General features: G+C 38.3%; 8 protein-coding genes across 8 annotated transcripts in view; all 8 read right to left on the bottom strand.

The window, feature by feature from the left end:
- Positions 1 to 15,583, bottom strand: part of LOC119726880 (E3 ubiquitin-protein ligase TRIM71-like) — a 16,365-nt gene extending 782 nt beyond the window's left edge. The window contains exons 1-3 of the mRNA XM_038198733.1: positions 15,087 to 15,583; positions 10,570 to 12,081; positions 10,228 to 10,356 (exon numbers count right to left, since the gene is read on the bottom strand). Of these exons, the coding sequence (XP_038054661.1) occupies positions 10,228 to 10,356; positions 10,570 to 12,046 (1,606 nt within the window). The 5' untranslated portion in view covers positions 12,047 to 12,081; positions 15,087 to 15,583. The remainder of the gene's footprint in view (positions 1 to 10,227; positions 10,357 to 10,569; positions 12,082 to 15,086) is intronic.
- A 4,220-nt stretch (positions 15,584 to 19,803) lies between these two features.
- On the bottom strand, positions 19,804 to 21,333 carry LOC119726879 (E3 ubiquitin-protein ligase TRIM63-like). Its single transcript, XM_038198732.1, has 2 exons — positions 20,818 to 21,333; positions 19,804 to 19,896 (listed from the first exon to the last, which is right to left on the bottom strand). Exons 1-2 carry the CDS (start codon positions 21,331 to 21,333, stop codon positions 19,804 to 19,806), a joined length of 609 nt encoding a protein of 202 aa, XP_038054660.1.
- A 25,036-nt stretch (positions 21,334 to 46,369) lies between these two features.
- On the bottom strand, positions 46,370 to 48,319 carry LOC119726180 (E3 ubiquitin-protein ligase TRIM71-like). Its single transcript, XM_038197788.1, has one exon. The coding sequence runs from the start codon at positions 48,317 to 48,319 to the stop codon at positions 46,370 to 46,372; it is 1,950 nt and encodes a 649-aa protein (XP_038053716.1).
- Positions 48,320 to 74,344: 26,025 nt separating this feature from the next.
- On the bottom strand, positions 74,345 to 76,372 carry LOC119726814 (E3 ubiquitin-protein ligase TRIM71-like). Its single transcript, XM_038198674.1, has one exon. The coding sequence runs from the start codon at positions 76,351 to 76,353 to the stop codon at positions 74,413 to 74,415; it is 1,941 nt and encodes a 646-aa protein (XP_038054602.1). The 5' UTR covers positions 76,354 to 76,372; the 3' UTR covers positions 74,345 to 74,412.
- Positions 76,373 to 87,267: 10,895 nt separating this feature from the next.
- On the bottom strand, positions 87,268 to 88,855 carry LOC119726179 (E3 ubiquitin-protein ligase TRIM56-like; the record flags this gene model as incomplete). The annotated part of the gene is made up of 1 exon (XM_038197787.1): positions 87,268 to 88,855. A coding segment is annotated over exon 1 (1,536 nt), but the record flags the coding sequence as incomplete, so codon positions are not given.
- Positions 88,856 to 98,424: 9,569 nt separating this feature from the next.
- Positions 98,425 to 107,447, bottom strand: LOC119726878 (protein PML-like). Its single transcript, XM_038198731.1, is given in 2 exon segments — positions 98,425 to 102,068; positions 107,436 to 107,447. Coding segments are annotated over 2 exon segments (2,040 nt in total). The 3' UTR covers positions 98,425 to 100,040.
- A 4,375-nt stretch (positions 107,448 to 111,822) lies between these two features.
- On the bottom strand, positions 111,823 to 114,452 carry LOC119726177 (E3 ubiquitin-protein ligase TRIM71-like). The gene has a single exon (XM_038197785.1). The coding sequence runs from the start codon at positions 114,450 to 114,452 to the stop codon at positions 112,476 to 112,478; it is 1,977 nt and encodes a 658-aa protein (XP_038053713.1). The 3' UTR covers positions 111,823 to 112,475.
- Positions 114,453 to 119,335: 4,883 nt separating this feature from the next.
- Positions 119,336 to 121,954, bottom strand: LOC119726176 (protein PML-like). Its single transcript, XM_038197784.1, has one exon. It carries the CDS (start codon positions 121,733 to 121,735, stop codon positions 119,729 to 119,731), a length of 2,007 nt encoding a protein of 668 aa, XP_038053712.1. The 5' UTR covers positions 121,736 to 121,954; the 3' UTR covers positions 119,336 to 119,728.
- Positions 121,955 to 144,179: the final 22,225 nt, after the last annotated feature.

Here is a 144,179-nt window from a genome sequence, read left to right as displayed (position 1 = left end):
CACACCAGTAGGTCAGCCCCCCTGACAGCAGTTGGTGAACATATATCCACCCCAGGACATAGCATCTCCATGGACAATGTCAAGATCATCGCCAGGGAGGACGACCTCTGGAAACGCAAAATCCGCGAGGCCGTGGAAATCTGCAGACACCACCCCCATATGAACAGAGATGGAGGGTACGAGCTGGCCCACGTGTACGATCGCCTCCTGTCGCGCGACCACGCTTGGTCACGTGACGGCCTACGTGAGGGCCTCAACAACACCAGTTGACAAAGACACCGTGATGGTGTCGCAAGCTCCTGATATGAGTTCTTGTGATCAAAGTCCCAGAAAGGTATCTTTTATTTAATTGATGATATGGTTGTTATAATTTACATTTAATTGTAAGTCTAAAACTTGTGTCAATAACATGTTTTCATTGACCGCAAAGAATGTCTTTGGCACCTTTAGTTAAAATAGTTTCTGAGTTGACCTGACATAGAATGACTTGTGATTTACTTCATGAGGACGGCACTAAGCTCTTAATGAAGCTGATCATAATAGACAGTTCATACATTATACACTCTAGTTATACCTCTCACGGTTTCTTCTTTTGCAGGCCCATAACCTGGGGAAGGGGAGTATCTAGATAACTGTCGTAGAATAAAGTAATAATAGTTTACCTGGCTTGTTTTCAAATTGTGCACTTGTCAGAAAAAAATCCACTTTGTTTTTAAAGAAAGTTGCACTATTTTGTAAAAAAAGTCTATCAAATCATTTGTCAGTTAATTTATTTAGGAATTTGTTTTGTCACAAAGCACCACCTGTACCAAATCTTTTTATAGATCTAAAGCTAGTTTTGTAAGACTAAGTACCAACAAGAAGCCACTTATTTTAGTCATGGGTACAAGGACATTCATGTGTACTACATGATTGTATTCCATATCTTTGTAATATTCCAACCGGTTTGATGGATCTGCCTGATTTTCCATTACATTAACATGTAATTGGTAAATAATCAGTTTACATGTAGTTGGTATGAGATAGTGTTACTGGTGATGAAAGTCCATTGTTGCTTTCCATCAATATTTAGAGAGTGGACCGACCAAAAAAATCTTACCTTTAGGTATACATGAAATGAGCCATTACTATCTGCCCATTCTGATGTCACTTACGGCAATGGTTGAAATGAACAAAGATGGCGATCTACTGTATGTATACGCCCCTCTGTATCAACACAGACCATGTCACATGATGTTGAGTACAGTCATTTGCAGTCCCCGGATTCCACTTATGTAGAGTTTTGGTACGTGCTCATAGTCTCATATTTCAAATACAGTGTTTAATATTTAATGGATCCAAAGGTCTAGAGCAGGTAATATTGTACGTCTACATCTAGTGGCTCTTTTAATCACTCAATTAATTTTATTTACATTCTCTTCGATTAAGGCTGAATATCCAACTTCCCCTGTTGACATCTTTACGATGCTTTCAAATTACTTTGTGGTCCACACAGACAGTTCCCACAGACACTCTGTTTCCATTTGTGTGGTTACACTGGGCTTGGTCGTAGCTGACCTAAAACCACATCCTAGATTCCAAGTATTTACTGCTTCATGTTAAATGAACTCACACACATCCATACGCTTCATTATTGTATTTAATCAGCCCCTCTCCCACAAAAGGCCTTTTCACACTGTCCTAAATCTCCCCGTTGGCCGGTTCCAACCCCGAGATTTTTTCAACCCTTTTCCCACTTCCCAAATTTCAACCTGGTTCTGACCCGGGTAGCAAGCTCTAGCCGGATTGAAATCAACCCTGGGAGGGACCAGGGTTGAAAATCGCAACCCAGATCGAAATCGCATTTTTCGACCTGAACCGTTTCGAAAATGATACTGTGAACCGCCCTGAGTTGAGTCACTCGCTGCCGATCCGTGTTGAGTTGAGGCTGACATTCTACCGAAAATCTGACATGCCGTGCATATTTCCCCACACCATCATCGCCATCACAAACACCAATCACAAAAAAATCACTCCCTGATTATAATCCAATAATGTATCGGAGTTTGGAGCATCCTTTACAGAGTCTGGGCTTGTATTAGGTCTGGAAAATGTACCCCCAAAAAGTACATTTCTAACGTTAAATAGAACGAATCCTTGACGAAATAACCAGTGCTATTTTGGAAATATTGCACACAGCTGCGCTGGTGTCATACGTGGAAATCGGACTCCCATGAAAATCGGATTCCTTTACTCCCTTATTGGTCAAGCCCTCTCACGAGACAGGTCGAGGGTCATTCCGTGTCAAATCAACACGCTTTTGGACCCGACCCTCACAGATTGAAACGATATTTGGTGTGGTGATTGGCCTATATGAGAAACCCCCAGAACTGAATTTTTTCGTAAATTGACTCGTTAGTTTTTGAGATACGGGTCAACGAACTTTTGACTAATTAGCATGACCTCCGAACTTTAAATACTTGTATCTCAAAAACTATAGCGCCTACAAAGCCAAGTTGTACATCATATTAAAGCTCTTTGAATGGCCTCCATTTCATAAAATAAAACCAAAATCGTAGCATGAAGTGCAGAGAAAATGCGTAACAAAATGACCTTTGACCTCGAATTACGAAAAACAATATGCTTCAAATTTTGTAATTATTTTTCAAATGTTAGTTTATGATGTCAGCAACAATCTTAAAAAAAAATTGGGATGGGCGCTCTTAAAGTTTTTAGGTTATGATTTTTGAAGAAAGCCTGTCCATGAAAAAGTATGCATAATATTAAATGTACATGTATGTACATGTACATGTACATGTATACTTGTACTGTGTACATGTACATGTGCACATTTTACCTGTGCATCATGTTTGCCCTTTACAACCATATAGTCTCAACTCATATATATTAAGGGCAGAACAAAATTACTTATAAAAAATATGTTATACCGGTCTACGTTACTTTCATTTTTTGCTCAACCAAAGTCTGTGTTGCAGTGTTCATCTCCTCGGCGGAGATCTTGTATACGCGTCCTGTTTCTGTGACCGGTTCCACTGCTGTTAGTACATCCTTGCCATGAATTACAAGTGTGTCTGGTCGATAGGGGAACTTGAAAGATGGAGATGGCCCATGGGGATGAAGGAAACTCAGTTCCACTTCTTGGGATGCTGGAAGGATCTCCTGAACACATGCTAGCCACCAGTAACAGTCATACATCACTGTAACATACCCCTTGATATCTGCAAAATCAATACATGCAGTTTGTCCATGGACTTGGAGACAAACTGGTTCCTCCCTTGAGTCTGAGGAGGAGGACAAATCACGCACCTTAATTTTGTCTTTAGACATCGGACAAAAACAGTGCAGCTTTTGTGTTCCTGGAATGGTACGTGCAATTTGGAATCTTTGCCCGAGAATATCCGCTTCATTCTTGTATTGCTCTGTTGTTGCAAAAGCGAAGTCAATACTGACTGAGAAGTAGCAAATTCATACAGCTGCCATGGGGTCATAATCTGCTGATCCAAAGGTCGCTGGAGGCTAGCTCTTGCTGCAAGGCGTTTAACAGTTCCTCCAATTCCATCAGATGGGCCTTTCCCGTGGGAGATTGCAAAAAAATGCCAATCTGCTGGTACACCAAAATCCTCTTCGTGATGGCACAAGTTGATGAAATTCTTGAGGTTCTTGTACTGAGCAGCACAACCATCTGAGAAGTACAATATCTTCTTGAAACTTTCAATCTTATTAGTGAGAAATTGAAGGAGCAATTTCTGGAACAGATGTACTGTTACAGTATCATGGGTATTACAGTCTGAGATGACGACAAAGCTTAGGTGCTCATTAAGTTTGCCTTCTTGTTGGAAGTAGCACACCTAGGGGTGAATTGTAGCCTGTAGATTGTTCCAGTGGAATGACTGGGCAGCATCCTGAACTACAAAACTGTAATTTTCTGCAAAATCTGCAATGACCAAGATTTCGCTTGGTTCCATGTTGTCTTTAGTGTGCTGGAGAAAGTGACTCTGCTGTTTGGCAATAAAGTCATGATGTAGTAACTTGCGGAGAGTAGCCATGAAGGAATCCAAAAAGTCATCCACTGTATGAATTTTGGTTTCAAGTGTTAAACTGTTAAACGCCTTGCAGCAAGAGCTAGCCTCCAGCGACCTTTGGATCAGCAGATTATGACCCCATGGCAGCTGTATGAATTTGCTACTTCTCAGAGAAAGAGTACTGACTTCGCTTTTGCAACAACAGAGAAATACAAGAATGAAGCGGATATTCTCAGGCAAAGATTCCAAATTGCACGTACCATTCCAGGAACACAAAAGCTGCACTGTTTTTGTCCGATGTCTAAAGACAAAATTAAGGTGCATGATTTTTCCTCCTCCTCAGACTCAAGGGAGGAACCAGTTTGTCTCCAAGTCCATGGACAAACTGCATGTATTGATTTTGCAGATATCAAGGGGTATGTTACAGTGATGTATGACTGTTACTGGTGGCTAGCATGTGTTCAGGAGATCATTCCAGCATCCCAAGAAGTGGAACTGAGTTTCCTTCATCCCCATGGGCCATCTCCATCTTTCAAGTTCCCCTATCGACCAGACACACTTGTAATTCATGGCAAGGATGTACTAACAGCAGTGGAACCGGTCACAGAAACAGGACGCGTATACAAGATCTCCGCCGAGGAGATGAACACTGCAACACAGACTTTGGTTGAGCAAAAAATGAAAGTAACGTAGACCGGTATAACATATTTTTTATAAGTAATTTTGTTCTGCCCTTAATATATATGAGTTGAGACTATATGGTTGTAAAGGGCAAACATGACGCACAGGTAAAATGTGCACATGTACATGTACACAGTACAAGTATACATGTACATGTACATGTACATACATGTACATTTAATATTATGCATACTTTTTCATGGACAGGCTTTCTTCAAAAAATCATAACCTAAAAACTTTAAGAGCGCCCATCCCAATTTTTTTTTAAGATTGTTGCTGACATCATAAACTAACATTTGAAAAATAATTACAAAATTTGAAGCATATTGTTTTTCGTAATTCGAGGTCAAAGGTCATTTTGTTACGCATTTTCTCTGCACTTCATGCTACGATTTTGGTTTTATTTTATGAAATGGAGGCCATTCAAAGAGCTTTAATATGATGTACAACTTGGCTTTGTAGGCGCTATAGTTTTTGAGATACAAGTATTTAAAGTTCGGAGGTCATGCTAATTAGTCAAAAGTTCGTTGACCCGTATCTCAAAAACTAACGAGTCAATTTACAAAAAAATTCAGTTCTGGGGGTTTCTCATATAGGCCAATCATCACACCAAATATCGTTTCAATCTGTGAGGGTCGGGTCCAAAAGCGTGTTGATTTGACACGGAATGACCCTCCTTCTCCAATTATCATACTTAGGTATGTGCAATACTACCAATGAGTCCGTATTTCACAGAGTAGTAAATTCACGCTGCACACCATGAAATATGTGCAAAACTGTTTATAAAAATAAACACGGGTGACTATATTTGCAGTTATTCTTTGAGTAAAATTTGATTTTGTATCCCCCCCCCCCTCCCTTCTTGCCCAGGTCCCAGGCCCATGGGATTCTAGCTCCAGGCCGATTCTAGCTCCTGGGGTTCTGACACCAACATCCCCTCTAGAAGGACCAAGACCACGTGGTCAGCGATGCCGAGATGTGACACATGACGCCTACCAGACCGGCTAAGGTTGGTGCTTATTGGGTCAGTCACTACCGAACACCATTACCACACTGCAGAAACAGATAGATAAGAAGACCCTGTGGAGGAATTCAAGCTGACTTTGGAGTAAAAGTTTGGCTCGGTGATATTTGGAGAACTCACAACTTCAAAAGTCTCAGAAAATTGCATGAATTTCTGTAGTCTATAGAATTTCAAGTGAGGATATCAGGTCTTCCCATTTTCGTATCTGCAAAACAGAATGTATCAGAATACAAGGTCTTAATTATTTCAGTCAATTGTTACCGACAACAAACAAAATTTTGCACTTGACCAGCAATAGCTAAATGTCTTACCAGACAGTTTTGCCAAAACTGTTTCGTTGAGTCGAGTGAAATGTGACTCACCAGTGACATGTCCCTGATGTCTAGTCTGAGTCATGAGTTGAGTCATGAGAGCCAAGTTTGAGTCATCATCCATTGTAACTTGAAGTTAAGTTTGAGAATTTGCAACTCAAGTCAAACTCAAGTTCCAGTCACAGACTAGGTTCTATATTTCTGCCATACTGGTGTATGGCTTTGTTGTCCATGCATTTGCTGAAGAATGAATATATGCAAACGATTATAAGTCAGCCAAAGATAACTTGATTCGTAATTGAAGTATGAGCTACATGTAGAGAGAGAACAAGCAATGTAATGTGTGTTGTCTGTCAATTTGTTCACTTTGAAATGTAGGTGCTATATGAAATGTCAGTGGCAGTCAACTGTGAGGAAGCCAAGAAACCTGTCTGCAAAAACAAGAACAGATTCCCCAATGTACTTCCATGTACAGGTAAGTTCATTTTTTTAGAAGTTAGTATACTCTTAAATGGACCGTAAAGTTGAAAAGTGGCCTCTTGAGGCAAACACTTCTTAGCACACTCACACTGCATCGTGAATTGTTCTTAATTGTAGGGGGATGGGTGCTAAGGTACTCTATGGAATATCCCGTTGCACAGCAAGGATCTATGATATCCGAGAGATTCGACGATTATTATGCAAAACAAGACTGTGTCTTGATTTGGAGACCGTTCAGCGGGCGCCTTCTATGTCGGGTCTTTGGTAACCTTTTGTCATGTTCATCTAATGAAACCTAGAGACAACATCCATTATGCTTTTACATTGTGAATTGTGTCAGCAAAAATAGGCTGTGTCACACGGCCTGTAGCGATGTGTTACGTGATGCGCAAGCGTGACCTTGAATCATCATCACATCATATTTTAAATAACGGGCGTAATCAGAATGCCGTCTGGCACGTTCACGTTTCGCCCACAATGAGCATTCGTATGCATGCTAACAGTTTTGAAAGCCAATGTCAGGTTTTATTGGATCTCTATGTCATTGTCGTATTACAAAAACATGGCATCAAAATTGACCAATGAACAGCTTAGTCCAGATTTCAGAATGAAATGATGTCATGTCGATTCAAATTGGCTGGCGCACGGGGTCGCATACATTTGCATGCGTAGATATCAGACGTTGGACCAGAGACAGAGAGGGTGATACAATGGGCGATACTCAAGACTAGTGTTAAGGCTTCATTCACCATTTTGTATTTCAATTTATTAAAAAAAGAGTGGACAGTAACATTAGGCAATTAAATGGGGTTCGGTTGATACCATTCAAACCTTTTATTGATTCGTAAGTAGTGTTCGTAACTAGTGTTAATTGTATGAAAGAGACTGTTCAATTCTTATTTCTTTATACCTTTCAAATGTGTAACTATGGGCCACGTGTCTCTCCCCCCCCCCCACTCCATTTGAAATCTTGAATTGCACACAACAAATGTATATGTTACCTTCCTTGCCCCCCCCCCCCTTCAAAAAAATTGGTGAACCCCCAGGTGCCCCAACCCTAGTTACGCTGCTGGTACCTTTAAGAAGTTCCAGATCGCGTACATTTCACTCCCATAGAATGTGCGATACTTATAAGTTATCTATAGGTGTGGTGGGTACTTGACTGCACCCTCTGCAACCATACGATATCAGTTCTTCCACTCGTTAGATGTCAAGTTTACCTGTTTTTACACCCGTAATTAAAAAAAATATTTATTTCAATAGTATTTTGTATAAGCATGCCCCATTCATTTTGGAAAAACAATTCCGTGTTTTAATTTTTCCCTTGTAAAGTGGTTGCTAAGGTGCCAACAAATTTTGATCATTCATGTGTCACTTTTTCGCTTATGATTTCTAGACATTTGAAGTTTGCACAGGACAATAAAATACTGAACATAAAACCCCATGAGGCGATCTTGAACATACAAAAGATTTCTTTGTACTACATTTTTTTTTTTTTGATAAAAAAGAAGAATTTTTAAAGCTGACTAAACAGTGTTGATGTAGTGATTGTTTTTTTGTTTTTTGTTTTTTTGCTCGCAATACATGGTACTAGACCTCAACAAGCCTGACTAATTTTCTAAGCTCAAAGTTACATACTCAATGTATTTTGAGAGCATGTTGACAATATTCAAATGCGGTCAATCAGGAGATAAAAAATCAAAGAAAAAAATGTGTTCACAGATCTGATTACTTGATGATCCCCTCTACCATTATGTACAAGTATAAGTGTTGGGGAAACCACTGATGTTATGTTTCTGTCGAAAACAAAATGGTCCTAAATGTAAACAAACGACAACTGAGAAAAGAGGGTTGTTTCATAAAATCACTGTTGAGCTATGTTCTCAGAAAACGTTTTTAAAAATGTCTTCGACAAAATATACAGTGAATAAACTAACTAGTGATACAATAACAACGGCTTCCAAATTAAGTGGTCTATAAATGATAAATACAAAGATGTCTTTTTGAGTCGCACCATCGGTGTTAAACAGGCAGCCCTCATTACGTATGCAAATAATACTAGGAGCAGAGTTGTAACATGCCCAGTGGAAAATGCTGCTGAAACGTATGTGAGATGCTGATTGGTAAAATAACAGACTTTGGATCTTGGCTTAAGTGCCATTGTTGTCATGGAAGCTGCGTTCTCTTGGAGAGATATTCTCTAATTAAAGCAAATGCTCATTGCTTCATTTAGACTACTTGGTCTATCAGCATGTAGCAAGCCAATACTTATTCAAAGAAGCAAAAGCCTCAATCATTTATGGAATAAACTAAACTATTATTGTAGTGTGACAGAACCTCTCACAAGTAGGTCATTCTATACATTTAGGGTCCAAAGTCTGAAATTTTTTTTCGTGTTCCTGCAACCTCCGAAATTTATCGTTTGCCATTCAAGTGGTACTAAAAATGACTTCAAACTTATTAATATTTGTTGGGTAGGTCATTTGGTTCACAGAAGCATTCTTGGAGGAAGAGTACACACATAAAGGAATGCATCGTATCTTCTATTTCAAAATCGTAGATGCCAGACTTATAGGAACAAGAAAAATTGAACCCCAAATTTACAAAATGTTCCAAATGCATCTTCTAATGTAGTATTTAAAAACTCCATTTCAGAAAAGCAAACAAACCAGATTTCAGTTTACAAATGTACATCCATCATAATAACCAAATTTACAAACATCCATGTATCATTGCAGTAGAATGCACAAGGTTTTCATTTCCAACTTGGTTGTAAATGTAATTAAACTAATATTAATTTGATAAGGCACTCAGAAAGCACTGTGAAAGAGACAATCAATGGATTGCATATGATAATCTTTTTTCGCTTTAGTTCAAAATATTTCATCCAGTTGCTTGTGAGTATCTACTTTTAATTAACTCGTGTACACAGAGGTGCAAAATTTTTCTCATTCGAAAAACAGTTGCATTGATTTAAACTCGACAATTTTCCCAATAATTGAAAATTGAATAACAAAATGTAAGGATATGTTCACATTTCTTGCAGAAGTAGGGTTATATCTTAGACTCGGAAAGCACATCATGCATTGACTTTGCATTTGCTGAGATGAATCTGAGAAAATTGAATTGCCCTCTCATGGTAAACCTTCCCTCTCGTTGGTAATACTTTGAAAATACAGACTTGAATTACCCACTCCAACTGATTTCTCATCTATTCTGAGGTAATTTTGTCAGTGTTTTTAATACAGATCTACTGATTTAACGAAGTTTGATACGGGTTTGCTTTCTGAATTTAATGATTTATTTCTTTGTGTCATTCATCTTTGCCGTATCCCAATAATTTTTTGACTCACAAGCCGGGCTTCTTAAGGACTAGTTTGACTTGCCCGCCGCTGTTTTGACTAGCATTTGGCTAGCGGGCTACCCCTAATTTCGAACCCTGTGCGTAGAATGTTATTCGAGGGAATGAACGTTCAAGTTCTTTTTTAGTGATAACAATGTTCAATGTCTGATGGAATTAGTGGTTGGTGGATACACTGGATAGCCCCAGTTTAATTAATCTGTCCTTACACTCGGTGATAGACCTTTGCAGACTGTCCTGCAGCCACTACCAGATCACCACCTGATGTGAATGTCATGCCACATGGAGTACCACATCCCTTGATCACACATCCAATGTACTTGCCATCAGGACTGTAATGCAGAATACCACATGTTGGATATCCATCCACAGCAACGTAGATGCTGCCATCACTGTCACAGCACACACCAGTATGGTTCCCATCCCCCTGCATGTTGCTGGTTATGTCTACTGAGAATACACTGGTACCATAGTAGTCTAAACACACCAACCATTTGTTAATGCGTGTTGTGTAGATAAAGCGGTGATTGTGCATTGTCAGATAACCTCCAATCATTTGAGCAGGCAGTCTCCTGATGAGGGATCCATCTGGGTTGTGTAGAGATATCTTGTCCTTGCCTGCATAACCCACTGCTATCAGATTGCTGTCATCCACTGCAAGGCATGTTGGATGGCTGTCTGACCCTCTACCTGGTGTGATCTGATGGAGGAGCCGATGTTGCTTGTTGAAGACCTTGACTACTCGAACATCTAGAGCAAGGAGCTTGTCATCCTTGCTCACTGCGATACACCTTACATCTTTAGTGAGGCCATTGATTTGTAGCCTTTGTGGGATAAGAGATTGTTCCTGGTGACTATTGGGTATTGAAGCTGTAAATAATGCACCACTGTTTCCATAATAATTTTGAGACAGTGCAAGTATTTTGTTGCCAGAGAGTGCTGCAACATGTGGTATTTCCATGTATACACCTGTTAATCCAAAGTTGAAATCAGTCTTCACTTGCCATTTCTCCTTCACACATGATCTTGCAGGTCTTGGTGATTGCCTTTCTGCAGTCTGTGGCTCTTCTTCCAGAATGAGTCTCCCAAGTGATCTCTCTCCTTCTTCAAAGTCCATGAAGGTCAACTTGTCAGGAACTTGTTGTGGCTGTTTCCCTGTCAATTCACCAAGGTTATGCAAGAGCTTCTGCTGAAGTTCAGGAATCTCATAGCAACTTGCTTGATTCATGAGCTGTTTCACCTCCTCCAGCTTGTTCTCTGTCTGTGTCACCTCTTTCCTGTTCTTAGCTTGAGCAGCTTCAAATGTTCTGACTCTCTCTTGGTAAATCCTGTCAGTCTCTGTTAACAGTTTCTGCTCCTCCTGACGGGTCTTGGCAACCTCTTGGTCAGCCTTATCTGAGATTTTCTTCTTGGTGTTTGAAAACATGATGTCGAGTTTCTTGCGAGATATGGAAGTCTTCTCTATGGTGGTGTTCAGTTCTGTTTTGCTTTGACCAACTTTTGCAACAAGTTCTTCTATTTGTTTCTTACATTTCTCAAAAGCCACAGGTAGGCCAATGAGAGAATGTTTGGCATGATCAAGTACAGAGCAAGTTGTACATATGACTTGTTCACATGTATTACAGTAGACATTGAGATTCTGATCTGGATGGTTACCACATCGCGGAATGTCTTCTCTTAGTTTACTCTTGTAGACAATCTTTCCTGATCGAAATTGAGCCAGTGTGTAGATTTTATGAGATTTCATGACAGTCATACGTCCGTGTGCCTTTTGACATTCTTGACAGAGGAAATGATCACAGTCCATGCATCTTGAAATAGCCTGATTCTCCTCATCACAGGCTTGACATTTGATGTCTGACCCTTGACCTTCCAGTAGCTTTTCCTGCATTGTAACTTCCTCCACCAGGGCACTGAATGCAAAGTTATTAGGGAGATCGGCAACCCCAGACCCTTTCAACATGGTTTCATGTCTGCACAGAGGACATGTCAGCTTTGTACCACTAGGATCTTGGCTCTGTCTGAGCTCTTGGAGGCATTGCAGGCAAAAACTATGCAAACAGTCCAGCAGTTTGGGCTGCCTGAAACGGTTGGTGCAGATGGAGCATTCTAGATGATCCACACTAATCTTCTCCAACACTGATTGAGCTGTAACACTAGATGCCATCTTGACTTCTTGAAGAATCAATTGTTGTTTTTAACCTAAGAATGGATAAGAGTGTCAAAGGTTGACTTCAATCTATGAAATGATCCTATGAATCACCTCCAACATTGTCAACACCTCTTTTTCCCTAGGTTCATACTACTTTTGGTATTTTGAGATTAACCGATTTGAAGGTGGTCATATTTTGGTTGGCTCATTCCTTATAATTTCTGTGTATTGAATTCAATCGATTTCATGTCAGCTAGAAAATTATAGTTTAAACTTCATTGCATACCGTTTGCTTCTGAGTTGATTAGTTTTGGAGATATTCAGTTCCTGAGATAAAGTCACTTTGTAAAACTTACTTTATTGTATTTTATACATAGCACGTAATAGTGGCCACGTGGTAGATATGAGGATAGGACGGTTCGTGAAACAATGAATTCACACTTTTCATGCTGGTACTGTGTACTTTTGTCACAGCGCTATGGGAATTAGTGCGCGAAGCAGCGTATTTGGGATACGACACTTCGTGGTGAAACATTTTTTATTATTTAGAGACATGCCGCACAGTCTAATTAGCATTCTTAGTTAATTAATTGGAACTCAGATCAGAACAAAACTTTGTGAGAGTGATCACTTTGATGAAAAACATGCCGCACAGTCCAATTAGCATTCTTAGTTAATTGGAACTCCGATCGGAACAAAACTTTGTGGGAATGATCACTTTGATGAAATAAAACTTTAATGACAAAACCTCAATCTGGCCAAAAATCGGAATATGACGGTTCATGGTGTGACTGACAAATATGTAATTAATTTAGCTGATTGATATAACTCCAATGTGCAGAGAGGCACTTGCAATTAGACTCCCAAAAATAAGTTTAGCTCCCCCAAAAGTTTGTGTTCCTACTCTTAGTTACTAAAAGAAACAAGAAAAGTAGTGCTAAAAACACAAATGCCCCGCAACCATGCTTATTTCCATAACATAACACCACTCTATTAACATCAACTTACCTGGGTCACATGGAACGTTCATTGACATCGTTATTGTTTTCTTTAGGTTATATATGTAATGTATTGATGCCTATGATCCCATAAAGAACTTTGGGTTTTTTTTGCTTTTCTGTTGGGAAGTCATTGTATGTGATTTAAGCAAACTGACTGGATATTTTCAGTCTTAAGCAAGACATTTCTCAAAGGCAAATCCTTTTAGCATAATCCTTTGAGCATTAACAAAGCCTACATGGAAATAATAAGAATTTTTAAATAAATCAAAAGAAAATATGGTTTGGCCAAAAAAAAGAATAGTTGTGCTTCCGGTTACCCGATCGACCCTATTTTTAGGCTGCGACCCTAAACATTTAATCAGCAATTCCAACCCCCCCCCAAAAAAAAAAAAATTTGAATAAATACAAATAAAATCTGTCTTTTCTGTCTTCACAAAATACCTCTCAACAACCCTTTTGCATCCAAAAATGCTTTTATTTATTTGTTTTCTTACTTACATTCGCTTTTTTTTCAAAGAAACCTCCGTTATTACAAATTCGCTTCGCGATATAACTACTATGCAATTCGATGTCACGCACGGTGACTATAATCACGTGGCGACGACTGGTTCCCGCCGCGCCGCGCAGGGGCCAATTTAGAAGACATAATGAAAATGCGGTAACCAGTCCATAGCTAGCTATGTGACCGATAGGGCGCTATCAGTACAGTGCAAGCCACTGTCAACTGGTCGGATTCGACATCGTAAAAATGCCAAGAAAACACCGATGGAGAAAGAACATTTTTGCAAGTTAATTTACAGAATTGATCTAGCTTGTCTGTGTATGTATTTTCTGTGTTCAGGAGTTCATTTTGAGATCGCACTACTCATATTTGGAGTGATACATGCCGCGTGTTTCCCAAAATTGTTGACGGTAAAAATAGCTCTGACGGCCCATGGTGGGCCGCTCGCCACACACGCACGCATTACACACCTCGGAGTTTTGGCCAGCTCCCCGCGTCTTGACTAGCGTTGTGCATATGGTGCGAACAGCCTGAATTTTAATTTTTTGAAATTATCGAACGTAAATATATTGACAATAATTAAAGGTAGGTTTTACTCACTTTTTGTTGCCATTTCGTGTATAGCTTTCGTAGTGCAATAGAAATAGTTCAGGCTAAAACTTCGCATATAATTGAATACCCCATTCAATCTGCATAACAAAATTGGCAACAAAAAAAATTTCCGACCGACCGACCCTATTTTTGAAAGGCATGTAATCGGAAGCAGAACTATTTTTTTTTTGGCCTTATTTGAATAAGCTTGAGTTATCATCATGACATCATTTCTTTGGTTTTGAATAAAGAGAACAGTGCCTAGGGGGTCCAAAAGTGACTCATAATTGTAAGGACAACCTACAGAGCTGCATATCCATGTACATGTACTACGGTGCAAGTCTCAAGTTTTAGTAATACATGTACATGTGTTTGTTTTCTGTTGTTTCAATTAAAAATATGACTGTCCAAGAAAAAAGGGTGGAGAAGCCACATTAATTATACAAAAACATGTATAAACAGTGTACATTTATGCCCCCTAATATTTTAGTGAGTGATTACATGTACATTTGCACATGTACATGTATAGGCCTACATTGTATACTGGATTGGTAAAAAAAAATAAAAAAATAAAAAAATATTAAATCCTATTGTTTTAATTCTAATGACCTTGGCCTTTGTCTTATGGGGTCCAAACTTATAAGTTATACTAGCAAACTACCTTCATTGTATTAAGGTTCAAGACATACAAGGTTCAAGACATACATTATCAAGTTCTTTGTTCAACTATTACATTTTTATTTGAGGTTCAAATGTAGAATCAAGGATATGTTTAGTCCTCTCAAGCCGGTAGACTGACAACAGGGCATTTGTTTTAGAGAGTATTGTATTTGAGCATTGCCATTGATTACTCCTCTTGTAAGACCAATGCTGCACATACCGGTACTGGTAATTATTCCAAGATTCTTGACAAATGCCATGTAAAATGAGTACAACAACGGTACAACATCAAGTATCTTACCTGAATTGAAGTCTTTTTGTTAGTTTTAGAAGAAAATTTGAAACTATCCTTCTGGAAGATGGCGCACAACGTAGGCAGTTGACACCGTTTGATGTGAATGCAATGCACTGTACATGTACATGTACATGAATGCCTAAGTATGTTGCACACAGTGCATACATTTCCAGTTCTATTTATAGACGCTATTGGAGTCCACATGTACGTGTACTGTAGGGGTAATTTATGCACACATGAATGCAGGTTTACTGTGCATAAATAGCAGTCAGTGTTTGCATGTACCCATGTGCCCCACACAAAAATAGAATCAGAAGTCACCAATGCTATTTTGGAGTAAGCAACCCTGGTGATTTTCAAATTTCAGCCTGAAGAGAATTTGTGGTGTCAATAAATTTTTCCTAATAATCTATTTGCTCACTTTGGTTAAAAACAAATAGAGAAAAAATACATTTGTTCCTATTAAATTATATATTTTTTAAATCTATTTCTTTCCAGTGTATTTTGCCCCCCCCCCCCCCAAAAAAAGGGGAACATTGAAAAGTAAAAAAATATAGTGGTAAAATAGGCTGCTATTAAAAAAATAGAATGCTATTTATAAAAAATAGTGCCCACAGACAATGGTGACAACTTAATATGTAGAGCATATGGCAGATGATCTCTCATGTTGAAAATGCGCGCACATGGCGGTAATGCAAAATCATTTGCCTACATTTGATAAATGAGCATCTTTAGCAGTCATATACATAAATGAAATAAGCAACAAAATACAACTGAATAAATTTAAGAAAGGATAATTTAAATAAAATAGACGAAAAGTAGTATGCAGTTTGAAAAATAGAAATAAAATTGGATGGCCACAAGAAAAATAGGAATAAAAAAGTTCATCTCTACCAACTTATTTTGATGTTATATGATAAAAATATATTAAAATAAATTAAATAGGATTCTGCCAGATTAAGATCCAGATTCCTGAAAGAGTTAATTAAAGAAATCTGATGGGGTTATATATCCCCCATCAAGGTCTGAAATACTGGACTTCTTCAGTTGTGAGCTACACATGTGCATGCAAAATTTGCTTAGACTCTGTATGAAATCTAGATGGATTTTGTTCACTTTGTTTTTGCTATGGATGCTGAAAATATTCAAAGTGTTGAGGTTTTAATAAAAACAGGGCTAACCTTATCGGACATCTGACAAAGGTAGTGGGTTTGGTGATGTCTCAATCAGCATGCAGGTTGAGTTTATGCAATCGGTCGTTTCAACTGCATGCTTGTTGATGACGCCACTCCAGACTGTGTATGTGGTCCCTATACAAGATCCCTATATGAAGTCACCATGGAGGATGATTTTATCCAGCAGAGGAATGACAAGGAGATTCTGATCCAGGAAAATGTTAAATGAGTCCTTGGCATTGTCAGCAGCAGCCTGATAATGTTGGCTGTTGTTTAAACATTCGAACAGCATGAAATATGTGCAAAACTGTTTACAAAAATAACCACGGGTGACTATAGTTACAGTATTTTATCAGTGAAATTTGATGTTGTATTCTCCCCCTCCCTTTTCCCCAGGTCCTAGGCTCATGGTGAGACAATTCTAGCTCCTGGGGTTCTGACACCAACATCCCTCTAGAAGGACCAAGACCGTGTGGTCAGCGACGCTGAGATGTGACACATGACGCCCACCAGACCGGCTAAGGTTGGTGCTTATTGGGTCAGTCACAACCGAACACCATTACCACACTGCAGAAACAGATGGACAAGCAAAACCCTGTGGAGGAATTCAAGCTGACTTTGGGGTAAAAGTTTGGCTCAGTGATATTTGCAGAATTTTAAAAGTCTCAAAAACATTGTATGAATTTCTGTAGTCTATAGAATTTCAAGTGAGGTTATCAGATCTTCCCATTTTCATATCTGCAAAGCAGAATGTATCAGAATACAAGGGCTTTATATCAACCAATTGTTACCAACAACAAACCAAATTTTGCACTCAATCAGCAATAGCTAAATGTATTACCAGACAGTTTCGTCAAAAATGTTTCGTTGAGTCAGTGAAATGTGACTCACCAGTGACATGTCCCTGATGTCTAGTCTGAGTCATAAGTTGAGTCATGAGAGCCGAGTTTGAGTCATCAGCCATTGTAACTTGAAGTTAAGTCTGAGAATTTGCAGCGCAAGTTCCGAGTCATAGACTCAGTTCTATATTCCTGCCATACTGGTGTATGGCTATAATGTTGTCCATGCGCTTGGTGGAGAATGAATAGGCAATTAGTCAGTAAAACTACTGGATTCATAATTGAAGTCAAAGCTAGAAAGAGAAATAAATGTAATATGTGTTGTCAATTTGTTCACTTTGAAATGTAGGTGCTATATGAAATGTCAGTGGCACTCAACTGTGAGGAAGCCAAGAAACCTGTCTGCAAAAATAAGAACAGATTCCCCAATGTACTTCCATGTACAGGTAAGTTCATTTGTAGAAATTACTATACTTTTGGCCTCTTGAGGCAAACGCTTGTTGGCACACACCCACTGCATTGTGAATTGTTCTTAATTGTAGGGGGGATAGGTGCTAAGGTAGTCTATGAAATATCCCCTTGTACAGCAAGGATCTATGATATTCGAGAGATTCGACGATTATTATGCAAAACAAGACTGCGTCTAATTGACCTCGAGAACATTCAACAGGCGCCTTCTATATTGGTTCTTGAACCCGTTGTCATGTACATCTAGTAAAACCTAGACACGACATCTATTATGCTTTTACGTTGTGAACTATGTTAGCAAATTAGGCTGTGTCACATGGGCTGTAACGATATGTTACGTGATGCTAAGGATGTGATGTTTACGTGTTCAATTAACGAAAAAATTCCGTTTGCCTATTTTCCAAAACATGTAGAATCAATCCTGAAATATGAAGAAAAAAACTTCGTTTATGCAACTTGCCTTTGACTTGTACATATATATATTTATTTCACAAATTAACAATGTTTTTAATCTCATTCAATCTACAAAGTATTAGAAGAACCGCACAACTTGATTACATTCTGGGTGGTTGAGTTTGTACAAATGTATGTTTTCAATAGCTGCCTGCTATAATCTTTTGGACCAATCATACACAATATAAACACTTTACTGTTTAGATGTTTTCAATGCCCCAGTGTTCCCCCTAAAATACTGTGAATATGAGTGTGTCTTTACCTTTTCCACACAAGGAAATGCCGATGACATTCCATTTTCATTGTATCCACCTTTTCAATAGAAACTACTTTTCCAAAGTCTTTGAAAAAACAAAAGCCCATGAAAAATAAAATTATCCTTTTACTTACAAAAACCTTCCAACCGTAGTTATGCCGCTGGTACCTTTAGAAAGTTCCAGATGCTGATTGGTAAAATAACAGACTTTGGATCATTGCTGAAATGCCATTGTTGTCATGGAAGCTGTGTTCTCTAGGAGAGATATTCTGTAATTAAAGCAAATGCTCATTGCTTCAAGTTCATTTAGACTACTTGGTCTATCAGCACTTAGCAAACCAATACTTATTAAAAGAAGCAAAAGCCTCAATCCTTTATGGAATAAACTAAACTTTTATTGTAATGATATGGAACCTCTCACAAGTAGGTCATTCTATACAATTAAGATCCAAAGGCTGACATTTTTCCTGTCCCTGCACATCCAAAATTTATAATTTGCCATTTAAGTGGCATTGAAAATGACATTAAACTAATTAATATTTCTTGGGTAGGTCATTTGATTCACAGAATCATTCTTGGAGGAAGAGTACACACATAAAGGAGTGCATCTTCTTTTACAAAATCGTAGATGTCAGACGTATAGGGACAGGAAAAAGTGGACCCCAAATTCATAGAATGTTCCAAAATGCATCTTGTAATGTAGTATGTAAACAATCACATATGAGAAAGGCAGAAAAAAAATTTCAATTTACAAATGTACATCCATCATACTAACCACATTTACAAACATCCATGTATCATTGCAGTAGAATGCACAAGGTTTTCATTTTTAACTTGGTTGTAAATGTAATGAAACTAATATTAATTTGATGAGGCGCTCAGAAAGCACTGTGAAAGAGACAACCAAGGGATTGCATATGATTTACTTTTAAACTATCACTTGAGTACAAAATCACACATATTTCATCCATGCTTTTGAGTTTTTACTTTTGTCTCGTGTTCAAAAGGTGCAAAATCTTTCTCATTCAAAAATAAGTTGCATTCATTTAAACTCAACAATTTTCCCAATAATTGAAAATTTGAATAACAAAATTTAAGGAAATATTTACATTTTATACAGGAGTAGGGTTATATCTTATTCTTGGAAAGCACATCATGCATTGACTTCGTATTTGCTGAGACAAATCTGAGAAAATTGAACTAAATTGCCTTTCGTGGTAATACTTTCCGTCTCATTGATAATACTTTTAAAAATGTACACTGCGCTATTTGCAAACAATGTGAAGGATCATTCCTTTACTCTCATTATTGGGCCACCACATCTAAGATTTTATAGGAAGTAGGCTTAAAGTATAAGAGTCAACACATACAAACACCAAAGACCTTAGAAATAAACCAAATACATGTATACAGTATTATCGAATGTTTTATTGAGGGAATGAACTTTAATGTTCTTTTTCAGAACAATGTTCAATGTCTGATGGAAGTGTTTGTTGGATACACTGGATAACCCCAGTTTAATTAATCTGTCCTTACACTCGGTGATAGACCTGTACAGACCGTTGTGCAGCCACTACCAGCTCACCATCCGATGTGAATGTGATGCCCAGTAGAGAATCACATTCCTTGATCACACATCCAATGTACTTGCCATCAGGACTGTAATGCAGAATATCACCTGTTGGATCTCCATACACGGCAACATAGATGCTGCCATCACTGTCACAGCACACACCAGTAGGGCCCCAACCCCTCTGCATGTTGCTGGACATGTCAACTGAGAATACACTGACACCAAAGTACTCTACACATACCAACCTTTTATTAGGCCCGTTTATGTAGATAAGGCGGTGATTGTGCATTGTTAGATAATATCCCATCATTGGAGCAGGCAGTCTCCTGATGCGGGATCCATCTGGGTTGTGTAGAGATATCTCCTCCTTGCCTGCATAACCCACTGCTATCAGATTGCTGTCATCCACTGCAAGGCATGTTGGTTGGCTGTCTGACCCTCTACCTGGTGTGAACTGATGGAGGAGCTGATGTTGCTTGTTGAAGACCTTGACTACTGGACCATCTAGGGCAAGGAGCTTGTCATCCTTGCTCACTGCAATACACTTTACATCAGTGAGGCCATTGATTTGTAGCCTTTGTGGGATAGGAGATGGTGTATGTTGAGTATTGGTCAGTGATACTGTGAATAATGTATTATTCCAATTGGTTAATACTATTTTATTGTCAGAGAGTGCTGACAAATTATGTATCTGTGTATTTCCTAATTCAAAGTTCTTGAATTCAGTCTTCCGTTCCCATTTCTCCTTCACACATGATCTTGCAGGTCTTGGTGATTGCTTTGCTGCAACCTTTGGCTCTTCTTCTGGAATGAGTCTCCCAAGTGACCTCTCACCTTCTTCAAAGTCCATGAAAGTCAATTTGTTAGGAACTTGCTGTGGCTGTTTCCCTGTCAGTTCACTGAAGTTATGCAAGAGCTTCTGCTGAAGTTCAAGAATCTCATAGCAACTTGCTTGATTCATGAGTTGTTTCACCTCCTCCAGCTTGTGCTCTGTCTGGGTCACATCTTTGCTGTTATTGGCTTGAGCTGCATCAAATGTTGTTACTCTTTTTTGATAAATCCTGTCAGTCTCTTTCAACAGTTTCTGCTCCTCCTGTCGGATCTTGGCAACCTCTTGGTTAGCTTTCTCTGTGATTTTCTTTTTGGTGTTTGCAAACATGGTATTCAGTTTCTTGCGAGATTTGCAAGTCTTCTCAATGGTGTTGTTCAGTTTTGTTTTACTCTTACCAACTCTTGCAACAAGTTCTTTAACTTTTTTCTGACATTTCTCAAAAGCCACAGGTAGTCCAATGAGGGAGTGTTTTGCATGGTCAAGTACTGAGCAAGGTGTACATATGACTTGCTGGCATGTGTTGCAGTAGACATTGAGATTCTGATCTGGATGATTACCACATTGTGGAATGTCTTCTCTTAGTTTACTCTTGTAGACAATCTCTCCTGATCGAAGTTGAGCCAGTGTGTAGATTTTATGAGATTTCATGAATGTCATACGTTTATGAGCCTTTTGACATTCTTGACAGAGGAAATGATCACAGTCCATGCATCTTGAAATAGCCTGATTCTCCTCATCACAATTTTGACATTTGATGTCTGACCCTTGACCTTCCAGTAGCTTTTCCTGCATTGTAACTTCCTCGACCAGGGCACTGAATGCAAAGTTATTAGGGAGATCAGCAACCCCAGACCCTTTCAACATGGTTTCACACATGCACAGAGGACATGTCAGCTTTGTGCCACTAGGATCTTGGCTCTGTCTGAGCTCTTGAAGGCATTGCAGGCAAAAACTATGCAAACAGTCCAGCAGTTTGGGTTGCCTGAAACGGTTGGTACAGAAGGAGCATTCCAGATGATTCACACTAATCTTCTCCAACACTGATTGGGCTGTAACATTAGATGCCATCTTCACTGTTTGGTTTGATGTGATAGGAGTAGACAGACCTTTAACCTGAAAATGAAGCACATTAATTAAAAGCTTTAGGATTTGCATGTATTCAAACTTCAAATGATGATATGGTTGTAATAAGCATTCATAATTTACAAAACTGCACCTGCGCAAACCAGTAAAATCAAACTTGATAGTGAAATTCCAACTCATGTTTCTTCTCAAAAACTAGTCTTGGGCTAAAATTTCACAAAGAAAATATTTATTTTTGAACTAAAAAATATGAAGAGAAAAGTATACAGAAGTCGTCCGATCTTGAACGGGTTGTGATCAGGATAAACGTGCAATATCCACTTCACCAGGCACAGTTTTGTTCCGTATTGCTATATTGTAGCCACGGAAGTTGCCAATGTGCCTGCTGTATTTCTAGCAAAATGCAAACATTGTGTGGATGGAGAAACTTTTAACAGAGAAAATGACGATTTTCAGCAATGCCAATTGCTTTATATCACGTTCAGCAGAAACATAAAATTAAAAATTGGCCAAACATTGTTTAAAATTTTTTTCAATTGGCAAAGATTTTTTTTTTTTAAATCAGTGGATCTGTAATCCAAAATATAAAAAATGTGGCCTAAAGTGTTAGTTGTTTACGTTTATATGAACTGAAAAATATGACTTATCCATTGATAGGACTTAACCAATTGTGGTTACGTTTTTCAAGCTTATTATCAACTAAACATACCTGAATGATGTCAGAAGATATTTCTGCAATCAATTTGGCAGTTTGATGAAGAAACTGCTGGAATACTCTTTTGCAGCAACTAATGATGGCTGGTTCTCACTCTCTGGATTGACTTGAATGTCTGTAAGGTGTGGCATTGCTCATTGCCTGTAAATTCCCAATTCTATAAATACACCAGACTGCAATGGATCACAGGTCACACAGTTGAACTTGTATTGCCTAGTCAACAGGTATTGTTATTTTGTGAACACCTTCAAAGCCAGTTTCTGGTAACAATAGATTTACCAAGGGCCTGTTCCAGTCACTGTGTTACACTGAAGCGGAAATATGAATTTAACACATATGTAATGTGTTGAACTGTATAGGCCTACATGTACATGATTGTACATTTGGATGAAATTTATGTAGCAAAGGGAATAGGCCTATATGCCAATGTATGCATGACACCCACTAGATTACAACACAACATATAGAACATTAAAAGTTGGTTATTCCTGTCAGTCCCATCTGGAAATCTTTAAACCCAAATACAGCATTGTATGGTGTCATATTCAAGTGATATTCATTTTCACATTTCTAAAGGAATTTTCATGATTATTTGAAGACTGTAAACAGTGTCTATACTTTGCATGAATAATTACAATGCAGACATTTGATATGGGATCGCAATATAAGATATTTGTGATGACTTTAGTTAAGTTTTTCAAAAATGCTTTTAAAGTTACAGATTTTCCCAAAGAAGCATTGTTTCTTTTGGTGTCAACCTTGCAAATGTAAATAATCATTTTAAAGGTTTCTCACATCGAAAGTGAGTTCTTTATGGGTGATGTGTGTACTGCACATGGACTGCAAAATGCAGCCTGTGCCCCAGTGTGTAATGTGTTGGCCATACATGTACATAGCACCCGAGGCCAAATGCAGCCCTTGGGTGTTAAAAACGTCATATCCCACACAGTGGCCTATCCAGCTTTTGATGTCAGGGGGTCAACCGCACTCACACATCCCCGAACACTCGGCCTTTGTAAAATCCAAAGGGGGGGGGGGGGGAGGGGGCTGGTATCCATTTTCCAAATGGGGGCGCTCTTCAAAACTGACCATTATTATGCATACTGGAAAATAAATGCCAATTTTCACGGCTCATTGTAATGGTTTCGGAGCTTGGTTTCTTTTCCTTTTTTTGTGTCAGAGCTCTCTAACCATTTATGAAAAAAATATCTTTCAAAAAAGCTGCTGGAGCTGGGGACAAGGTGCCCCCCATCCCCTCCCCCTGCCCCCTCCCCTCCCCCTGCCCCCTCCCCTCCCCACATCACATTAGTCAACAGTTGTTTATTGTAATTGAAGTCCAAGCTAGAAAGAGAAACAGTATTGTAACATGTGTTGTCAATTTGTTTACTTTAAACTTCAGGTTCTAAATGAAATGTCAGTGGCAGTCAACTGTGAGGAAGTCAAGAAAGCTGTCTACAAAAACAAGAACAGATTCCCCAATGTACTTCCATGTACAGGTAAGTTCATTTGTAGAAGTTAGTATACTTTTAAATAGACCGTCAAGTTGAAAAGTGGCCTCTTGAGGCAAACACTTGTTGGCACACTCGCACTGCATTGTGGATTGTTCTTAATTGTAGGGAGATGGGTGCTAAAGTAGTCTATGGAATATCTTCATGTATAGCAAGGGTCTATGATATGCAAGCAGATTCGGCAAGTAATTAATGCAAAACAAGACTGTGTCTTGATCTCTATATTCTGACCATTCAGCGGGCGCCTTCTATATCGGGTTTAATTCGGTAACCCGTTGTCATGTACATCTAATAAAACCTAGACACGACATATTTTATGCTTTTACGTTGTAAATTATGTTAGCAGAAATAGCCTACGTCAAGCGGACTGTATCGATACGTTACGCGATGCCCAAACATCCTGCGACTTTGATTTATCATCATGTAGTATTTTGAATAACAGACTTAATGAGAATGCCCTCTTGTGCATTCAAGTTTCACCAACGGTCAGCGTTCCTGTATGTTAACAGTTTTGAAAGCCAATGTCAGGTTTTATTAGATATCTATATCCGTTGTTGTATTACAAAAACATGGCATCAAAATTTACCCATCAACAGGTAAGTCCAGATTTCAGAATGAAATAATGTCATGTTGACTGCAATTGGCTGGCGCGCAGGTTCGCATAAATTTGCATGCGTAGATATATCAGACGTTGGGCCAGAGACAGAGAGGGTGATACAATGGGTGATACTCAGACTAGTGTTCAGGGTTCATTCCTACAAAACCATTTTGTATTTCAATTTATAAAACAAAGAGTGGACTGCAACATTATGTAATTAAAGGGGGTTGATACCATCCAAATATTTTATTGGTTCGTAACTAGTTTTAATTGTAAATATGTAAGGGACTGTTAAACCTGATATGATGTTAGAATTCCATATTTCTGTGTACCTTTCAAAGGTGTAACTATGGGGCATGTGTCTCTCCCCACCCCCCACTCCATTTGAAATCTTGAATTGCACACAACAAATGTATATGTTACCTTCCTTGCCCCCCCCCCCTTCTTTCAAAAAAAAAAATTGATGAACCCCCCAGCTGCCCCACTTGAAGCTTAACCCTAGTTACGCCGTTGGTACCTTTTAAAAAGCTGCGTCCCCGCGTCAATTCTGGAACTTTGGTCTGACCAGAGACCGAATATTTTTTTTTTGGCCTTACATACTCAAAATATTTTGAGAGCATGTTGACAATATTCAAATGCAGTAGTATAGGGAAAATGTGTTCACAAATCTGATTACTTGATGATCCCCTCTACCATTATTAATCAGGTGGCTTAGATCTAATTTTCGTCAAGATCGTGACCGACTGGTCCAAAGCACCAATCTTGGCAGATAGATTCTTACAGACCTAAAGAAGATATTTAGAAGGGGTGACACCTGAAATTCTTTTGGGAAGTGTGCCTAATTTGCATAAATTGTTAATCCCTGTCGTGTAATATATTTATTCCCAAATTTGGGTATATTTCTATTTTTCATTTTTTTGAAAAGTGTATTTTGGGGATTCTACTTACATATCTTTACTTGAATAACATTTTCCTAAGCATGAAAGTGACTGAATAATTATGAGGACATAGTAACGATCCAAAATGGCTACTATTATGCCCTAAAATTGCGCGCATTTACCTTGTCTCCAGATATCATCAATTAGTCTTGCCAAACATCAGCATTGATGAACTTCAAATTCACCAAGTAGCTTACTGGTACAGTTACCCTATTAAAACCTTATGCAAAATCATGTGAACAATGATAACATTGTGATATTTAGCCCAGAAAACAAAAACTGGGAAAAAACAAGGTGCCCATAAATTAGGCTAACAAGTAGGTGAAGGGTTGCCTAACATGGAACACTGGAACAAGTTCAAGGAAATTTCCAAAATTATTGTTGAGAAAACGTTTTGGCGTAGACGAAATTATTGTAAACAACAATAATCTCTTATTTAGGGGGATTTCGTTGAACTTGTTCAAGTCCCCACGTTATCCTTCCCGTACTAGCCCAATTTATGGACACCACATTTTCTCGCCTTTTTTTGGTCATTTGGGCTAAACATCAAGATGTTATCAATTTCCACTTGATTTCCCACTTATTTTTGTTAGGGTAACTATGTCAGTAAGTAACTTTGTGAATTTGAAGCTCATCAATACCCACGTTTGGCGAGCCTAGTTGATGATATCTGAGGAAAAGGTAAATGCGCGTAACTTTAGGGTAAAATAGTAGCAATTTTGGTTCTTTACTATGTCCTCCTAATTATTCAGTCACGTATATGTTTTACAAAATGTTATTGAAGTAAGAATATGCAAGTAGAATCACCAAAATACACTTTTCAAAAAAATAAAAAAATAAAAATATACCCAAATATGGGAATAAATATATAACACGGCAGGGATTAACGTTTTATGCAAATTATGCACCCTTCCCAAAAGAATTTCAGGTGTCACCCCTTCTAAATATCTTCTCTAGGGCTATAAGAATCTATCTGCCAAGTTTGGTGCTTTGGACCAGTCGGTCACGATTCCGACCATATGCCACCTGACTATATGTACAAGTATAAATGTTGGGGAAACCACTGCTGTTATGCTTTTGTCGAAAAACAAAATGGTCCTAAATATAAACAAACGACATCTGATAAAAGACGGCTGTTTCATAAAATCATTGTTGCTATGTTCTCAGAAAACGTTTTTAAAAATGTCTTCAACAAAATATACAGTGAATGAACTAACTAGTGATACAATAACAACGGCCTCCAAATTAAGTGGTCTAAAAATGATAAAATACAAATATATCTTTTTGAGTCGCTTCATCGGTGTAAAATAGGCAGCCCTCATTATGTATGCAATAACCCTAGGAGTCACACATGCCCAGTGGAAAATGCAGCTGAAACGTATGTGAGATGCTGATTGGTAAAATAACAGACTTTGGATCTTTGCTGAAATGCCATTGTTGTCATGGAAGCTGCGTTCTCTTGGAGAGATATTCTGTAATTAAAGCAAATGCTCATTGCTTCATTTAGTCTATCAGCAGTAATTAATTAACCAGTACTCATTCAAAGTTGTCACTTGGTCTATCAGCATTTAGCAAACCAATACTTATTCAGAAAAACAAAAGCCTCAATCATTTATGTAACTAACTAAACTATTATTGTAATGATACAGAACCTTTCACAAGTAGGTCATTCTATACATTTAGGGTCCAAAGTCTGACATTTTTCCTGTCCCTGTAACCTCTGAAATGTATAATTTGCCATTCAATTGGCATTACGAATGACTTCAAACTAATTAATATTTGTTGGGTAGATCATTTGATTCACAGAAACAACCTTGGAGGAAGAGTACACACATAAAGGAGCGCATCTTCTATTGCAAAATCGTAGATGCCAGATGTTTAGGGACAGGAAAAAAGTGGACCCCAAATTCATAGAATGTACATATCTTCTATTGCAGTATTAAAAAAAAAATCACATTAAGAAAGGCAAACAAACAAGATTTTAGTACAAAAATGTACATCCATTATATTAACCACATTTACAAACATCCATGTATCATTGCAGTAGAATGCACAAGGTTTTCATTTTCAACTTGGTTGTAAATGTAATGAAACTAATATTAATTTGATGAGGCACTCAGAAAGTACTGTGAAAGAGACAACCAAGAGATTGCATATGATTTACTTTTGAACTATCACTTTAGTTAAAAATCACACATATTCCATTCAGTTGCTCTCGTGTAATGTACTTGTCTCATGTACACAGAGGTGCCAAATCTTTCTCATTCGAACATATATGTAAGTTGCATTCATCTAAACTCAACAATTTCCCCCAAAATTGAAAAATCGAATAACAATATTAAGGAAATGTTTACATTTCATACAGGAGCAGGGTTATATCTTTTACTTGGAAAGCACATCATGCATTGACTTTGCATTTGCTGACATGAATTTGAGAAAATTGAATTTCCCTGTCGTATACCTTCCATCTTCTTGGTAATACTTTCCCTCTTGTTTGTTATCATTTTTAAAAATGTGCACTCTGCCCTATTTGCAAACAATGTGAAGGGTCATTCCTTTTCTCTCATTATTGGACCACCAGATCTAGGATTTTATAGGAAATAGGCTGGATGTTAAAGTCCAAGATTTTCAAAAATGGAAATGGTAGTTAGGTATTAGAGTCAACACATACAGAGACCAAAGACCTTAGAAATATACCAAATATACAGTATTGTAGAATGTTATTTGAAGGGAATGAACTTTAAAGTTCTTTTTCAGTGATAAAAAAGTTCAATGGCTGATGGAAGTGGTTGGTGGATACACTGGATAGCCCCAGTTTAATTAATCTGTCCTTACACTAGGTGATAGACCTTTACAGAATGTCCTACAGCAACTACAAGATCACCATTTGGTGTGAATGTGATGCCACGTAGAGGACCAGATCCCTTGATCGCACATCCAATGTACTTGCCATCAGGACTGTAATGCAGAATATTACTCGGTGGATGTCCATACACAGCAACATAGATGCTGCCGTCACTGTCACAGCACACAACAGTAGGGCACCAACCCCCCTGCTTGTTGCTGGTCATGTCTACTGAGAATACACTGGCACCATAGTAGTCTTCACATACCAACCTTTTGGTCATGCCTGTTGTGTAGATAAGGCGGTGATTGTACATTGTCAGATAATATCCAATCATTGGAGCAGACAGTCTCCTGATGAGGGATCCATCTGGGTTGTGTAGAGATATCTCCTTCTTGCCTTCATAACCCACTGCCATCAGATTGCTGTCATCCACTGCAAGGCATGTTGGTTTGTCTGACCCTCTACCTGGTGTGAACTGATGGAGGAGCTGATGTTGCTTGTTGAAGACCTTGACTACTCGACCATCTAGAGCAATGAGCTTGTCATCCTTGCTCACTGCAATACACCTTATAGCATTAGTGAGGCCATTGATTTGTAGCCTTTGTGGGATAAGAGATAGTTCAAGGTGACTATTGGGAATTGAAGCTGTAAATAGTGCACAACTGTGTCCAGAATATTCATTTTAAATAGTACAATTATTTTATTGCCAGAGAGTGCTGCAACATCTGCTATCAATGCATTTGTTAATTGCATGTTCTTGACTTCGGTCTTCAGATCCCATTTCTCCTTCACACATGATCTTGCAGGTCTTGGTGATTGCTTAGCTGCAGCCTGTGGCTCTTCTTCCAGAATGAGTCTCCCAAGTGACCTCTCATCATCTTCATAGTCCATGAAACTCAATTTGTCAGGAACTTGCTGTGGCTGTTTCCCTGTCAATTCACTGAGGTTATGAAAGAGCTTCTGCTGAAGTTCAAGAATCTCACAGCAACTTGCTTGATTCATGAGTTGTCTCACCTCCTCCAGCTTGTGCTCTGTCTGTGTCACCTCTTTGCTGTTATTGGCTTGAGCTGCTTCAAATGTTACGACTCTCTCTTTGTAAATCCTGTCAGTTTCTTTTAACAGTTTCTGCTCCTCCTGTCGGATCTTAGCAACCTCTTGGTCAGCTTTTTCTGAGATTTTTTTTTGGTGTTTGCAAACATGATGTCGAGTTTCTTGCGAGATATGCAAGTGTTCTCTATGGTGGTGCTTAGTTCTGTTTTGCTTTTACCAACTTTTGCAACAAGTTCTTCTATTTTTTTCTTACATTTCTCAAAAGCCTCAGGTAAGCCTATAAAAGAGTGTTTGGGTTTTTCATGATCTAGAACAGTACACATGAGACATATGACTTGCTCACATGTATTACAGTAGACATTGAGATTCTGATCTGGATGCTTGCCACATTTGGGAACTTCATCTCTTAGTTTACTCTTGTAGACAATCTCTCCTGATCGAAGTTCAGCCAGTGTATAAATTTTGTGAGATTTCATAACAGTCATACGCCCATGAGCCTTTTGACATTCTTGACAGAGGAAATGATCACAGTCTGCGCATCTTGAAATAGCCTGATTCTCCTCATCACAGTTTTGACATTTGATGTCTGACCCTTGACCTTCCAGTAGCTTTTCCTGCATTGTAACTTCCTCCACCAGGGCACTGAATGCAAAGTTATTAGGGAGATCAGCAACCCCAGACACTTTCAACATGGTTTCACGTCTGCACAGAGGACATGTCAGCTTTGTACCACTAGGATCTTGGCTCTGTCTGACATCGTGGAGGCATTGCAGGCAAAAACTGTGCAAACAGTCCAGCAGTTTGGGCTGCCTGAAACGGTTGGTGCAGATGGAGCATTCCAGATGATCCACACTAATCTTCTCCAACACTGATTGAGCTGTAACACTAGATGCCATCTTCACTGTTGGGCTTGGTGCGATAGGATGGACCTTTAACCTGAAAATGAAGCACATTAAGTAAAAGGTTTGGGAATAACATGTATTTCAACTTCAAATGATAATTTGGTTGAAATAAGTGAGATGTAGCCTATAGTTGAAAACTTTTTGTCAAGTAGAATGTTCATAAAATTAAAGGTTTATTCACATACTATATGCTTGATTTAAACCTGATGTTAGGTTTCCAAAAGAAAATAGCAATTAGTTACAACAAATGTATAATAGGGTTACCTTGTTAATATAAGAGCACATTTTATCCTGAACAATGCAATATAAAAGAATTCTTTTCAGCTGTTATAGGACATTTTCTGCATCTCAAGTAAGTTGTTATAAAGTTCATTACAAGTCAAACAAAAGTAGGTCACAAGTAAAACAGTTTTCAATGACAAACAATTGCCGACAGTTGCGCGGAATTTTAAAAAAGGGCACTCGTAAATGGCCGCTGGTAACCAAAAAGGCACTGATTTTAATTTAAAAAAGGGCCTTGTTTACAAAAAAAGGCCCTCTTTACAAATATGGGGGGGGTAACCGATGATGTAAAATTGCTCGTGTATACAAAAGGTCAGTCTTACTGTTTAATACTCAGGTGGGACTCGAACCCAGTACCTCCTGTTTAGTGCAGACGTCTTATCACTCAACTTCTGAGCTTGCCTGGTCAGCTGGGTGGTTCGAGTGGAGGTGGACAGGAGTCTGTAACCAAATATTTTCTGTGCCCAAAAATATATATATTTAAGTACTTAAACTGGCCTAGATTTCAAAATGTAGACTTATTTAAAAAGTTCACCTTCTTTAAGAAAAGTGCACTAATTTCCTAAAAAAATAAACTTATACCTTCACATAGTTGGGTTTTTTTGGGGGGGGTATTTTATTATTATTTTGTGATTCATTAAGCAACACCTTTGCGGAATCTTCTGCTTGAAAAGCTCTAACATGCATTTTGTAAGACTGCATCTAAGTACAAACAATGCCTGTCACTTATTTCTGTCGTGAATACAAAGAGATTCATGTATTCCACATGTCTGTATTCTAACAGGTTTGACGGATCCACCTGAATTTCCAGTTAATAGTATACACTTTTAATTGGCAAATACAGAGTTTATGTACATGTACTTCATATGAGATAATGTGATGCTGTTGATTTATATCAGATGTACAGACAGACTTACAGGTAGACCCACTAAATAAAAATCTTACCTTCAGGTACACATGAGATGAGCCACTGCTATCTTCCCATTCTGATGTCACTTACGGAAATGGTAGAAATGAACAAAGATGGCAATCTACTGTATGTATACGCCCCTCTGTATCAACACGGACCATGTCACATGATTTTGAGTTCAGTTATTTGCAGTCCCTGGAGTCCACTTATGTAGTAGCGCTTTGGTACGTGCTGTACGAGTAAAATCAAACACAGCATGCGACTGTTTTCTACATCTAACGGATCCAAAGGTCTATAGGCTGTTAATATAAACAATTTGACAGACAAGTTTATTAGAATAGTAAACATAAAGAAGCCGAATGAAGCTGAATTTCATCGCAAACGACATTTACTTTGCTCTCATGTCGCAAGTCAGGAAACTCAAGTTTGTAGTATAGACAAAAGTAAACTAATAAGGAAGAGGTACATGAAATGAACCGACAATGATAGTTTTGGAATCTAGTTTTGTTTTGTTGGTTGTTTTTTGTTTACTTTGTTTATATTTATCCACATTTTAGCAAGTGTGCAGTTGGTGTTTTACATTACACTCAACGGCACTGTGCTTGCATAGTTTATCCAAGTTATATTCATCTTAACTAAAGATGTTATTTCTTTCAGTGATTCGGCATCAGTGCTTCTTTACAAAATTTCCAAAACTCACATTTTTAAAGCTTTCTCTTTTATCAATAAGCTACATGCATCCCAATTATTAAGTTCATGCAGCAGTAAATTTAAATATTCATTCATATTTTTTGCCTTCCGTAGGCTGATTGGTCCATTGCTGAGATGAATGCTGAGATTGGAGAGATCGAGCCACGCCCACCTCTACACATCACAGACTAATAAACAGGTAACACAACACCAATATGTGGTGTCAGTCTATTTTAAATCTGATAAGGTTGCATAAGAAGGCCAGCACCCGATTTCATAAAACTCTTCATAACTAACGAAGCATCGCAGCCCTGCGACGCGTCGTATCCTTACGATGCATCGCAGCTGTGACGCGTCCTGCGATCCATTTCACAAAACACGTCGTTAGTGCGACGCGTCGTAGGTGTATTTATAGCACAACTTGGTCACTGTTTTATGTATTAAGTCAGTGTACAGTAAATATTCGTCTGATATTCAACAAAGAGTCGTCGGATCTCCACTCAAAATTTGTTAAAACGTAAAACAAAATGGCGATCGTGCGATGCAATTTTGAAGGAAAACAAGCTCTCAGTAGACTATATAGCTACTTTGAAATTTCAACTGCAATATTCCAGTGTAATTCATAAATATTCAATGAATGTTCTATTTACAACTTTACACACATTGCCTCGGTATTATAATGTCGTTTTTGTAATATTGATGACATGAAAATGGCTAAGAAAGGGACTCTTCTTATTTTGCGATGACAACTAGACATGTCGTAACTTGCGACGTGTTTTAAGCCGTTGTCAAGGAACTTACGACGCGTTCAACACATCGCAACTTTCGTGAAATAGATGATACGACGCATCGCGAGTTGCGACGTGTTACACATCGTAAGTCGAGTTGCGACTGTCGCAGCGCTTCGTGAAATCGGGTGCAGGGCAGTGATCCAAGTTTTCAGGATATAGCTTGAAGTCAGACTTTTTTCTTATTTTGGAAAAACAGACTCAGGCATTCCGTCCCTTCACAGGCCAGAAATATAAATCCTCAGCGCCATGCAATAGCTCGATACATGATTGTATGAATTGTAAGTTCAAAGTAGACATACATATCATGTACACATGTGTGGTATTGCAATGTGTTTACAATGTGTTGGCATTCCTTTGTTATTGTTCAACTCCTGTTACCTGTGACTGAACTTGTAAAGGGACTTGTGATTTACTAATAAAAGGACATGTGATCTTGCTTGTAATCTTGCTTGTAATTGAGGGTCGAGTTGAAGCCTTGGGCTTATATGACCCATTGACTCTTTGTCAGAACTAATCTGATCTGAGCTTAAAGAGGGCATGTGGTTGCAGAATAGAAATAACACAAACGAATAGCACTTGATGAGATATAATCAATGATAAATATCTTGGAGTGAGTTTGCACTTGTGGAACTTCCAAACATTATTGAGATTTGCTTAAAAAAGAACTTGTTCCCATTTTCTCGTCATCCTCCATTTTTTCTCTCTCTATATACACAATATAAACAGTTTACTGTTTAGATGTTTTCAATGCCCCAGTGTTCCCCCTAAACTACTGTAAATCTGAGTGTGTCTTGGCCTTTTCAACACAAGAAAACGCCGATGACATTCCATTTTCATTGTTTGCACCTTTTCAATAGAAAGTACTACCGGTATTCAAAAGTCTATGAAAAATGATATTATCCTCGTACTTATAAAAACCTTCCATCCCTAGTTGTGCCGCTGGTACCTTTAGAAAGTTGCAGATGCTGATTGGTAAAATAACAGACTTTGGATCTTTGCTGAAATGGCATTGTTGTCATGGAAGCTGCGTTCTCTTGGAGAGATATTCTGTAATTAAAGCAAATGCTCATTGCTTCATTTTGACTCTTTGGTCTATCAATTTCACTATACCAGTTTTGATCATGTTTTGATCAAACTAATACATTTGTATCATAAAAAAAAATGACACCCCTATTCCTATAAATGTAACTGTTTGTTAATGATGTCATAGACTAAGCCAGCAGAACACACTTCAGACTTCAAATTTTTGGATATCTAATTTATTAACATTTGCTCAAAGAATGAAGGGGACACATGGTTATGCCAGTCTAAGTTACATAGAAGTGAAGACAAAATAGTTTTGCTTTTACATCGTGAATAAGGGACCAGTGACTTATGCATTAAAATATATGCATATGCTATCAAGCTACATGAGTCATTTTTCAACACTGGTCAATTTTTTTTTACTACAGATTTGAAAAGAGCACAATCTCAGCATTACTGCCGTGAAAACGGCATGCTGATACCATCTTTAGTTAAAAAATTATGAAAGTTGGAACACCAAGAGATGCGATGAAGTGATGTGATGAAGTGGCCCTATTTTGGCCTGTATCTCCCAATAAAATTCCCTACAAACGACTCATTTAGCTTGATCGCATCACATGTGATGATGGAATGATGATTCTTTAGAAACAACAAATTATATGCACATATGAAACCATTGTCTTTCAAACTGTATGAAATGGCAAACTCTTCTGAAGTTTTTGGAAAACAAAAGCTTTATCAAGAATAACCTTTACATTGTTAAATTAGCAAAACTAACTAAAGTCTCTTAAGTCATGAAGATGGCTGTTCTATTTCGCTAAAAAAATTAGAGCAGCAAAAAATGTTCCACAAAAATTAGTATATACAGTATGCTTGAGCTACTTCCATTTCTCTCTATAAACATTCTAAGCTTCTCTGTAAATTGAGATGGGTCCCTTTGATTGGCCGAGCCAAATGCCAAAATATAAATAGCCTTTGATCCAAGTTGAAATTTAGGATATACCAACAGGATTCTAAGACAATGAATGATTTCTCTTGATTTCAGAAATTACCAAAAAAGTAGTTTTAGCTTTAATTACCAGATACGACATGTGCAAGGTTTGCTGCACCTTTTTTTAAATGAAATTGCTTACTGCAAGGTTATATAGTCACATCAATTTCTTCGCCTAGATCCAAATTGAATAAGTATTTACATTTGGTAGAAACGTAATAACAAACAAGTAAAATGATGATGATATTAGCAAGCTCTTAGAATACAACCATTCACCCAAATTGAAAACGCAAACTTTTAACACAGTGTTGCATCTAAAGAAGTTCTGCAGAATTTTTAAATTGCCTGACCGACCAAAAAAAATGTTTTGCTAGTAAACACAATCCTAAACAGTTTCTTGTTATCAGTTTGTAAATATGTTTACATGCTAAACATTTTTAGCATGAGGTTATAGCAAGAAAGCATTTGGAATTGTGCTAACTCGCTTAAGACATTGTTTGTAGGCCTGGCAAAATATCCACACAGAGGCAGTTATGTTACCTTTGTCCCAATACCTAAAAGTGAAATGTTGGTCCCACGGTCAATTTGACCTCTCTTGGAAAATTACTCATAACTCTGTCAAAATTATCAGATTTGGACATTTTATGTCTCATTTTAAAGTGTAAATGCGTATCTTTCAAACTATACCTATATTATCTATGTTGGTTACACATTCTACGTCGGGTATATTTTGCATTTATTTTGATACACACTGTACATTTCTCCCCTAAAATTGAAAAATATATATATAACTGATGCAATAGTCCATTAGTTAAATAGCCAAACAGTTGTCTCTGTTTTAATAAAAGTATGTTTAATCAGGAGACATAAAAGATGTTCATCACTTCTTCGAAACGGAAATGTTACTTGATCACACGTACATGTACACACATTATGTTTATACACAGATTTGTTGTGTGCACGAGTACAAAAGTTATACACTTTAAAAGGCAGATTTGTAACTTTATCAAAATGCGAATTGTACAGGCTTCATACATTTAAATATTGTACACTTGTAAGATCACTGAGACTCAGTGACAAATAGAGATTCGTCACTTCGTCAAAAACGAAAATAAAATGAAGTTGTCACACATTCACCTCGTGGTGTAATTAGTCTTAATATTATGAACGATACAGTTTTGTGTTTCAAAATTTTGGAATTATGTAGAGTTGTATCATAAAATGTTAGAATATCAAACAATCTGAAATTCCTTAAAATCTGGGTTTCAGTGGATTCATCACATTGACAAAATGGTGACGATATGTTCAGATAAATTGGTTCACAGTATTACTGCATCCAAATCAACAACAGCTTGATTTTTTTCTTTCCCTTAATTAAAGAAAGCTGGGGCTGTCTTTAGAGGGAAAGTAAAAAAAAAACTTTGAATTGACACATTCTTTACAAAGCCTTTATCCAAGATTGATGAACCAGTGATAATCAGTTATCAAATTATTTCAAATGAGTCTGCAATTTGAACGATTTTTAGAATTAAAAGGTCAGTAATAAAATCAACTAAATGTGACAATTATCAAACTTTGTACATAATGTACATCCTTTCTATTTTTGTGATGGCTATCACTGTTTGATTCTCAAAATTGAGAATATTCTACCTCTTATTTCCCTCTCCTTATAAGACCATTTGTTGTAATATATTTTTTTGGAAAATTTTGGTATGAAAAACGGTAGGCAATGATGGTTGGTTACAAGTGCTATACATTGTGAGTGGATTATGTACAATTGCATGATGGGATTTGACCTGACTTCCAAGATGAGTGCTGATATTGATGGCACTGGCAACTAACAATGGAAGTCTATGCTTATGATTACAGCTATTACATGTAATTGGCAAAGAAAGTCTGCAGTAACCAAGTAATTATGCATATAGAATCCTTCAGTTATCGAGCAACTGAAGAAATAAATTATGCGGGGAAAATGATTATTCGGGGAATACCTATTTCCCAATTTCAGTTCTGTTTGTGTTAGGAAAAGAGGTTTTGGATATTTCGGATACCGTGAGAATTTTAGTTTCAACGGGTGTTGCTGATTTAATTTCCTTTTCTTTTACATATTCCCTGGGTGTAATTATTCTGTCCTCACACACGGTAATAGACCTGTACAGACTTTTCTACAGCCACTACCAGATCACCATCCGATGTGAATGTCATGCCACATGGATGACCACAGTCCTTGATCGCACATCCAATGTACTTGCCATCAGGACTGTAATGCAGAATATCACCTGTTGGGAACCCATGCACAGCAACATAGATGCTGCCATCACTGTCACAGCACACACCAGTAGGGTGCCCATCCTCCTGTACGTTGCTGGTCATGTCTACTGAGAATACACTGGCACCATAGTAGTCTACACATACCAACCTTTTTGTTAATCCTGTTGTGTAGATAAGGTGATAATTGTACATTGTCAGATAATCATCGATCATTGGAGCAGGCAGTCTCCTGATGAGGGATCCATCTGGGTTGTGTAGAGATATCTCATCAATGCCTTCATAACCCACTGCTATCAGATTGCTGTCATCCACTGCAAGGCATGTTGGTTGGCTGTCTGACCCTCTACCTGGTGTGAACTGATGGAGGAGCTGATGTTGCTTGTTGAAGACCTTGACTACTGGACCATCTAGAACGAGGTACTTGTCATCTGTGCTCACTGCAATACACTTCACACCAGTGAAACCTTTGATTTGTTGAAGTTTCGACAGTGGCATTGTGAATAATACATCATTGAGACAGTCAAATGCAAGCATGTTATTGTTAGTGAGTGCTGAAACAACTTGTATACATACATTTGATAATCCAAAGTTCTTGATTTCACTTTTCAGATCCCATTTCACACATGATCGTGATTCCTTTTCTGCAGCTTTAGGCTCTTCCTCCAGAATGAGTCTCCCAAGTGACCTCTCACCTTCTTCAAAGTCCATGAAGCTCAAATTGTCAGGAACTTGCTGTGGCTGTTTCCCTGTCAATTCACTGAGGTTATGCAAGAGCTTCTGCTGAAGTTCAAGAATCTCACAGCAACTTGCTTGATTCATGAGTTGTTCCACCTCCTCCAGCTTGTGCTCTGTCTGTGTCACCTCTTTCCTGTCGGTAGCTTCAGCAGCTTCAAATGGTGTGATTCTCTCTTGGTAAATCCTATCTGTCTCTTCTAACAATTTCTGCTCCTCCTGTCGGATCTTGGCAACCTCTCTCTCGGCTTTTTCTGAGATTTTCTTTTTGATGTTTGCAAACATTTTGTTGAGTTTCTTGCGAGATTGGCATGTCTTATCAATGGCTTTGTTCAATTTGGTTTTGCTTTTACCAACCTTTGCAACAAGTTCTTCTACTTTTTTCTTACATTTCTCAAAGGCCTCAGGTAAGCCAATAAAAGAGTGTTTGGGTTTTTCATGATCTAGAACAGTACACATGAGACATATGACTTGCTCACACGTATTACAGTAGACATTGAGATTCTGATCTGGATGCTTGCCACATTTGGGAACTTCTTCTCTTATTTTACTCTTGTAGACAATCTCTCCTGATCGAAGTTGAGCCAGTGTGTAGATTTTATGAGATTTCATGACAGTCATACGTTTATGTGCCTTTTGACATTCTTGACAGAGGAAATGATCACAGTCCATGCATCTTGAAATAGCCCGATTCTCCTCATCACAGGCTTGACATTTGATCTCTGACCCTTTACCTTTCAGTAGCTTTTCCTGCATTGTAACTTCCTCCACCAGGGCACTGAATGCAAAGTTATTAGGGAGATCAGCAACCCCAGACCCTTTCAGCATGGTTTCACGTCTGCACAGAGGACATGTCAGCTTTGTAGCACTAGGATCTTGGCTCTGTCTGAGCTCTTGGAGGCATTGCAGGCAAAAACTATGCAAACAGTCCAGCAGTTTGGGCTGCCTGAAACGGTTGGTGCAGATGGAGCATTCCAGATGATCCACACTAATCTTCTCCAACACTGATTGCGCTGTAACATTAGATGCCATCTTCACTGTTTGGTTTGATGTGATAGGGGTGGATAGTCCTTTAACCTGCAAATAAAGCACATTAATTAAAAAAGGTTTTGGAGTATTCAAACTTCAAATGATGATATGGTTGTAATAAGCATTGATAAGTTACAAAACTGCACCTGCGCAAACCGGCAGAATCAAACTTGATAGTAAAATTTCAACTCGTGTTTCTTCTATAAAAAGAAAATCCTCTTGGGCACAGAATTTATTTATTTTTGAACTAAGAAATATGAAGAGAAACATATACAAAAGTTGTCTGATCTTGAAAGGGCTGCGATCAGGATAAACACACTATTTCCAGTTCACCAGACACAGTTTTGTGCCGTATTGCTAGCCACGAAAGTTGCCCAAGTGCCTGCTGTATTTGAACGTGGATAATGTGTGACCAGAGAAACTTTTAAAAGAGAAACTGACGCTTTTCAGGCTGAGTGGCGATATTGTAAATGGTAAATTTTATACTCTTATGTTTTTAACAATGCCAATGCATGATATCACGATGGGGGGAAATATCAAATTAAAAATTGGCTGAACATTTTTTTTTTTCATTTGGCAGAGAAATTAAAAATTGGAGAAAAAAAACAGCGGATTTGTAATTCAAAAAGTGGCCTAAAGTGTAACTTGTTGATATATATACATGTATATATTGTGGCGGAACCGGGGGGCTAGCGGAACCCAGGGGGACTGGTCTTGTTTATCCCAGGACTCCAACCCACACCCATTATCCCACAAAAATAATTATTAGCCTAACGAACGGGTGAGCGGCTACCCAAACGAAAGGGGGGACAATTAACGAACGGTGGACTAAGCGTAGGGGCTGTTCGTTTGGTGGAAATATACCACCGTTTTGTGACTGAGTAATTAATTGAATGGAACTAGAGCAACACAAGTAGCGACAGTAGGCCTCAAGGTGAATCAGGTAACCCTCACGGCAGACCTAGGTAACCCTCAGCGAACCTGGTAACCCTGGCAGTGATCCTGGTAACCCTCACGATGAACCTGAGTAACCCTCGCAGTGATCCTGGTAACCCTCACGATGATACTGAGTAACCCTCACAGAGACAAGTGATTCCAAAGACGATTATAGATTTGATTTATTCAGGAATCTCAGTCATCAATGGATTTGTTCAATAATCACTACAATAATTTACAATAATATACAATGTACGAGGTGATAAATATTATGGACAGAAATATCACAATAATCCTCACTCGTTACCTCCAGGGTCAACTGCACCCTTTTGAAGTAACTTAGTCTAATGTAATCCTTACGTGGTCAACTGCACCACTTAAGAATACAAAAAGCAAGATTAACTTTATGCGGTCAACCGCACCGTGTGTATTAACTTATACAATTATAATGAAGTAGCACAGTTCTAATAACCCTCACACAGGTTGAACTGTCCCTATAACTTACACATTAAAGGTAACCCTCAACCCGACTCAGCGTCGAAGCAGGTTGAACTGTGTAATTCCAATAACCCTCACCCAGGAAAGGTAACCCTCAACACGATTACACAATATAATCCTTATGTGCAATAACTCACACACACAAAACCGGTAACCCTCCCAAGTGCTCAGAAGGCGGCAAAGAGTAACTCGTCAGGCAAGCTATTACGGCAATGATCGCCTCAGTCGTAAAACCCCACCGAATGGTGTCCAACCCACGACAAGCAATCTACTACCGAATCGAGCCCCACTAGCCTCTCAAACCAAGTTCCACAACTCCTAGCCCCTTATGTTCTAGCACTAATTAATCCAGACAAAATAGTCAGTCTTAATTCCCGACTAAATCTTTGTCACCAATTTTCCAAGATAATAGACAGTTAATTGAGTCAATAACAAAACATGAGAGACTCCACCAACTCACCGGTCGCATCGGACGTTGTCCCTAAATCTGAATAACCCTCAGGATTTAGCACGAAATCGCAGAAATGAGTCACAATGAGATCTCGGGTTTACATCACCGTCGCCATCTTGGAACGAAGAGGCTTGGCGATGTCAAACACCGCTTTATAAGCGCCCCGATTTTGGGCAATGCGCGCTGGTGATTGGCTTACGCGCGTTCATGCATTATTGATGCTAAAGTCACGCCATATATTTCATTGCGGATTGGTCTACGCGCGCCATTAATATTAATGACCTATGCGCGCATACATAATTCATAGATTAGACTAGTCTGTAGGCACCCTGTTTCGCCACAATATATCAACAAGTTACACTTATATATGAACTGAAAAATAGGACTTATCCATTGATACTGTAGTTCAGTTTTCTCATTTTGTGCTTTCATGAACTTCTTCAGACTGGTTTAACAAACTGCTCATGGTGCATCAGAGAAGGAAACTGAAGTACAAATTGCTAGTCAAATGTCTGCACAGATTCCTATGCCAATTGTGGGTACATTTGTCAAGCTTATTCTCAACTTAACATACCTGAATGATGTCAGAAGATATTTCTGCAATCAATTTGGCAGTTTGATGAAGAAACTGGTGGACTATTTGGTGGATTCTCACTCTCTGGATTGACTTGAATGTATGTAGGGTGTGGCATTGCTCACTACCTGTGAATTCCAAATTCTATAAATACACCAGACTGCAATGAATCACAGGTCACACAGTTGAACTTGCATTGCCTAGTCAACAGGTATTGTTATTTTGTGAACCCTTTCAAAGGCCCAGTTCTGGTAACAATAGATTTACCAAAGGCCTGTTCCAGTCATTGTGTTACGTTGAAGCGGAAATATGAATTTAACACATATGTAATGTGTTGAACTGTAGGCCTATGTACATGTTTGTACATTTGTATGAAATATCTGTAGCAAAGGGAATATATGCCAATGTATGCATGACACCCACTAGATTACAGTACAACATATAGAACATTATAAGTTAGTTATTCCTGTCAGTCCCATTTGGAAATCTTGAAACCTGAATACAGCATTGTATGGTATCTTATACTCATAATATTCCTTTTCACATTTCTAAAGGAATTTTCATGATTATTTTAGGACTGTAAACAGTGTCTATACTGTGCATGAATAATTACAATTCAGACATTTGGTATGGGATCGCAATATGAGATATTTGTGATGACTTTAGTTACGTTTTTAGGAAATGCTTTTAAAATAACAGATTTTCCCAAAGAAGCATTGTTTCTTTTGGTGTCAACCTTGCAAAGAAAACAAAAACATGTAAATAATCCTTTAAAAGGTTTCTCCCATTGAGAGTGAGTTCATTATGGGTGATGCGTGTACTGCACATGGACTGCAAAATGCAGCCTGTGCCCAGTGTGTAATGTGTTGGCCATACATGTACATAGCACCCGAGGCCACATGCAGCCCTTGGGTGTTAAAAACGTCATATCCCACACAGTGTCCTATCCGGCATTTGATGTCAGGGGGCAACCGCACTGCACATCCCCGAACACTTGACCTCGGGTGGGGGGGGGGGGGGGTGCTCTTCAAAACTGACTATTATTATGCATACTGGAAAATATATGCCGATTTTCACAGCTCAATGTAATGGTTTCGAAGCTTGGTTTCTTTTTTTTTTCCTGTCAGAACTCTCTAACCATTTATGGAAATAGTTACTGAAAAAATATCTTTCAAAAAAGCTGCTGGGGGCAGGGGACAAGGTGCCCACCATCCCCTCCCCTGCCCCCCTCCCCTGCCTCCTCCCCTCTGGATACACCACTGCTCCCCCATCACATTAGTCAACAATTGTCAATTGTAATTGAAGTCCGAGCTAGAAAGAGAAAAAGTATTGTAACGTGTTGTCAATTTGTTTACTTTAAACTTCAGGTGCTAAATGAAATGTCAGTGGCAGTCAACTGTGAGGAAGCCAAGAAACCTGTCTGCAAAAACAAGAACAGATTCCCCAATGTACTTCCATGTACAGGTAAGTTCATTTTGTAGAAGTTAGTATACTTTTCAAAAGACTGTTAAGTTGGAAAGTGGCCTCTTGAGGCAAACACCTGTTGGCACACTCACACTGCATTGTGAATTGTTCTAAATTGTAGGATTAATAGGTGCTAAGGTAGTTTATGTAATATCTCCTTGCACAGCAAGAGAGATTTGGTGATTATTATGCAAAACAAGACTGCATCTTGACCTCGAGATTCTGACCATTCATCAGTGGGTACCTTCTATATCGGGTCTTTGGTTTTGTCATGTACATCTAATAACACGACTATACTTTTATGTTATAAATTGTGTAAAAAAAAAAACAGCCTGTGTCAAGACGTTCTGTGACTTCGAATGATCATCACATAATATTTGAAATAAACCGCATAATGTGAATGCCCACTTGTGCATGTTAACAGTATTAAAACCCAATGTCGGGTTTTTTTGGATCTCTATGTCCGTTGCTGTATTACAAAAATATGGCATCAAAATTGACCAATGAACAGCTACGTCCAGATTTGAGAATGAAATGATGTCATGTCGACTCATGGCTGGCGCACGGGGTCGCATTAATTTGCATGCGTAGACATATCAGACGTTGGGCCAGAGACAGAGAGGGTGATACAACGGGTGATACTCAGACTAGTGTTAAGGCTTCATTCCTACTAAACCATTTTGCATTTCAATTTATTAAGAAAAGAGTGGACTGCAACATTAGGCAATTAAATGGGGTTGATACCATTCAAACCTTTATTGGTTCGTAACTAGTTTAATTGTAAATATGTAAGGGACTGTTAAACCTGATATGATATTTGAATTCCATATTTCTGTGTACCTTTTAAAGGTGTAACTATGGGGCATGTGTCTCCCCCCCCCCATTGAAATCTTGAATTGCAAACAACAAACTAGTTACCTTCAGTGCCCCTCAAAAAATTGGTGAACCCCCAGGTGCCCCCTAGAAGCTTAACCCTAGTATCGCTGCTGGTACCTTTAGAAAGTTCCAGATCACATATGTTACACTCCCATAGAGTGTGTGATATTCATGATTTATCTATAGTTGCAGCGGGAACTTGACTGCGCCCTCAGCAACCATACTATGTCGGCCCTGGCATCCAGGGGCTTCCTCTTGTTAGATGTCAGGTGTCTTGTTAACTGTTTTACATGCGTAATGTAAAGAAATCTTTACTTTAAACATTTTGTTTGTATAAAGCATGCCCTAAAAATGCTATTGTTAGCAATTCATTTTGGGTAAAAAATTCCAAGTGGTGGTTTTTTCCCTTGTCACAAGCAGTTGCTAAGGTATCACAAAATTCTGAGTTTGGCTCAAGTTCATGACATTTGAATTTTTCGCAGGGCAATAAAATACTTAACGTAAAGCCACGAGGCAATCTTTAACATGCAATAGATTTCTTTTGACTACATTTTTTCGTTTAGATAACAATGAACACTTTTAAAAGCTGACAAAACAGTATTGTTTCAATGTTTATTTTTTGCTCGCGATACGTGGTACCAGACATCAACAAACCTGACTAGTTTTCTAAGAACGTAGTTACATTCTCAATATTTGAGAGCATTTAGACAATTTTGATATCCAAATGCGGCCAATCAAGAGATAAAAGACATCAAGCGAAAATGTGTTCACAAATCTGATTACTTGATAATCCCCTCTACCATTATGTACAAGTATAAATGTTGGGGAAACCACTGATGTTATGTTTTTGTCGAAACCAAAATGGTCCTAAATGTAAACAAACAACATCTGAGAAAAGATGGTTGTTTCATGAAATCACTGTTTCTACGTTCTCTGAAAAATGTTGTTAAAAATACCTTTGACAAATATACAGCGAATGAACTAACTAGTGATATAATAACAACGGCTTCCAAATTAAGTGGTTTATAAATGATAAAATACAAATATATATTTTTGAGTCGCATCATCGATGTAAAACAGGCAGCCCTCATTATGTATGCAAATAAGACTAGGAGCAGAGTTGTAACATGCCCAGTGGAAAATGCTGCTGAAATGTATGTGAGATGCTGATTGGTAAAATAACAGACTTTGGATCTTGGCTGAAGTGCCATTGTTGTCATGGAAGCTGCGTTCTCTTGGAGAGATATTCTGTAATTAAAGCAAATGCTCATTGCTTCATTTAGACTACTTGGTCTATCAGCATTTAGCAAACCAATACTTATTCAAAGAAGCAAAAGCCTCAATTATTTATTGAAGAAACAAGACTATTATTGTAATGATAAGGAACCTCTCACAAGTAGGTCATTCTATACATTTAGGGTCCAAAGTCGGACATTTGTTTTGTCCCTGTAACCTCCTAATTTATCGTTTTCCGTTCAAGTGGCATTAAAAATGACCTCAAACTAATTAATATTTCTTGGTAGGTCATTTGACTCACAGAAGCATTCTTGGAGGAAGAGCACACACATAAAGGAGTGCATCTTCTATTGCAAAATAATAGATTCCGGACATATAGGGACAGGAAAAGCTGGACCCCAAATTCAAAGAATGTTCTAAATGCATCTTCTATTGTAGTATGTAAACAATCACATATGAGAAAGGCAGGAAAAATAGTTCAATTTACAAATGTACATCCATCATACCAACCACATTTACAAACATCCATGTATCATTGCAGTAGAATGCACAAGGTTTTCATTTTCAACTTGGTTGTAAAATGTTATGAAACTAATATTAATTTGATGAGGCACTCAGAAAGCACTGTGAAAGAGAAAACCAAGGGATTGCATATGATTTATTTTTAAAATATCGCTTGAGTTCAAAATCACACATTTCATCCAGTTGCTTTTGAGTATTTACTTTTGTCTTGTGTACACAGAGGTGCACAGTCTTTCTCATTTGAAAATAAGTTGCATTAATTTAATCCCAACAATTTTCCCAATAATTGAAAAATCCAATAAAACAATTTAAGGAAATGTTTACATTTCATACAGGAGCAGGGATATATCTTATACTTGGAAAGCACATCATGCACTGACTTTGCATTTGCTGAGACGAATCTGAGAAAATTGAATTGCCTCTCATGGTAATACTTTCCCTCTCGTGGGTAATAATTTTAAAATGTACACGGTTCTGTCTGCAAACAATGTGAAGGGTCAATCCTTTTCTCTCATAATTGGACCACCAGATCTAGGATTTTATAGGAAATATAGGCTGGATATTAAAGTCCAAGATTTTCAAAAATGGAAGTGGTAATTAGGTATTAGAGTCAACACATACCGAGACCATAGACCTTAGAAGTAAACCAAATATACAGTATTGTAGAATGTTATTTGAGAACTTTCAAGATCTTTTTCAGTGATAACAATGTTCAATGTCTGATGGAAGTGGTTGGTAGATACGCTGGCTTGCCCCCAGTTTAATTAATTCGTCCTTACACTCGGTGATAGACCTTTACAGACCATCCTGCAGCCACTACCAGATCACCACCTGATGTGAATGTGATGCCACTTGGAGAATCACATCCCTTGATCACACATTCAATGTATTTGCCATCAGGACTGAAATGCAGAATACCACCTGTTTGATATCCATCCACAGCAACATAGATGCTGTCATCACTGTCACAGCACACACCAGTAGGGTACCCACCCCCCTGCATGTTGCTGGTCATGTCTACTGAGAAGACACTGGTACCATAGTAGTCTACACATACCAACCTTTTGTTGCCATAGTTTGTGTAGATAAGGCGGTGATTGTACATTGTTAGATCATATTCAATCATTGGAGCAGGCAGTCTCCTGATAAGGGATCCATCTGGGTTGTGTAGAGATATCTCCTTCTTGCCTCTGTAACCCACTGCTATCAGATTGCTGCCATCCACTGCAAGGCATGTTGGTTGGCTGTCTGACCTTCCACCTGGTGTGAACTGATGGAGGAGCTGATGTTGCTTGTTGAAGACCTTGACAACTGGACCATCTAGAGCAAGGAGCTTGTCATCCTTGCTCACTGCAATACACCTGACATCATCAGTGAGGCCATTGATTTGTAGCCTTTGTGGGATAGGAGATGGTGTATGTTGACTATTGGTCAGTGATAATGTGAATAGTATATTATTCAAATTGGTTAATACTATGTTATTGTCAGAGAGTGCTGACACATGTTGTAGCCATGTTTTTCCTAATTCAGAGTTCTTGAATTCAGTCTTCAGTTCCCATTTCTCCTTCACACATGATCTTGCAGATCTTGGTGATTGCTTTGCTGCAGCCTTTGGTTCTTCTTTCAGAATGAGTCTCCCAAGTGACCTCTCACCTTCTTCAAAGTCCATGAAGGTCAACTTGTCAGGAACTTGCTGTGGCTGTTTCCCTGTCAATTCACTGAGGTTATGCAATAGCTTCTGTTGAAGTTCAAGAATCTCATAGCAACTTGCTTGATTCATGAGTTGTTTGACCTCCTCCAGCTTGTGCTCTGTCTTTGTCACTTCTTTGCTGTTCTCAGCAAGTGCAGCTTCAAATGTTGTGACTCTCTCTTGATAAATCCTGTCAGTCTCTTTTAACAGTTTCTGCTCCTCCTGTCGGATCTTGGCAACCTCTTGGTCAGCTTTTTTTGAGATTTTCTCTTTGGTGTTTGCAAACATGATGTCGAGTTTCTTGTGAGATATGCAAGTCTTCTCTATGGTGGTGTTCAGTGCTGTTTTACTCTTACTAACTTTTGAGACAAGTTCTTCAACTTTTTTCTTACACTTTCCAAAAGCCTCTGATAGGCCGATGAGGGAATGTTTTGGATTCCCATGATCAAGAATAGTACACATGAGACATATGACTTGCTCACATGTGTCGCAGTAGACATTGAGATTCTGATCTGGATGCTTGCCACATTTGGGAATTTCTTCTCTGAGTTTACTCTTGTAGACAATCTCTCCTGATTGTAATTGAGCAAGTTTGTAGATTTTATGAGATTTCATCAAAGTCATACGTCCATGTGCCTTTTGACATTCTTGACAGAGGAAATGATCACAGTCCATGCATCTTGAAATAGCCTGATTCTCTTCATCACAGGCTTGACATTTGATGTCTGACCCTTGACCTTCCAGTAGCTTTTCCTGCATTGTAACTTCCTCCACCAGGGCACTGAATGAAAAGTTATTAGGGAGATCAGCAACCCCAGACCCTTTCAACATGGTTTCACGTCTGCACAGAGGACATGTCAGCTTTGTACCACTAGGATCTTGGCTCTGTCTGAGCTCTTGGAGGCATTGGAGGCAAAAACTGTGCAAACAGTCCAGCAGTTTGGGCTGCCTGAAACGGTTGGTGCAGATGGAGCATTCCAGATGATCCACACTAATCTTCTCCAACACTGATTGAACTGTTACATTAGATGCCATCTTGACCGTTGGGTTGATGTGATAGAGGGAGATAGTCCTTTAACCTACAAATGGAGCACATTAATTAAAATGTTTTGGAATTATATGTATGGTAACTTCAAATGATGAAATGGTTGTAACAAGTTACAGAACTGCACCTGAGCAACCCTGCAAAATCAAACTTGAGTGAAATTCCAACTTATTTTTTCTCAAAAAAAATCATCTAATGGGAAAAAGTTTACAACTAAATTTTTATTCTTGAACTGAAAAATGAAGTGGAAACAATAAAATTTACTTGTTGGAACTTGTACCAAGTCGCATCCAAGCTCAATGTACTAAAAAAATATCCACTATATGGCAATTCCACAAAGTTTAGCCCTTTTTGTAAGTCCGATAACATGATTTTACAAGGTCTAAAAGGTTTAGTACATTTGTTTGGCCTGTAATTCTCTTCATTAGATGTCACATATTAGTAATGTTTCACATTCACACTACTAACAGAAGCTCATTTGACTTTCTGAAATGTCCATTCGAATTTCTGGAATTGCCCTCCACAAGGCACAGTTTTGTACAGTATCCCTAGCCGTACGCTAGTTCATCGAACAGGCATAGCTCTAGTTACTCTTATTTTGTTTCAACATTGCCATTAATATATCACACGTTTGGTGAGAATTAATAAAATAAAAAATTGACCAAACATTAACCTTTACATATATGAACTAAAAAATATTGAACTAATCCATTGATAGTTTGTAAGTGGATAAACTTATTTTTCCACATTCAGTTTTATCATGAACTTCTTCAGACTGGTTTAATACACGTACTGCTCATGTTGCATCAGAGAAGGAAACTGAAGTACAAATTGGTAGTCAAATGTCTGTACTGATTCCTATGCCAATTGTGGTTGCATTTGTCAAGCTTATTCTCAACTAAACATACCTGAATGATGTCAGAAGATATATCTGCAATCAATTTGGCTGTTTGATGAAGAAACTGGTGGACTATTTGGTGGATTCTCACTCTCTGGATTGACTCGAATGTCTGTAGGGTGTGGCATTGCTTACTGCCTGTAAATTCCCAATTCTATAAATACACCAGACTGCAATGGATCACAGGTCACACAGTTGAACTTGTATTGCCTAGTCAACAGGTATTGTTATTTTGTGAACCCTTTCAAAGGCCCAGTTTCTGGTACAATAGATTTACCAAAGGCCTGTTCCAGTCATTGTGTTACACTGAAGCGGAAATATGAATTTAACACACATGTGATATGTTGAACTGTATAGGCCTACATGTACATGTTTGTACATTTGTATGAAGTTTATATAGCAAAGGGAATATATGCCAATGTATGCATGACACCATTACAACACAACATATAGAACATTATAAGTTAAATATTCCTGTCAGTCCCATTTGGAAATCTTGAAACCTAAATACAGCATTGTATGGTATCTTCAATACTCAGAATATTCCTTTTCACATTTCTAAAGGAATTTTCATGATTATTTGAAGACTGTGAACAGTGTCTATACTGTGCATAAATAATTACAATTCAGACATTTGATATGGGATCGCAATATGAGATATTTGTGATGGCTTTAGTTTAGTTTTTTTTAAATGCTTTTAAAGTAACATATTTTCCCAAAGAAGCGTTGTTGCTTTTGGTGTCAAGCTTGCAAAGAAAACATAAACATGTAAATAATCATTTTAAAGGTTTCTCATGTCGAAAGTGAGTTCATTATGGGTGATGCGTGTACTGCACATTGACTGCAAAATGCAGCCTGTGCCCCAGTGTGTAATGTGTTGGCCATACATGTACATAGCACCCGAGGCCAAATGCAGCCCTTGGGTGTTAAAAACATCTTATCCCACACAGTGGCCTATCCAGCTTTTGATGTCAGGGGGCAACCGCACGCTGACATCCCCGAACACTTGGCCTCCGTAAAATCCAGGGGGGGGGGGGGGGGTCGGGCTGGTACTCATTTTCCAAATGGGGGCGCTCTTCCAAACTGACCATTATTATGCATACTGGAAAATAATGCCAATTTTCACGGCTCATTATAATGGTTTTGGAGCTTGTTTTGTGTGTGTGGGTGTGTGTGTGTCAGTATTCTCTAACCATTTATGGAAATATAGTTACTGAAAAATATCTTTCAAAAATGCCACTGGGGGCAGGGGACAAGGTGCCCCCCTGCCCACGATTTTTTTCCACACCACACGCTCGCTAGTATACATAGAATTATGCTGGAGGGCCCTATATATGCAATAGTATAACTACCACATTGATTGAGTCACCGATGGTGCGAGTTCGATTCCCATTGGATTTTTTTTTTAATTTCTTCTTCTTTACTTCTTTTTTTTCTCTTAAAAAGCTTTGTTACTTATTTGGAACATTTTTCTTTTACCAATATGTGGATTTTTTTCAAGGGAAAATAAAGTCCGAGAACCTGACTTGCAACTCAATGTACTTCGAAATACACCCATATAGTCCAGCGGATATGTGAAAAAATTGTGCACTTTTGCATAAAAGCGTGAAACTTGGCACAGATGTTTATATTCATGCGAGAAAATGTTTTAGATGTGGAGCCATTGCAAATTTACCCTTTTAGGGGCGTGGCATCCATTTAAAAAAGGGGGGGCGGGACTTGTCGTGCCCGCAGTGAAAATGGTTTTTCCCACTTGTTACAAAAGCAGGAAACTTCACAAAGACATAATTATATAGATTATTAGTGTTTTCCAGATTCGGAGCCACCACAAAAGTACCTTTTTGGGGGCGTGGCAGCCACTAAAAGAAAAGGGGGGTTTAATTATTATGCCCACTTTGGAAAACATTGTGCCCATATTTCGTGAACGAATAAAACGTCCCACAGACGTTTATATTCATGAGAAAAAAAATTCCAGATGTGGAGCCATCTCGAACACACCCTTTTAGGGGCGTGGCAACCATATAAGAAAGAAAGGGGGCGGGGTTTTCATTATGCCCACCCTAGAAATATTGTTCCCACACTCATAGAGAAATGGAACTTTCCACAAACATTGACATTCATGAGAAAAAAAATTCCAGATGTGGAGCCATCGCGAACACACCCTTTTAGGGGCGTGGCAACCATATAAGAAAAAAAGGGGGGCGGGGTTTTCATTATGCCCACCCTGGAAATATTGTTCCCACACTCATAGAGAAATGGAACTTTCCACAGACATTGACATTCATGAGAAAAACAATTCCAGATGTGGAGCCATCGCGAACACACCGTTTTAGGGGCGTGGCAGCCATATTGAAAAAAAGGGGGGGCGGGGTTCTCATTATGCCCAACATGGAAAAAAATGTGCCCACATCTCATAAATGAATGAAGCTAATTCCCACAGACATTAATATTCACGAGAAAAAAAAAAGTCACACGTGAAGCCATCGTAAACACACCGTTTTAGGGGCGTGGCAGCCATAGTAAAATGGGGGGGGGTCATGATGCCCCTATAAAAGAAAGGTGTGCCTACCTTTCATAAATGGATTAAATTCCACTAGGACAATATTTTTTTTTTTTTAATGTGAAGCCTTCACAAACCTACCCTTTTAGAGGCGGGGCATCCATTTTTAAAATGGGGGGGGGGTACTCAATATGCACAACGTGGAACATTTTGACCGCGTTTCATATAATACAATCCACCCCATATAGCTGTTTAATGTGTTGAAGTAGGGCTGCCTTTATAGTTGGAAGTTACTGTTGGCAAACCCTTTGTTTTCTTTCACTATGCATTTTTGCCTCATCTATATTAACCCAGTTACTGTTAACCTTTCAACTGCAGCAATATCTGAATTGGGGTATAAACTGGGGTGCCTCAGTTAGTCCTGGAAAGACTAGTGTTACTTCTCCAAATACATTGTTTCCCCTGCCTTTTTTTCTGACAGACCAAAAGGGGTTGTGTGGTGGGGGTACACAGATTCATTGAATGTGAAGTCATAGTGGACGTGTCCACCACTTTGTGAGGCGAGTACATCGTGTTGTTACCCAATCTGCTGTCAATGCGGCGCAACGGGTAGGGGGTAGGGGGATTTTACACTCCCCCCCCCCTAAAAAAAGGATTTCCATGGCCCTTAAATGTAAAATGTTAGAGTTTAGGGCTGCCATTGTGTTGTTATTATGAAATCACTCTGGAATTTAGATGTGCATGATAATATAGGTGCAAGTACACACATTGAACCCTATAACACGGGTTAGCCTACCGGTACTTACCCATGCTCTTTGGTGTAAGTCATTGCATTACCAAATAATATAGGTTATGGGCCAATCAACATTATAAGAAATCAACAACAAAATATAAAAATTGCAATTGTGGGCACAGTGAGTAGGCCCCTCACACCTCTAAAAGGATGAGTTTGCTGTGGCTCTACATATGAATTTATTTTCTTGCACCAAGTTTGTGTGAAGTTTAGTCATTTATGAAAGTTTGATGGTGGGCAAATGAATAGTAGCACCCCCCCCCCATTTTTTTTTAAATAGATGCCATGCATCTAAAAGGATAAATTTGTGATGGCTTCAAATTACAAAAAAAAGGAAAGATTTTCATGAATATATTGTCCGTGTGGAGTTTAATCCATTAATGAAAGGTAGGCATGACTTTCTTTTATAGGGGCATCATGACAAACCCCCTCCCCCACCCCATTTTACTATGGCTGCCACGCCCCTAAAACGGTGTGTTTATGATGGCTTCACGTGTGACTTTTTTTTTCTCGTGAATATTAATGTCTGTGGGAATTAGCTTCATTCGTTTATGAGATGTGGGCACATTTTTTTCCATGTTGGGCATAATGAGAACCGCGCCCCCTTTTTTTCAATATGGCTGCCACGCCCCTAAAAGGGTGTGTTCGCGATGGCTCCACATCTGGAATTGTTTTTCTCATGAACGTCAATGTCTGTGGAAAGTTCCATTTCTCTATGAATGTGGGAACAATATTTCCAGGGTGGGCATAATGAAAACCCCGCCCCCTTTTTTTCTTATATGGTTGCCACGCCCCTAAAAGGGTGTGTTCGAGATGGCTCCACATCTGGAATTTTTTTTCTCATGAATGTCAATGTTTCTGGAAAGTTCCATTTCCCTATGAGTGTGGGAACAATATTTCCAGGGTGGGCATAATGAAAACCCCGCCCCCCTTTTTTTTCTTATATGGTTGCCACGCCCCTAAAAGGGTGTGTTCGAGATGGCTCCACATCTGGAATTTTTTTTCTCATGAATATAAACGTCTGTGGGACGTTTTATTCATTCACGAAATATGGGCACAATGTTTTCCAAAGTGGGCATAATAATTAAACCCCCCTTTTCTTTTAATGGCTGCCACGCCCCCAAAAAGGTACTTTTGTGGTGGCTCCGAATCTGGAAAACACTAATAATCTATATAAATATGTCTTTGTGAAGTTTCCTGCTTTTGTAACAAGTGGGAAAAACCATTTTCACTGCGGGCACGACAAGTCCTGCCCCCCTTTTTTTAAATGGATGCCACGCCCCTAAAAGGGTAAATTTGCGATGGCTCCACATCTAAAACATTTTCTCGCATGAATATAAACATCTGTGCCAAGTTTCACGCTTTTATGCAAAAGTGCACAATTCATCGATATTTTGTCACATATCCGCTGGACTAATATGCATGTGTAAAGAAAAAAAGCATACGGAAAAAAATATCGCCCCCTGCCCCCCTCCCCTCTGGATACACCACTGATCCCACATCACATTAGTCAACAATTGTCAATTGTAATTGAAGTCCGAGCTAGAAAGAGAAAAAGTATTGTAACATGTGTTGTCAATTTGTTTACTTTAAACTTCAGGTGCTAAATGAAATGTCAGTGGCAGTCCACTGTGAGGAAGCCAAGAAACCTGTCTGCAAAAACAAGAACAGATTCCCCAATGTACTTCCAAGTACAGGTAAGTTCATACATTTCAAAAGACATAGGATCTATGATATGTCATCAGATTGGGCGATTAATTAATGCAAAACAAGACTGCATATTGACCTCGATATTCTGACCATTCAGCAGGCGCCTTCTATATCGAGTCTTCGGTAACCCGTTGTCATGTGCATAGAATGAAACCTAGACACGACATCTATTATGCTTTTTACGTTTTTTTATGTGAGCGAAATTAGCCTACCTGTATGTCATGCGGACTGTATCGATATGTTAAGCGATGCACGAACGTCCTGTGACTTTGAATTATCATCATAAAAATATTCTAAATAACGGGTGTAATGAGAATGCCCTCTTGCGCGTTTCACCAACGGTGAGCGTTCACGCATGATAACAGTTTTGAAAGCCAATATCAGTTGTTGTTTTTTAGATCTCTATGCCTGTTGTTGTGTTACAAAAACATTGCATCAAAATTGACCAATCAACAGCTAAGTCTAGATTTCGGAATAAAATGATGTCATGTCACCTCATGGCTGGCGCGTGGGGTCGCATAAATGTGCATTGGTAGATATATCAGACATTGGCCCAGAGACAGAGAGGGTGATACAAAGGGTGATACTAAGACTAGATTTATTCCTACAAAATCATTTTATATTTCATTTTGGACTGCAACATTAGGCAATTAAAGGGGGTTGATACCATTCAAACCTTTTTTTGTTTTGTTCGTAACTCGTGTCAGTTGTAAAAATGTACTGTTAAACCTGATGTGATATTAGAATTCCATATTTCTGTGTACCTTTCAGTCGCGTAAATATGGGGGATGTGCATCCCATTAAAAATCTTTAATTGCACACACAACAATGTATACGTTACTTTCAGTGCCCTCTCAAAAACTTGGTGAGCCCCCAGGTGCCCCCTAGAAGCTTAACCCAGTTATGCCGCTGGTACCTTTAGAACGTTCCAGATGCTGATTGGTTAAAAAAACAGACTTTGGATCTTTGCTGAAATTTTTGTAGCAAAGGGAATATATGCAAATATATGCATGACATATAGATGACTAGATTACAATGCAGCATATAGAACATTATAGTTATTCCTGTCAGTCCCATTTGGAAATTTTTAAACCTAAATACAGCATTGTATGGTATCTTATACACGTGATACTCATTTTCACATTTGTAAAGGAATTTTCATGATTATTTGAAGACTGTAAACAGTGTCCATACTGTGCATGAATAATTGCAATGCAGAAATTTGATTATATATATATGCGATCGCAAAATGAGATATTTATTTGATGATTTGACAGGTTTTTGAAAAATGCTTTTAAGTAATTCTCCCAAAGGAGTATCTTTGTTTTGGTGTCAACCTTGCAAAGAAAATGAAAAACTGTCAATAATCCTTCTAAAGGTTTCTCTCATCTAAAATGAGTTCATTATGGATGTTTACTTTACTCATCGACTGCCAGTTGCAACCTGCTGCGCCAACGTGTAATGTGTTGGCATACAAAATTGGAATTAAAATTTCGCTATGCTAATTAATAATCATACCTTTGTGTTTTTCAAGTGATTTCTGCCAAGAAGAGTTACACCTAGTAAATTTCCCACAGGGAAGTTCTACAAATTCACCATGGTTGTTAAAATCCATAATTCTGCCACATAAACAGGGTTCAACTGATGAAAGGGCAGGAAGATATATATCATTAAATTCAGAAAGCAAACCTGTATCAATTTGCGTCTAATTTTATTAACCGTTTATGGTTAAATTATTAGATCTGTTGATTAAAATAAAAAGCCAAGATTGCCTCATGATACACGTTTTACATGTATGCACACTGTTGTTTATGTGACACTCCATAAAGGTCCTGGCATAGCCTATTCATTTTTAACACTTGGGTATTTTTCAGAGTTTGTGTCAATAAAGCATTTCTGACTCCACATTGAAATTCATAGAAATTTAGTTACACTGGTCCAGCATTCCAAATCAAAAACATGCATTTTCCAGAACAGTATATAGGCAAAGAATGTAAAATAAATAGTAAAATATCTACTAATTGCAGTGACTGTCATGATTTAAAAACACAGTTAACTTTTCACTTTGCCTGATTATTATTCACCGTCTGACTGGTACACCCTATAAGATTCAACAGGAACAAATATATGTGCAATTTTAGGTATGTTTTACAATTTCACTGTCCCAATCATGATCATAAATTGTGAACATATGCATTTCTTATTGTGACAAATGGTTGCACCCCTATTCCTACAAATGCAACTGTTTGTTGTAGGTCAACAGTAAAGGTGTTAGGTATTTACATGTACTTTGTTAAAGTTAGCCTAAATAATAGAGGGGATTCATGGTTGATATAGCTAAAAAAAAGTAATGACAAAATAGTTTTACATTACAAAAATTTACATTGTACAATTTACATTACTTTTAGTTTTACATAGTAAATGCATGATCAGTGAGTAATACATCTAAGATTATACATTGATAGGTTCTCTGTAACATTTGAATGGCTAAGCCACATGTCAAAATTCAATTAGCTGTGGATACAAGTTGAAATTTAGATTACATGAATAAAACTATCAGATAATAGTAACTTCTTTTGATGCACATTACTAAATTTAAGTTAATTCTAATTTGTTGCTATATACAAAATTTAACGAAGGTGTTTTCTTTTTATAATTGTCACTGACTAAGATAGTTGCATCGGTTTCATTTTCTAGATCCGCATATTTAGATAGCAAACAAATCAATAATGTTGACACTTTCTAAGAATACAAAGTGAGCCATGTTGAGCACGTATTTTAAACACTTGGTTGCTTCCTAATAAGTTTTGGAATTTGTGATATCTTTTGTACGAAAGAAACAGTGATGTCTTTGTACAAAAAACAGCGATAACGAGTGTTTTAAATTATTTCAAAAAAATTTGCAATTTCAATGATTTTGAAAGATAAAATCAAAGTTTGGGTCTATAATGGCAAAAGTTGCCAAGCTTTATGTTGCATCAAGATAGCCTAATGTTTTTTTTTCACAGTTTGTCTCTCAAAATTTAGAATATTTATTATAATATCCTATTTCCCAACCCTTAGATACAGTAAGATCGTTGGTTGAAATGTATTTTTTACATCTTACAAAAACCTCGGGTGTGTTTTAGGCATGAATGGGTATAAGTAAATGATGTACAAATGTACCAAAAGTTTGGACCTGTCTTCCAAGATCAGAACCCACAAATTTATGTCACTGGCAACTAGTCACTGAAATCTTTTATGCTGATATAATCTGCGCTAATGTTATTGGCACAGAAATTAATACTAACCAAGTAATTACCACAAAACCCTTCAGTTATCAGCAACTAAAGTTATGTGAGCTAATGCAGGGGGATAAGTACCGGTATATTTCCCAAATTTAGTTCTGTTTGTGTTATGAAAGGAGGTTTTGGATACATGTATTTTAATTTGAACAAAGCAATTGCATGAGTATCACTGATTACTTTGTTGCTCGGATTTTATTTTTATTTCGTAGGCAAAGTTACTTTGCTATACCACATTCCCTTGGTGTCATCATTCTGTCCTTACACTCGGTAATAGATCTGTACAGACTTTTCTGCAGCCACTACCAGATCACCATCTAATGTGAATGTGATGGCAAATGGAGGACCACATCCCTTGATCACACATCCAATGTACTTGCCGTCAGGACTGAAATGCAGAATATCACCTGTTGGATATCCATCCACAGCAACATAGATGCTGCCATCACTGTCACAGCACACACCAGTAGGGTACCCATCCTCCTGCATGTTGCTGGTCATGTCAACTGAGAATACACTGGCACCATAGTAGTCTACACATACCAACCTTTTGTTCAGTCCTGTTGTGTAGATAAGGCGGTAATTGTACATTGTCAGATAATCCTCAATCATTGGAGCAGGCAGTTTCCTGATGAGGGATCCATCTGGGCTGTGTAGAGATATCGCATCCCTGCCTTCATAACCCACTGCTATCAGATTGCTGTCATCCACTGCAAGGCATGTTGGTTGGCTGTCTGACCCTCTACCTGGTGTGAACTGATGGAGGAGCTGATGTTGCTTGTTGCAGACCTTGACTACTGGACCATCTAGAACAAGGAGCTTGCTGTCCTTGCTCATTGCAGTACATCTCACACCAGTGAAACCTTTGATTTGTTGAATTTTCGACAGTGGCATTGTGAATAATACATCATTCCGACAGTCAAATGCAAGCATTTTATTGTTAGTGAGCGCTGAAACAACTTGTATACATACATTTCTTAATCCAAAGTTCTTGATTTCACTTTTCCTTTCCCATTTCTCCTTCACCCATGATTGTGATTGCTTTCCTGCAGCTTTAGGCTCTTCCTCCAGAATGAGTCTCCCAAGTGACCTCTCACCTTCTTCAAAGTCCATGAAGGTCAACTTGTCAGGAACTTGCTGTGGCTGTTTCCCTGTCAATTCACTGAGGTTATGCAAGAGCTTCTGCTGAAGTTCAAGAATCTCATAGCAACTTGCTTGATTCATGAGTTGTTTCACCTCCTCCAGTTTGTGCTCTGTCTGTGTCACCTCTTTCCTGTCGGTAGCTTGAGCAGCTTGAAATGGTGTGATTCTCTCTTGGTAAATCCTGTTTGCCTCTTCTAACAATTTCTTTTCCTCCAGACGGATCTTGGCAACCTCTTTGTCAGCTTTTTTTGAGATTTTCTTTTTGATGTTTGCGAACATTTTGTTGAGTTTCTTGCAAGATTGACGTGTTTTATCTATGGTTTTGTTCAGTTTTGTTTTGCTCTTACCAACTTTTGCAAAAAGTTCTTGTACCTTTTTCTTACATTTCTCAAAAGCCTCTGGTAAGCCAATGCAAGAGTGTTGTGGTTTTTCATGATCTAACACAGTACACATGAGACATATGACTTCCTCACATGTATTACAGTAGACATTGAGATTCTGATCTGGATGCTTGCCACATTTGGGAACTTCTTCTCTTAGTTTACTCTTGTAGACAATCTCTCCTGAACGAAGTTGAGCTAGTGTGTGGATTTTATGAGATTTCATGACAGTCATTCGCCTATGTGCCTTTTGACATTTTTGACAGAGGAAATGATCACAGTCCATACATCTTGAAATAGCCTGATTCTCCTCATCACAATTTTGACACTTGATCTCTGACCCGTGACCATCCAGTAGCTTTTCCTGCATTGTAACTTCCTCCACCAGGGCACTGAATGCAAAGTTGTTAGGGAGATCAGCAACCCCAGACCCTTTCAACATGGTTTCACGTCTGCACAGAGGACATGTCAGCTTTGTACCACTAGGCCTTTGGCTCTGTCTGAGCTCTTGGAGGCATTGCAGGCAAAAACTATGCAAACAGTCCAGCAGTTTGGGCTGCGTGAAACGGTTGGTGCAGATGGAGCATTCCAGATGATCCACACTAATCTTCTCCAACACTGATTGAGCTGTAACACTAGATGCCATCTTGACTTCTTGAAGAATCAAGTTTAGTTTTTAGCCTAAGAATGAATAAGAGTGTCAAAGGTTGACTTCAATATATAAAATGATTACATTAATCATCTCAGACATTGTCAGCATGTTTTGTTTCCTCAGTTCATGGGTATCAATTCATCACCGTGTTCACGAAGATCAAGCCACATGTGGATTTTGAAGAAAATGTGTTTTCGAGATAATCACAAAAGAATTTTCTCCTCCTCTAAAACTGCAAAATATACTACTTCGCAACAACTTTGTGCAACATATGGTTCCGTGAGAGCTGAATTTTTATGTGAACTCAGTATGTAGAATTAATACAGTTGTTAATTAGCGAAAATTAATTAGTAAAGATGTGTGTCTCTTCGTGAAAACGAAACTTCAAGTTTCCTACATTTTGGCCCATTCTGTTCAATGTGTGTTTCCATATGGAAGGGGTGTGCCTGTGTAAGCCCATGCTGCTGAGAATGTAACAAAGATATATGTGGCTCTTCGTGCAAACAAAAATCTCACTTGACCTACTTTTGTGCCTATCTGTGCAACAGGTTTTGTACGCATTCAAGGGGCCAAAATTTGGCTCTTCATGAAAACGCAAAATGCATTTATTGAGATTTCTGCCCCTTGCAACATTAACATCACTTGGAAATTAATGATGTTTTGCTTACACAAACATGTCACATTGGTTAAGTAGTGAAGAAAAAAAATTGGAAAAAAAATTGTAATTGTTGACAGATGTGGCTCTTTGCGAAAACGATGACGAATTGTAATATGTTACTAATTCAGTTGATTGACATAACTCCAATGTGTAGGGAGGCACTTGCAATTAGATGGCCCCTCTCTTAAACCCCCCCCCCAAACAAAAAAGTAATAAAAAAAAATTGATGTCAATGCTTTTTGCTTACATGTAATATTTTTTTAATTCAAAGCATTGACATGAACTCCAATGTACAGGGAGGCTTTTGGGCGGTCCCACTCACTGGAGGAGAAACTAATTGCTTTAAAGTTTTTAAAACCCCCAATATTTTTGTTTCGTAAGGGAGCGCGGGCTGACTGAGGTGCATGGACCTCCCTCCCCTTTTTAAATTCCATTCAATCAGTGGCGTAGCCAGGAATTTTTCAGTGGGGGGGGGGGGGGGGGCCGCTGGGGGGCTGGGGCGCTGGGGGGCTGGAACATTTCATGGGGGGGTGGGGCGGTCAAGCAGGGGCGTCAATCGCTTCTCAAAAGTGGGGGGGGGGACATACCTTGGTCATAACTGATGCAAGGGCAAAGTGCGAACCCTGTGGGGTTCAGGGTCCTTATTCACAAAGCACCCGTAAAAACTTCCCCGCAACCCTCACTTAAGCACTTGCGGGTTATTCACGAAACCCCCTTAAATCTGCGTGTGCCCGTAAACCACCCGTAAATTTGCGGGACCTCCAGACGTCCCGCAAGCACACCACAACTTGCGTGGATCATCTCGATTGTCACAATGGCGGCACTCTTGGCATGTATTTTGGATCTACGAACTGAATCGACGTGCCGGTTCATCTTCCATGACCGGTTGAACCAACTATAGGATGAGTTAAAAAGAAAGTGACCGAATTTGGAAAATGTGTTCAAAATATTTGGCGCGTTCCATTTTCATGGGCGTCAATCGGTGGGGGACAAGTCCTCCCCCACTTTTTTTTTTAAGTGGCGGATATCATATCGTTGCCCCCCCCCCCCCCCCCCACTTTTTCTATCCCCGAATAAAAATTGTAGCCTACATAATGATTCTATAGTAGCTGATTCAATGACTCCAAACTCAAAAAATGATGTTTAAAAGATTATCTTTTGCTCACAAAAGTGGTTTGAGTGCTCAGAAATTGCCTCAGATCGCACCACAGAGCAAGCATCTAGAATCCAAAAAATTTCGGGGCCCGCTCCATGCCGTAATAGGTATGTCCTCCACTTTTGGGAAGCGACTGCCGCCCTTTGTTTTTGTTATGAGACGAAGTACATCTTATGGGATTTTAAGTGTGAACATTTCACTTAAATTGCACAGTCTAATCCTAAGTTATGTCTATTCTAATAAAACGATCACAAACTTGTTTACCACTCATCACGTGATGCAAACTGAACACCCATTGAGTACAATGAAACGTGGACTTTCCCACCTCCACTGAATGAACGAGAGCATGGGAAAGGGTACAAAAATCACCATCAATAAAAAAAAAATAGAGCTAACTTGTTTCTTATATATTGAAAGCACACATTCTGACAGTGGTTTCTGTCTTGAGTTCAATTATTAAAGGGAACCTGCAAACAGATTTGTATGACTTAAATAGATTTAAAACAACTTTCTTGCCATGTTACTATGACTTTCAACCTTCTTTTGTAGTAGTAAAAGGGAGAAATTTCAACATTTCAATTTTTATGCTATTGAAAATGTCCATATTCATGAGCCACAGCGTGATGTCATTCAAAGCAGAACAAAAGTGTCTCTACAGCTTTGTGTACAAATATCTATCAAACTTTTCTTTATTTTCTTGCAGTAAGTTCCACTTTTTACTTGCTTATCATGTTAAACAGCTTGTTTGGACACTAGCAGTTGCCACTAGTTTTTTCGAAGCTTTTTTTTTGTGGGTAACTTTGAAGGAATTATGTTTGTACTGTTCATATGCACTTTTGACAAGGAGTTTCTTGGCGCCCATTACATGCGATTGTATTGATGAAAGGATTTGCTAACAATTGAAAAACTACCACTTTCTTGTCACTTCAAACGAAAACAAGTATTACGATCTTGTATGTATTGTTGTGACACATAATAATGTGCAAGAGAACAAGATGAGCTGAATTTCCACTGCATGTTTCCTTTAAAGTCTTGTTGGCATTTTAAAGTTTGTCTGTAATATGATTCTCACTAAACTCAATAGCTTCCAATGACATTCAAGGACAGCTATAAAAATGGGCTACGTTTGTAACACATGCATAACTTCTGAAAGCATTGGTAAATTTTAGTGATTCATTTTTTTTCTTTAAATGAGTGGAAGAACATGCTCTTAAAGACATGCTTGATTGGTGTTGATTGTTTGCTAAGAAAACAAAGACAAGTTAATCTTTAATCGACTCTGCCTGTAATTTTTACAACGAGCAAGAACTCTGAAATGGGATAAAATGTCTTGGCATGTGTTTTTTTTATGTTCAACCAATTAGTTGCGAGTGCCCGCAACATGCGGGTCCACTAAGGGAACTCTAAGGGTGCTTCGTGAATACCACTTAACGCAAGTCTTACGTGCCCTTAACATCCACTTACGGGTCCCCGCAACGCAAACATTTACGGGTGCTTTGTGAATAAGCACCCAGGGCCCGCTTAAGGGCCCCAAAAAATTGGATTCTAGATGTTCTGTGGTGTGATTTGAAGCAATTTCTTTCGACTTTTCTCCATGCTTTAACTAATATTTTCTGGGCAAAAGATAATTATTTGAACGTCATTTTCGAGGTTGGAGACATTGAATCAGCTATCGTATTCTGAGCTATTGGCGTGGGGTTCGGGGCCCTTAAATAAAAAAATTGGATTTTCGATGCTCTGTGGTGTGATCTGAGGCAATTTCTTACCACTTTAACCAATAATTATCTTAGCACAAAATCTCAATTGGGGGGCGACTGGGGGGGCGACAAGGTTTCATGGGGGGGGGGGCGGTCGCACGCCCCCCCCCCCCCCCCCGGGGGGGGGGGGGGGGGCGACCACTGCATTCAATACAATACTTTACATTTATATCAACCAAAATATATATAGCATTGAGGAAAATCATGATAAAGCATGTATAGGAGAAAAAAAAGATATGAAAAAACTTAGGGCATGATCTCTGGCTACATTAAACACATTAAAGGCCTCTAAACACATTAAAGGCCTCTGTCTAGTGCCCCTTGAACAAAGACAATGTCAAACTGGGGAACCGCCACCATAGGGCTGGTCCAAAATAGCTCAGTTGAGTGTTATACAAGTAATCTGCAGATTATAGGTTCAAACCCCACCTTATCAAGTTCTTTGTTCAACTGTTAAACTTTTATTTGAGGTTCAAATGTAGGATCAAGGATGTGTTTAGTCCTCTCAAGCCGGTAGACTAAACAGGGAAATTTTTGTCTAGAGTATTGTATGTGAGCATTGACTACTCCCTCTTGTAAGACCAATGCTGCACATACCGGTACTGGCAATTATTCCAAGATTCTTGACAAATGCCATGTAATATGGGTACAACAACGGTACAACATCAAGTATCTTACCTGAATTGAAGTCTTTTTGTTAGTTTTAGAAGAAAATTTGAAACTATCCTTCTTGAAGATGGCGCACAACGTAGGCAGTTGACACCGTTTGATGTGAATGCAATGCACTGTACATGTACATGTACATGAATGCCTAAGTATGTTGCACACAGTGCATACATTTCCAGGTCTATTTATAGACGCTATTGGAGTCCACATGTACATGTACTGTAGGGGTAATTTATGCACACATGAATGCAGGTTTACTGTGCATAAATAGCAGTCAGTGTTTGCATGTACCCATGTGCCCCACACAAAAATAGAATCAGAAGTCACCAATGCTATTTTGGAGTAAGCAACCCTGGTGATTTTCAAATTTCAGCCTGAAGAGAATTTGTTGGTGTCAATAAATTTTTCCTAATAATCTATTTGCTCACTTTGGTTGAAAACAATTAGAAAAAATACATTTGTTCCTATTAAAATATATATTTTTTTAATCTATTTCTTTCCAGTGTATTTTGCCCCCCCCCCCAAAAAGGGGAACATTTAAAAGTAAAAAATATAGTGGTAAAATAGGTTGCTATTAAAAAAATAGAATGCTATTTATAAAAAATAGTGCCCACAGACAATGGTGACAACTTAATATGTAGAGCATATGGCAGATGATCTCTCATGTTGAAAATGCACGCACATGGCGTTAATGCAAAATCATTTGCCTACATTTGATAAATGAGCATCTTTTAGTAGTCATAAACATAAATGAAATAGCAAAAAAATACAACTGAATAAATTTAAGAAAGGATAATTGAAATAAAATAGACGAAATGTAGTATGCAGTTTGAAAAATAGAAATAAAATTGGATGGCCACAAGAAAAATAGGAATAAAAAAGTTCATCTGTACCAACTTATTTTGATGTTATATGATAAAAATATATTAAAATAAATTAAATAGGATTCTGCCAGATTAAGATCCAGATTCCTGAAAGAGTTAATTAAAGAAATCTGATGGGGTTATATATCCCCCATCAAGGTCTGAAATACTGGACTTCTTCAGTTGTGAGCTACACGTGCATGCAAAATTTGCTTAGACTCTGTATGAAATCTAGATGGATTTTGTTCACTTTGTTTTTGCTATGGATGCTGAAAATATTCAAAGTGTTGAGGTTTTAATAAAAACAGGGCTAACCTTATCGGACATCTGACAAAGGAAGTGGGTTTGGTGATGTCTCAATCAGCATGCAGGTTGAGTTTATGCAATCGGTCGTTTCAACTGCATGCTTGTTGATGACGCCACTCCAGACTGTGTATGTGGTCCCTATACAAGATCCCTATATGAAGTCACCAAGGAGGATGATTTTATCCAGCAGATGAATGACAAGGAGATTCTGATCCAGGAAAATGTTAAATGAGTCCTTGGCATTGTCAGCAGCAGCCTGATAATGTTGGCTGTTGTTTAAACATTTGAACAGCATGAAATATGTGCAAAACTGTTTACAAAAATAACCAAGGGTGACTATAGTTACAGTATTTTATCAGTGAAATTTGATGTTGTTGTATTCTCCCCCTCCCTTCTTCCCCAGGTCCTAGGCCATGATCATGACGATTCTAGCTCCTGGGGTTCTGACACCAACACCCCCTCTAGAAGGACCAAGACCACATGGTCAGCGACGCTGAGATGTGACACATGACGCTAACCAGACCGGCTATTAGGTTGGTGCTTATTGGGTCAGTCACTACCAAACACCATTACCACACTGCAAAAACAGATAGACAAGCAAGACCCACCCTGTGGAGGAATTCAAGGTGACTTTGGGATAAAAGTTTGGCTCAGTGATATTTCAAGAACTCATCACTTTAAAAGTCTCAAAAATTTGCATGAATTTCTGTAGTCTACATGTATAGCATTTCAAGTGAGGTTATCAGATCTTCCCATTTTCGTATCTGCAAAACAGAATGTATCAGAATACAAGGGCTATATTTTACCCAAATTTTGCACTCGATCAGCAATAGCTAAAGGTATTTACCAGACAGTTTTGCCAAAAATGTTTTGTTGAGTCACCGGTGACATGTCCCTGATGTCTAGTCTGAGTCATGAGTTGAGTCATGAGACTCTAGAGAGGAGTTTGAGTCATCATCCATTTTAACTTGAAGTTAAGTCTGAGAATTTGCAACTCAAGTCAAATTCAAGTCCAAGTCACAGACTCGGTTCAATATTTCTACCATACTGGTGAATGGCTATGTTGTCCATGCACTTGCTGAAGAATGAATATGCAAACGATTCAGTCAGCAAGAGATAACTTGATTCATAATTGAAGTCCGAGCTAGAGAGAGATGAAGCAATGTAATGTGTGCTGTCTGTCAATTTGTTCACTTTGAAATGTAGGTGCTATATGAAATGTCAGTGGCAGTCAACTGTGAGGAAGCCAAGAAACCCGTCTGCAAAAACAAGAACAGATTCCCCAATGTACTTCCACGTACAGGTAAGTTCATTTTGTAGAAGTTAGTATACTTTTCAAAAGATTGTCAAGTTGAAAAGTGGCCTTTTGAGGCAAACCCTTGTAGGTATACTCACACTGCATTGTGAATTGTTCTTAATTGTAGGGGGATGGGTGCTAAGGTAGTCTATGTAATTTCCCTTTACACAGCAAGGATCTGTGATTAATTATGCAAAACAAGACTGAATCTTGACCTCGAGATTCTGACAATTCAGCGGGCACCTTCTATATGGGGTCTTTGGTTATCCTTATCATGTACATGTAATAAGACCAAGACACGACATCCATTATGCTTTTACATTGTGAATTGTGTCAGCAAAAATAGGCTGTGCCACACGGCCTGTAATGATATGTTACGTGATGCGCGAGCATGACTTGAATCATCATCACATCATAGTTTAAATAACGCGAGTAATGAGAATGGCTTCTGGCGCGTTCACGTCTCGCCCAAACAGTTTTGAAAGCCAATGTCGGGTTTTATTTGATCTCTTTGTCCTTTGTTGTATCATGGAGGAAGGAATAGACAGGAGTTGGAACGACCATTAGATGAAAGGTTCAGGGTTCGTTGCCGCGGTCGTAAAAACAGCAGTGGTCCAGGCTGCAGGCGAGCGCTATCAGTAAATCAATTAGTGCGGTCGACCGCAGTCCAGACACTCGCCGCAAAGCATTTTGGGATTGTCACGCATGCGTGCTGCGCCCGCGCCATGTTTTAAAATGGCGGCGTACGGTAAAGATGATTTCGTGACGGGCTCCGATTTAAGCGATTTGAGCGACGTTTCTGACGAAGAATTTGACGAAAATGATGTAGCTGACATCGATAATGAGTCCGAAGATGACGGTCGGCAGTATTGTGTATTCGGGGAGCCCTCCACTATGGAGATGATCGCGTGTGATGACGATCAATGCACCGTTGTTTGGTGGCATTATTGCTGCGCTGGATTTTGTGCCGATACAATCCCAGATACCTGGGTTTGTAGTCGATGCCTCCCAGACCCAGTCCCACTACCAGTCCCAGGAACTTCGACTGAAGAAATCGGTAAATAATCATGAAAATAAATCTCAATAAAACAGTATCTTTATGGTCATTTTAGGCAGGGGAATGCCAACATTCGTTTTTCATTTTTTAACCCGCTTACAAATTATTTAAAGCATGTCATTGATATTGTCAAGGAAAAGTAATTGGATTTATAAAGTGCACATTCTGTACATTACTCTCGGATTCAAGACTTTTTTGAAAATATTTTCCCCACAGAATCATCCCCTCCAGTTACAGTTTCAAGACCGCCCAGGAAAGTTGGTCAGACAGCGAAGAAGACATCGGAGTCTACAGATAAGCCGTCATCTTCCAAGAAAGGGACAAAAGTTCGAAAACCTCCAAAGCCTGGTAAGTACGTTCATACTTCATATGTCTATTTATTGAACATTTATGCATGTTGCGGGTGAATTGGATGTCTCCAAAACATGTTTTTAATATTATAATAAAAATTTTCAATACTTTTAAAAGCATCTCAATTCTCGTCTTATGATTCTTCCAGCATGTGTCCAGCTTCCTGACATATTTATTCATTATGGTCTACATTGTATAACAATAAAATTGTTCACACATTTTCTTTGCAATAGCTGTTAAACGTCCTGAAACGAAGTTCTGTGAAGCTGATGCACGTCAAAAAGCCAATGGTTACTTCAAGGCTGGACTACAGCAAGTGCAACAGCATCCAGTCTGCCTTGGAGCCTACCCTACTGTGGTCTGCATGCTAACTCTGGTTGCGAGTTTGATGGCCGAGATCAACACTCAAGAATTCCAGGATTTCTGTTTAGCAACAGTTAGTGGATTGTGGGTGGTTATTACGGCTGGAGATTCGAAATACCTTAAACCAGAGGGCTATGAGAATTTGTGGCAAGCTTTTCACAAGTATAGACTGGAGGTGAACGATAACTGGATAGAACTTTTGCAAGCCATGGGGTTGTACGAAGATGGGCAGCATGTCTACCTTGTTTGCCAATTTTTATTGCAGGCAGTTTTACAGGCAATAATTGAAGACAGAAACAAAACAGATAAACCTGTAGATGGCCCAGCTGAAACAAAGTCTGAGAGTTTAAGTCCTCAGGAAGAACAGGTTTTGAGATACGTGTCCGGGTATATTCCTTTTTCTCTGTACAAGAGCTTAAATAAACAAAGAAATGACACTGCTATTACATATTGCAAATTCCTTAAATCTTGGAAAGTAGACTGTAGTGATGAAACTGCTAGGACATTTCTTCAATACACCAATGACTGGATTGACAAACAAAATCGGGGTGGGTTATTTCGTGTGTCTGACGGGGTGTATTTATTGTTCCGAGCCATGGAGCATGAGACTTGTAAATATTTGACAAAGAATAATCTGAAAACGTTTCCAGGATGTGATATCCAGAGCACTCTTTTGAACAGCATTAAGGGTAGTCATCGGGTACAAACCTACTGGTGCAGTTTAACACAAGGAAAGATAAATGGGGACACTTCAACGAACTTACTGAACATGAGTGTGAAGAAGTGGATTAAAATCAGAGCAAAAGCTTTCATAAATGTGTACTTGAACTTGAAGAAAGCAACCAGTGGAAACATTGGGAAAAAAGCAGAGAAAGCTCTACGCAAGGATCTCTAAATTGTGCTACTCTGCATGTAAATCAAGGGTGTGTGATTGAATGGATTTGATATTCCATGTCTAAAAAGGAACTAGTCCCACCAAGCTGACACACTTTACTGTAATACAAGCAGACTTGATTGTCATTTAAAAGGGAAAGTAATATACGTGCATGACTACGTTGTATTAAAACTTTTACAGCAGCAATTGGATTCAACAGGTGCAGTATTTTAGTTTGTAACTGCACTTTTTCCCAATCAAGGTACATTTGTACATTATACGTATTCAAAGTTACAAAATTAAACTCATACTAAACGCAAGGTATCTTTTGATTATCAAAGGTCTATACATGTACATGTATTTTGTTAAAGGAACCTTGGCTTTTAATGGACAGTTCACTTTCTATCTGAATCCTAAGTATTGTCAAGATTGTAATTGACTTGAACCACGTGATACTACATGATGTAATGGAGACTTCTATGACAGACTTAGTTGATACCATCCCTCATGCCTCAAGTGATACTTCTTTGTTACTCTGGTAGATAATAGTAAAATGTATACAATAAGTATGAAATAATTTATGAAATCAAAAATTAGTGATAATAATATTATGTACAGACTGTCAAAAAATGTTCAACAATAAAAGAACAGGGATATGAAAGATTCTCTATATTCTTTAAATTGTCAGTTTTAGTTACTTTTCAGGTTAACTGCAACCACCTACAATATAATATGATAAGAAAAATGTTACTTCATCTTATTAATTCACTGGATAATTCAAAGTATGGCATGGACTGCAATGGAACTCGACGAGGAATGATGATTTTGGTGTCCATCTTAATTAGCATTCATTACACAAGAGAGCTGAGCATTTATGCTAAAAGCAAGCTAACAACGTACTTAAAAGTCCAAAGAATTAAAACGGTCCCATACGAGTCTAAAATATGTTATGGTCAGATAAGATTAAATATAACATTACTTTCTCCGAAAATGGGGGGTGCTATCCAGCACAGTAATTTTCTCCTCATCTGCACCTTGGACTTTGCAGTTACTCCTCTTGGACGCCTTGACACAGCTGGACGCAACATACAAGGCCTGCAGAAAAGAAAATTAAGAAAAAATAAACAAACAATAAGCCCTATAAAAATGCTGATAAAATCAATATGATCAGATGCCAGCCCATAATTAAGTAAAAATAAAAATCAGTTGATTTCAACTTAATACAATATTAAGACATATGCAGCACTCCCCCTCATACATGTCGAAAGAACAAAATTGTTCTCATGTCTGGTGAAAAACCATGAGCCCAGAACAAGAGATTGAAAATCCCGATCCAAAATAAAATGAAAAAAAAAAATCATTTGAATTGATCAATTCGTGACATGCATGACTTTCATGACTTTCCACTATCCACTATCCATCTATCATTTATCAAGTCATGTAAAAAAACCAACATTTATAATGATATCGGTCTTTAAAACAGCGTTATCATTGTGATGAAGGGGAGAGTAATGCTTGTTTTCCCCAAATAATTTTCAACAGACACGCGTAAATAATCATAAAAACGAAATCCGAAGACAGAAAACGAATGCTTGTAAAAAATGTGCACGGGACTGCACACCCAAAGTACACACACGAATGGTTAAAAGACAACGTGTCGATATAAATTCCCGAATTTCAACCGTCGGAACTTGTTGGAACAGCATAAATATCATCGAAATATGTATTCATAATTTTCCTTACCTCTCAATCTGTCATCCGAAGAAATATCGTCGTTTTTTCCCGCAGGAAAATCGGATTCTGGGCGGTCAAACACCGGCAGATCGAGAATTTTTCAGCGTTTTCGATGAATAAGATGGCGCATGAAAATAACAGCTGGGCGGCTACTGCGCATGCGAAAAGCTTTAGTTCGTTTGTTCGTTTTTTATTTACTCATAAAAACACGAACGAATGTTAGCTCCAACGAAGGGGCCGAAGCGGCAACGAACCCTGTGCACAGAGGATCTTATCGCGGTCGTAAATCTGTCGGTCAGTGGGCGCGCAGCGGGAGGCCTTCATGCCTTTACCACTGGTAAAGGCATGGGTCGCTAATTGGACAGTAAATATCCTGTGGGGCTTGGCGGGCCGTTCAAACTCCTGTCTATTCCTTCCTCCATGGTTGTATTACAAAAAGCATGCCATCAAATTTGACCAATCAACAGCTAAGTCCAGATTTAGGAATGAAATAATGTAATGTCGACTCATGGCTGGCGCGCGGGGTCGCATACATTTGCATGCGTAGATATATCAGACGTTGGGCCAGAGACAGAGAGGGTGATACAACGGGTGATACTCAGACTAGTGTTATGGCTTGAGTCCTACAAAACCATTTTGTATTCCAATTTATTCAGAAAAGAGTGGACTGCAGTACATGTATAAGACAATTAAAGGGGATTTATACCTTTCAAACCATTTACTGGTTCATAACTAGTTTTAATTGTAAATATGTAAGGGACTGTTAAACCTGATGTGATGTTATAAATCCATCTTTCTGTGTATCTTTCAAAGGTGTAACTATGGGGCACGTGTCTCTCTCCCCCCCCCCTCCATTTGAAATCTTGAATTGCACACAATAAATGTATATGTAACCTTCCTTGCCCCCCCCCCCCTTCAAAAAACAAGTGTTGAACCCCCAGGTGCTCCCTAGAAGCTTAACCCTAGTTATGCCGCTGGTACCTTTAGAAAGTTCCAGAACACGTACGTCTTACTCCCATAGAATGTGCGATATTTATAAGTTATCTATAGGTGTGGTGGGTACTTGACTGCACCCTCGGCAACCATACGATATCAATTCTTCCACTTTTCGATGTCAAGTTTAACTGTCTTTACGCCCATAATTCAAAGAAATATTTACTTTCAATATTTTTTTGTAAAAGCATGCCTTAAAAATGCCATTGCTAGACATTCAGTTTGGAAAACAATTCCATGCTCTGATTTTTCCCTTATAAAGTGGTTGCTAAGGTGCCAACAAATTTCGATCATTCATGTGTCACTTTTTCGCCTAAGATTTCTAGACATTTGAAGTTTTCACAGGACAATATAATACTGAACGTAAAACCCCATGAGGTGATCTTTAACATACAAAAGATTTCTTTTTACTACATTTTTTTTTTTTTGATACAAATTAGCAATTTTCAAAGCTAACCGTAAACAGTGTTGTTGTAGTGTTTGTTTGGTTTTTGTTTGCAATACGTGGTAATAGACCTTAACAAGCCTGACTAATTTTCTAAGATCATAGTTACATACTCAATGTATTTTGAGAGCATTTAGACAATATCCAAATGCGGTAAATTAGGAGATAAAAAATCAAGGGAAAATCTGTTCACAAATCTGATTACTTGATAATCCCCTCTGCCATTATGTACAAGTGTAAATGTTGTGGAAACCACTGATATTATGTTTTTGTCAAAAACAAAATGGTCCTAAATGTAAACAAACGACAACTGAGAAAAGATGGTTGTTTCATGAAATCACTGTTGCTGTGTTCTCAGAAAACTTTCTTTTAAATGTCTTTGACAAAATATACATTGAATGAACTAACTAGTGATACAATAACAACGGCTTCCAAATTAAGTGGTCTATAAATGATAAAATACAAATATATACTTTTGAGTCGCATCATCGATGTAAAATAGGCAGACTTCATTACATACGCAAATAACCCTAGGAGTCACACATGCCCAGTGGAAAATGCAGCTGAAACGTACATAAGATGCTGATCGGTAAAATAACAGACTTTAGATCTTTGCTGAGATGCCATTGTTGTCATGGAAGCTGTGTTCTCTGGGAGTAATATTCTGTAATTAAAGCAAATGCTCATTGCTTCATTTAGACTTCTTGGTCTATCAGCATTTAGCAAACCAATACTTATTCAAAGTAGCAAAAGCCTCAATCTTTTATGGAATAAACTAAACTATTATTGTAATGATACGGAACCTCTCACAAGTAGGTCATTCTATACATTGAGGGTCCAAAGTCTGACATTTTTCCTGTCCCTGTAACCTCTGAAATTTATCATTTGCCATTCAAGTGGCATTAACAATGACTTCAAACTAATGAATATTTGTTGGGTAGGTCATTTGATTCACACACATAAAGGAGTGCATCTTCAATTACAAAATCGTAGATGCAAGACGTAAAGGGGTGCATGAAAAAGTGGACCCCAAATTCAGATAATCTACATCCTCTATTGCAGTATTTTACCAAAATTTAATTAAGAAAGGCAAACAACCATGGGCGTCGCCAGGATTTTTTCTAGAGGGGGCAAAAATTTTTTGGGCCAAAAAATGCTTGTATTTCTCAACACATTCTCAACTTATCAGTTTTAGAGGGGGGCAGGGACATTTTGCCCCCCCCCCCCTTCCCCCACTCATTAAATTTACACCACTTTGTCTCCGCGCCTCTTTTTCTTTTCTTTGTTTTTCTTTTCTTTTTCTTCCTGTTTTGTGGGTTTTTTTTTGCTTTTCCAGGGGGGGGGGCAAGTTCCCCCCCTGCCCCCCCCCCCTCGCGACACCCATGCAAACAACCAGGATTTCAGTACAAAAATGTACGTCCATTATATTATTTACATTTACATACATCCATGTATCATTTGCAGTAGAATACACAAGGTTTTCATTTTCAATTTGGTTGTAAATGTAATGAAACTAATATTTATTTGATGAGGCACTCAGAAGGCACTGTGAAAGAGACAACCAGGGGATTGCATATGATTTACTTTTCAACTCTTGCATTCATCCAGTTGCTTTTGAGTAGTTACATTTGTCTCGTGTTCACAGAGGTGCAAAATCTTTCTCATTCAAAAATAAGTTGGATTTTTTTAAACTCAACAATTTTCCCAAACATTAGGAAACTTGAATAACAAAATTTAAGGAAATATTTGCATTTCATACAGGAGCAGGGTTATATCTTATACTTGGAAAGCACATCATGCATTGACTTTGCATTTGCTGAGACGAATCTGAAAAGATTGAATTGCCCTCTTGTGGTAGTACTTTCCCTCTTGTTTGTAATATTTTTAAAAATGTGCACTCTGCCCTATTTGCAAACAATACGAAGGGTCTTTTTTCCTCTCATTATTGGAGCACCTGATGTAGGATTTGATAGGAAGTAGGCTGGGTGTTGCATCCAAGGTTTTCAAAAGGGGAAGTGGTTAAAGTATTAGAGTCAACACATACAGAGACCAAAGACCTTAGAAATTAACCAAATATACAGTATTGTAGGATGTTGTTTAAGGGAATGAACTTCAAAGTTCTTTGTCAGTGATAACAGTGTTCAATGTCTGATGGAAGTGGTTGGTGGATACACTGCATAGCCCCAGTTTAATTAATCTGTCCTTACACTCGGTGATAGACCTTTACAGACTGTTCTGCAGCCACTACCAGATCACCACCTGATGTGAATGTGATGCCATATGGGCGCCCACAGTCCTTGATCACGCAACCAATGTACTTGCCATCAGGACTGTAATGCAGAATATCACCAGTTGGATATTCATCCACAGCAACATAGATGCTTCCATCACTGTCACAGCACACACCAGCAGGGTGCCCATCCTCATGTATGTTGCTGGTCATGTCTACTGAGAATACACTGGGACCATAGTAATCTACACATACCAATCTTTGCTTAGGCCAGTTTGTGTAGATAAGGCGGTGATTGTGCATTGTCAGATAACCTCTAATCATTGGAGCAGGCAGTCTCCTGATGAGGGATCCATCTGGGTTGTGTAGAGATATCTCATCCTTGCCTTCATAACCCACTGCTATCAGATTGCTGTCATCCACTGCAAGGCATGTTGGTAGGCTGTATGACCCTCTACCTGGTGTGAACTGATGGAGGAGCTGATGTTGCTTGTTGAAGACCTTGACTACTGGACCATTTAGGGCAAGGAGCTTGTCATCCTTGCTCACTGCAATACACCTTACATGAGCGAGGCCATTGATTTGTAGCCTTTGTGGGATAGGAGATGGTGTGTGTTGACACTTGGTCAGTGATACTGTGAATAGTGTTTTATACCATGTGGGTAATACTATGTTATTGTCAGAGAGTGCTGACACATGTCGTAGCCGTGTATTTCCTAATTCAAAGTTATTGATTTCAGTCTTCAGTTCCCATTTCTTCTTCACACATGATCTTGCAGGTCTTGGGGATTGCTTTGCTGCAGCCTTTGGTTCTTCTTCCAGAATGAGTCTCCCAAGTGACCTCTCACCTTCTTCAAAGTCCATGAAGGTCAACTTGTCAGGAACTTGCTGTGGCTGTTTCCCTGTCAATTCACTGAGGTTATGCAAGAGCTTCTGCTGAAGTTCAAGAATCTCATAGCAACTTGCTTGATTCATGAGTTGTTTCACCTCCTCCAACTTGTGCTCTGTCTGTGTCACCTCTTTGCTGTTATTGGCTTGAGCTGCATCAAATGTTGTTACTCTTTTTTGATAAATCCTGTCAGTCTCTTTTAACAGTTTCTGCTCCTCCTGTCGGATCTTGGCAACCTCTTGGTCAGCTTTCTCTGTGATTTTCTTGTTGGTGTTTGCAAACATGGTATTGAGTTTCTTACGAGATTTGTAAGTCTTCTCAATGCTGTTGTTCAGTTTTGTTTTACTCTTACTAACACTTGCAACAAGTTCTTTAACTTTTTTCTGACATTTCTCAAAAGCCACAGGTAGTCCAATGAGGGAGTGTTTTGCATGGTCAAGTACCGAGCAAGTTGTACATATGACTTGCTGACATGTGTTGCAGTAGACATTGAGATTCTGATCTGGATGATTACCACATTTTGGAATGTCTTCTCTTAGTTTACTCTTGTAGACAATCTCTCCTGATCGAAGTTGAGCCAGTGTGTAGATTTTATGAGATTTCATGAAAGTCATACGTTCATGTGCCTTTTGACATTCTTGACAAAGGAAATTATCACAGTCCATGCATCTTGAAGTAGCCTGATTCTCCTCATCACAGTTTTGACATTTGATGTCTGACCCTTGACCTTCCAGTAGCTTTTCCTGCATTGTAACTTCCTCCACCAGGGCACTGAATGCAAAGTTGTTAGGCAGATCAGCAACCCCAGACCCTTTCAACATGGTTTCTCGTCTGCACAGAGGACATGTCAGCTTTGTACCACTAGGATCTTGGCTCTGTCTGAGCTCTTGGAGGCATTTCAGGCAAAAACTATGCAAACAGTCCAGCAGTTTGGGCTGCCTGAAACGGTTGGTGCAGATGGAGCATTCCAGATGATCCACACTAATCTTCTCCAACACTGATTGAGCTGTAACATTAGATGCCATCTTCACTGTTGGGCTTGATGTGATATGATGGACCTTTAACTACAAATGAAGCACATAAAAGGTTTTAGAATTACATGTATTTGAACTTCAAATGATGTTGATGGTTGTAATAGGTCAGATGTAAAGTTGAAAACTTAAAGGTTTATTCACGTACTGTAATGCTTGTTTTAAAGCTTCTGTTTGTTGTTTTTGTCAAAAAGAAACAAGTTGCAACAAATGTACAAAAGGGTTACCTTGTTAAAGGGAATACACAACATCTGCTTCTGCTGTAATTTTCAGTAATGGATTGATTTGGAGGTTAATAGTTTAATTGTAGCAAATATTTTTACATTGACTTGTTTTAAAGTTTTGTGTTCGCAGTTACTAGAAAAACCAAGAAAAACAATCATTTTTCCTGTGGACTGGTTCCCAACCCAAAATGATGAAATGGAGCAATTTATAGATGTCGAATTGGAATTGTAATTGGATCAGGAAACCAGCCTAGCTGGCTTGTACCCATTCACAGGAGTGTAATCAATTACAAACAAAATGCGGACTAACTAAATATGGTAAATTTTGGGCAGTATTTGAAAAGTGTCAGTTTGTCCAACGCTGGTCGGCCGACCAGCATTGGAAATCGATTCAAAAATACCACTTTTCTTGAAAATGTCAGCACGTGCCATGATTTTACAGGATGCTTTAGACTGTCATTCACTAGCAGTCCAGTAAGGTATTTCAAAATAACTTGGTAGTTTTATTTTGGGATGCAAATGTTGTATATTCCCTTTAATGTAAGAGCATATTTTGTCTTGACAAATGCAACATTAAAGATTTCGTTTCAGCTGTTATGGGACATTTTTTATGCCTATGGTAAGTTGTTATAAAATTCATTACAAGTCAAACAAAAGTAGGTCACAAGTAAAAGGTTTTCCACTGTCACAGAAGGTGACTTGGCACAGTTTGTTTTATGAATAGTTTGTGAGTTGACCTGACAAAGAATGACTTTTCATTGACTTGATGAGGATGTGGCTACAGGTCTGAATGAAATAGTTCACAAAAAAATAGATTTTTCTAACACTGGATTTTGCCCTACACTGACGTATTTGTAAAAACACTGTATACTCAGTGTTGAAAAAAGTTTGTGAAAAGAGTACTCGCACATCCCTCAGTAAAATTAGCCTCCATAAAATAAAAAATAAAGTGAGGTGGGGGGAGGGGGGACTCATCTTGGTATTGGGGCGCTGTTCAAACCAGACGATCATGAACAATATGTGGCACTTTTCAGGGTGGCACAATTGCTGATGGTCACCCAAAATTCCCAAAAGGGTACTCGTAAAAGGCTGCTGGTAACAAAATAGGCACTGTTTAAAAAAAAGGGCATTGTTTAAAAAAAAAGGCACTCTTTACAAATATCCGGGGGGGGGGGGGGTTACGCTAGGGTTAAAAGGGCACTTGTATACAAAAAGGCTGTCTTAATGTTACTCAGGTGGGGCTCAAACCCAGTACCTCCTGTTTAGTGCAGACGTCTTATCACTCCACCTTTGAGCTTGCCTGGGTCAGCTGGGTGGTTTGAGTTGAGGTGAGCAGGATTCTACAACCAAATATTGTCTGCACCGAAAAAAATAAAAATATTTCAAGTACTTTAACTGGCTCATATTTCAAATCGTAGACTCAAAGTCCACTTTCCTTTAAGAAATTTCATTAAAAAAATATTTACCTTCACATCGGTTTATATTTTTTTGTTGTTTTATTATTATTTTGTGATTCACTAAGCTACGTCTTTGCCGAATCTTCTTAAAGGTCTCACACTTGTTTGTAAGAGACTACATGCAAGTACAAACAATGTATGTCACTTATTTCTGTCATGAATATAAGGAGATTCATGTATTCCACATGTCTGTATTCTAACAGGTTTGATGGATCCACCTGAATTTCCAGTAAATACGTATACACTTGTAATTGGCAAATACTGAGTTATTACGTACATGTACTTCATATGAGATAATGTGCTGCTGTTGATTTATATCAGACGTATAGACAGACTTACAGGTAAACCCACTAAATAAAAATCTTACCTTCAGGTACACATGAAATGAGCCATTGCTATCTTCCCATTCTGATGTCACTTACAGCAATGGTTGAAATGAACAAAGATGGCAATCTATGTATACGCCCCTCTGTATCAACACGGACCATGTCACCTGATTTTGAGTACAGTCATTGGCAGTCCCTGGTTCCACTTATGTAGCGCTTTGGTACGTGCTCATAGTAAAATCAAATACAGTTTTTATATCTAATGGATCCAAAGGTCCTGGGCTGGTAATATTTGCAGTACCAGTACCCAAATCCGATAACATAGCACTTTGCTACGTGCTCACAGTAAAATCAAATGCAATGTTTTATATCAAATGGATCCAAAGGTCCTGGGCTGGTAATATTTGCAGTCCCCAGATTCCACTTATGTAGAGCTTTAATTGGTACGTGCTCATAGTGAAATCAAATACAGCATGCTGACTGTGTTTTATATCTAATGGATCCAAGAGTCTAGAGCTTGTAATTAGCAAGATTATGGACAGGTTTATCAGAAAGGTAAACATAAAGAAGCCTCAGGGTCAATTACCTGTTGCAGTTATTCTGAGCTGACTCTTATTGCAGATGACACCTGTTTTAATATCCTTTGATATGTTTCCAGTCAGGATACTCACACAGGTGTCTATCGCTTGTGGAATTTCCTGATTCTCGAAAGTAGGGGGAGGGGCACATCTTGAACAGAGTTAATGCGAGCGCGAAGCCCTAACAGGCATGGGGTCTAGAGCCCGCTTAAGGGCCCCAGAAAATGTTGTATTCTAGATGCTCTGTGGTGTGATCTGAGGCAATTTCTGACCACTTCAAATTGTTGTGAGCAAAATAATCATCTATTTTTGAGTTTGGATTCATCAGCTATTGTGAGCTATAGAATCATTATGTTGGCAACAGTTTTAATTCTGAGGCTAAAAAAGTGTGGGGGGGGGGGACACAAACGATATGATATCCCCCAACTTTAAAAAAGTTGGGAGGGAGGACTTGTCCCGCCATCCCCCACCGATTGTCGCCCATGGATACTCAAGTCTGTTGTGTAGACAAAAGTAAACAAATAAAAAGAGGTAAAAATTGAACTGACAGTAATTAGTTTTGGAACGTAGTTTTGTTCTGTTGTGGGTTTAATTTTCCTTCACTTTCTTTATATTTATCAACATTTTTTAGCTAGTGTGTGGTTGGTGTTTTACATGCATGTAAAGCATTCAACAGCACAACGCTTGCATTGTTCATTTGAATTATATTCAAAATTTCCCAAACTCACATATTTGAGGCTTTCTCTCTTATTGCATCCCAGTTAAGTTCAGTTGACACTTATTGTAAATATTCGTTTGTATTTTGTGCCCTCCATAGGCTGATTGGTCCATCCATTGCTGAGATGAATGCTGAGATTGGGGAGAGCCATGCCCACCTCTACACATCACAGACTGACGAACAGGTACTAACACAACAGCAGTTATGTGGTGTAAGTCTATTTTCAATCTAAATCCGGGTCTGCAAACCATGGCAAGAGATTGAAAATTCTGTCCAGGGCGGTTGCAGCTGCACAAAACAAAAAATCGTGGATCAAGCTAAAGAGGGCAAATTTCGAAAGAGAGTCAAGTTACAGTTTTGATGTGATGTTTGTGATGTAAAATCTCGAAAGAGATTCAAGCTACAAAGAGATCAACTTTGATGACCTTCCGCCATCTCCCCAAAAAACGAGCACATTTCATTCAAAAAGTAAGAGGAAAGTGGCCAGAAAATGCCTCACATTGCACCACAGAGCATCTAGAATTTAAAGTTTGAATCAACTATCACATAAAAAAGTTCCACTTTAATATTTAAAGTGGATCAATTTTTTAATTAAAATTATGCTAATTTATGCACAGAAAGACCAACTTAATGAATTTCTTGAGAAATTTGAATCTTTACTTGCTACAACACCTTTTATAAGTGAACATTAATCATTTGTATTACATCACATATGAGAAATTCCTCCAAAAAAATTAAATTAGGTTCAATTTCTGAAGACAAGCCCATTTGTTGACTGGTGTGATGTGGGATACTTAAAAGTATGCTGTTTTCAATCTTCTCGGGGCCCACAACACCTGAGGCGAAATGCACCCCTAGGATGTTAAAAATGTCATATCCCACATCACACCTGTCAACAATTCTTTATTGTAATGGAAGTCCAACTAGAGAAAAAGTAATGTAGTACGTGTTGTCAATTTGTTCACTTTGAAATGTAGGTGCTATATGAAATGACAGTGGCAGTCAACTGTGAGGAAGCCAAGAAACCTGTCTGCAAAAACAAGAACAGATTCCCCAATGTACTTCCATGTACAGGTAAGTTCATTTTGTAGAAGTAAGTGTACTTTCATATAGACCGTTGAGTTGAAAAGTGGCCTCTTGAGGCAAACACTTGCTGGCACAGCTCAATGCAGGTTTCCTGTGCATAAATGGCAGTATTTCCATGAAACTAGTGCCCCAAAAAAATTAAATCAGAAGTTGCCAATGTTATTTTTGGAGTCAGTAGCCCTGGTAATTTACAAATTTCAGCATGAAGAAGATTTTGGTTGCAATTTATTATTTTCCTCTAGCAATCTATGTGCTCACTCTTGCATAAATCACTACCCCCTCCCCCCCCCCCAAAAAAAATTGGCTCACCTAGTTATGGAATATAACTTATTATAAACCCTCCTGAATGCAAACATACATTGTGTGCAAAGTTGTCATTTCAGTCAAAATCAGTCAAGTGACTGTCTTTAATGGTTGGGTGCTCCCTGCCTACATAAAGCAGGATTCACTGGTCGTGACTGTTGATGTTACTTGATGCAGCTATATGCTTTCACTGTAGGTGATCAATATAAAACCAGCTGTGAATGCCACTTGCCTGCTTTTGTCTGTTGACTTAATTTATGCCTATAAATACAATAGACAAAATTGGAAATTTGTCAGCAGAAAAATCAATATAATTATCTGGCATGCCCGGGGTAAGAATCTCTCAAATCAGATTACTGTTGGTATATTAAGGCTGATGGGGTTATTTTCTTTTGACTATTTCTTTATAATATCACAACTTGTCTAGTGGGAGATGCAAAAAAATAGAAAACACACCAATATTTCTAGAAAACAGAAGTACAGATTGGACAGAGTACGGTTCTTCATAACAATTGGAACTTTCTTTAAAATACATTTGGTTCATTTGTTGGATTACGGTCTGAAATTTGTCTTGCGAAATGCGTGATTAAATTAGTGCTTTTTTACTTATACTTTATAAAACCTATAAAACAAAGGTTTTCTAGCAGTATAAATATTACTCACTTCTGAATGATACATCAAACTGAGAAATTGCTCCCCCCCCCAACATTCAGTCATTGAAAAATTACCCCACAAATTTTGACTTATTTGCCTTCAGACAATAATTTACTCACATGTGTAACTGCTTCCCAGCTGCCCCTAATTTATCGCGATCAATAATGTAAATGCTGGGATTGAGTCTCCTTGCATTGCGTATATGTATGTGCACAAAAGTAATCCAAAATAACAGCCATTTAAAGGTTGCAGCTGCCCCAAAATATTAATATTACCTACTACACGTTGAAAATTCATTCTAAAATGAATTGGTTGAAAACACATTAATTTATTACATTCAAGATATATCTCCTGGTTTCCCTTCACACAAAAAAAGACAAGCACCCCACTGATAGAAGAGCAAAAGAAATGACTCAGGTTTGACTACAGGATGATTTAATGATTTTCGATTCAGAATTTTATTTAATTAAACTCTTCAAATCCATAGAGATTAAATGTCTCCAAGAAAATCCCCAAGGCAAATCAGGCTTCAGATTAAAACCTGAGTAGAATTTGACCAAACTATAGGGCCACTACTTTCCATTTCTGATCCATTTTCCAGTGAAGCAAACACTGTTGTTATAGTTGCCCTATAACTGTAGGCCCAAGCTCCCAATTTGGCAACATGGAAAATACTCAGGTGAAATCAATTGTAAGGAAATGTACATTACAATTATACCGCAGCACAGATTTGTAACACTTGACAAAAATTACACTGAATCATGTTATTCTACATGTAAGTTCTGTGTGATATGAACCTTTATCCCAGCCTGAAATACAAATCTCACAAAGCCTGCACTTGCATTTTGTATGTGAAAACAAGATGCCAAAATGACTTCTAATTTAGCCCCCAAACCATTTTTCTACACCCCCCTCCCCCTAAAAAAAACCACATTCAACCACATTCTATCTCACTGGCTCAACACTCAAATAAAAGTCTTAGTTGTCCCCTTTTATTTGTATGCAATTCATGCTTTAAGATGCTGAAGATGTTATTAATGTTCTGTCATCCGCCATGTCAACTTTGCGTGGGATTGCACCCAACAGAAAAACAAGCCTCACTGTCTTGCATAATGTGTGAAAATAAAAATAAAAGGGGTTCCTTGGGAAGTGCCGTATACCACAGTGAATAATGAGTTATGTGAATAATAAGTTATACATGTACATGGACAGCAGTCATTATGCAACCATTATCACGCACACACAAACAATCAAGATGAAGGTACTTGTAGCAAAATTGAAATCAGTGTACACAGTCAAAGAAAAGACCCAAGAAAGTTTACAATCTGCAAGTGTTGCTAGATCATGCGTCTGCATATCTACTACACTTTATTGACCGAATGTTAAATTGTCAATAATTTTGATGAGAGACCATTTTTTTTGCTGCACAGTAAAGAAAACTTTCAACAAATGTGTACATCAGAACTGTCTGATATATTTGGTTTTGATGGGCATCGTTGGAATGTTTTGTTGATATAATGTTGAGTTTATTTACAAAGTTTTCATAATGGATTCATGAAACAAATGAAAGAGGATGATTACACATAACTGCTTATAAATACTCTATAGTATTTCAACTGAAAGGATGCCAGTTGTAAAATTGAACAGTGGCCTCTCCATAGTCAGACACTCGGTGGCGCACTCACCCCTATTGTACATGTTAAACGTACATGTAGGTGAGATTTGAGACTTGCACGGTGGAGGTTCATACTCCATGCGAATTCACTGCCTCTAGAAAGTAAGCAAGTTCTTTGATAGCACATTAAAGAATAGTTTCAACAACTGCTTAAAGAACTGGCTATTAGTTTGTGTAGGCACCATTGGAATTTGTTGTTGGCATAGTGTTGATTTTATTAACCGAGTTTTCATAATAGATTCATGTAAAAAATAAGTTTCAAAGATGATGATGATGACATCCTGAAAGCATGTCAATTGTTAAATTTAACAGTGGCCTCTCCATTGGCAAACACTTGGTGGTGCACTCACCCCCATTAAACCAGAGTCGTATATAGAGAGAGTTGCAACAACTAGCAAGTTGGATTTATTTTAGGTCCAACTCGGGTTGCGTATTTTCAGTAATGTTATGGGAGTTTTGTTCTCAGACACCAGTTTCTCTAATTTTCTGTATATTAAAATAACCCCACAATCTCACTTCAGAATATTTACTCATTCTTGGACCTATAATGGCGTCTGAAAATGATACCATTCATGTCGCAACTCTCTCTGTACTCGGCTCTGTATTAAATATGACACTCGTATATTTTGCAAGGTGAGACTTATAAGTTTGAAGATACACCATTTGAATTTACTGTCTCTAGAAGGTTCTGAGAGCCATGTTACATCAATTAGATATTGCAAGCTATTATTCAATATGTGCTGACACCAGAGGTGTGAATTACATTTGGAAAAGCTGTGTATAGGCCAGGTGCCAGACACATTATTTGCATAAATGCAATTCCCTCTTTAAACGCCCTGTCTCAATCTTTATTCACAAAACCAACCAGACCAAGAAAATATTGCTAAATCAAGGAAGTAAACAACTCAATCATTTATGGAATTAACAAACTATTAACTGTTATGATACAGAACCTCTCACTAGTAGGTCATTCTATACATTTCGGGTCCAAAGTCTGTCATTTTTCCTGTCCCTGTTACTTCTGAACATTGTAACTTGAAGTTTCGGTGTTCGACTCGTGTGCCGTGGTACACAGGTTCGAATCCTGACCGTGTGAACATGGTGCTTGTGCTCTTGAGCAAGGCACTTTACCATTGTTGCTTCGTCCTTCAGATGGGACGTAAAGCCGTAGGTCCCGTGTGTTGTGTAATGCATGTTAAAGAACCCAGTAACACTTGTCGCTAAGAGGAGGGGTTTGCCCCGGTGTTTCTGGCAGTGGCAGCAATTATGCGCCGCAGCACCTAGCAAAAAGGTGCTACATAATGGGTCTCATAATGTTCATATACTTCATTTACCTGGCTTTGGTTGCATTCTCCCCCAGCGCTTTGTATCCTCTGGCCAAAAGCGCTATATAAATACAGTTATTCCTACAAATGTACTGTTAGGGAGACACGTTAGCGTAGAAATTTCGATAGTAGGGAGACACTGGCTTAATAGGAAGACACCTAGGTGTCTCCCTATTGGCGCAGCCCCCCTTTAGAGAAAAAATTTTGCTGTCGAAATTGGGTTATATTTGTTGCTCGTAGTCTAAGTAGTAAAAATCCCGAAATTCGTGGAAAAAGGACAAGGGAACATATTGGTTAGGGCACATTTAATTCGGAAAATTTTTGTGCACAAGTCTATGGGAAAGTCTCCCTATTACCCCATTGCCGGTAATTATTATTATTATTATTAAAATTACTTGCAAGTTGCAAGTATTCCAAATATTTTTTTTTAATTTCTTGAGTAGGCGCTATGTTTGATTCAAATAAGCACTCTTGGAGGAAGAACACAAAAGTATAGTAGATGCAGTTTGGAGGAAGAACACAAAAGTATAGTAGATGCAGTTTGGAGGAAGAACACAAAAGTATAGTAGATGCCAGATGTATAGGGACATGAAAAAGCGGACCCCAAATGTATAGATTGTTCCTAAATGCATCTTTTATTGCAGTATTCACATTGAAGAAAGGCAAAGAAAGGTGATTTCAATTTACAAATATACAACCATATTGCTAAACCTAGCTCAGTGTACAAATACATCAGTGAATTACCAAAAAGTTAATATACAAATTTGCATTGAAATACCCAAGGTTTTTATTTTTTTAGCTGAGATGTAAATTTAAAGAAACTGATATTAATTTGATGCGGCACTCACAAACACTGCAAGAAACAATCATGGAATCATACGTGACTTACCTTAGAATTGTTGTTAAAAATTTTTTTACATAGTATGTACATTTTATTCAGTTGCTTTTAAATATTTGCATTTGTTTAATGTAGCATTAATGTTTATTCAAATCGAAATATTATTTGCATTCATTCAAATTTTATACTTAAACTATAAACTGTTTTTCCATGAATTGAAAAATGTAAGAAAACGATTATTTTTTCATTGGTACATTTTACACTTTGAAAACTTGTCAAACATTAAGTTTTTTTGAGATTCTGAGAATATCACAGTAAATTGCCGTGATACTTTTTAAGAGATTATTCACATTTAAAAATATCAAAATGTTTAACTTGCGCATGTAACTTGTACATACAGCATTTCATAATGCTGTGCCTTAATGAGACAAACAGATTATTCCATTTGCTTCCATGCATGTTGAGACCCTGTCTATTTCCCCCAGAGTACAGTTCTGTTTGTGATGTGGAAATCAGCATAGGATATTCATATTGAGAACTAGGGCGCATTTGCTCACTCGCCACTTGGTGCAGCTCTGTTTACATGGGAAGACTGGCTCGTGTCTAGGCGCTCTGAGCAAACTTTCGTTAATATACCGAAAGTGTGTTAGCTAAACTTACTTCCTCACATCGCATCACAAAATACAAATTTTCCTCTTTCTCATGAATTTAATTTCTTCATGATTAAAGGCGAATAATTATGTGCACTTTCCCATTGAAAAACGGGCAACTCAGTGAAAATTTCGTGTTTCCTATGGAGGTCACGGCACATTTCCCCGATTTTTGAGGGTGCGGGTTTACTTCTTCGAACGGCACACGTGTAAACCCGGTCGCATACAATTACCTCGCATGGTTTCTGAAAGAGAACACAATAAGCTTTCCTTTTATGTAACAACCGTTTTGATTGGTTGAGAAGAAAGAGGGGCACTTTTCTTGTCAAATCAGACATCGCTTTTGTTCTGAGGATCGACCTGCTGTTTATGTATAGTCCGGTCAACACAGTGGGGCTGTGCGGGTCGCTGGGTCCGTGCACCATTGTGTGAGACCGCAGCGCATGCAGGACTTTAATTTTCTGCACATATGGGGGGAAAAGTTCTCCATATGTTGGATGAATTCTGGGTGTTTTGAAAGAAAAGAACATGGATAATGGGCTATGTTGTTGGTTTATTTTTATTCTTACTATCAATTTTATTATTTTGTCCTTACACTCAGTGATAAATCTGTACAGAATCTCCTGCAGCCACAACCAGATCACTGTCTGATGTGAATGTGATGCCCTGTTGACAACCACATCCCTTGATCACACATCCAATGTACTTGCCATCAGGACTGTAATGCAGAATATCACCTGTTGGATGTCTGTACACAGCAACATAGATGCTGCCATCACTGTCACAGCACACACCAGTAGGGTACAAACCCCCCAGCATTTTGCTAGTCATATCTACTGTGAATACACTGGCACCGTTGTAGTCTAAACACACCAACCGTTTGTTGAAGCCAGTTGTGTAGATAAGGTGGTGATTGTACATTGTCAGATAATCCTCAATCATTGGAGCAGGCAGTCTCCTGATGAGGGACCCATCTGGGTTGTGTAGAGATATCTCCTTCTTGCCTTCATAACCCACTGCTATCAGATTGCTGTCATCCACTGCAAGGCATGTTGGTTGGCTGTCTGACCCTCTACCTGGTGTGAACTGATGGAGGAGCTGATGTTGCTTGTTGCAGACCTTAACTACTGGACCATCTAGAACAAGGAGCTTGTCATCCTTGCTCACTGCAATACACCTGACATCAGTGAGGCAATAGTTGTGAAGCTTTTGTGGGATAGGAGATCCTTTCTTATGACTATATGGAATTGAAACTTCAAACAGTGCATCACTGTTTCCATTAAATCTTCTAGATAGTGCAAGTATTTTATTGTCAGAGAGTGCTGCAACATGTGTTATGAATGCATTTGTTAATTCAACGTATTCAATTTTGGTCTCCAGTTCCCATTTCTCCTTCACAAAGGATCTTCGTCGTCTTGGTGATTGCTTTGCTGCAGCCTTTGGCTCTTCTTCCAGAATGAGTCTCCCAAGTGACCTCTCACCTTCTTCAAAGTTCATGAAGGTCAACTTGTCAGGAACTTGCTGTGGCTGTTTCCCTGTCAATTCACTGAGGTTATGCAAGAGCTTCTGTTGAAGTCCAAGAATCTCATAGCAACTTGCTTGATTCATGAGTTGTTTCACCTCCTCCAGCTTGTGCTCTGTCTGTGTCACCTCTTTCCTGTTGGTAGCTTCAGCAGCTTCAAATGGTGTGATTCTCTCTTGGTAAATCCTATCTGTCTCTTCTAACAATTTCTGCTCCTCCTGTCGGATCTTGGCAACCTCTCTCTCGGCTTTTTCTGAGATTTTCTTTTTGATGTTTGCAAACATTTTGTTGAGTTTCTTGCGAGATTGGCATGTCTTATCTATGGTTTTGTTCAGTTTGGTTTTGCTTTTACCAATATTTGCAACAAGTTCTTCTACCTTTTTCTTACATTTCTCAAAGGCCTCAGGTAAGCCAATAAAAGAGTGTTTGGGTTTTTCATGATCTAGAACAGTACACATGAGACATATGACTTGCTCACACGTATTACAGTAGACATTGAGATTCTGATCTGGATGCTTGCCACATTTGGGAACTTCTTCTCTTAGTTTACTCTTGTAGACAATCTCCCCTGATCGAAGTTGAGCCAGTGTGTAGATTTTATGAGATTTCATGACAGTCATACGTTTATGAGCCTTTTGACATTCTTGACACAGGAAATGATCACAGTCTATGCATCTTGAAATAGCTTGATTCTCCTCATCACAGGCTTGACATTTGATCTCTGACCCTTGACCTTTCAGTAGCTTTTCCTGCATTGTAACTTCCTCCACCAGGGCACTGAATGCAAAGTTATTAGGGAGATCAGCAACCCCAGACCCTTTCAACATGGTTTCACGTCTGCACAGAGGACATGTCAGCTTTGTACCACTAGGGTCTTGGCTCTGTCTGAGCTCTTGGAGGCATTGCAGGCAAAAACTATGCAAACAGTCCAGCAGTTTGGGCTGCCTGAAACGGTTGGTGCAGATGGAGCATTCCAGATGATCCACACTAATCTTCTCCAACACTGATTGCACTGTAACATTAGATGCCATCTTCACTGTTGGGCTTGGTGCGATAGGATGGACCTTTAACCTACAAATGAAGCACATTAAAGGGAATATACATCATTTGCTTTTGCTGTAATTTTCAGAAATGGATGGAATTGGGGGGTTGGAAATATATAGCAAATATAGTTACACTGACTTTTTTGAGGTTTTTGGTTCGAAAATGCTATAAAAACCAAGAAAAACAATCATTTTTCTGTAGTCTGGTTCCCTGACTCCATATAAGAAGAAACAGAGCAGTTTACATTCATTGGGGAATTGAAAGGTCAGGGAACCAGTTTAGCTGGCTCGTACCCGTTCATAGGTTTGTAATCGATTGCAAACAAGTGCGATGGTCAATTGGGGCCAGTATTTGAAAAAAAGCCAGTTTTTTTCCTACGCTCATCGGCCGATCAGCGCTGGAAATTGATACAAAAATACCACTTTTCTTGAAAATGACAGTATACCCGGTGCCATGATTTTACAGGATGCTTTACACTGTCATTCACTAACAGTCCAGCAAGGTATTTTAAAATGATTTGGTAGTTTTATTTTTTGATGTTTGCAAATGTTGTATTTTCCCTTTAATTAAAAGGTTTTGGAATTACATGTATTCAACTTCAAATGATCATTTGGTAAAGTTTAAAACATTTTGTCAAGTAGAGTATTCATAAACTTGAAGGTTTATTCATACACTATGTGCTTGATTCAAAACCTGAGGTTAGTTACGTTTTTCCAAAAGAAAATAGCAATTTGTATAATAGGGTGACCATGTTTATGAAAGAGCATACTTTGTCCTGAAAATGTTACATTAAAAAATTCTCTTCAGCTGTTATCTGGGACATTTTCTACGTCTAATGTAAGTTGTAATAAAGTTCATAACAAGTCAAAACAAAAGTAGGTCGCAAGTAAAAAGGTTTTCAATGGCAAAAAAATGCTTTTGGCACAGTTTGTTTTATAAATAGTTTGTGAGTTGACCTGACAAAAAATGATTTTTCATTGACTTGATGAGGACGTGGCTACAGGTCTGAATGAAACAGTTCACAACAAAATTGAAATTTTTTTCTAACACTGGGTTTTGCCCTAAACACTGTGTACTCAGTGTAAAAAGTTTGTAAAAATAGCAGTCGCACATCCCTCCGTGAAAATGACCTCCATAAAATAGAAAATTAAGGTTAAGGGTGCTTTTCAAACCGCATGATCATTGACAATATGTGGCACTTTTCAGGGTGGAAAAATTGGCGATGGTCGCGCGAAATTCCAAAAAGGGCACACATAAAAGACCGCTGGTAACAAAAAGGGCACTTGTTTTAAAAAAAAAAGGGCACTCTTTACAAATATGGGGGGGGGGAACACTGGTGTAAAACGGGGGATTGTATACAAAAGGGCACTCTTACTGTTACTCAGGTGGGACTCGAACCCAGTACCTCCTGTGCAGACGTTTTAATAATAATAATAATAGTAAAAGAACATTTGTAAAGCGCCGGTATCCGCCAAAAATAGGCACTCATGGCGCTCGAGGAGAAAGTCAAGTTAGGATTGTGTATTGTGAGAGTAAGCTTGTTTGTACAGGTGAGATTTTATGTTTGTCTTAAATGTTGTGATGGATGGAGATGATTTGATAGCCAGAGGGAGTTGGTTCCACACTCGGGCTGACGCTGCAACAAAGGATCTGTCACCCCATAGAGTGGAGGTCCTGGGCTCGTGAAGCATCATGAGCTCACTGGAGCGGAGTCCGGTGCGTGCTGTTGAGTACGGGTGGATGAGGTCGATGAGATACACCCGCGCATTGTTGAGGAGGATTTTGAACACGAATAGGCCAAGTTTGTATTTGATTCTGTATGATACTGGAAGCCAGTGGAGATCTGCTAGTACAGGAGTGATGTGAGAATGTTTACTAGTGAGAGAGATTAGTCTGGCACTGATTAGTCAGGTGGCTTAGATCTAATTTTCGTCAAGATCGTGACCGACTGGTCCAAAGCACCAAACTTGGCAGATATATTCTTATAGACCTAGAGAAGATATTTAGAAGGGGTGACACCTGAAATTCTTTTGGGAAGGGTGCCTAATTTGCATAAATCGTTAATCCCTGACGTGTAATATATTTATTCCCATATTTGGGTATATTTCCATTTTTTTTATTTTTTTTGAAAAGTGTATTTTGGGGATTCTACTTACATATCTTTACTTAAATAACATTTTCCAAAGCATATAAGTGACTGAATAATTATGAGGACATAGTAACGATCCAAAATGGCTACTATTATGACCTAAAATTGCGCGCATTTACCTTGTCTCCAGATATCATCAATTAGTCTTGCCAAACATTAGCATTGATGAACTTCAAATTCACCAAGTAGCTTACTGGTACAGCTACCCTATTAAAACCTTATGCAAAATCATGTGAACTATGATAACATTGTGATATTAAGCCCAGAAAACAAAAACTGGGGAAAAACGAGGTGTCTATAAATTAGGCTAACAAGTAGGTGAATGCTTGCCTAACATGGAACACTGGAACAAGTTCAAGAAAATTCCCCTAATTATTGTTGAGAAAACGTTTTGGCGTAGACAAAATTATTGTAAACAACAATAATCTCTTATTTAGGGGGATTTTGTTGAACTTGTTTAAGTTCCCACGTTACCCTTCCCGTACTAGCCCAATTTACGGACACCACATTTTCTCCCCTTTTTTGGTCTTTTGGGCTAAGCATCAAGATGTTATCAATTTTCACTTGATTTCCCACTTATTTTTGTTAGGGTAACTATGCCAGTAAGTAACTTTGTTAATTTGAAGCTCATCAATACCCACGTTTGGCGAGACTAGTTGATGATATCTGAGGAAAAGGTAAATGCGCGTAACTTTAGGGTAAAATAGTAGCAATTGTGGTTCTTTACTATGTCCTCCTAATTATTCAGTCACTTATATGTTTTTCAAAATGTTATTGAAGTAAGAATATGCAAGTAGAATCACCAAAATACACTTTTCAAAAAAAAATAAAAATAAAAATATACCCAAATATGGGAATAAATATATTACACGGCAGGGATTAACGATTTATGCAAATTAGGCACCCTTCCCAAAAGAATTTCAGGTGTCACCCCTTCTAAATATCTTCTCTAGGGCTATAAGAATCTATCTGCCAAGTTTGGTGCTTTGGACCAGTCGGTCACGATTCCGACCATATGCCACCTGACTAGATGTTTTGTAGTCGCTGCAAACGGTTTAGTTGATTTAGGTTAATGCCATACAATAGTGAATTGCCCATGTCAATTTTGGATGTGATGAAAGCGTGAACAAGTATTTCAGTTGTGTGTTTGTCAAGATATTTTCGTATGTGTCCGATGTTACGGATCGACATGCAGACTGATCTAGAGATTGATGTAAGGTGAGGTTCCATGGATAGAGATGAATCAAAGATAATACCAAGATTTCTGACTTTATTTGATGGCATGATGGTTGAATCACCAACCCTTATGGATGGAACATGAACTTTGCACGATTGCTGCTTTGAACCTATGATGATAAATTTGGTCTTTTCATCGTTGAATTTGAGCCAGTTGTGAGTCATCCAAGAACGTACGTCATCAATGCATGTTTCCATCTTCTGGATTGCTGAATCAACCTTGTGTTGTTGAGGGTCTACTGACATATATAATTGGGTATCATCTGCATAACAATGATAGGATAGACCATGCTTTCGAATGATTTCACCAAGTGGCATTGTATACAGAGAGAACAAGACGGGCCCTAGGACTGATCCTTGAGGTAGCCCAAAATCAAGAGAGACAGTAGATGAACTTGAATCATTGACCCGGACAAATTGAGATCGGTCATTAAGGTATGATTTAAACCAGTCTAATGCTCCACCTCTGAGCTTGCCTTGGTCAGCTGGGTGGTTTGAGTACTCTAGGTAGCAGGAGTTAATGCAACCAAATATAGTCTGCACCGAAGAAAAAAAAAATTCAAGTACTTTAACTGGCTCATATTTCAAAACATAGACTCAAAGTCCACTTTCCTCAAAGAAATTTCATTAAAAAAACGTTTACCTTCACATCGGTTTATATTTTTTTTTGTTTTATTATTATTTTGTGATTCACTAAGCTACGTCTGTGACGAATCTTCTTAAAGGTCTCACACTTCTTTGTAAGAGACTACATGTAAGTACAAACAATGCGCTTCACTTATTTCTGTCATAAATATAAGGAGATTCATGTATTCCACATGTCTGCATTCTAACAGGTTTGACAGATCCACATGAATTTCCTTGTAATTGGCAAATACTGAGTTTACATACATGTACCTCATATGAGATAATGTGATGCTGGTGATTTATATCAAATGTATAGACAGACTTACAGGTAGACCCATTAAATAAAAATCTTACCTTCAGGTACATATGAAATGAGCCATTGCTATCTGCCCATTCTGATGTCACTTACGGCAATGGTTGAAATGAACAAAGATGGCGTTCTATGTATACGCCCCTCTGTATCAACACCATGTCACATGATTTTGAGTCATTTGCAGTCCCCAGATTCCACTTCTGTAGAGCTTTGGTACGTGCTCATAGTAAAATCAAATGCAGTGTTCTATATCAAATGGATCCAAAGGTCCTGGGCTGGTAATATTTGCAGTACCAGTACCCAAATCCGATAACGTAGCACTTTGGTACGTGCTCATAGTAAAATCAAATGCAGTGTTTTATATCAAATGGATCCAAAGGTTCTGGGCTGGTAATATTTGCAGTCCCCAGATTCCACTTATGTAGAGCTTTAATTGGTACGTGCTCATAGTGAAATCGAATACAGCATGCTGACTGTGTTTTATATCTAATGGATCCAAGAGTCTAGAGCTTGTAATTAGCAAGATTATGGACAGGTTTATCAGAAAGGTAAACATAAAGAAGCCTCAGGGTCAATTACCTGATACAGTTATTCTGAGCTGACTTGTATTGCAGATGACACCTGTTTTAATATCCTTTGATATGTTTCCAGTCAGGATACTCACACAGGTGTCTATCGCTTGTGGAATTTCCTGATTCTCAAAAGTGGGGGGAGGGGCATATCTTGAACAGAGTTAATGCGAGCGCGAAGCCCTAACAGGCATGGGGTCTAGAACCCGCTTTAGGGCCCCGGAAAATGTTGTATTCTAGATGCTCTGTGGTGTGATCTGAGGCAATTTCTGACCACTTCAAATTGTTGTGAACAAAATAATCATCTATTTTTTAGTTTGGAGTCATCAGTTATTGTGAGCTATAGAATCCTTTTGTTGTCAACAATTTTAATTCGGGGACAAAAAAAGTGGCGGGGGGGGGGTACACAAATGATATGATATCCTCCGACTTTAAAAAAGTGGGGAGGGAGGACTTGTCCCCCCGTCCCCCACCGATTGTCGACCATGGATACTCAAGTCTGTTGTGTAGACAAAAGTAAACAAATAAAAAGAGGTAAAAATTGAACTGACAGTAATTAGTTTTGGAACGTAGTTTTGTTCTGTTGTGGGTTTAATTTTCCCTCACTTTCTTTATATTTATCAACATTTTTTAGCTAGTGTGTGGTTGGTGTTTTACATGCATGTAAAGCATTCAACAGCACAACGCTTGCATTGTTCATTTGAATTATATTCATCATAACCAAACTTGTTATTTCTCTCAGTGATTCAGCATCAGCAGTGCTTTGTTACAAAATTTCCCAAACTCACATATTTGAGGCTTTCTCTCTTATTGCATCCCAGGTAAGTTCAGTTGACACTTATTGTAAATATTCATTTGTATTTTGTGCCCTCCATAGGCTGATTGGTCCATCCATTGCTGAGATGAATGCTGAGATTGGGGAGAGCCATGCCCACCTCTACACATCACAGACTGACGAACAGGTACTAACACAACAGCAGTTATGTGGTGTAAGTCTATTTTAAATCTAAATCCGGGTCTGCAAGCCATGGCAAGAGATTGAACATTCTGTCCGGGGCGGTTGCAGCTGCACAAAACAAAAAATCGTGGATCAAGCTAAAGAGGGCAAATTTCGAAAGAGAGTCAAGTTACAGTTTTGATGTAATGTTTGTGATGTAAAATCTCGAAAGAGATTCAAGCTACAAAGAGATCAACTTTGATGACCTTCTGCCATCTCCCCAAAAAACGAGCACATTTCATTCAAAAAGTAAGAGGAAAGTGGCCAGAAAATGCCTCACATTTCACCACAGAGCATCTAGAATCTAAAGTTTGAATCAACTATCACATATAAAAAGTTCCACTTTAATATTTAAAGTGGATCAATTTTTTAATTAAAATTATGCTAATGTATGCACAGAAAGACCAACTTAATGAATTTCTTGAGAAATTTGAATCTTTACTTGCTACAACACCTTTTATAAGTGAACATTAATCATTTGTATTACATCACATATGAGAAATTCCTCCAAAAAAATTAAATTAGGTTCAATTTCTGAAGACAAGCCCATTTGTTGACTGGTGTGATGTGGGATACTTAAAAGTATGCTGTTTTCAATCTTCTCGGGGCCCACAACACCTGAGGCGAAATGCACCCCTAGGATGTTAAAAATGTCATATCCCACATCACACCTGTCAACAATTCTTTATTGTAATGGAAGTCCAACTAGAGAAAAAGTAATGTAGTACGTGTTGTCAATTTGTTCACTTTGAAATGTAGGTGCTATATGAAATGACAGTGGCAGTCAACTGTGAGGAAGCCAAGAAACCTGTCTGCAAAAACAAGAACAGATTCCCCAATGTACTTCCATGTACAGGTAAGTTCATTTGTAGAAATTACTAAGTGTTGCGTAAAGAGTGGCCTCTTGAGGCAAACGCTTGTTGGCACACACCCACTGCATTGTGAATTGTTCTTAATTGTAGGGGGGATGGGTGCTAAGGTAGTCTATGTAATATCCCCTTGTACAGCAAGGGTCTATGATATCTCAGAGATTCAACGATTATTATGCAATACAAGACTGCATCTTGACCTCGAGACCATTCAGCAGGCGCCTTCTATATTGGTTCTTAAACCCGTTGTCATGTACATCTAGTAAAACCTAGACACAACATCTATTATGCTTTTACATTGTGAATTATGTTAGCAAATTAGGCTGTGTCACATGGGCTGTAACGATATGTTACGTGATGCTAGGGATGTGATGTTTACGTATTCAAACTAAAAAAAATTGTAAATCCGTTTGCATATTTTCCAAAACATGTAAAATGAAACCTGAAATATGAAAAAATGACCTTTGCTTATGCAATCTGCCCTTGACTTGTTCATATACATTTATTTCCTAGATTAACAATGCTTTTAATCTCATTTAATCTACAAAGTATTAGAAGAACCGCACAACTTGATTACATTCTGGGTTGTTGAGTTTGTACATGTACAAATGTACGTTTTCAATAGCTGCCTGCTATAATCTATTGGGCCAATCATCTATATATATATAAGAGAGAAGTTTACTCGCCCCCGAGACGATGTTTGCTCCTGAAAGGATCCCAGACCGCGGGCTCCCGCGGCGCCAAAATCGCTCCACGTCCGTGGAAAAATACGTAGGGTGTCTTCCGCCGGGTCGGACACTTCGGGTCGTCCTGATTTTCCCGGCGATCCTTTTAGTCGATTTTTCGTGACTGCGTTTTTCGCAGGAATTTGCCGTCGTGTGCGCTTTCACGTTGACTGCCTGGCCGCCCCCTGTGCTTGCTTCTCTGCGTGTCTAGACTGTGCGAGGTCAGCGAGGTCAACGTACGGGTTCCGTTTACGTGTTCTACTCAGCCGTTCTGCAAAAGCGTTCACCAAATTGTGTTATGGGGTGACCTTGGTAAAATATTTTTTCTCCATGGTGCGTGGCCACCAAGTGCCCCTATTCTTTCATATGCTTCGCTTGCCGCCCCTGCGCCGTGTGCAACGAATACTCAGAAGGACTACACATAAAGTATGCCTTGCGCGGTCTGACCAATCGAAAGTCTACACTGCGTAGTATTTCCGGGCTATGCAAAACTGTCGATGGCAACGCGTACTGCAGCCTGCTCCACACCCTGGAAACGAGGTTGGGTGCTCGCTATTTGCATGATTTGAAGCACAAGCATGTGAGTGACGTGAATAGTGCTCTGTTGCTTCCATCGTGTGTTAATACAGCTCCATGCTTCCACCAAGGCTGAGCGTTGTGAGTTCGCTGCCCGCCACGTATAATTCAGTGTTGCGTTATAATTTCGGGGGCCTGTCTGGGATCAACGAAGGATCTTAAACGCAGTCACACAAAAAATCAACGAAAATGTGTCCGATCCGCCGGAAGACACCCTCCACATTTTTCCACGGACGTGGAGCGATTTTGGCGTCGCGAAAGACCGCGGTCTCAGATCGTTTCAGGAGCAAACATTTCTCGGAGGCCGAGTAAAATTTGCTCTTCTATAGATGGTTGCCTCAAGTTGAATAACAGTTGACTCGACAAGTTCCTCGCAGACAGTCTCGCAAATTGTAAGACGTTCAAGTTTACGTTTGTTGAAGAGTCCAATATACTGAAACTTAATTATGACCTTCTTAATCAGCCTTCGCCTGTGTACTACGGCAAGCCTTTCAAGTACGTTTTCCCACAAATGCCACTGCCTCACAAAATGCCAATTTAACAGAACGGGAACATTTACAGACTGTTGCCATGGTACATAATTGTTAGTGGTCAGAAATTGCCTCAGATCGCACCACAGAAATTGCTTTTCTATAACTGCATGTCTTCTCAACTAAATCCCCCAGTTACATTCATCTCCCCACATTTTCATCCCCAACTCTACGCCCTACCTGATCTATGATCGGGTAAATCAACGAGGGATCGATGCATTGCTTCAAATATTGTGATCTTTGAACTATGTTGGGTTGGAATAACGAAGAGTGCATAAATAATAATATTGGCGGTTGTTGGCTGTTTGGCCTTGCTTATATTATGGTTGAACCATGCCAACTTGAATAAAATAGTTAAATCGACTTTTTCCTCGCAGGTCTCGCAAATTGTAAGAAGTTCAAGTTTACGTTTGTTGAAGAGTCCAATACTGTACCTTCATAATGACCTTCCTCCATGATTCAGACTATGTAATTTTATGGTAACACACTCAACATTTTTATTGCAAATGCCACCTTCACGTTTTATTCCATTATGATTTATTGTCAAAAGAGTACAATCAGCCTTCGCCTGTGTACTATACGGTAAGTCTTTCAACTCAGTTTTCCCACATTAGCAAACGCGACTGCCTCACAAAATGCAATTTAACAGACCAACGGGAAAATTTACAGACAGTTATACATGCCATGGTACATAATTATCATGGGCGCGGCGTCAATCGGTGGGGGACGGGGGACCCCCATCCCAACATTTTAAAGCGGGCAATATCGTTTGGTTCCCTACCCCCACTTTTTCTTCCCCGAATAAAAATTGTAGCCTACTATAATATTCTTTTGCTCAGAACAGCTGATTCAATGACTCCAAACTCGAAAATGATGTTTAAAAGATGATCTTTTGTTTTACTATCTTACGTGGTCAGAAATTGCCTCAGATCGCGTCACCGTAAATTGCTTTTCTATAGCTACATGTCTTCTCAACTAAATCCCCCATTTACATTTAACTCCCCACACTTTCAACCCCAACACAAATACGCCCTACCCGATCTATGATCGGGTAAATCAGCTTGTACACAATATAAACAGTTTACTATTGAGATGTTTTCAATGCCCCAGTGTTCCCCCTAAAATACTGTAAATCTGAGTGTGTCTTGACCTTTTCCACTCAAGGAAACGCCGATGACATTCCATTTTCATTGTATCCACCTTTTCAATAGAAACTACTTTTCCAAAGTCTTTGAAAAAACAAAAGTCCATGAAAAATAAAATTATCCTTTTACTTACAAAAACCTTCCAACCCTAGTTATTCTGCTGGTACCTTTAGAAAGTTCCAGATGCTGATTGGTAAAATAACAGACTTTGGATCTTTGTCGAAATGGCATTGTTGTCATGTAAGCTGCGTTCTCTTGGAGAGATATTCTGTAATTAAAGCAAATGCTCATTGCTTCATTTAAACTACTTGGTCTATCAGCATGTAGCAAATCAATGATTAGTCGAAGAAGTAAAAGCCTCAATCATTTATGGAATAAACTAAACTATTATTGTAGTGATAAGGAACCTCTCATAAGTAGGTCATTCTATACATTTAGGGTCCAAAGTCGGACATTTTTCCTGTCTCTGCACATCCCAAATTTATCATTTGCCATTCACTGCAATTAAAAATGACTTCAAACTAATTAATATTTGTTGAGTAGGTCATTTGATTCACAGAAGCATTCTTGGTGGAAAGAGTACACACATAAAGGAGTGCATCTTCAATTACAAAATCGTAGATGCCAGACGTATAGGGACAGGAAAAAGTGGACCCCAAATTCATAGAATGTTCCAATGCATCTTCTATTGTAGTATTTAAAAACGCCATTTAACAAAGGCTTACAAACTAGATTTCAATTTACAAATGTACAGTACATCCATCATACCAACCACATTTACAAACATCCATGTATCATTGCAGTAGAATGCACAAGGTTTTCATTTTCAACTTGGTTGTAAATGCAATGAAACTGATATTAATTTGATGAGGCACTCAGAAAGCACTGTGAAAGAGACAACCTAGGGATTGCATATGATTTACTTTTAAACTATCGCTTTAGTTCAAAATCACACATATTTCATCCAGTTGCTTTTGAATAATTTACTTTTGTCACATGTACACGGAGGTGCAAAATCTTTTTTCTTTGAAAATAAGTTGCCAATAATTGAAATATCGAATATCAAAATCTAAGGAAATGTTTACATTTCACAAAGGAGCAGGGTTGTATCTTATACTTGGGAAAACACCTCATGCATTGACTTTGCATTCGCTGAGATGAATCCGAGAAAATTGAATTGCCCTGTCGTGGTAATGCTTTCCCTCTCATTTTTATATATTTTTAGAATGTGCAATCTGCCCTATTTGAAAACAGTGTGAAGGGTCACTCCTTGCTCTCATTATTGGGCCGGCAGATCTAAGATTTTGCAGGAAGTGGGCTGGGTGTCGAAGTCCAAGATTTTCTAAAGGGGAAGTGGTTGAGGTATGAGAGTCAACACGTACGGAGAGCAAATACCTTAGAAATAAACGAAATATACATTATTTCAATGCCTTATTCAAGGGAATGAACTTTAAGGTTCTTTTTCAGTGATAATTAACAATATTCAATGTCTGATGGACGTGGTTGGTGGATACGCTGGATAGCCCCAGTTTAATTTATATGTCCTTACACTCGGTGATAGACCTTTACAGACTCTCCTGCAGCCACTACCAGATCACCATCTGATGTGATTGTTATGGCCCATGGATCACCACAGTCCTTGATCACACAACCAATGTACTTGCCATCAGGACTGTAATGCAGAATATCACCTGTTGGATTTCCATGCACAGCAACATAGATGCTGCCATCACTGTCACAGCACACACCAGTAGGGTACCCATCCATCTGCATGTTGCTGGTCATGTCTACTGAGAATACACTGGCACCATAGTAGTCTACACATACCAACCTTCTCTTGAACTTGTTTGTGTAAATAAGCCGATGATTGTACATGTACATTGTCAGAAAACCTCTAATCATTGGAGCAGGCAGTCTCCTGATGAGGGATCCATCTGGGTTGTGTAGAGATATCTCCGCCTCGTCTTCATGACCCACTGCTATCAGATTGCTGTCACCCACTGCAAGGCATGTTGGGTAGCTGTTTGACCCTCTACCTGGTGTGAACTGATGGAGGAGCTGATGTTGCTTGTTGAAGACCTTGACTACTGGACCATCTAGAGCAAGGAGCTTGTCATCCTTGCTCACTGCAATACAGCTTACATCATCAGTGAGGCCATTGATTTGTAGCCTTTGTGGGATAGGAGATTGTTCCTGGTGATTATTTGGAATTGAAACTGGGAATAGTGCATGTTCATTTAAAAAAAATATATTGGTTACATGTAGTGCAAGTATATTATTGCTAGAGTGTGCTGCAACACGTGATATGCATGTTCTAAGTCCAAAGTTCTTGACATCAGTCTTCAGTTCCCATTTCTCCTTCACACATGATCTTGCAGGTCTTGGTGATTGCTTTGCTGTAGCCTTTGGCTCTTTCTCCAGAATGAGACTCCCAAGTGACCTTTCACCTTCTTCAAAGTCCATGAAGGTCAACTTGTCAGGAACTTGCTGTGGCTGTTTCCCTGTCAATTCACTGAGGTTATGCAAGAGCTTCTGTTGAAGTTCAAGAATCTCATAGCAACTTGCTTGATTCATGAGTTGTTTCACCTCCTCCAGCTTGTGCTGTGTCTGTGTCACCTCTTTCTTGTTCTTAGCTTGAGCAGCTTCAAACGTTTTTACTCTTTCTTGATAAATCCTGTCCATCTCTTTCATCAATTTGTGTTCTTCCTTTTGGATCTTTGCAACCTCCTGTTTGACCTTTGTAATCTCCTGTTGAGCCTTTTTGGAGAGTTTCTTTTTGGAGTTCGCAAACATGGTGTCCAGCTCCTTACGAAATTTGCACGTCTCCTCGATGGTGGTGCTCAATTGTGTTTTTCTTCTCTCACTTTTTTGGACCATTTCTGTGACCTTCTTCTTACATTTCTCTACTGCCTCAGGTAATCCAGTGAGTGAGTGTTTTGTGTGATCAAGCACAGAGCAAGTTGTGCATATGAGTTGCTCACATGAGTTGCAGTAGACACTGAGATTCTGATCTGGATGCTTGCAACATTTTGGAACTTCGTCTCTTAATTTACTCTTATAGACTATCTCTCCTGATCGAAGTTGAGCCAATGTGTAGATTTTGTGAGATTTCATTAGGGTTAGACGTTCATGAGCCTTTTGACATTCTTGACACAGGAAATGATCACAGCCCATACATCTTGACACAGCCTGATTCTCTTCATCACAGGCTTGACATTTGATTTCTGACCCTTGACCTTCCAGTAGCTTTTCCTGCATTGTAACTTCCTCCACCAGGGCACTGAATGCAAATTTATTAGGGAGATCAGCAACCCCAGACCCTTTCAGTACGGTTTCTCGTCTGCACAGAGGACATGTCAGCTTTGTACCACTAGGATCTTGGCTCTGTCTGAGCTCTTGGAGGCATTACAGGCAAAAACAATGCAAACAGTCCAGCAGTTTGGGCTGCCTGAAACGGTTGGTGCAGATGGAGCATTCCAGATGATCCACACTAATCTTCTCCAACACTGATTGAACTGTAACATTAGATGCCTTCCTCACTGTTGGGCTTTGTGTGATAGGATGGTCATTAACCTGCAAATAAAAGGTTTGGAATTACATGTATTCAAACTTCAAATGATGATATGGTTGTAATAGGTCAGATGTAAAGTTGAAAACTTTTTGTCAAGTACATTATTCACATTGAAGATCTATTCACATGCTATATGCTTTTAAAACTGCTGTTGTTTAGTTTTGTTCAAAAGAAAATAGCAATCAGTTGCAACAAATGTACAATATATGGTTACCTTGTTAAAGGGAATACACAACATTTGTTTCTGCTGTAATATTCTGAAATGGATGTATTTGGTGGTTAGTATTTTGTAGCAAATATTGTTATGTTGACTTGTTTTAAGTTTTGTGTTTGTAGATACTAGAAAAAGCACAAAAAACAATCCTGTTCTTGTAGACTGGTTCCCCGACCCAAAATGATGAAATCGAGCAATTTATAGACGTCAGGGAATTGGATCAGGGAACCAGTCTAGCTTGCTTGTACCCATTCATAGGAGTGTAATTGATTGCAAACTAAATCTGTTAAATTGGGGGTTTGAAAAGAGTCAGTTTTGTCCAATGCTGGTCAGTCGACCTGCATTGGAAATCGATACAAAAATACCACTTTTCTTGAAAATGTCAGCATGTGCCATGATTTTACAGGATTCTTTAGACTGTCATTCACTAGCAGTGCAGTAAGGTATTTCATAATAATTTGGTAGTTTTGTTTTTTGATGTTTGCAAATGTTGTATATTCCCTTTAATTTAATGTAAGAGCATAATTATATATTTTGTCCTGACAAATGCAACATTAAAGAATTCGTTTCAGCTGTTATGGAACATTTCTACGCCTAAGGAAAACTGTAATAAAACTCATAACAAGTCAAACAAATGTAGGTCACAATTGACAGGTTTTACACTTTGACAAAAAATGCCTTTTGCCACAGTTTTTAATATAAATAGTTTGTGAGTTGACCTGACGAAGAATGACTTTTCATTGACTTTATGAGGATGTGGCTTCAGGTCTGAATGAAACAGTTCACGACAAATAGAATATTTTTTCTAATACTGGGTTTTGCCCTCACTGACGTATTTTAATAAACACTGTATACTCGGTGTTGTAAAAAGTTCATGAAAAGAGCACTCACTGTAAAAACTTGGTAAATTTAAAAATAGGGAGTGGGGGCTAGTACCATCTTCCTATGAGGGCACTGTTCAAACCAGACGATCATGGATAATATGTGGCAATTGTCAGGATGGCACAATCGCCTATGGTTGCGTGAAATTTCAAACAGGGCACTCGTAAAAGGCCGCTGGTAACAAAAAGGGCACTGGTTTAAAAAAAAAAAAAGGCACCTATTTAAAAAAAAAAAACTTTTACAAATAGGGGGGGGGGGTTAAATGCTGGTGTAAAAGGGGCACTTGTATACGAAAGGTAAGTCTTACTGTTACTTAGGTGGGGCTCGAACCCAGTACCCCCTGTTTAGTAGTGCAGTCTTCTTATCACTCCACCTCTGAGCTTGCCTGGGTCAGCTGGGTGGTTTGAGTCAAGGTGGGCAGGAGTTACGGCGATTGTAAAGTGTACGGCCTGGTTCCTGCAAGGGAACAAAATCCACTTTAAAATTATTGGACCTACATTGTACCAAACTAGTTGACGACATTCTCAGTGAACAGGTATGTCATAGATAGAGGACAGGATTTTGATTTTTTGAGTGAAATTTGGGGGTAAAATGACGATGACAGCGCAACGACTACACACGCCCCAAAAATAAAGATGGCGATTCAGCGCGCTATGTACTGTGAGCACGCACGGCGCGCTGAATCGCAAGGCACAAACCACGCAGGAAAATCATGATTTCTACCCCAAGAAACTGTTCAAAATTGCAAAACAGGTGTCATTAGAATTGAGAAAAGACTGCTTTTGATTGTAAATGTGATTTTTGAGCTATAAAAACATTCTTGACTCTAATTTGATCAAAACAAAACAGGGGTCCTACACTTCATGATCGCCGGAGTTTCTGCAACCCAATATTGCCTGCATCGGAAAAAAATATATATTTCAAGTACTTTAACTGGCCAATATTTCAATTGAAGGCTTGTCAATAAAGTCCACTTTTCTGTAAGAAAAGTGCACTAACTTCAGAAAAAAAAGACTTGCCTTCCATCGTTTTGATTTTTGGTTATATTATTATTTTTTTGTAATTTACTCAGCTATACCTGTGCTGAATCTTCTTAAAGGCCTAACATTTGTTTTGTAAGATTGCCTGTAAGTACAAACAATGCGTGTCACTTATTTCTGTCGTGAATAGAAGGAGATTCATGTATTCCACATGTCTGTATTCTAACAGGTTTGATGGATCCACCTGAATTTCCAGTAAATACGTATACACTTGTAATTGGCAAATACCGAGTTTACATGTACATGGCCTTCATACGAGATAATGTGATGCTGTTGATTTATATCAAATGTGTAGATAGACTTACAGGTAGACCCATTAAATAAAAAACCTTACCTTCAGGTACACATGAAATGAGCCATTGCTATCTGCCCATTCTGATGTCACTTACGGCAATGGTTGAAATGAACAAAGATGGCGATCTACTGTACATATACGCCCCTCTGTATCAACATGGACCATGTCACATGATGTTGAGTTCAGTTATTTGCAGTCCCTGGAGTCCACTTATGTAGCGCTGTGGTACGTGCTGTACGAGTAAAATCAAACACAGCATGCGACTGTTTTCTACATCAAACGGATCCAAAGGTCTATAGGCTGTTAATATTAACAATTTGACAGACAGGTTTATCAGAATAGTAAACAGAAAGAAGCCACAGGGTCAAGTTCTTTGTTCAACCGTTAACTTTTATTTGAGGTTCAAATGTAGGATCAAGGATATGTTTAGTCCTCTCAGGCCAGTAGACCAAACAGGGACATATTTGTCTAGAGTATTGTATTTGAGCATTGACTACTCCCTCTTGTAAGACCAATGCTGCACATACCGGTACTGGCAATTATTCCAAGATTCTTGACAAATGCCGTGTAATATGAGTACAACAACGGTACAACGTGAAGTATCTTACCTGAATTGAAGTCTTTTTGTTAGTTTAAAAGGAAAATTTGAAACTATCCTTTTGAAAGATGGCGCACAACACTCTACATGTACATGAATGCTTAAATATGATTGCACATGGTGCGTAAATTCCCAGTTCTATTTTTAGAAGCTATTGGACTGAGTCCACTTGTACATACTTTGTGGATTTTTATGCACACATCAATGCAGGTTCCTGTGCATAAATAGCAGTCAGTGTTTCCATGACCCTGGTGCCCCGGCCCTCAAAAATTGAATCAGAAGTCACCAATGCTATTCTGGGACTAAACAGCCCTGGTTATTTTCAAATTTCTGCCTGAAAAAAAAACGTTTTCAATTTTGTTTCCTATACAGCAATCTTTTGTTCACTTTTGAATAAAGCACTGCCCTCCAAAATTGACTGACTTTATTATTAATTATATATTATACTTTTCAATCATTTGTCGCCCAATATTGATTCAGGTTCATGAGAGCATGGAAGAATTTTTATTTTTCTGTTATGAGAGCTACAAAAGTAATCTAAAGTAAAACTTTTCCAAGAGTACAGTTCTTAAGAATTGCAACTTTGTTGTCAACCTACTTTCAGCTTATGTGTTAGATTAGGATCTGAAAGTTATCTTCAGTGCTTTCGATTGCTCCCCCCAGCTTACTCCCGCCTGGCTCCTCGCGTAATGACAGACATGCGCTTAATAAACGAACGGTTTCGGTTTAAGTTTCGTGCAAGAGCTGGAAACATGGGCGTCGCCAGGATTTTTTTCTAGAGGGGCAAAACATGTTTTCCAAAAAAAATATCCTGTTTTTCTCAACATATTCTCGATTTATCAGTTTTAGAGGGGGGTAGGGACATTTTACCCCTCCCCCATTAAATTTACACCAATATGACTTCTCGCCTCTTTTCTTTTTTGTTCTCTCTTTTTTTTTCTTTCCTTTTTTTACTTTTCCGGGAGGGGGGATGTTGCAACCTGACGCCACTTTTTTCTTCATATATCATCTCAATAAAGGTCATTCATTGCAAAAAGGAGGATAAGACATGAATCTGGGACTGAGAAAATATTTCAAATTTTGTTAGGAATTTTTTTTTCTTGACTCTCCATAGACTTTGTACACAATTGCGCAAGTGGCGTCAGGTTGCAGTATTTTTCCCAGGCTGCATCCAAGAGCACGTCCAGGGCCTCCACGCCAAGCTAATATGCGGGGACGCGCTGACAATAATTCGTAGCCGTAGCTCCGTGCATAGAGCTACATCGGGTTTGTAGCTCTATGCTCTGTGGAAGCCGTTTCTGACACGGCCTGATGAGGTGCCCGCTGGACGTTGCATGGCCTTATGGGATACTTACCCAAGTGACCGGCTCGGCGAGTCGGTCACTTGGGCCAGGCTAGAGTAAGCGCGAGAAGTCACATGAGAGGTAAATCGAACGCTGTCGCGCTTGCATGAGTAAGTGTGGGGGAAGTAATCGAACGCACTGATAGTGAAACTCATCACTACATGAGTGCTCTTTTCTAGTTTTTCCTTCAAATCAAAGGTTTTACCAAGGAAACAAAAGGTTTTTTTGGATTTTTTTTTTTTTTTTTTTTAACTCACTTCTACATGATACATCAAATGGAGAATATTGATCCCCAAACATTCAGTTTTGGAAAAATTACCCCACAAATTATGAATGATTTGCCATCAGACCTTGATTAGCTCCTCGTATGTTTAACTGGTTCCTAGCTGTCCCTATAGCGATCAATAATGTAAATGCTAGGAAGGAGTCTCCTTGCATTGTGTATTTGTTTGTGCACAAAATTAATCCAAAATATAAGCCTTTAAAAGAGGGTTGCAGCTGCCCTAAAATAAAAATCTTACATAAAGATTAGAAGTGACGTGTTGAAAATTCATTCAAACGTGGTTTCCCTTTACAACAAAAGACAAGCACCCAATTGACAGAAGGGCAAAAGAAATGAGTAGGTTGGACTATGGAATGATGGAATAATTCTTGATTCAGTATTTGATTTAATTCAACTCTTCAAATCCAAAGAGATTAAAATGTTTCCAACAAAATCCACAATAAAAATCAGGCCTTAGATTAAAACCCGAGTCAGTGACTATATTGAGCCACTTTCTGTTTCACAATATCTGTATACAATTTCAGGAAAACATAAAATGCAAAGCCAACTATAACATTACAAGAAGATCCATTTCAACGTGGTTGTCATGTAGTTTAATTCACTGCTGTAAACAACTATTACAGATGTTGCGTTTTAAGACAAAGATTTTTGATTTTCAAGACACAGTGATAAAAGTCTGCAGTTTCTTGCAAGAACATGAAGGAGTTTTCTTACCAAAACAGCCATTGTTTTTGTTCTTTTGTTTCGATTTGTTCTTTTGTTGCGATGTTCTTTTGTTGCGATTGTGTTGATACTTTGTAAGTTGTTTGTTGTATCACATTCGGAACAAACAGCCACAAGACATATCAGATTGCAGGTTTTTGGGGGGAGGGTCTCCTGACAACAAACAGAGTGTGCTGGCCGAAATGTTGAGTTAAAACCGGTTCTTCTCGGAACCCCCCTGCTGCCCCATTGAATAATGCAATTTGGTTTTAACGTCAGCCATCAGCAAAAAATATTCTAGACCTGAAACCAAACCAGAAAGGATCAAAGTTTCAGTTCTCGAGACTGTTATTGAGACAAGTGACTATTTCTCTCTTGTCTTTCTTTGTTAAATAGTGTTCAGATATTCGTGACTCAAATTGACTTGACTTGTCTTTCTTTGTTAAATAGTGTTCAGATATTCGTGACTCAAATTGACTTGACTAAATTGGCTATAAGTATTTGACTTGACTCGACTCGATTCGACTTGAACCTTGTTGACCTATTAACTCAATTCAACTTGACTCACTTTTTGAAATGACTCAACTCAACCTTTTGGACCTATAACTGGACTGGACTCAAGTCACTTCTTTAAAATGACTCGACTCGACTCAGTCAATTCACTTCTTGAAAATGACTTGACTCGACTCGAGTCACAAAAAAACAGTGACTCATTACAACTCTGCTGAGGAATGACAAGGAGATTCTGATCCAGGAGATAATAAATTATAAAATGAGTCCTTGGCATTGTCAGCAGCAGCCTTTGTGTAATGTTGGCTAAATGTTTAAACATGTAAACACAGCATAAATGCTTACGAAAATGAACATGGATGACCATTATTTACAGTATTGTATTAGTAAAATTTGATGTTTTATCCTTTCCCCCAGGCCAACCCCATGTCCCCGAAAGCGATGATGATAATTCCAGCTCCTACGGTTCCGACACCAACATCCCCTCTAGAAGGACCAAGACCGCCTGGTCAGCGATGCCGAGATGCGACACATGACGCTCACCAGACCAGCTAAGGTTGGTGCTTATTGGGTCAGTCACTACCGAACACCATTACCACACTGCAAAAACAGATAGACAAGCAAGACCCTGTGGAGGAATTCAAGGTGAGTTGGGGTAAAACTTTGGCTCAGTGATTATTTTAAGAACTCACAGCTTTAAAAGTCTCCACAAAATGGCATGAATTTTTGTAGTCTATAGAATTTCAAGTGAGGTTATCGGATTTTCCCATTTTCTTATCTGCAAAGCAGAATGTATCAGAATACAAGGGCTTCTTTTTAACCAATTGTTACCGACAACAAACCAAATTTTGCACTCGATCAGCACTAGCTAAATGTATTACGAGACAGTTTTGCCGAAAATGTTTCGTCGAGTCAGTGAAATTTGTCTCACTAGTGACAATTCTGTGATGTCTAGTCTGAGTCATGAGTTGAGTCATGAGAGCCGAGTTTGAGTCATTAGCCATTGTAACTTGAAGTTCAGTCTCAGAATTTGCAGCGTAAATTAAACTCCAGTCTGAGTCAGACTTAGTTCTATATTTCTGCCAAACTGGTGTATGGCTATGTTGTCCATGCACTTGCTGAAGAATGAATATGCAAACGATTAAGTCAGCCAAAGATAACTTGATTTGTAATTGCAGTCCGAGCTAGAAAGAGAAAATGCAATGTAATGTGTGTTGTCTTGTCAATTTGTTCACTTTGAAATGTAGGTGCTATATGAAATGTCAGTGGCAGTCAACTGTGAGGAAGCCAAGAAACCTGTCTGCAAAAACAAGAACAGATTCCCCAATGTACTTCTATGTACTGGTAAGTTCATTTTGTAGAAGTTAGTATACTTTAAAAGTTGAAAAGTGGCCTCTTGAGGCAAAGACTAGTTAGCACACTCACACTGCATTGTGAATTGCTCTTAATTGCAGGGGGGGGGGGGTTGGCTGCTAAGGTAGTCTATATGGAAAATTCCTTTGCACAGGAAGAGTCTATGATATCTGAGAATTTGTCGATTATTATGCAAAACCAGACTGCGTCTCGACCCTGAGAGCATTCAGCAGGCGCCTTTTATGTCGGGTCTTCATTTACCCATTGTCATGTACATCTAATAAAACCTAGACATGACATCTATTGTGCTTTTACATCGTGAATTGTGTTTGCAAAAATAGGCTGTTTCACGCGGCCTGTAACGATATGTTACGTGTTTCGCGAACATGACCTTGAGACAGAGAGAGTGATACAACGGGTGATACTCAGACTAGTGTTAAGGCTTCATTCCTACAAAACCATTTGGTATTTCAATTTATTCAAAAAAGAGTGGACTGCAACAGTAGGCAATTTGGGTTGCTACCATTCACACCTTTTATTGGTTCGTAACTAGTGCTAATTGTAATATGAAAGGGACTGTTAAACCGGATGTAATGTTAGAATTCCATATTTCTGTGTACCTTTCAAAGGTGTAACTATGAGGCACGTGTCTCCCCCCCCCCCACCCCACACTCCATTTGAAATCTTGAATTGCACACAACAAATGAATATGTTACCTTCCTTGCCCCCCTCCCCTTTCAAAAAAAAAATTGGTGAACCCCCCAGCTGCCCCACTGGAAGCTTAACCCTAGTTACACCGCTGGTACCTTAAGAAAGTTCCAGATCACGTACGTCTCACTCCCATAGAATGTGCGATATTGATAAGTTATCTATAGGTATGGTGGGTACTTGACTGCACCCTCGGCAACCATACGATATCAGTTCTTCCACTTGTTAGATGTCAAGTTTAACTGTCTTTACGCCCATAATTTAAAGAAATATTTACTTTCAATATTTTTTGTATAAGCATGCCCTAAAAATGCTATTGCTAGACATTCAGTTTGGAAAAACAATTCCATGCTCTGACTTTTCCCTTGTAAAGTGGTTGCTAAGGTGCCAACAAATTTTGATCATTCATGTGTCACTTTTTCGCTTAGGATTTCTAGACATTTGAAGTTTTCACAGGACAATAAAATACTGAACATAAAACCCCATGAGGCGATCTTTAACACACAAAAGATTTCTTTTTGCTACATTTTTTTGTTATGATAAAAAAGAAAAATTTTCAAGCTGACTAAACAGTGTTGTAGTGTTTGGGTTTCTTTTGCTCGCAATACATGGTACTAGACCCAAACAAGCCTGACTAATTTTCTAAGCTCATAGTTACATACTCAAAATATTTTGAGAGCATGTTGACAATATTCAAATGCGGTCAATCAGGAGATAAAAAAATCAAGGGAAAATGTTTTCACAAATCTGATTACTTGATAATCCCCTCTACCATTATGTACAAGTATGAATGTTGGGGAAACCACTGTAATTATGCTATTGTCGAAAAACAAATTGGTCTTAAATGTAAACAAACGACAACTGAGAAAAGAGGGTTGTTTCATAAAATCATTGTTGCTATGTTCTCAGAAAACGTTTTTTAAAATGTCTTTGACAAAATATACAGTGAATGAACTAACTAGTGATACAATAACAATGGCTTCCAAATTAAGTGGTCTATAAATGATAAAATACAAATATATCTTTTTGAGTCACATAATCGGTGTAAAATAGGCAGCCCTCATTATGTATGCAAATAACCCTAGGAGTCACACATGCCCAGTGGAAAATGCAGCTGAAATGTACGTGAGATGCTGATTGGTAGATAACAGACTTTGTATCTTTGCTGAAATGCCATTGTTGTCATGGAAGCTGTGTTCTCTTGGAGAGATACTCTGTTATTGCTTCATTTAGACTACTTGGTGTATCAGCATTTAGCAAACCAATACTTATTCAAAGAAGCAAAAGCCTCAATCCTTTATGGAATAAACTAAACTATTATTGTAATGGTACGGAACCTCTCACAAGTAGGTCATTCTATACATTTAGGGTCCAAAGTCAGACATTTTTCCCGTCCCTGCAACCTCCGAAATTTATCATTTGCCATTCAAGTGCTATTAAAAATGACTTCAAACTAATTAATATTTGTTGGGTAGGTAGCATTCTTGGAGGAAAGAGTACACACATAAAGGAGTGCATCTTCAATTACAAAATCGTAGATGTCGGACGTATAGGGACAGGAAAAAGTGGACCCCAAATTCATAGAATGTTCCAAATGCATCTTATATTGTAGTATTTAAAAAATCACATTTAAGAAGGACAAAAAAGGGAATAAAATTCAGTTAACAAATGTACATCCATCATACTAACCAAATTTACAAACATCCATGTATCATTTCAGTAGAATGCACTTGAGGTTTTCATTTTCAACTTGGTTGTCAATGTAATTAAACTAATATTAATTTGATGAGGCACTCAGAAAGCACTGTGAAAGAGACAACCAAGGGATTGTATGTAACTTGCTATTCAACTCTCGCTTTAGTTCAAAATCACACACATTTCATTCAGTTGCTTTTGAGGATTTATTCTGGTTTTTGTACGCGGAGTTGGAAAATCTGTCTCATTCAAATGTAAGTTGCATTAATTTAAACTCAACAATTTTCCCAATGTAATTGAAGAATCGAATAACAAAATTTAAATAATGTTTACATTTTACACAGTAGCAGGGTTATATCTTATACTTGGAAAACACATCATACATTGACTTTGTATTTGCTGAGATGAATCTGAGAAAATTGAATTGCCTCTTGTGGTAATACTTTGCCTCTCGTTTGTTATATTTTTAAAATGTGCACTCATCCCTATTTGAAAACATAGTGAAGGTTCATTCGTTTGCTCTCATTATTGGACCAACAGATATAGGATTTCATAGGAAGTAGGCTGGGTGTTGAAGTCCAAGATTTTCCAAAGGGGAAGTGGTTGAGGTATGAGAGTCAACACATACAGAGACCAAAGACCTTAAAATTAAACCAAATATTCAGTATTGTAGAATGTTGTTTAGGGAATGAACTTTAAAGTTCTTTGTCAGTGATAACAATGCTCGATGTCTGATGGAAGTGGTTGGTGGATACACTGGATAGCCTTAGATTAATTAATCTGTCCTTACACTCGGTGATAGATCTGTACAGACCGTCTTGCAGCCACTACCAGATCACCATGCGATGTGAATGTGATGCCACGTGGATGACCACATCCCTTGATCACACATCCAATGTACTTGCAATCAGGACTGTAATACAGAATATCACCTGTTGGATATCTATCCACAGCAACATAGATGCTGCCGTCACTGTCACAGCACACACCAGTAGGGCACCAACCCCTCTGCATGTTGCTGGTCATGTCTACTGAGAATACACTGGTACCATAGTAGTCTACATATACCAACCTTTTCTTAGGCCAGTTTGTGTAGATGAGGCGGTGATTGTACATTGTAAGATAATCCTCAATCATTGGAGCAGGCAGTCTCCTGATGAGGGATCCATCTGGCTTGTGTAGAGCTATCTCCTTCTTGGCTTCATAACCCACTGCTATCAGATTGCTGTCATCCACTGCAAGGCATGTTGGTTTGTCTGACCCTCTACCTGGTGTGAATTGATGGAGGAGCTGATGTTGCTTGTTGAAGATCTTGACTACTGGACCATCTAGAACAAGGAACTTGCCATCCTTGTTCACTGCAATACACCTTACATCATCAGTGAGGCCATTGATATGTAGCCTTTGTGGGATAGGAGATGGTTCCTGGTAACTATTGGGAATTGAAGCTGTGAATAGTGCACCACTGTTTCCTTTATAATTTTTAGATAGTACAAGTATTTTATTGCTAGAGAGTGATACAACATGTGCTATGAATGCATTTCTTAATTCAAAGTTCTTGACTTCAGTCTTCAGTTCCCATTTCCCTTTCACACATGATCTTGCAGGTCTTGGTGATTGCTTTGCTGCAGCCTGTGGCTCTTCCTCCAGAATGAGTCTTCCAAGTGACTTATCACCTTCTTCAAAGTCCATGAAGGTCAAATTGTCAGGAACTTGCTGTGGCTGTTTCCCTGTCAATTCACTGAGGTTATGCAAGAGCTTCTGCTGAAGTTCAAGAATCTCACAGCAACTTGCTTGATTCATGAGTTGTTTCACCTCCTCCAGCTTGTGCTCTGTCTGTGTCACCTCTTTCCTATTTGTTGCTTGAGCAGCTTCAAATATTCTGACTCTGTCTTTATAAATCATGTCTGTCTCTTTCTTCAATTTCAGTTCTTCCTTTTGGATTTTTGCAACCTCCTGTTGGATCTTTCTAATTTCCTGTTGAGCCTTTTTGGAGATTTTCTTTTGAGTGTTGGTAAACATGGTATCCAGCTCCTCCCGAGATTTGCATGTCTCTTCTATGGTGGTGCTCAATTCTGTTTTTCTTCTCTCATTGTTTTGGACCATTTCTGTGACCTTCTTCTTACATTTCTCTACTGCCTCAGGTAATCCAATAATTGAGTGTTTTGCATGATCAAATACAGAGCAAGTTGTGCATATGACTTGCTTACATAAGTTGCAGTAGACATTGAGATTCTGATCTGGATGCTTGCCACATTTGGGAACTTCTTCTCTTAGTTTACTCTTGTAGACAATCTCTCCTGAACGAAGTTGAGCCAGTGTATAGATTTTATGAGATTTCATGACAGCCATACGTCCATGTGCCTTTTGACATTCTTGACAGAGAAAATTATCACAGTCCATGCATCTCGAAATGGCCAGATTATCCTCATCACAGTTTTGACATTTGATCTCTGACCCTTGACCTTTCAGTAGCTTTTCCTGCATTGCAACTTCCTCCACCAGGGCACTGAAGGCAAAGTTATTAGGGAGATCAGCAACCCCAGACCCTTCCAACATGGTTTCACGTCTGCACAGTGGACATGTCAGCTTTGTACCACTAGGATCTTGGCTGTGTCTGAGCTCTTGGAGGCATTGCAGGCAAAAACTATGCAAACAGTCCAGCAGTTTGGGCTGCCTGAAACGGTTGGTGCAGATGGAACATTCCAGATGATCCACACTAATCTTCTCCAACACTGATTGTGCTGTAACACTAGATGCCATCTTGACTAGTTGATGATGCTCTGCCAATGCATTGGCTTATTTTCTGTGAATGGAAGCATCAAAAGTTGACTTCTCTTATAGGCCTACTTTATCTATATCCATCTTGTCCTTCCATGTGTGTGAGTGTGAGTAAGTTTGTTTCTGCATTCAATTGGGGACGTTGAACAATAGAGGACAATAGGGTCCCCAATTTCCGAAGGTCCCCAATTTGGCGATATGTACAAAACTTTTGGGAGAGTACAAACAAAAGAGGGAGAATAGGGGTTCCCCGATTGCAGGTAAATACCCACTTGTGTGTGTTTGTATTTGCCCCAGCCGACACTGTGTATTTCGTAGTTTCCTTTGTTGGAACAGCTGAAACAGTTTGAATTCAGCACCATTGTTTGTTTGGTCCCCATTACAATCATTACCTTCAATGTATGTTAATTCCATAGCCAAAAAGTGGCTGTAAACTCCTACCCCACCCACCCCACCCCCACTTTTCCCCCAGTTTGGTTTGGTTTGGAACAACTTGTGGTAAGAAAGCATCATATGTTCATCACAAAACTGCTGTAAAATGTTGGCTTTTCTTTCTGTTTTAATACAAATACCGACTATAGTATAGACTGTATATCTCAAGGCAGCTGACAATTATAGGCCAAAGGGATTTTTTTCATTGAACTCCATAATACATTTACTGCATTTGTCAATAAACACTGTCTACTTTGTAGAAAAAGTCACACAGACAAAATTCTATGAAATACATGTAATAAGACCAATTACTTACCTGGATTAAGGAGATTTTATGACTTTCTGTGGACAATTTGAAAGTATCCTTTTGAAAAGAAGAGACCCAGTGGCTGGAGTGTACATACTCTGGCTCACATACATGTACAATGAAATATCATTTAGTATTGTGTAAATTGCCAGTCCTATTATTACTATGTTCCCCTTTATGCAGCTGGTGGATCACGGTCGATCATGACAAACAGCTGTACAGGGAGAGCATCTATTGTAATTGATGTACTTCTCACAGGTTTCCAGAACATCTATTGTTTGCTCAGGAACAGCCAGTGTTGACCTGACCCTGACCCCGCAAAAATGAATCAGAACTTTCCAATGTTATTTTCACATCAGATTACGCTGTTATGATTAGGACTGTGTCCAGTTTTTGTCTACACTTCATGATCCACTGTTACATGTTTACAACAGATAGCCAAGTCTGAGACAAAGAGAAATTAGCAAGCCATTAGTTCTAAAAATGTGTTTTATTTCATTCAACGGATTGCTAGCATCTCTTCCTCATATTTTAGCTTGTCAAGCATTTTTTGGACATGAAATCTATCTTTACTTTGTTTATCAAAATAAAAACCATGATCATGTTAGTTTTTCAAGGAATTTAGCTTGAGATGCATTATGAGACTTTCAAGCCCTCTTTTGTTAAATGACAGGTACCGAACGGACAGACAGGTAGAAAAACACATATGTGTAGACAACATAATGATAAAATTATTTGTTTTATTACTTAAACTTGATTGAATAATTAAGCAAAGGGGCTAAATGTCTCCCTGTAGAAACGCTTGTGGAAACCAGGCCCAATAAAAAACAAACCAGGGAATTGACCCGAATCGTTTTGGGATTACTCTCCTTTCGATATTTCTTACTTTTTTTCTTATACCACCCCCCCCCATTTTGTCTAGCCCCCCCCACCCCAAAATAAATTTCGTAAAAAAAAATTTGCATTAGCAAAATGAAGGATTTGTGATGTACATGTACATGCGAACGCTCTCCCCCTAAAGAAATAGTCGTGACAAGGGTGCATTAGTTAATATTGTGTGAATGATTTTAGGATTTTATCGGCGCTCCCCATTGGAAATATGGCATGAGCCTCCCCCCCCCCCCACACCTATTGATTTTCGGAGGCCTAAGTGTCTGGAAAAAAATAACCAGTCAACATTTCAGCACGCCTCCCTGAAAAAATCATGATTATTTGAAGACTGTAGATAGTGTCTATACGGTGCATGAATAATTGCAATGCAGAAATTTGATATGCTATCGCAAAATGAGATATTTTTTGATGACTCGACTTAGGTTTTTGAAAAATGCTTTTAAAAAGTAACTCTCCCAAAGGAGCATTGTTGTTTTGGTGTCAACCTTGCAAAGGAAATGAAAAACTGTCAATAATCCTTCTAAAGGTTTCTTGCCTCTAAAATGAGTTCATTATGGATGTTTTAAGAACAGACTCAATTTTTCAATTATTACCCACTTGTTGTGCACGTACAATTCACTGTACCAGTTTCGATCATGTTTTGATCAAACTAATACATTTCTATCATGAAAAAGGTTTACACCCCTATTCCTATAAATGTAACTGTTTGTTAATGATGTCATAGACTAAGCCAGCAGTACACACTTCAGACGTCTAATTTTTGGATATCTAATTTATTAACGTTTGCTCAAAGAATGAAGGGGACACATGGTTATGTCATTCTAAGTAATAAAAAAGTGAAAATAATTTTGCTTTTACGTCATGAATAAGGACCAGTGACTAATGCATCAAAATATGTAATGCGATCAAGCTACATGAGTCGTTTGTCGACCCTGGTCAATTTTTTTTTATTACAAATTTGAAAAGGGCACAATCTCAGCATTACTGCTTCGAAAACGGCAAGCTGATACCATCTTTAGTTAAACAATTAACAAAGTTGGAACACCAAGAGGTGTGACCAAAAGATGTGATGAAGTGGTCCTATTTTGGCCTGTATCTACCAATAAAAATTCCCTACAAACGACTCATTTAGCTTGATCGCATCACATGTGATGATGGAATGATGATTCTTTAGAAACAACAAATTATATGCACATACGCAAACCATTGTCTTTCAAACTGTAAGAAATGGCAAACTCTTCTGAAGTTTTTGGAAAACGAAAGCTTTATCAAGAATAACCTTTACATTGTTAAATTAGCAAAACTAACTAAAGTCTCTTAAGTCATGAAGATGGCTGTTCTTTTTCGCTAAAAAAATTAGAGCAGCAAAAAATGTTCCACAAAAATTAGTATATACAGTATGCTTGAGCTACTTCCATTTCTCTCTATAAACATTCTAAGCTTCTCTGTAAATTGAGATGGGTCCCTTTGATTGGCCGAGCCAAATGTCAAAATATAACTAGCCTTTGATCCAAGTTGAAATTAAAATATACCAACAGGATTCTAAGACAATGAATGATTTCCCTTGATTTCAGAAATTACCAAAAGAGTTGTTTTAGCTTTAATTACTAGATACGAAATGTGCAATGTGTGCTGCACCTTTTTTAATGAAAAATTGCTTACTGCAAGGTTATATAGTCGCATCAATTTCTTCGCCTAGATCCAAATTGAATAAGTATTTTCATTTGGTAGAAACGTAATAACAAACAAGTAAAATGATAATGATATTAGCAAGCTCTTAGAATACAACCATTCACCCAAATTGAAAACGCAAACTTTTAACACAGTGTTGTATCTAAAGAAGTTCTGCAGAATTTTTATATTGCCTGGCCGACCAAAAAAATGTGTTTTGCGAATAAACACAATCCTAAACACTCACTTGCTATCAGTTTGTAAATATGTTTACATGCTAAACATTTTAGCATGAGGTTAGAGCAAGAAAGCTTTTTGAATTGTGCTAACTCGTTTAAAACATTTTTTGTAGGCCAGGCAAATATCCACACAGAGACAGTTATGTTACCTTTGTCCCAATGCCTATAAAAATTGAAATGTTGGTCCCACTGTCAATTTGACCTCTCTTGGACATTTTATGTCTCATTTTAAAGTGTAAAGGCGTATCTTTCAAACTATACCAATATTATCTATGTTGGTTACACATTCTACGTCTGGTATATGTTGTTTGCATTTATTTTGATACACACTGTACTTTTCTCCCCTAAAATTGAAAAATATAACTGATGCAATAGCCCATTAGTTAAATAGCCCAGCAGTTGTCTCATTTTCATAAAAAGTATGTTAAATCAGGAGACATAAAAGATGTTCATCACTTCTTCAAAACGGAAATGTTACTTGATCACACGTACATGTACACACATTATGTTTATACACAGATTTGTTGTGTGCACGAGTACAAAAGTTATATACTTTTAAAAGGCAGATTTCTCACTTTATCAAAATGCAAATTGTACATGCTTCATACATTTAAATATTGTACACATGTAAAATCAATGAGACTTAGTGACAAATAGAGATTTGTCACTTAGTCAAAAACTAAAATAAAATTAAGTTGTCACACATTCACCTCGTGGTGTATTAGCCTTTAATATTATGAACAATACAATTGTGTGTCTCAAAATGTTGGAATTATGTAGAGTTGTATCATAAAATGTTAGAATATCAAAACATCTGAAATTCCTTAAAATCTGGGTTTCAGTGGATTCATCACATTGACAAAATGGTGACAATATGTTCAGACTAATTGGTACACAGTATTACTGCATCCAAATCAACAACAGCTTGACTTTTTTCTTTCCCTTAAAGAAAGCTGGAGCTGTCTTTAGAGGGAAAGTAAAAAAAATTTTTTGAATTGACACATTGTTTACAAAGCCTAAGTTATCCAAGATTGATGGACCAGTGATAATCAGTTATCCAATTATTTCCAATGAATCTGCAATTTGAGTGATTTTTAAAATTAAAAGGGCAGTAATAAAATCAACTAAATGTGACAATTACCAAGCTTTGTACATAATGTACATCCTTTCTATTTTTGTGATGGCTATCACTGTTTGATTCTCAAAATTGAGTATATTCTACCTCTTATTTCCCTCTCCTTATAAGATCATTTGTTGTAATATATCTTATGGGAAAACTTTGATAGGCAATGATGGTTGGTTACAAGTGTTATACATTGTGAGTGGATTAGGTGCAATTGCATGATGGGATTTGACCTGACTTCCAAGATGAGTGCTGATATTGATGGCACTGGCAACTAACAATGGAAGTCTATGCTTATGATTACAGCTATTACATGTAATTGGCAAAGAAAGTCTGCAGTAAACAAGTAATTATGCATATAGACTCCTTCAGTTATCAGCAACTGGAGAAATACATTATGCAGGGAAAATAATTATGCGGGGAATACCTATTTCCCAATTTCAGTTCTGCTTGTGTTAGGAAAAGAGGTTTTGGATATTTTGGATACCGTGAGAGTTGTAGTTTCAACAAAGCATGCATGAATATCACTGATTACTTTGTTGCTGATTTAATTTCCTTTACTTTTCTATTTTCCCTGGGTGTAATTATTCTGTCCTCACACGCGGTAATAGACCTGTACAGACTTTTCTGCAGCCACTACCAGATCACCATCCAATGTGAATGTGATGCAACATGGAGAACCACATCCTTTGATAACACATCCAATGTACTTGCCATCAGGACTGTAGTGCAGAATATCACCTGTGGGATATCCATACACAGCAACATAGATGCTGCCATCACTGTCACAGCACACACCATTAGGGCACCCATCCTCCTGTATGTTGCTGGTCATGTCTACTGAGAATACACTGGCACCATAGTAGTCTACACATACCAACCTTTTGTTAAACCAGTTTGTGTTGATAAGGCGGTGGTTGTGCATTGTCAGATAACCTCTAATCATTGGAGCAGACAGTCTCCTGATGAGGGATCCATCTGGGTTGTGTAGAGATATCTCCTTCTTGCCTTCATAACCCACTGCTATCAGATTGCTGTCATCCACTGCGAGGCATGTTGGTTGGCTGGCTGACCCTCTACCTGGTGTGAACTGATGGAGGAGCTGATGTTGCTTGTTGAAGACCTTGACTACTGGACCATCTAGAGCAAGGAGCTTGTCGTCCTTGCTCACTGCAATACACCTTACATGAGCGAGGCCACTGATTTGTAGCCTTTGTGGGATAGGAGATGGTGTATGTTGACTATTGGTCAGTGATACTGTGAATAGTGTATTATTCCAATTGGTTAATACTATGTTATTGTCAGAGAGTACTGACACATGTCGTATCACTGTATTTCCTAATTCAAAGTTCTTGATTTCAGTCTTCAGTTCCCATTTCTCCTTCACACATGATCTTGCAGGTCTTGGTGATTGCTTTGCTGCAGCCTTTGGTTCTTCCTCCAGAATGAGTCTCCCAAGTGACCTCTCACCTTCTTCAAAGTCCATGAAGGTCAACTTGTCAGGAACTTGCTGTGGATGCTTCCCTGTCAATTCACTGAGGTTATGCAAGAGCTTCTGCTGAAGTTCAAGAATCTCGTAGCAACTTGCTTGATTCATGAGTTGTTTCACCTCCTCTAGCTTGTGCTCTGTCTGTGTCACCTCTTTCCTGTTGGTTGCTTGAACAGCTTCAAAAGCTTTGAGTTTGTCTTTATAAATCATGTCTGTCTCTTTTAACAGTTTCTTTTCTTCCTTTTGGATCTTTGTTATCTCCTTTTGGATCTTTGCAACCTCCTGTTTGAGCTTTGTAATCTCCTGTTGGAGCTTTGTAATCTTCTGTTGAGCCTTTTTGGAGATTTTCTTTTGAGTTTTGGCAAACATGGTTTCCAGCTCTTTGCAAGATTTGCATGTGTCTTCTATGGTGGTGCCCAATTCTGTTTTTCTTCTCTCACTGTTTTGGACCATTTCTGTGATCTTCTTCTTACATTTTTCTACTGCCTCAGGTAATCCAGTGAGTGTGTGTTTTGCATGATCAAGTACAGAGCAAGTTGTGCATATGACTTGCTCACATGTGTTGCAGTAGACATTGAGATTCTGATCTGGATGCTTGCCACATTTGGGAACTTGTTCTCTTAGTTTACTCTTGTAGACAATCTCTCCTGATCGAAGTTGAGCCAGTGTGTACATTTTGTGAGATTTCATCATCAAATTCATTCGTCCATGTGCCTTGTGACATTCTTGGCAGAGGAAATGATCACAGTTCATGCATCTTGAAATAGCCTGATTCTCCTCATCACAGGCTTGACATTTGATCTCTGACCCTTGACCTTCCAGTAGCTTTTCCTGCATTGTAACTTCCTCCACCATGGCACTGAAGGCAAAGTTATTCGGGAGATCAGCAACCCCAGACCCTTTCAACATGGTTTCACATCTGCACAGAGGACATGTCAGCTTTGTACCACTAGGATCTTGGCGCTGTCTGAGCTCTTGGAGGCATTGGAGGCAAAAACTATGCAAACAGTCCAGCAGTTTGGGCTGCCTGAAACGGTTGGTGCAGATGGAGCATTGCAGATGATCCACACTAATCTTCTCCAACACTGATTGCACTGTAACATTAGATGCCATCCTCACTGTTGGGCTTTGTGTGATAGAATGGACGTTTAACCTGCAAATAAAAGCTTTGGAATTACATGTATTCAAACTTCAAATGATGATATGGTTGTAATAGGTCAGATGTAAAGTTGAAAACTTTTTGTCAAGTACATTATTCACAAAATTGAAGGTCTATTAATATGCTACATGTATATGCTTGTTTTAAAACTGTAGTTGTTTAGTTTTGTTCAAAAGAAAATAGCAATCAGTTGCAACGAATGTACAATATATGGTTACCTTGTTAAAGGGAATACACAACATTTGTTTCTGCTGTAATATTCTGAAATGGATGTATTTGGTGGTTAGTATTTTGTAGCAAATATTGTTATGTTGACTTGTTTTAAGTTTTGTGTTCGCAGTTACTAGAAAAACCAAAAAAAAAACAATCCTGTTCTTGTAGACTGGTTCCCCGACCCAAAATGATGAAATGAAGCAATTTATAGACGTCAGGGAATTGGATCAGGGAACCAGTCTAGCTTGCTTGTACCCATTCATAGGAGTGTATTTGATTGCAAACTAAATCTGTTAAATTGGGGGTTTGAAAAGAGTCAGTTTTGTCCAATGCTGGTCAGTCGACCAGCATTGGAAATCGATACAAAAATACCACTTTTCCTGAAAATGTCAGCACGTGCCATGATTTTACAGGATTCTTTAGACTGTCATTCACTAGCAGTGCAGTAAGGTATTTCATGATAATTTGGTAGTTTTGTTTTTTGATGTTTGCAAATGTTGTATATTCCCTTTAATGTAAGAGTATAATTATATATTTTGTCCTGACAAATGCAACAATAAAGAATTTGTTTCAGCTGTTATGGGCCATTTTCTTACGCCTAAGGTAAATTATAATAAAATTCATAACAAGTCAAACAAAAGTAGGTCACAAGTGAAAGGTTTTCCACTTTGACAAAAAATGCCTTTTGCCACAGTTTTTAATATAAATAGTTTGTGAGTTGACCTGACGAAGAATGACACTTTGTTGACTTTATGAGGATGTGGCTTCAGGTCTGAATGAAACAGTTCACACAAAAAATAGATTTTTTTTTCTAACACTGGATTTTGCCCTACACTGACGTATTTGTATGAACACTGTATACTCAGTGTTGAAAAAAGTTTGTGAAAAGAGTACTCGCACGTCCCTCGGTAAAATTAGCCTGCGTAAAATAAACAATAAAGTGAGGTGGGGGGGTGAGGTGGGGGGGGGGGGGGCTCATCTTGGTATTGGGGCGCTGTTCAAACCAGACGATCATGGACAATATGTGGCACTTTTCAGGGTGGCACAATTGCTGATGGTAGCCCAAAATTCCCAAAAGGGTACTCGTAAAAGGCTGCTTGTAACAAAATAGGCACTGTTTAAAAAAAAAGGCATTGTTTAAAAAAAAAAGGGCACTCTTTACAAATATCCGGGGGGGGGGGGGGGGGGTTACGCTAGAGTTAAAAGGGCACTTGTATACAAAAGGGCTGTCTTACTGTTACTCAGGTGGGGCTCGAACCCAGTACCTCCTGTTTAGTGCAGACGTCTTATCACTCCACCTTTGAGCTTGCCTGGGTCAGCTAGGTGGTTTGAGTTGAGGTGAGCTGGAGTTACTGCAACCAAATATTGTGTGTACCCCCAAAAAAATTACAAGTACTTTAATTGGCCCATATTTCAAATCGTAGACTCAAAGTCCACTTTCCTTTAAGAAATTTCATAAAAAATACATTTACCTTTTTATTTTTTGTTGTTTTATTATTATTTTGTGATTCACTAAGCTACGTTCTTAAAGGTCTAACACTTGTTCGTAAAATACAAACAATACGTCACTTATTTCTGTCATGAATATAAGGAGATTCATGTATTCCACATGTCTGTATTCTAACAGGTTTGACGGATCCACTTGAATTTCCAGTAAATACGTATACACTTGTAATTGGCAAATACTGAGTTGACATGTACATGTACTTCATATGAGATAATGTGATGCTGTTGATTTATATCAGATGTATTGACAGACTTACAGGTAGACCCACTAAATAAAAATCTTACCTTCAGGTACACATGGAATGAGCCACTGCTATCTTCCCATTCTGATGTCACTTACGGCAATGGCAGAAATGAACAAAGATGGCGATCTATGTATACGCCCCTCTGTATCAACACAGCCCATGTCACATGATTTTGAGTACACTCATTGGCAGTCCCTGGTTCCACTTATGTAGCGCTTTGGTACGTGCTCATAGTAAAATCAAATGCAGTGTTTTATATCAAATTGGTCCAAAGGTGTCGGGCCGGTAATATTTGCAGTACCAGTACCCAAATTCTGATAACGTAGCACTGTGGTACGTGCTCATAGTAAAATCAAATGCAGTGTTTTATCTCAAATGGATCCAAAGGTTCTGATCTGGTAATATTTGCAGTCTCCAGATTCCACTTATGTAGAGCTTTGGTACGTGCTCATAGTAAAATCAAATACAGCATGCTGACTGTGTTTTATATCTAATGGATCCAAAGGTCCTGGGCTGGCAATATGACAGACAGGTTTATCAGAAAGGTAAACATAAAGAAGCCACAGGTCAATTACCTGATGCAGTTTAAAATTCTAAACTGACTGTTATTGCAGATGACACCTGTTTTAATATCCTTTGATATGTTTCCAGTCAGGATACTCACAAGGGCGTCAATCGCTTCTCAAAAGTGGGGGGAGGGGCATATCTTGAACAGTGTTCATGGGAGCGCAAAGCCCTACAGCATGGGGTCTAGGGCCCGCTTAAGGGCCCCGGAATATGTATTGTAGACGCTCTGTGGTGTGATCTGAGGCAATTTCTGACCATTTCAACAAATTTTTGAAGAGCAAAATAATCATCTTTTAAACATTATTTTTGAGTTTGAAGTCATCAGCTATTGTGAGCTATAGGATCATTATGTTGGCAACAATTTTAATTCTGGGACGAATAAAGTGGGGTTAGGGACACAAACGATATGATATCCCCCGACTTTAAAAAGTGGGAAGGGGGGACTTGTCCCCCATCCCCCACCAATTGGATACTCAAGTCTGTTGTGTAGACAAATATAAACAAATAAAAAGAGTTAAAAAATGAACCGACAGTAATTGGTTTTGGATCGTAGTTTTGTTTTGTTGTGGGTTTTATTTTCCTTCACTTTCTTTTTATTTATCTGCATTTTAGCTCGTGTGCAGTTGGTGTTTTACATGCATGTATAGCATTCAACAGCACAATGCTTGCATACAGTGTAGTTCATTTAAATTATATTCATCATAACAAAACTTGTTATTCCTTTCAGTGATTCAGCATCAGCAGTGCTTTGTTACACAATTTCCAAAACTCACATTTTTAAGGCTTTCTCTTTTTATTGCATCCCAGTTCAGTTCATTCAGCACTAATTTTGAATATTCATTCATATTTTGTGCCTTCCATAGGCTGATTGGTCCATTGCTGAGATGAATGCTGAGATGGGGGAGAGCCACGCCCACCTCTACACATCACTGACTGATAAACAGGTATGTTCAGCAATAAAGTGGTGTCAGTCTATTTGAAATCGGTATATGGGTGCTCAAAAAGGGCGGGAAGTAGAATCATAAGGGTAAGAGAGGTCTTGTCATTGAGGCATTTTTTTGCTTGAAACAACAAAGGGCTCAAAATCTGCGGACGAATGTTAGCTGTTAGCAATTACTGAGCTAAAATGTTTTCAGGTTAGCTGTTTAACAGCTAACCTGAAAACATTTTAGCTCAGTAATTGCTGTACATTCCAAGGAACCAATATACTGGGATCTCGATTTCAAATCAAAAGTTGCAGAGTCACATTTTGAATTACGCCCAAAATCAGCATCCGGGACATGATAGTTAGCAACGGCGCATGCTTGTGCGTCATGTCAGTGCTTGCACGCACCCATTCACAGATTCTTCAAATTACAAACCTTACTACTCACTGGATGTTTCTTTGGAAATTGCCTTCTTTTACTGTTTTCTGAAAATGACAGCATGCCAGAAAGAAAATTTTCACAGGGAGTTTATTGCCATTACTATATTTAAATGTTTTAACGTGCACAGTCGCAAAGCGTTGTTGGCGTGATGTCAGAGCCTTTTGGTCTGGAAACCGACCACAGACACTGTCTTTGTAGTGCATATTGCGGGCGGCGTCAGACGGGCCAATCACAAGACCATGTAATATGTTGAACTGCAGGCCTACATGTACATGTTTGTACATTTGTATGAAATTTATGTAGCAAAGGGAATATATGCCAATGTATGCATGACACATTACAATACAACATATAGAACATTACAAGTTAGTTATTCCTGTCAGTCCCATTTGGAAATCTTTAAACCTAAATACAGCATTGTATGGTATCTTATACACATAATATTCCTTTTCACATTTCTACAGGAATTTTCATGATTATTTGAAGACTGTGAACAGTGTCTATACTGTGCATAAATAATTACAATTCAGACATTTGATATGGGATCGCAATATAAGATATTTGTGATGACTTTAGTGAAGTTTTTCAAAAATGCTTTTAAAGTAACAATTCTTCCCAAAGAAGTATTGTTTCTTTTGGTGTCGACCTTGCAAAGTAAACAAAAACAAGTAAATAATCCTTTTAAAGGTTTCTCTCATCGAAAGTGAGTTCATTATGGGTGATGTGTGTACTGCACATCGACTGCAAAATGCAGCCTGTGGCCCCAGTGTGTAATGTTTTGGCCATACATGTACATAGCACCCGAGGCCAAATGCAGCCCTTGGGTGTTAAAAACATCATATCCCACACTGGCCTATCCAGCTTTTGATGTCAGGGGGGCAACCGCACTCACACGTCCCCGAACACTTGGTCTCCGTAAAATCCAAGGGGGGGGGGGCGGGCTGGTACCCATTTTCCAAATGGTGGCGCTCTTCAAAACTGATCATTATTATGCATACTGGAAAATATATGCCTATTTTCACGGCTCATTGTAATGGTTTCGGAGCTTGGTTTCTTTTCCTTTTTTTGTGTCAGAACTCTCTAACCATTTATGGAAATAGTCACTGAAAAAATATCTTTCAAAAAAGCTGCAGGGGGCATGGGACAAGGTGCCCCCCCCCCTCATCCCCTCCCCTGCCCCCTCCCTTCTGGATACACCACTGATCCCACATCACATTAGTCAACAATTGTTAATTGTAATTGAAGTCCGAGCTAGAAAGAGAAACAGTATTGTAACATGTGTTGTCAATTTGTTTACTTTAAACTTCAGGTGCTAAATGAAATGTCAGTGGCAGTCAACTGTGAGGAAGCCAAGAAACCTCTGCAAAAACAAGAACAGATTCCCCAATGTACTTCCATGTACAGGTAAGTTCATACATTTCAAAAGACATAGGATCTATGATATGTCATCAGATTGGGCGATTAATTTATGCAAAACAGGACTGCATATATTGACCTCGATATTCTGACCATTCAGCCGGCGCCTTCTATATCGAGTCTTCGGTAACCCATTATCATGTGCATATAATGAAACCTAGACACGACATCTATTATGCTTTTACGTTGTAAATTATGTGAGCGAAATTAGCCTATGTCAAGTGGACTGTATCGATATGTTAAGCGATGCACGAACGTCCTGTGACTTTGAATCATCATCATAAAATACTCTAAATAACGGGCGTAATGAGAATGCCCTCTTGCGCGTTTCACCCACAGTGAGCGTTCGCGCATGATAACAGTTTTGAAAGCCAATATCAGTTTGGGTTTTTTTTAGATCTCTATGCCCGTTGTTGTGTTACAAAAACATTGCATCAAAATTGACCAATCAACAGCTAAGTCTAGATTTCGGAATAAATGATGTCATGTCACCTCATGGCTGGCGCACAGGGTCACATAAATGTGCATGGTAGATATATCAGACATTGGCCCAGAGACAGAGAGGGTGATACAACGGGTGATACTCAGACTAGCTTTATTCCTACAAAATCATTTTATATTTCATTTTACTCAGAAAAGAGTGGACTGCAACATTAGGCAATTAAAGGGGGTTGATACCATTCAAACCTTTTTTTGTTTTGTTCGTAACTCGTGTCAGTTGTAAAAATGTACTGTTAAACCTGATGTGATATTAGAATTCCATATTTCTGTGTACCTTTCAGTCGCGTAAATATGGGGGATGTGCATCCCATGAAAAATCTTTAATTGCACACACAAAAATGTATACGTTACTTTCAGCGCCCTCTCAAAAACTTGGTGAGCCCCCAGGTGCCCCCTAGAAGCTTAACCCAGTTATGCCGCTGGTACCTTTAGAACGTTCCAGATGCTGATTGGTAAAATAACAGACTTTGGATCTTTGCTGAAATTTTTGTAGCAAAGGGAATATATGCAAATATATGCATGACATATAGATTACTAGATTACAATGCAACATATAGAACATTATAGTTATTCCTGCTGTCAGTCCCATTTGGAAATCTTTAAACCCAAATACAGCATTGTATGGTATCTTATACACATAATATTCCTTTTCACATTTCTAAAGGAATTTTGATGATTATTTGAAGACTGTAAACAGTGTCTATACGGTGCATGAATAATTGCAATGGAGAAATTTGATATGCAATCGCAAAATGAGATATTTTTTGATGACTTGACTTAGGTTTTTGAAAAATTCTTTTAAAAAGTAACTCTCCCAAAGGAGCATTGTTGTTTTGGTGTCAACCTTGGAAAGAAAATGAAAAACTGTCCATAATCCTTCTAAAGGTTTCTTGCGTCTAAAATGAGTTCATTATGGATGATTTAAAAACAGACTCAATTTTTCAATTATTACCCACTTGTTGTACACGCTATCAGATTCAATAGGAATAAATATTTACAATTTTACGTATTTTTACAATTCACTGTACCAGTTTCGATCATGTTTTGATCAAACTAATACATTTATATCATGAAAAAGGTTTACACCCCTATTCCTATAAATGTAAGTGTTTGTTAATGATGTCATGGACTAAGCCAGCAGTACACACTTCAGACGTCAAATTTTTGGATATCTAATTTATTAACGTTTGCTCAAAGAATGAAGGGGACACATGGTTATGTCAGTCTAAGTAATAAAAAAGTGAAGACAAAATAACTTTGCTTTTACATCATGAATAAGGACCAGTGACTAATGCATTAAAATATGTAAGCGATCAAGCTACATGAGTCCGTTGTCGACCCTGGTCAATTTTTCTTTTATTACAGATTTGAAAAGGGCACAATCTCAGCATTACTGCTGTGAAAACCGCATGCTGATACCATCTTTAGTTAAAAGAATTAACGAAGTTGGAACACCAAGAGGTGTGACCAAGAGATGTGATGAAGTGGCCCTATTTTGGCCTGAATCTCCAAATGAAAATTCCCTACAAACGACTCATTTAGCTTGATCGCATCACATGTGATGATGGAATGATGATTCTTTAGAAACAACAAATTATATGCACATACGAAAACCATTGTCTTTCAAACTGTATGAAATGGCAAACTCTTCTGAAGTTTTTGGAAAACAAAAGCTTTATCAAGAATAACCTTTAAGTTTTAAAAAATTTTAAGTCATGAAGATTGCTGTTCTATTTCACTAAAAAAATTAGAGCAGCAAAAAATGTTCCACAATAATTAGTATATACAGTATGCTTGAGCTACTTTCATTTCTCTCTATAAACATTCTAAGCTTCTCTGTCAATTGAGACAGGTCCCTTTGATTGGCCGAGCCAAATGCCAAAATTTAACTAACCTTGGATCCAAGTTGAAATTATACCAACAGGATTCTAAGACAATGAATGATTTCCCTTGATTTCAGAAATTACCCAAAAAAATGTTTTAGCTTTAATTACTAGATATGAAATGTGCAAGGTTTGCTGCACCTTTTTTAATGAAATTGCTTACTGCAAGGTTATATAGTCACATCAATTTCTTCGCCTAGATCCAAATTGAATAAGTATTTACATTTGGTAGAAACGTAATAACAAACAAGTAAAATGATAATGATGTTAGCAAGTTCTAAGAATACAACCATTCACCCAAATTGAAAACACATATGCATAGACTTTTATCACACTGTTGCATCTAAAGAAGTTCTGCAGAATTTTTAAATTGCCTGGCCGACCAAAAAAAAATGTGTTTTGCAAGTAAACACAATCCTAAACACTTTCTTGCTATCAGTTTGTAAATATGTTTACATGCTAAACATTTTAGCATGAGGTTATAGCAAGAAAGCATTTGAAATTGTGCTAACTCGCTTAAGACATTGTTTGTAGGCCAGGCAAATATCCACACAGAGGCAGTTATGTTACCTTTGTCCCAATGCCTAAAAGTGAAATGTTGGTCCCACAGTCAATTTGACCTCTCTTGGAAAATACTCATATAACTCTGTCAAAAATTATCAGCTTGGACGTTTGATGTCTCATTTTAAAGTGTAAAGGCGTATCTTTCAAACCATACCAATATTATCTATGTTGGTTACACATTCTACGTCTGGTATATTTTGTTTGCATTTATTTTGATACACACTGTACATTTCTCCCCTAAAATTGAAAAGTATATATATACATATGTAACTGATGCAATAGCCCATTAATGAAATATCCAAACAGGATAATCAGGAGACATAAAAGATGTTCATCACTTCTTCAAAACGGAAATGTTACTTGATCACACATAATATGTACACATTGTGTTTGTACACAGATTTGTCGTGTGCACGAGCATACACTTTAAAAGGCAGATTTGTAACTTCATCAAAATGCAAATTGTACACGCTTTGTACATTTAAATATTGTACACGTGTAAGATCAATGAGACTAAGTGACAAATAAAGCGCGTCACTTTGTCAAAACAAAAATAAAATTAAGTTGTCACACATTCACCCCATGGTGTAATTAGCCTTTAATATTATCAACAATACAGTTTTGTGTCTCAAAATTTTGGAATAACATGTATGTAGAGTTGTATCATAAAATGTTAGAATTTCGAAAAATCTGAAATATAACTATCCTTTGATCCAAGTTGAAATTTAGAATATACATGTACCAACAGGATTCTAAGACAATGAATAATTTCCCTTGATTTCAGAAATTACCAAAAAAGTTGTTTTAGCTTTAATTACTAGATACATAATGTGCAAGGTTTGCTGCACCTTTTGTTTACTGTAAGGCAATATAGTCACATCAATTTCTTCGCCTAGATCAAAAAATCGAATAAGTATTTACATTTGGTAGAAACGTCATAACAAACAAGTAAAATGATAATGATATTAGCAAGCTCTAAAAATACAACCATTAACCCAAATTGAAAACACATATGCATATACTTTTAACACACTGTTGCATCTAAAGAAGTTCTGCAGAATTTTTAAATTGCCTGGCCGACCCAAACAAAAATGTGTTTTGCGAGTTAACACAATCCTAAACACTTTCTTGCTATCAGTTTGTAAATATGTTTACATGCTAAACATTTTAGCATGACGTTACAGCAAGGAAGCATTTGGAATTGTGCTAACTCGTTTAAAACACATTTTTGTAGGCCAGGCAAATATCCACACAGAGGCAGTTATGTTACCTTTGTCCCAATGCCTAAAAGTGAAATGCTGGTCCCACGGTCAATTTGACCTCTCTTGGAAAATGACTCATAACTCTGTCAAAAATTATCAGATTTGAACGTTTGATGTCTCATTTTAAAGTGTAAAGACGTAACTTTCAAACCATATCAATATTATCTACGTCTGGTATATTTTGTTTGCATTTATATAGATACACATTGTACATTTCTCCCCTAAAATTGAAAAATATATATATAACTGATACAATAGCCCATTAGTTAAATATCCAAACAGTTGTCTCTTCTTTAATAAAAGTATGTTTAATCAGAAGACATAAAAGATGTTCATCACTTCTTCAAAACGGAAATGTTACTTGATCACACGTACATGTACACACATTATGTTTATACACAGATTTGTTGTGTGCACGAGTACAAAAGTTATATACTTTTAAAAGGCAGATTTGTAACTTTATCAAAATGCAAATTGTACAGGCTTCATACATTTAAATATTGTACACGTGTAAGATCACTGAGACTCAGTGACAAATAGAGATTCGTCACTTCGTCAAAAACGAAAATAAAATGAAGTTGTCACACATTCACCTTGTGGTGTAATTAGTCTTAATATTATGAACGATACAGTTTTGTGTTTCAAAATTTTGGAATTATGTAGAGTTGTATCATAAAATGTTAGAATATCAAAAAATCTGAAATTCCTTAAAATCTGGGTTTCAGTGGATTCATCACATTGACAAAATGGTGACGATATGTTCAGATAAATTGGTTCACAGTATTACTGCATCCAAATCAACAACAGCTTGGCTTTTTTCTTTCCCTAAAAGAAAGCTGGGGCTGTCTTTACAGGAGAAGTAAAAACAAAATTCTATGAATTGCTACATTTCTTTACAAAGACTATATTGAATATTGGTGGACCAGTGATAATCAGTTATCAAATTATTTCAAATAAATTTGCAATTTGAATGATTTTTTTATTTAAAAGTTCAGTAATTAAATCAAATAAATGTGACAACTACCATGCTCTTTACATAATGTACATTATTTTTGAGATTGCTATCACTGTTTGATTCTCAAAATTGAGAATATTCTACGTAATATTTCCCTTTCCTTAGAGTAAGATTATTTGTTTTATTACACTTTTTTGGGTGAAAACTTGGGCATGAAAATGGTAGGCAGTGATGGTTGGTTACAAGTGTTATACATCATAAGTGGATTATGTATAATTGTACAATGAGATTTGACCTGACTTCCAAGATGAGCTAGTGCTGCAATTTATGGCACTGGCAACTAACAATGGAAGTCTATGCGATTAGTTCCGATTGACTGTTTGTGCTGAACAGCGTTTACATGTTATTGTAATCCTGCACTCTTCTGCACTGTAACCAAGTAATAAGAACAGAATCCTTCAATTATCAGTAACAATGAAATCATTTTTATGTGTGAGCTAATATGCAGGGGAATATTTATCAATTCCAGTCCTGTTTGTGATATACATGTAAAAGGATGTTTCCAGTATTTAGGATATCCCCCTGTGAACAAAGCATGCATGAGTATCACTGATTAGTGATTACTTTGTTTCTGAATTTGTTTCTGACAAAGTCCTATCTCAAGAGAACTGAAAAGCATGTTGCATTGAAACTTTGTATGTTTATGCATAGAGATGTGTTATATACAACCCAGGGCAATATACAAAAGTTGAGGTGACGTCATTAATGATGTCATCATGTAATTTTATATAGACATACATTTAAAGCTTTGAAGGGTACGCCACATTCATGCTATTAATTGTATGTGAAAACCAATAGCGTAAATACAAGTCTGACCCCAGATGTGTTAACTCAATATACATTGCACACTGGCTTTCTATAGGCCATGCGCCAACCTCATAATATATATCTGCAATTCCTTCCATTCTTTCAAACTTTGATCCAAAGCCGGCCAGGCCAAGAGAGAAGGTAACTTGGTTTAGTTAGCAACCCGATACCAATACATGAAGTTATTCAAGATGCAAAACAAGTTGGTCATTCTGTATACATGTGGAGTCCAACTAATGACTTTTTTCTGTCCCTGTAACATTTTCCTTTCAAGTGGCATAAAAAAATTACTTCCAAACAATTGTATATTTGGGGGCAGGTTATTTGCTTCACATAAGTACTCTTGGAAGAAGAATACATAAATTATGAAGGATTGCATCCCCAATTACAAAATAACAGGTGACAGATGTATGGACCAGGCAAAAAGTGGACCCCGAATGTATAGAATGATCCAAATGCATCATCTGTTGTCTTATCATTCCACAAAAAGAATAATATGGATTTACAAATATACAACCCTATTATTAATTTAAGCAACATTTGCATTCATCCATGTATTACTAAAAGTTTTATACAAGTTGTGTTTCAATACAAATAGTTGACATTGCTACAGAGATGTTAATGTATGATACATTGATTTGATGTGACACTCAGAAAAAAATGTGTGAATGAAACAACCAAGGGACTGCATATGATTTGTTATTAAACATTCAAATTGATTATACATGAATTTTTCATCCAAGTACTTCTTGGTAATTACTTTTGTCTCATGTAGGTACAAAATCTTTCTTATTTGAAATAAAAGTTACATGCAGTCATTTGAACGTGTTTGCTGAGGTTCTGAGAATATTAATTTGCCTTCTTGTGGCAATTACTTTCCAAGTGGAATAGAAATGGTGAAATAAACCTTTATACACATCTACACATTTCAGACACCAACAAAGTGCCTGCTTTTAATGTACACTTTGCAACAAGTTTGCCAACTTTGAAATGAGGTAGAAAGCAAACAAAAAACTGTTATACCCCCAATTTTTTGGATATTTTGTAGAAAAACATGCATGTTGGGGTATACCGGTAATTTTCATCCACTTTCATCTCAAGGTCTACTCAAGATCAAAGTAAATGTCAAAAGTTCATCATACTTGAAATTGCTCCGACATGAAAAATAATGGTACGTTTTGATTTCTTATGATGTATCCTTTCCAAAGAAGCCAAGATTGACAAACTTGGCCCACATGTAATGATACGGAACCTCTCACAAGTAGGTCATTCTATACATTTAGGGTCCAAAGTCGGACATTCCTGTCCCTGTAACCTCTGAAATGTATAATTTGTCATTCAAGTGGCATTAAAAATGACTTCAAACTAATTAATATTTGTTGGGCATGTCATTTGATTCACAGAAGCATTCTTGGACCAAGAGTACACATAAAGGGTTGTATCTTCAATTACAAAATCGTAGATGCCAGACATAAAGGGACAGGAAAAAGTGGACCCCAAATTCATAGAATGTTCCCGTGCATTTTCTATTATATTATTTAAAAACACCATTTAAAAAAGGCATACAAACAAGTTTTCAATTTACAAATGTACATCCATCATACCAACCACATTTACAAACATCCATGTATCATTGCAGTGGAATGCACAAGGTTTTCATTTTCAACTTGGTTGTAAATGTAATGAAACTAATATTAATTTGATGAGGCACTCAGAAAGCACTGTGAAAGAGACAACCAAGGGATTGCATATGATTTACTTTTAAACTAAAACTATCGCTTTAGTTCAAAATCACACACATTTTATCCAGTTGCTTTTGAATAATTTACTTTTGTCACATGTACACAGAGGTGCAAAATCTGATCTCATTGGAAAAACAGTTCCATTCATTTAAACTAAACAATTTTCACAATAATTGAAAAATCGAATAAAAAGATTTACGTAAATGTTTACATTTTGGAAAACACATCATGCATTGACTTTGCATTTGCTGAGAGGAATTTTTGGAAAATTGTGGTTATACTTCTTGTTTGTAATATTTTTAAAATGTACACTCTGCAAACAATGTGAAGGGTCATTTCTTTGCTCTCATTATTGGGCCACCAGGTCTAAGATTTTATAGGAAGTAGGCTGGGTGTTGAAGTCCAAGATTTTTCCAAAGGGGAAGTGGTTAAAGGTATTAGAGTCAACACATACAGAGACCTAAGACCTTAAAAATATACCAAATATACAGTATTGTAGAATGTTGTTCAAGGGAATGAACTTTAAGGTTCTTTTCCAGTGATAATTAACAATATTCAATGTCTGATGGAAGTGGTTGGTGGATACACTGGATAGCCCCAGTTGAATTAATCTGTCCTCACACTCGGTGATAGATCTTTACAGACTCTCCTGCAGCCACTACCAGCTCAGCATCCGATGTGAATGTGATGCCCCGTGGATCACCACATCCCTTGATCACACATCCAATGTACTTGTCATCAGGACTGTAATGCAGAATGTTACCTGTTAGATATCCCTCCGCAGCAATATAGATGCTGCCATCACTGTCACAGCACACACCAGTAAGGCAACGACCCCTGGTCGTGTATACTGAGAATACACTGGCACCATAGTAGTCTACACAGACCAACCTTTTGTTGTATGTTGTGTAGATAAGGCGGTGATTGTACATTGTCAGATAACCTGCAATCATTGGAGCAGGCAGTCTCCTGAAGAGGGATCCATTTAGGTTGTGTAGAGATATCTCATCATCACCTTCATAACCCACTGCTATCATATTGAAGTCATCCACTGCAAGGCATGTTGGTTGGCTGTCTTGCCCGCTACCTGGTGTGAACTGATGGAGGAGCTGATGTTGCTTGCTGAAGACCTTGACTACTGGACCATCTAGAACAAGGAGCTTGTCATCCTTACTCACTGCAATACACCTTACATTATCAGTGAGGCCATTGATTTGTAGCCTTTGTGGGATAGGAGATTTGTCCTGATGACTGTTTGGAATGGATGCTGTAAATAGTGCATCATAGTTTCCATAATATTTTTTAGATAGTACAAGTATTTTATTGCCAGAGAGTGTTGCAACATGTGTTATCAATGCATTTGTTAATCCAAAGTTCTTGAAATAAGATTTCAGTTCCCATTTCTCCTTCACACATGATCTTGCACGTCTTGGCGTTGGCTTTTCTGCAGCCTTTGGCTCATCTTTCAGAATGAGTCTCCCAAGTGACCTCTCACCTTCTTCAAAGTCCATGAAGGCCAACTTGTCAGGAACTTGCTGTGGCTTTTTTCCTGTAAATTCACTGAGGTTATGCAAGAGCTTCTGCTGAAGTTCAAGAATCTCATAGCAACTTGCTTGATTCATGAGTTGTTTGACCTCCTCCAGCTTGTGTTCTCTCTTTGTCACCCTTTTGCTGTTATTGGCTTGAGCAGCTTCAAATGCTCTGACTCTGCCTTTATAAATCCTTTCTGTCTCTTTTATCAAATTATGTTCTTCCTTTTGGATCTTTGCAACCTCCTGTTGGATCTTTGTAATCTCCTGTTGAGCCTTTTTAGAGATTTTCTTTTGAGTGTTGGCAAACATGGTGTCAAGCTCTTTGCGAGATTTGCACATCTCTTCTGTGGTGTTGTTCAATTCTGTTTTACCCTCGCCAACTCTTGCAACAAGTTCATCTATGTTTTTCTTACATTTTTCTACTGCCTCAGGTAATCCAGTGAGTGAGTGTTTTGCATGCTCAATTACAGAGCATGTTGTGCATATGACTTGCTCACATGAGTTGCAGTAGACATTGAGATTCTGCTCTGGATGCTTGCCACATTTAGGAATTTTGTCTCTTAATTTACTCTTGTACACTCTCTCTCCTGATCGAAGTTGAGCCAGTGTGTAGATTTTGTGAGATTTCATCATCAAAGTCATACCTTCATGTGCCTTTTGACATTCTTGACAGAGGAAATGATCACAGTCCATGCATCGTGAAATAGCCTGATTCTCCTCATCACAGGCTTGACATTTGATCTCTGACCCTTGACCTTCCAGTAGCTTTTCCTGCATTGTAACTTCCTCCACCATGGCACTTAAGGCAAAGTTATTAGGGAGATCAGCAATCCCAGACCCTTTCAACATGGTTTCACATCCGCACAATGGACATGTCAGCTTTGTAGCAGTACCACTAGGATCTTGGCTCTGTCTCAGATCGTGGAGGCATTGCAGGCAAAAACTATGCAAACAGTCCAGCAGTTTGGGCTGCCTGAAACGGTTGGTGCAGATGGAGCATTCCAGATGATCCACACTAATCTTCTCCAACACTGATTGGGCTGTAACACTAGATGCCATCTTCACTGTTGGGCTCTGTGCGATAGGATGGACCTTTAACCTGAAAATGAAGCACATAAGTAAAAGGTTTGGGAATAACACGTATTTCAACTTCAAATGATAATTTGGTTGAAATAAGTTTAGAGCCATAGCCTATAGTTGAAAATTTTTTGTCAAGTAGAGTGTTCATAAAATTGAAGGTTTATTCACATAGTATATGCTTGATTCAAACCTGATGTTATGTTTTTTTTTCCAAAAGAAAGTAACAATTAGTTACAACAAATGTGTAATAGGGTTGCCTTGTTCATATAAGAGCACATTTTGTCCTGATCAATGCAATATTAAAGAATTATTTTCAGCTGTTACAGGACATTTTCTACGTCTCAAGTAAGTTGTAATAAAGTTCATAACAAGTCAAACAAAAGTAGGTCTCAGTAATAAAGTTTTCAATGAAAAACAAATGCCGACGGTCGCGCGGAATTTTTTTAAAAGGGCACTTGTAAATGGCCGCTGGTAACCAAAAAGGCACTCATTTAAAAAAAGGACCTTGTTGAAAAACAAAGGGCACTCTTTACAAATATGGGGGGGGGGGGGGGTTGATAAACGATGATGTAAAAGGGCACTTGTATATCAAATCTGGTCAGTCTTACTGTTTAATACTCAGGTGGGGCTCAAACCAAGTACCTCCTGTTCAGTGCAAATGTCTTACCACTCAACCTCTGAGCTTGCCTGGGTCAGCTGGGTGGTTTGAGTCCAGGTGGGCAGGAGTCTGCAACCAAATATTGTCTGCACCGAAAAAAACCCCAACATATTTCAAGTACTTTAACTGGCTCATATTTCAAATCGTAGACTCAAAGTCCACTTTCCTTTAACCCTGAAAGGGGTGGGTTATTTTGACCATCACTCAGCTCAACCATCGAGTGACGAAAAATTTTGAAACTCCGTACATGCATAGAGCAACTCTTCTTAAACATACCCAAGAAATTTCATGACTATAGATCAAAGGGTATTATGGCTAATTAATTATTCATATGTAGGAATGGCAATTCTGCTCTGTGTACATCATGTATATGGGAAAATTCAGTTTTCATGGCGCATAGCACTGGAAATTTTTTTGCAACGCAGCAGCCTGTGGTCTGATTTGTATGTTTTTGGTATCAGAAGATGCACAAAGCTTGAGGCTTAAAAGTCATAACAGCTCGGGTCCTGAAAAAATTCTTTTTTAGAGGCTATCGCTGAAAATGTTGAGGGATTCCCCCCCCCCCCAGCCCTTTTAGAGTTAAGAAATATCATTAAAAAAACATTTACCTTCACATCAGTTTTATTTTTTTGTTTGTTTTATTATTATTTTGTGATTCACTAAGCTACGTCTGTGCTGAATCTTCTTAAAGGTCCAACACTTGTTTTGTAAGACTACATGTAAATGTACAAACAATACATCACTTATTTCTGTCATAAATATAAGGATATTCATGTATTCCACATGTCTGTATTCTAACAGGTTTGATGGATCCACCTGAATTTCCAGTAAATACGTATACACTTGTAATTGGCAAATACTGAGTTATTACGTACATGTACTTCATATGAGATAATGTGATGCTGGTGATTTATATCAGATGTATAGACAGACTTACAGGTAGACCCACAAAATCTTACCTTAAGGTACACATGAAATGAACCACTGCTATCTGCCCATTCTGATGTCACTTACGGCAATGGTTGAAATGAACAAAGATGGCGTTCTATGTATACGCCCCTCTGTATCAACACAGACCATGTCACCTGATTTTGAGTTCAGTCATTTGCAGTCCCTGGATTCCACTTCTGTAGAGCTTTGGTACGTGCTCATAGTAAAATCAAATACAGTGTTCTATATCAAATGGATCCAAAGGTGTTGGGCTGGTAATATTTGCAGTACCAGTACCCAAATTCTGATAACATAGCACTTTGGTACGTGCTCACAGTAAAATCAAATGCAATGTTTTATATCAAATGGATCCAAAGGTGTTTGGCTGGTAATATTTGCAGTCCCCACTTTTCCACTTACGTAGAGCTTTAATTGGTACGTGCTCATAGTGAAATCAAATACAGCATGCTGACTGTGTTTTATATCTAATGGATCCAAGAGTCCAGAGCTTGTAATTAGCAAGAGTATGGACAGTTTTATCAGAAAGGTAAACATAAAGAAGCCACAGGGTCAATTACCTGATGCAGTTATTCTGAGCTGACTCTTATTGCAGATGACACCTGTTTTAATATCCTTTGATATGTTTCCAGTCGGGATACTCACACAGGTGTCTATCGCTTGTGGAATTTCCAGATTCTCAAAAGTAGGGGGAGGGGCATTTCTTCAACAGAGTTAATGCGAGCGCGAAGCCCTAACAGCATGGGGTCTAGAGTCAGCTTAAGGCCCCCGGAAAATGCTGTATTCTAGACGCTCTGTGGTGTGATCTGAGGCAATTTCTGACCACTTCAAATTGTTGTGAGCAAAATAATCATCTATTTTTGAGTTTGGAGTCATCAGCTATTGTGAGCTATAGAATCATTATGTTGGCAGCAATTTCAATTCGGGGACAAAAAAGTGGGGGGGGGGGACACAAATGATATGATATCCCCCGACTTTAAAAAGTGGGGAGGGAGGACTTGTCCCCCCATCCCCTCTGATTGATGCCCATGGATACTCAAGTCTGTTGTGTAGACAAAATAAACATATAAAAAGAGGTAAAAAATGAACCGACAGTAATTGGTTTTGGAACGTAGTTTTGTTTTGTTGTGGGTTTTATTTTCTGTCACTTTCTTTTTATTTATCTACATTTTAGCTCGTGTGCAGTTGGTATTTTACATGTATGTATAGCATTCAACAGCACTACACTTGCATACAGTGTAGTTCATTTAAATTATATTCATCATAACAAAACTTGTTATTTCTTTCAGTGATTCAGCATCAGCAGTGCTTTGTTACACAATTTCCAAAACTCACATTTTTAAGGCTTTCTCTTTTATTGCATCCCAGTTCAGTTCATTCAGCACTATTTTTAAATATTCATTCATATTTTGTGCCTTCCCTAGGCTGATTGGTCCATTGCTGAGATGAATGCTGAGATGGGGGAGAGCCACGCCCACCTCTACACATCACCGACTGATAAACAGGTATGTTCAGCAATTATGTGGTTTTAAATCAGTCTATGGTTGCTCAAAAAGGGCGAGGCTTAAAATCGTAGCGTAAGAAAGGTCCTGTCACATTTTTTTCCATCCTAGTTTCTTGAGGCCCACAAAAAATCTGTCAGATACATGTACTTGAGAAATCGATCATTACAGTGGAGCGCCGCTATAACGAAAATCGCGGGATCCACAGAAATTGTTTGTAATAGCGATCATTCGGAACAGCGATTTGAGGCTGCCAGTGCTACTGTAGGCCTACTCACTTTCAAAAGATAGCGCCCTTCAGAACTTCACTCTGCATGCCCTGGTAGTTACTGAAAGATGACTTTGAACACGTGCCAACTATTGAATTATATAATTACACAGTTTTGAGTTTACTACCTACAGCAATTGGTGGCTTTCCCTTCTATTCCTTGGGGAAATAATAGCCACTTGTCGCTCTTCCATTGATATTTTTCAACAACGGTGTTCGGTACGTTTTGTACACACAAAAACAAATCAGGAATCAAGGACCATGTTCAGTATAGCCAAATGTTTTGTATAGCAGTGTATGGTATATCTGCACTCCACCGTGTATCAGTTATTCGTTTTGTTTGTAGTGTGGTAATAGAAAACAACTTGTTGAAAACTATCATGTTCCTTACTAAACACAAGAGCAAGTGCATAATTTCTCAATCCAAAAAAACTTAAAAAACAAATGTCACAAACAAATTATCACAAGGAATTATAAGACAAATTGCACAAGGACATTTTTAAAAAGATTAAAATCAAACAATGAGTCTGACATTCATAAGTTTGTGACAGGATTAAAGAAAACCTAACAAAACACATGAAGCTTCTTTGTGCTCTGCAAATGATTCTTTACTTGTGTCTGAATGTGAAGGGGGGGGGGGGGGGCTGAAACTCATAAGGGTATTGAGACATTGTCTTGTCACATTTTTTTCTGTACCAGTTTCTTTAGGCCCACAACATTTTGCAATTATTGAAAAATTGTTCATTATATCAGTTTAGTCAGTTTCTTTTTCAGTTTCATTATTAAATATATAAAAGAACTTGTTGAAAACCATCAGGTTCCTTTCTAAACACAAGAACACAGACAAACTTTCTCAAGCCCAAAATCTTGAAAAAAGAATTCCACTCACAAAACACTGTCACATATCGGACATCTGGCATAATGTATTGGTTATCGTGAGGTCTCAGTCAGCGTGCAGGTTGACTTGATGCAATCCGTTGTCTCAACTGCATGCTTGTTGATGATGCCACTCCAGACTGTGTATGTGGTCCCTGTACAAAATCCCTATATGAAGTCACCAAGGAGGATGATTTTATTCAACAGAGGAATGACAAGGAGATTCTGATCCAGGAGAATGTAAAATGAGTCCTTGGCATTGTCAGCAGCAGCCTGATGATGTTGGCTAAATGTTTAAACATTCTAACAACATGAAATATGTCCAAAACTGTTTACAAAAATTAACACAGGTGACTATTTTAAACAGTATTTTATCAGTGAAATTTGATGTTGTATTCTCCCCTCCCTTTTCCCCAGGTCCTAGGCTCATGGTGAGATGATTCTAGCTCCTGGGGTTCTGACACCAACATCCCCTCTAGAAGGACCAAGACTGCGTGGTCAGCGACGCCGAGATGTGACACATGACGCTCACCAGACCGGCTAAGGTTGGTGCTTATTGGGTCAGTCACTACCGAACACCATTACCACACTGCAAAAACAGATAGACAAGCAAGACCCTGTGGAGGAATTCAAGCTGACTTTGGGGGTAAAAGTTTGGCTCAGTGATATTTCAAGAACTCCCAGCTTTAAAAGTCTCAAAAATTACATGAATTTCTGTAGTCTATAGAATTTCAAGTGAGGTAATCAGATGTTCCCATTTTTGTATCTGCAAAGCAGAATGTATCAGAATACAAGGGATTTATTTCAACCAATTGTTACTGACAACAAACCAACTTTTGCACTCGATCATCAATAGCTATAAAATGTCTTACCAGACAGTTTTTGCCAAAAATGTTTCGTTGAGTCAGTGAAATTTGACTCACCAGTGACATGTCCCTGATTTCTAGTCTGAGTCATGAGTTGAGTCATGAGAGCCGAGTTTGAGTCATCATCCATTGTAAGTTTAAGTTAAGTCTGAGAATTTGTAACTCAAGTCAAACTGAAGTCCGAGTCACAGACTAGCTAAAAAAAAATTCTGCCATTCTGGTGTATGGCTATGTTGTCCATGCACTTGCTGAAGAATGAATATGCAAACGATTAAGTCAGCCAAAGATAACTTGATTTGTAATTGAAGTCCGAGCTAGAAAGAGAAAATGCAATGTAATGTGTGTTGTCTTGTCAATTTGTTCACTTTGAAATGTAGGTGCTATATGAAATGTCAGTGGCAGTCAACTGTGAGGAAGCCAAGAAATCTGTCTGCAAAAACAAGAACAGATTCCCCAATGTACTTCCATGTACAGGTAAGTTCATTTTGTAGAAGTTAGTGTACTTTTAAATAGACCATTAAGTTGAACAGTGGCCTCTTGAGGCAAACCCATGTTAGCACACTCACACTGCATTGTGAATTGTTCTTAATTGTAGGGGGGATGGGTGCTTAGGTAGTCTATGTAATATTAGATCTCTATATCCATTGTTCCATGGCATCAAAATTACTGAATCAACAGCTTAGTCCAGATTCCGGAATGAAATGACGTCATGTCGACTCCGATTAACTGGCGCGCGGGGTCGCATAAATTTGTATGCGTAGATATTCTAGACGTTGGGCCAGTGACAGAGAGGGTGATACAATGGGCGATACTCTGACTAATGTTAAGGCTTCTTCCTACAAAACCATTTTGTATTTCAATTCATTCAAAAAAGAGTGAACTGCAACATTAGGCAATTAAAGACAGTTCATACCATTCAAATCTTTTTTTGTTTGTTCGTAACTAGTATTAATTGTAACTGTGTAAGTGACTGTTAAACCTGGTATGACGTTTGAATTTCATTTTCTGTGTACCTTTCAGTGGTGAAACTATGGGGCATGTGTCTCCCCCCCCCTCCCCACCTTGAAATGTTTAATTGCACAAACAAATGTATACGTTACCTTAAGTGCCCCCCCCCCCCCAAAAAAAACACCAGCTATACCCCCTAGAAGCTTAACCCTAGTATCGCTGCTGGTACCTTTAGAAAGTTCCAGATCACGTACGTTTCACTCCCATAGAGTGTGTGATATTGATGATTTATCTATAGTTGCAGCGGGAACTTGACTGCGCCCTCAGCAACCATACTATGTCGGCCCTGGCATCCAGGGGCTTCCTCTTGTTAGATGTCAGGTGTCTTGTTAACTATTTTACATGCGTAATGTAAAGAAATCTTTACTTTAAACATTTTGTTTGTATTTAGCTTGCCCTACAAATGCTATTGTTAGCAGTTCATTTCGGGGAAAAAATTCCAAGTGGTGGTTTTTCCCTTGTCACAAGCGGTACCAAAAAATTCTGAGTTTGGCTTGTTCATGACATTTGAAGTTTTCACTGGCAATAAAATACTTAACGTGAAACCCCACGAGGCAATCTTTAACATACAA

The sequence above is a fragment of the Patiria miniata genome, unplaced genomic scaffold, assembly GCF_015706575.1.
Source record: "Patiria miniata isolate m_02_andy unplaced genomic scaffold, ASM1570657v1 HiC_scaffold_2, whole genome shotgun sequence".
In the NCBI taxonomy this organism is placed as follows: Eukaryota; Metazoa; Echinodermata; class Asteroidea; order Valvatida; family Asterinidae; genus Patiria; species Patiria miniata.
This window is presented reverse-complemented; position numbering and strand designations above follow the sequence as displayed.

Excerpts from the sequence above, each read along its gene's own strand:
- LOC119726879 (XM_038198732.1), bottom strand. The coding sequence starts at position 21,333 with ATGACATTCATGAAATCTCATAAAATCTACACACTGGCTCAACTTCGA. Across the intron at positions 19,897-20,817 it reads CAGAGCACAAGCTGGAGGAG|GAATGTGATTCTCTACTGGG; the intron begins GTGAAACAACTC and ends TGTGTGATCAAG.
- LOC119726180 (XM_038197788.1), bottom strand. The coding sequence starts at position 48,319 with ATGGCATCTAATGTAACAGTTCAATCAGTGTTGGAGAAGATTAGTGTG.
- LOC119726814 (XM_038198674.1), bottom strand. The coding sequence starts at position 76,353 with ATGGCATCTAATGTTACAGCTCAATCAGTGTTGGAGAAGATTAGTGTG.
- LOC119726177 (XM_038197785.1), bottom strand. The coding sequence starts at position 114,452 with ATGGCATCTAGTGTTACAGCACAATCAGTGTTGGAGAAGATTAGTGTG.
- LOC119726176 (XM_038197784.1), bottom strand. The coding sequence starts at position 121,735 with ATGGCATCTAATGTTACAGTGCAATCAGTGTTGGAGAAGATTAGTGTG.